Consider the following 144,179-nt stretch of genomic DNA (forward strand, 5'->3'; position numbering starts at 1 on the left):
GCTGTTTGAAGCCTTCAGAACCTTCTTACAATGGGTCTTCACAAAATCTAGTGGCCATAGGGAGGTGTCTCACTACTTAGGTGATTTTTTTGTTTGTGGGACGGAAAAATGTGGGCGAGTGCCTGAAGGCACTGCAACATTTCCAAAGTATGGCAGAGGGTTTTTGGGTGCCTCTGGCACTGGGGAAGATAGAGGGTCCACTGGTGGTGTTGACGTTCCTGGGCATTGAGTTGGACGCATTTTTGATGGTAGCGAGGTTGCCAGGGTGAGGGAGATTCAGGGTTTCTTGTTGGAAGTGATGGGTGAGAGCAGGATTGAGCTCCACAAAGTGCAGAAGCCGATTGGGTTTTTGAAATTTGCATGCCGAAGGTGCGAGCAGAGCAAACTTTTTGCAACCAGCTGGGCATGGCCATGTCTGGAGCGACTTTGCCACACCCCAGCGTTAAGATTTTTATGGCAGTCAGGGCTGACTTGGGGGTGTGGATGTTATTTTTGGAGGATTTCAATGGTGTACCCATGTATTTCTTGGATGATAACTCAGTCTGGAAGAACCAGATATTTTCTGATGTGGCTGGTGCATAAGGTTTTGGGCTCTTCTGGGATGGTTGTTGCTGCTGGCCAGAACATTGTATGTGTTAGGGGCGCAGCATTGCCTTTTTAGAATTTTTTCCTTTGCTTGTTGCACTGCAGGTGTGTGGTGGAGAGATGGTGAACAAAACAGCACTTTTCCATGTTGGCAACATGATAGTGGTGGAGTTAGTTAACAGTCAGAGGGGCAGGGACCTCTGAGTGCTGCAGTTGTTGAGACGTTTTCTGCTGATATGCCTGTGTTTGAACATTGTTTTCAAAGCTAGGCAGGTACCTGGGGTGCAGATTAACATTGTGGATGCTTTATCTCATTTTCAGTGGCAAGGCTTCCAAACGCTGACGCCTGGGGTGGAAGCTGTCAAGAAGCTGCTACTGGAAGTTGTTTGGGAGCTGGGGGAGTGATGGTCATCAGTCTGGATGAGGGATCATTGGCTGCATCCACCAGGAAGAGCTACGGGTTAGCATGGAGTGAGCTCTGACCATTCGAAGGAAATGTCCTGCAGGGCTGGGACCAGGACTAGGTCAAAAGGAGAGTGCTACGTTCCGTTCTTTTTTTGTATTGACTGGGATTTATCACCTACCACCATTTGGGGCAAGTTGGCTGGGGTTTCTTTCTATTGCAAGCTGCATTGTGGTTTTGATCCTGCCGGGATGAGATTTTAGGCTGGATGTTGAAAGGATGGGGCAGACAAAGGGGTGGGTGGCACAGAGGGATGCCATCACAGTTGATTTATTGGGGAAACTGTTGACGGTTTTACCTGGCTGTTGTTATGAGTTTGAGGGAGCCATTTTTCGACTTTGCATGGGGTGGGTGTTTTTTGGGACTTTCTGAGTTTCAGAGTTGTTGGGGTCAAGAAGGTCAGTGAGATTATTTCATGCGGAAGTACGCACTGACCTGGGGTGGCTGAGGATATGGTTGTGATGATCTAAAACCGATCAGCAGGGTAGTGAAGATGGGTTTGGTTGTGTAAAGGGGGAGAGAGGCAGTGTGCCCGGTGCAGGAGTTGCAACGTTTTCAGGCCTGGCCGGGGCGGCGTTACGAGACAGTTTTCTGTCACAGGGTGGCAGACTAATGTCTGCTTTTCAGCTATTGGTGGTGCTGCGTATGGGGTTGCATAGCTGGAGAATATGCCTACTGCATTTGGGACACACTGTTTTTAGATAGGGGCAGCGATGGCGGCAGCAAATTTGGGGTGGGACTGGGATCGTATACGAAGGATTGGCAGGTAGAGATCATGTTGTTGTGAGCGTTATGTTAGAAGACAAAATGGGCTTGCAGAGCGACCTCTCAGTAGGGGAAATGGAGGTACTGAAGGGCGTCTCTGTGGATGCCAGCCTAATGTTTTTTGTCTTTCAATGCAGGTTGTGTAAGCAGTCCTGGGTCCAAGACGGTGACCCGGATTATGCGACATTTCTTTGTGCATTGTGCAGCGAAGTAAGCACACCAACAGATATACAGCAGGAATTTGGGATTACACATCAGCTGGCATCAAGTGTTAAGGTGGGGTACAAGTAGAATGCGATGGGGAAATTTCAAATTTGTTGCCTTGGTTGCCTTGGTTAACGAAGCAGGTTCCACAGAGAAGTTGTCCGGACATGCTTTTGATTCATGTAGGGGAAAATTATCTGGTGCAGTTGTCTGATTTGACACTCTTACAACACATGCAACGGGGTTTTAAAGCTATCAAACAAAATTTTGCTGGGACTTGCATTGTGTGTTGACTCTTCAACACCCTCGGTGGGGGGAGAACGGAGCACAAATGAAAACTCAGTGTGCGCTACCTTGTCAAGTGAGGAGAGACTTCAGGGGAGGGTGTTTGGCAGATAAAAGAAAGAGAGCCTGGGGAGACAGCAAGAATGTAAGGATTTGATGAGGGAAGGATGGACCAAGGTATTATGTTTGGGGGAAAGGAAGTTGGTGTGAGTGTGAGTGGCCATGTAATGTATAGGGGAATGTGACTTAGTTTCAAATTGATGTTATTGTTTAATAAGTTAATATGTTGCAACCATGTCCTAATAAATGGCCTTTATGCTAATCACTGGAACATGAGTTTCTTGTTGTTGTACGATGCTCTGATGTGATCAGGGTCTCTCCACTGCCTCCAGCTAGCGACTTGTGCTGGGCTGAATTCACCCATGCTATGGCGGAAGCAAATGCGGGCCCCGACTGCGCGGGCACACTGCTGTGCAATACCCGCTGTACTCCGAGACCCCTAGAATAATCGCGCATCTGGTAGCATCCACACATTCTGATACAGGGTATTTAAAAGAGAACAAATATGCCATATGTAATCTTTATATTTAACAGTTGTGTCTGCTGGCAGTGTAGTGGTCATTGCAATAGCAATCAGGATAATGAAGGAAGTCGTTTTCTCATATTTGAAATACAAGCTGTCATCCCCTAACTCAGAGCTCTCCCGACTGACCATCATGTTACTCCATGCCTTTTGACACTGTTTTCACTTAGATCTTTATCATTGCTTATTACCAGATTGTTGTTGTTTTGGTCTTAATTTATTTATTGCATTGTACTCTATTTTTCGAAATTGGTGTGGGATTTTTCTTGTGCTGCCTTTCACTTTATTGCTGTTTGAAGCATGCATACATTGTTTATACATTGCCTCTAAGCTAAGCCTGACTGCTCTGTGAAAGCTACCAGAAGGCTGGGCACAGGTTAATTTGGGGTTTGCTTTTGAATTCACCCTAACAGGGGCTGCAGTTGCTGCCTGAGTAGGATTTCACACCCCTCAACCAGTAACCCAATTTCTTTTGAAAATGTAAGGTCCCGATTCTCAGTTTAGTTTTGAATTGCAGTTCAACATACCGAAAAATATTCTGTATAGGTTTGACTAGAATGATAACTGTTTTCACTACAGTGTGAAAATTATCTTGAAATGCAGCTAAAAGCTATAGTATTTCACATTTGAATTTGGGAGCTTTTTTATATTGAAAACTTGCAAAAATAAAATAGTTCAGCATTAAAGCAAAGCTCAGATTTATATACAAAAGAGAGTCATGGAGACTTTCTAAGTACGTATCCCAAGTTTTCTCCCTTATCAAATCTCCTAAAATTACCCTGGTTTCTAACCATGTGTAACATTTAGCGATATCAATGCAATTTGATTCTTTCTAACTACAGATGGTCTGCAAAAACAACTCATGTGTGGGTTATACTTTGAAGAGCTGCGTTGGAATTTTGGTTTTCCCATGCTTGACTATGCCAGGGTAACCGTTTTTTATTTTTCACCTGCTGCCTTACTTGATACCAAATCACCATATAAGCAAATAACAAGTTCTCAAATGTTGGAGACGAGACATATCAGGAACATGCTCCGTAGTAGGCATCATTGTATTGTGTAGACTTCTGAGCTGATGCATATTCAGGGTATTTTTGAAAGATTTTGGATTGATTGGCATAGGTTTATCCAGCGTTCTTGCCCTCTGGTTAGACGTAGCAACTCAATGCCCAGTGTAAGTAAAATGGTGACCAAAGAAATTTATTAAACAACATCAAGCACAAAGTAGATCTCAGGTGGATGCCACACTTTGTTAGCTGAAGGTTATTCCACAGGGTCCAAAAGTCACCCTGTGCTGTTCTGTCTTTAGTAGAGAAAGCAGTACATAAAAAGGAAGGCCACTAATACTAAGCATGTCCCTTAGCCCATTGACGTAGAGTATTCTGACTAAAAGAATCACATGCTGTAGAGCAATTAAGTGGTGCCATCGATTATGATCTTTAAGAAGTTAAAACAGGGTTCTCTAAAGTCGGTACTGGGGGGCTGGAACCATGTCAGATTTTCATGATAACTACATTGATCTAAATGTGAATATGCTAAAAATCTTGCATGGATCCGGACGGCCAGGACCGACATTGGAGAACCCTGAGTTAAAACATCATGATCTGAGAGGTAGGTGAACCCATGAAGTCTTATTTGGAATTGTCAAGGTGATTGTATTTGCAAACATCCATAAACAACATAGTTCATTTACTGTTTGGCAGGTAGCCTGACATCCCTCTATGGTTGAAGGTCAATTGCCTTTGCACCTGGCAGATAATAGCCAGCTCAATACAGATTTCCACCTTCCTGGTAGGGACCTCTCTAATGAAAGTGCACCCTTGGCCGCTATTGCAGCAGATTAACTTTCTTCACAGCTAGATGTTGAGCGACCCGCCAAGTTGATGTGGCTGGCCCCTCTGGCATGAAAGTTTGCTGTGCAGAACCAATCCAAAATTAGGACTGTATTTCTGAAAAGCAAAAGAAATTGGCCGTAATGTGCAGGGAGTTTTCTCCCCACATGTGTGGGCCATTTCCCATTACCCCGTCCCCAAGGCAAACCCTGAGCAGGGAAGGACCGGTCTAAAAAAGGTGTACCTCCTGGACTTGCTGATGCATGAAGTCAGTAACCAGGTTGCATGCTTTTTGCCCTCTTTAGCTGGCTATGGCTTCATTGACTGTCGAAACAACAATTCAAAATCTCTTAAAATTTGGTGAGGGAAGAATGACCTTCTCCAAGGCTGACATTGTGCTGGTGCCAATAACTCTTGATTGTTCCTGTACCCTAACTCACACTCAAGTGGATTAAAACGTTCTCAGTGGAAAATGCATTGAAGAAGTAAATGTGTCATATTTACCTATTCGATTCATGCATTTTAAAGCACTTGGATAGATGTAAAGGACAGGATGTATCAAAAGCGCAGTTAAATATTGGATTTAAAGCATGATGACAAGGTGCATCATGATCATTAAACCATGACCATGATTTAAAGGTGCATCACATTTTTTATGTTACAAGAGTTAAGTTGCAGAAGCATCTGCAATGGAAGAATTAACCTCAACCAATTGGCGCCCCTGATATGATAAGGAAAAGTCTAATGCTATGCAAGAAACATGTACTACTTTATGTAGGATTGTAGGCATTTGTGTATTTCTAAAGTGAAGGAAGCATGGAAGAGGTTTTCCTTTAGTACCTTTTGAAATCTGAGGAAGATCTCTTTGTGATATGGAAGGAAGTTCAAGATCTTTGGGACTTTGCAATTGAGAGTCTAATTCTAAATCATTTGTCCTTCGGTGTTCATATCAAGAGGAGGGTTCAGAGGTGAACCTCAGACTTTTAGCCACTTTTGTTAGGGCTGGAAATTCTTGGAGCTGTAGTTAAGGTTCTGGCTATGCATTGCTTTCTGTACTTTCAAAAACTCTTAGAATGCAATGTTTATTTGACAAGCAGCAGTGCCGCGTCTTTGATGTGAGTAATGTGTTGCGCAGCGAACACATATGAAGATAACTTTGCTTTCATACCTTGAAAATCTCTGGAGATGTATGCATGTCATATATTATCCATCTTCCTTTCATAGGGACATCATCGGTAAAGAAGATGCCATCAAACTCCAGGAGAACATCAGCAAGAATCAATCAGTCTTCAGAGCAATTTTCAGCACTATGATTGCTACATTCCAAGTTGTTGATGATATTTTCATCCTCAACAAAAAGAATGACCCCTGCCTTTGGTCCTGCTGGATCTCTCTGTAGCTTACGACAATGACGACCATCTAGCTGTGAACAACATCTTAAAAAACATGTATGAGACTTTCCGACATTCTTGAAATGGTTTGCATCCTACCTCCCAACCTTGCCTGCTACTAAAAATAGGTGCCACAAGATCATGGACACTCCCCTCTTCTCCTTTCTGCCTCTAGGGTCTAGAACATTATCCCTATTAATCACCAGTAACTCTCCTACAATTAAGAACAAAGCTGAAGACCCCTCTCCTAAAGGATCACAATAGTCTACCTCTCACCGCCCAAAAATGATTGTGTAATCTCAGGAGACATGCAGATAATAAATTGCACACATGCACACAATACTGGGTGACAAAATATGGTTTTGTAGTATAAACATATTCCACTATATCGATTACCACATAATGTGACGGTAAGTGCATATAGTTAATTAAAAATGTACTGGGCCTAACTCCACATCTATGTACCTAAAATATGAATATTTTGTCATGGCACTTAGATGTGGAGTTAATAATAAATGCATATTACCAATATGTACATAACTTCAGTATTGTTGTTGTCAACATTCTGAATAAAATATTTTGATTGGTCGATATTTAAAACTCAGTATTGTGGTAAAATATCTTTGTGATTGGAGAGCATTTTGCTAGAAGATTCCATGTAGCTGGTGTTTTAGTATTACAAATGTGCCATTACCAAACAGTGCTCTGGGGGCGCAAAGGAGATGTGCACTCATGTTCTCTGGACTAGGGGTACTGCTGTATTAGTGAATGGGCAGCAGATGCTTGTGCGACCTCCTTCTGTAATACTGAGAGTCGACACACATTTTGGGCCGCATTACGATGTTGGTCAGAGAGCATTCCGACTGACTCTTTGTCGGTATCGTTTCTGACTGACTCATGTTCAGAGAGTTTGACCGACCAATTACGATGGTTCCTAACACCATTCGGATATCCCATAGGGCGGACACTATCTTAAGACAGTGTTCCCTCATTTGCATTAGGGTATTGCCCCATGCAAATGAGAGAAACACAGACTGTGTGTCCACCCATACTTTGGACAGGGGCTCAAAGACAAAGAAGTTGTCAGGAGGGGCATTGACTGAGCCAAAAAAAAGATGGCATGAGTGCATTCTTTAAAGGCAGTAAATAGGACCCTGTGGATTCCATGCAAAGATGGTGCATTCACTCACTGAAAATTCCCACAGGGAGATCTCTATACCATCCCTTTGAAATATGGGTTGAGTGCCTTCAGCACAGTAAAGGATGGAGTGACAGCGTCAAGCAGCAGGTCCATATTTCACATATGCACTGCCAACAGGGAAGGTGTAAATTTGTGAGTACCCTGGGGGCAGCGCATTGATGGTAATAGAGTTCACTACATAGATCATGAGTGTTTGTGAGCTAAAAGCAGTGGTCCTGTTGGCTTGATGAGAAAAGAGTGTTGGACTGCAGTGTTGGTGACTGAGTAAACTTGCATACTATGGGGCATATTTTCAAGGGGATGTCACCACCAGAATGTCACTTTTAGTGATGTTCTGATGGTGATATCTCGTTATTTACAAAGTGGCGTTAAGCCAATTAAAGTGGCTTAAAGCTGCCTTGTAAATAAGGCCCCTTTTCATGCTTCACTTAGCTTTAAAGGGGCGTATAATGGGTGTTGCAGTGGGTGTTCCACTGCAACACCCATTGTTTTGTGACCCTGGCCCATAATTACGAGGCTGGGGCAGCGCCAAAAACTAAGTCCAGGGAATACCTGGTCTTAGACTGGCGATAAAAGGAGAAATTATTAATTTCTCCTCGTTTTTTGCTCTTTCCATTCTGCAGCCTACATAGAAAGAACAAATCGCCTTTCAAGATTTTTCATGTGCAGAAAGGTCTCCCTTCCTGCACATAAACAATCGCCCCTACAGCCAAGGCACCCTTGCAACAAGGCGTAAGGGTGCCTGCGCTGGCGCTAGGCAGCTTTATTACAGCCAGCGCTAGGGGAAACACAGGGGCGCGCATTATTTTTGTAAATACGGCCCATCTCTGCGTTTAAAAATGTCAGAGCTCGCCGTAACCAATTTTGGCATAACACCTTGCTCTGATATTTTGTTGTAAACATCCCCCTAAGTTACTAAGTTACTGGTCACGATCATAGAATATTAAGAAAATGCCTGCATAAACACTTCATTTAAAAACTGCTACTTACCTTACCCGATGAGGTTTGTTAGGAAGTGTGTATTTCTTCCTAGTTATTATTAGTTCCTGAGAATGTACAAAATTGTTGTCAGAGACGAAAAAAAGGAATGAGCTGTTAAAAGCACCCCTTGTCATGACAAGCGCTGCTTTTGTTCATTTAAATTACTTTGCCAATGTTGCTTTGAGTAATGACTGAAACGCGTTTGCGCGCTTGTATCCTTTGTGCTAACGAAACACTTCTGTCCTAATCTGAATTCTTATAATTTACTGTGAGCTCTATTGTGAGATGCACAATAGCGTGAATTTATTTTAAACTTTAGCGGCAGCACGCTGTCCTGTTATTTGTCATTTACTGATCCATAAATTGGTACTGTTCCTCACACATATCTTTGTAATTGAAATAAAAGCTGTTTTAAAGACAGCTATCTGCAGTGTGACATTCACAAATGAAAACTCGGCTCGAGTCAAAAACTGATGTGTTTTTAACACTGTTTCCTCAAACAGATCAAAAGGAAGATTATTTGAAGATTTTCATAATATCATCTAATTAACCAGATGTAAATGTATTTCCTTAAGAAGTCGGCTTCGTAGCGCTTGGTGTAGTCTGAGGTAGAATGTTGTCTTCTACAGCATGGTGGTGCGGTGTTCATGTATTGAGGACTGGGGTCTGTGTCATGACTCATGAGCCCCTGGCTCAGTGGTCTTGGGGTCCTTCATTTATCCCGATGTTTCACTGTGTCGGAGCTTGATTTTCAGACTTCACAGAAACAATGAGAACATTTGTCTCATTCTATATACTAGCCGTGCCGTCTAAAATCACGCACCAACTCTAAGAAATACGGGGTTCAAGAAAGGCACTTTAGACAGTGAAAGAACATTAAAACAGTTGGGCTCTGAATTAAGCTAGTACAATTGTTCATGATGCGTCCCTGAAAGTTCATTTATAACAGTCTTGTTGATTCGACCTGAACCAAGAAATATATCATTTGTTATCATCCTGCACTCAGCATAATTTTGTCATGAGTCCGGTGCAGTCCCGTGCAGGCCCATTGTCCTTGTCGTTTTCCCTATATTAGCAAGAGCACGTTGCAGTCTTTACTTTGCACGTTTCTATGCACAGCTATTTTGCTTTGTGCCACACTGTACTTTCACACAGAACTGTTGTTTTTGCGTTCTGTTCTTTCCTGGGATTTAGTCTGCACTCCATAGACAATGGTCAAACAACAATGCCCCTTGTTATTCTGTTTTTGTCAGGCTCTAGCACATAGACAAAACACACAAATGTAGCTGTTGCTTGGGAACAAATGCTCTTTGTCATATAGTTATGTACAGACATGCAAACACACAGACAAGATCGTGACTACACCTGAGATATAGAACTTTCATCTGCGCAAACTGCGATAGGCGGTCTCTGGCGAACACCCAGAGATCTTTTGATATATAATCACTTTGCTTCTGTAGAAGGGGAGGGAGGTAGGTTAGCCTGCACTGTCTTACACAATGACAGCTTCTTTTTTGATTTATGGATTACTTGCTATGCTCACCGTATTTGTGTTAGGCATCTTCTTGTCGAATGTATACTGCATACTAGAACACGATAGTTAAAATAAATACTTTAATTTGTTCTTGTGTCTCGGTCAGATCTTATTGTGGACAAGTATAAGTGTGACAGCAAAAGGGTGTGTTCTGTCATCCCGATTCCTGAGAGGGTCAGGAGTGTTGTGTTCTGGGGCGTCTAATCACTTGTTCCTCTGTAAGGGAGTAGGAGGGCAAGTGAGACACTATAGCTAGTTGGTCCCGGGCTCATGGGTACTAAGATGGTAGGATAACTCAGTTCCTACTTAATAAGGTTCTATGGTCCCAATCATAGTTCTGTGATTTTGCAGAAGCTCTGAAACAATTTGGATGATGGGCTGAAAGTCACATCCTTAGATTTTCCCTAAGTCCTCCCGTCACTATTGCCTTCTGTGTTGTGATTTGGGTTTTGACTGCCAATGAGGAAGAGGGAATTTCCTTTTTGCCGTTTCTTGATTGGTCTTGAACTTTTGGAAATCTCTTCAGAATTAAACAAGCATTAGCAACCTAGGAGTTCTGGCATGAATGTACTAACGGTATGCAAATTCATGTTTACACAAATGCGCAAAGACTATTTGTGTCATGTATCTCAGCAACGTGTCTGTTTCTGTGCATCCCGTATCCGTGCCCCACTTTTAGGTTTCGTCTGTGAAATTTCTTGTATTAAGTATATCTTAAAAGGGGGATCTTATCAGTTCGCACAGCTGAATTACTGTGTTCAACCACTTTTTTGTGGATTTTTTTTTGTTAACTTCCCCTGACTGCATGCATTTACGATACTTAACTTCTACTAAAGCTATTCAAATTGCTTAAGCCCCATTCACTGTTAAGGTAAGATCTCTTGCCACAGGAAAAGGCAGACAGATTCTAACAGTAGAAAGGAATGCTTTTTATTACTTTGTTGTTTAAAGCAGATGCTTCAGCCTTAGAATGTTTGTGGCATTTCCTATTTATGCCTCAGTACCTTTCTTTGCACTTTGTAGGCATTATCAAATCGATTTCGACAACTTAATCTATTTGGTCATTCTGATCAAATTCTAAATGTTGTAATAAACATTGCACTTTAAAAATAAAGTTAATATATCAGAGCTATGCTATATTTTACTACTAAACCGGCAGTCACAAATGCAGTTATCTTGCAGGCTCTAGGGTCATGATTTGAATGGTGCAACAGATACAGTGGCACCAGGTCCAAACGTTGTCAGAAATCCTCTAAACACATAATATTCTTATATTTGACTACTAAATAGGCAGTCACAATTACATTTGCCTTGCAGTTAAAAGGGACTTGATTTGATTGGTGCAGCAGCACCAGGGCCAAAAGCTCGGGGGGCCTCATTAAACCCACATTATTTCTAAAATGTATTACTTAACGGGCAGTCACAAATGTAGTTATCTGGACTAGAGTCATAATTTCAGTGGTGCAGCAGGTGTAGTATTACCAGGACCAAAAGCTCTAGGCACCCTACTAAACACTTAAAATTGCTACATTTTACTACTAAACAAGCAGTCACAAGTGCAGTTATCTTTCAGGCAGTAGGGTCATTATTTGAATTGTGCAGTAGGTGCACTGGCACCGGGCCCAGCATTGTCAGAACTCCTCTAAACACCTAATATTGATATATTTTAGAACTAAACAGGCAGTCACAAGTGCAGTTATCTAGCAAGCAATAAGGTTATGATTTCAATAGTGCAGCAGGTGAAGTGGCACCGGGACCAAATGTTCCAGGCATGTCACTGAACACCAATTATTGCTATATTTTACAACTAAAAAGGAAATCACAAGTGCAGTTATCTTTCAGGCACTGGGGTCATGAATTGAACGGTGCAGTTGTCAAAACTCCTCTAAACACCTAAAATTGCCATATTTTACTACTTAACAGGTAGTCACAATTGCAGTTACCTTGCAATTAAAAGGTGTCTGATTTAAATGGTGTACAGGTGCAGTGGCCCTGGGGTCGAGAATTGTCATAACTCCACTAAGCACCCACTATTGCTATATTTTGCTATTAAACATGCAGTCACAAGTATAGTTCTCAAGCAAGCACTAGTGTCATGATTTCAGTGGTGCAGCAGGTGCAGTATCAACGGGACCAAGAGCTCCAGACACCCCATTACACAAGTATAATGCTATGTTTGACCACTAAGCAGGCAGTCACAATTGTGGGTACCTTGCAGACAAGAGTCATGATTTGAATGGTGCAACAGGTGCAGTAGCACCAGTCCTAAAAGTTGTCAGAACTGCTCTAAACACATAATATTCCTCTATTTGACAACTAAACAGGCAGTCGCAATTGCAGTTAACTTGTAAAAGGGACTTGATTTGAATGCTGCAGCAGATGTAGTGGCACTGGAGTTAAAAAAGCTAGGGACCCCACTAAGCACAGAGTATTGCTATATTTTTCTACTACTCAGGCAGTCACATGTGCAGTTACCTTGCAGACAACAGAGTCATGATTTGATTGGTGCCGCAGGTGCAGTTGAATTGAATGGTGCAGCAGATACAGTAGCGCTGAGGCCAAAAGCTCTATGTACCTCACTAAGCACAGATTATTGCAAAATTGTTCTACTAATCAAGACTGCTACAAGTGCAGTTATCTAGCAAGCAACAGGGTCATAATGACGATGCAGTAGGTGCAGTGACACCAGGACCAGAAGTTCTAGGCACCCCACTAAACACCTCATATTGCTATATTTTACTAGTAAACAGGCACTCACAAGTTGAGTTGCCTTGCAGACAACAGAAGCAATGAGTTGATTGGTGCAGCAGGTGCAGTGGCACTGGGCCCAAAAAGTTGTCAGAACTCCTCTAAACACATAAGATTTCTAGGTTTTTATACTATAAAGGCAGACACAATTTCAGTTACATTCGGTTACCTTTCAGACTAAATGGGCTTGATTTGAATGGTGCTGCATGTGAAATGGACCTGGGGCCAAAAGCTCTTGGGACACCACTAAAAGCTGAATATTGCTAAATTTTGCTACCAAACAGGCAGTCACAAGTGCAGCTATCTAGCAGTCACTATAGTCATGATTTCAATGGTGCTGCAGGTGCAGTGGTAACAGGGCCAAAAGTTGTCAGAACACCTCTAAACACCAAATCTTGCTATTTAAAAAGAGTCACAAGAGTAGTTATCTTGCAGGCACTAGGGTAATGATTTTAATGGTGCAGCAGGTGCAGTGACAGGGTGCCCAATAGTCAAAGAAATTTATTGCATAATTAATTAAAATCATTACAATTTCCACATGTCGATGTTATGATACAAAAAATAAATGCTACTAAAAAGAAGATTAGACTCTTCCTTTGTTAAAAATGATATTACACAATTTTAAAACAAGATTCCTCAGATGAACTACTATCGGCATTAAGAGGTCAGAATGATTGTTACATATTAATGCAGGGTTTACCAGTCTTAGGGATTAGGGCTGAGTTATTACACCGCTTATTTCATCATGTCCTAGTTCCACAAGACTCAGGCATTTATTCACTTCTGCCAGGAATTTTGTTCCCCGGCATGCCAAAATAATTGAACTCCCTCCTAGCCAGCTAGTTACCGCTTGCCTATAGGTGCGGATGTTTAACTCGTTACAGATGTTTTTCAATAGTCTTCGACGTTGAACCAGTAGAGTCGGACAGACGCACAAAAAGTGGGCTAATTATTCCGTTTTATAGCCACAAAGTCTACAGCTCTCAATCTGGTGTTTACCTTTCCAGGAAGGTGCTAAGTCTTTCGAACTGTGCATACCCATCCTGTAGGCTGTAAAGGCTCTGTTTAGGTGCACATTAAAATGAGAGGTTAGATAAACGTGCGGTCGTCCAGCTTTGAAGGAGTTGATTATGGTCCAACCATGTCGGCGCTTGAGAAGTAGCGCTTTGTCATCCTGAAAAGATTTCATCCTTGCTGCCTTATTAGCTAGTCTGCTTATTGTTGCTTTGTCCGTCACAGATTCCCAAATTCCTTCCAACCCCAGCTCTTTCACGCAGGTTTTCAGGTATTTTCCCCAAGGACAAGGGGTTCCAGTTGCTCCTTGATTTTTTATGGCTTCCCAGTTTAACCAATCCATCGAGTCCGGATCTGCAGATCTTAATTTGTGACACAGTTTTATGAAGCCGCTCATGCTTCTATATTTCTGGTTTTGCAGACCGAATTCCAACCTTACTTGCGGTGCTGATGCACTCTTTGGGAGGTTAAAAACTGCTTTATAAATTTTTGTTTGGAGTTCATTTAGTAGGTCTACTTCCTTGCCACACCAGGTGACGAGACCGTAAGATAATGATGGTAATATTTGTGCTGACATGACCTTCAGGAGGTGACTATAGTTCGGGCAATTCATTTTTGTTTTTAGCAATCGATAAGCAAAGATTAGTCTTTGAGCTTTAGTTCGAGTTGCAGTTTTATGCTCTGTTAGTCTTGCTCCCTGGGATAATGTTACTCCAAGGTATTTATACGAGCCTTGTTCATTCACCTTCGTCCCGTTAAATGACCATATATAACTAAGTTTTTTTGGGTCCACTAATCGTACTACTTTCGTTTTTTCTTTGTTTAAGTCCAGTCCTTCTTGTCTTAAGTACTCTGATAAGATGTTTAAAGCTCTTTGTAGACCCACTGGGGTTTTACTCAGCAGGACAATGTCGTCAGCGTATTGCAGGCAAGGAATTCGCCGGTTTACCAATGACGGAGGGTGCACCTCATCTGTGTCCAACACTGTTGCGAGATCAGAAAGGAATAGATTAAAAAGGGTAGGCGCTAGAACACAACCTTGTTTTAGGCCCTGAAATGTTGGTATGTTCCTTGTTGTATACGCTCCGTCTCCCAATTTAACCTTTGCCCATGTATCTTCGTGCAAAGTTTTTATTGCCTGTATTAATTTTGCAGGCGTCCCCCAAAGCTGCAGTTTTTCCCATAGACGCTCTCGATTTACTCTGTCGAATGCAGATTTGATGTCTACAAAACAGGCGTATAATCGTGCGCCCTTTACTGCTATTCTGTCCATTAGTACTGATAGGCAAGTTAAGTTGGTGAGTGTCCCCATATCCCTCCTAAATCCCGTCTGGAACCAGGGGATTCTCTGAGATTCTTCTATCCAGTCTTGCAGCTTAAGGAGGATACAAGAGGCATAGAGCTTGGCTTCCACATCTATCAACGATATAAGTCGGTAATTTGTAGGGTTACCATGATCACCTTGTTTAAATATTGGGTGTATCACGTTGCCCTTCCATGATGCAGGAACCTGTAAATCTCGATAGATTTGGTTGAACAAAGGTGTCAGGATTTCTGCCCAAAATACCGGGTTATGTTTAAAAATGGCATTGGGCAGTCCATTCGGGCCCGGTGCTCCTTCAGCCTTTAGCCTAATAATGATTTTACACAGTTCCCCACTAGTAGTCAATTCAGGGTCTATCATTTCCTCTTTTGCACAATCCTTTGTCATCGTTCTTTCTGTGCCTGGATTGTAGATTTCCAACTGGCCATTCTCTACTGTATTTATGGCCTGCGTATTTTTTCGAAGGCCTACTGTTCTTATGCAGTAAAGGGATTGCACATGTTGAGACCAAGCGTCCGCTCCTACTCCCGCTTCCTGGTAGAGTTTTTGTCCTTTGTTTAGGTCGTTGATGATGCCCCAAAATTCACGACTATTGGGATGTTTTCCGGCACTTAACAATCTATTCCACAACTTCTCTTTATAGGCAGATTTTGCAATGTTTAAAGCCTTCCTGTAGGTGCTTCTGGCTTCCGTCAGAACCCCCCTATTTGTTGGTAACCCCAGCTTTTTGTTCCATGCAAGGTGACAAACCGCATTTGCTACCCTCCTTTTCTTTGTTCTTAGTTCGTTGGAAAACCAGGGCTCCTTTTTAGCGGTGGACTTACTCCGTACACCTGAAGTTGCAGGAAATTTATGAAGAAGGTCCAAGACCAATAGCTCCCAGTTTTTTACCAGATCCTCCTTTTTTTGCAGCCCTAACTCGGATTTGCGAGCCACTGCGGCGCACTGAATTTTTTCCAGTGTTTCTCCTCTCCATTTTAGTTTCTTTAAGTTAAATTTGGTGGCTTGGTGAAGCAGGCTTGCTAATTTCGGTGCCAAGTTGGGCGCAGTGTTTAGGGAAGTTATTTGGGGGAAATGGTCACTTTCTGATCGTTGGACGATTTTGAAGGTGTCAATGTCTGGGATTAAATCGTCACTTACTATTGTATAATCTATTGTTGAATGGACCCTACCGCTCAGGAACGTAACGCCTGCCGGCCTGTCCCCCGTCGTGTTGCCATTTAGAACTGTCAGACCCAGAGCTTTTGGGTCGAAGGCTAACCCAGGGCTTCCTTTGGGCAGTCGCATGATTTCTTTTGCCCTCAATTTTCCATTGAGATCACAGTTAAAGTCCCCTGAGATTAATAGAGGACATCCTTTGTAGGTTTTTTGCATCGTTTTAATCAGCGACGTCAGACACATTTGTTTTCCTTGTTGTAACTTACGGTCAGGATGGATATAAACATTAAGGATTATAATTTGCCATTTTTTGTGCCCGACTGACATAGATTCAGTGATTCTGATCACTTGTACCCAGTTTAATCCTACATCCAGTGCTTCTGAAGACCAGTCAAATTTTTGAGTGATGTGAGTTGATAAACCACCCCGGGGGTGGCCAAAATTTGAGTGTCTTTCTGCGGGGATGTAGTGGGTCTTGAAACCTGGTATAACACTTGGTGCTAATTTCCACGTCTCCTGAATCAGGATTATATCTTGGTTGGAAAAAAAGAGTTGGGTTTCATGGTCCAGCTCCATTTCGTGGAAACCATGTACGTTCCATGTACATACTGAGATTTTTGTTGAAGTAGTTTTAGCACTTTGCGCTTCCTTCCTCCTACATGGAGACCGGGAGGAATTTTTCTCCGTGTTAGGGTTTCTTTTTACACAGGAACCTTGGGACCCAGGACCAATCTGTTGTGTCCCGACCGGGCTGCCTATTTGGATGATTGTAGTCTGTCAAGTTTACCTCTTCCGCTACGCTTGCATTGGCTGGAGAGGTAGTACGGGCTCCTAGTAGGCAAGAGAAAGGCGGACATTTTTCCCCGATACCCCTTGTTTCTTTATGGGAGATTTTTTGTAACGGAAATGGGTATCTTGGGATTGTATTTCTTAAAAGTGAAATTCCCCATGCTTCAAAGTGATCTCTTGTGGAGAATATTTTGTCAGCAGTGGCTTTTGAAGCCCACGTTGTGACGGTGACTTCAGATTCTATGTGCTGGGGGATTCTTTTAAATTCAACGGACCGAAGGTCCTGAGAGGTTATCTCGTTTAACTCCTCTATTTCCTGGAATAATCTTAGCAGATTGCCCCGGTTTAAAAAGTCCTGAGGCCCCTTTGATGAGTATTCCGGGATGAATGTTAATTTGTGAGGTGTTATTTCGGAATGGAGAAGGATTTTTTTATCGTCTGTAGACTGTTGGGGCTTTATAAAACCATTGGGTTTGGGAGATGATGCGGAGGACTCTTGCCCCTGGTCCATAATTGCTGACGGCGTCAGATCAGTTGTGCTTTGATCTGTACCTTGATTATGGTAACCCTTTGCAGGAGAATTATGTCGAGTTTTTGTTAGGGCACAGGTGCGGTGTTTTTCCGAAATAGTAACACACAAGCGGGAAGGTACGGTTTTTAGCTGTGGTCCATTAGATTCTCCTGACTTAATTTTTAGGATGGATCCAGATTTCTGACGACTAGTCTGTTTTCCAGTGGGCTGCGGACTTTTATTGTTGGGCAGGTTAAACTGCCCTTGTCCCCCTATGTGGTCGCCCACAATTTTACTGGCCGTTGTTTGCTCTGGTGATCCATTTTCGGTGATTCCTTCCGTATGAATCCAGATGTTTTTCGGTACTGACGGATTTACCGTTAGGCCGCTGGGAGCTTCAAATAATACCAAATTCGTTGTGCTGTGATGGTTAACCGATGTTGTGGGTGAACTCAGCCTGGGTTTGTCCACCCTCCGTTGAAGTTGGGACTCTTGATTCACAGGCGTCTGAGTTAAGCTTACCTTGCCGTCTTGAGACATAGCGGGACAGTCAGAATTAGAGACCTGGGCGGAGTTTACGTTGAAAATTGAAAACAGCTTCCCTGGATCTGAGGGTTGTTGCTGTTTGTACTTTAGCCTAGCTTTCCTGGCCTTTTTCTTTTGTCTCTTGGTTACTGTTTTGGCCTCTTTTACGGCAATTTTGTCTTCTTCACTTGTAATTTGAAAGGATGATGCTAATTCCTGTACTTGTACTGATCTTTCTAGCCCCGCTTCCCTTAAAATGTGGTCTGAGACTTTCAGGTGATTGCTGATTGAATGCTCCTTTGAAATTGACCTGATTTTTCTGGGGGAGATTTTGTGGTCTTTTCAACTGTGTTGTGATGTTGTCTTGCTTCCCGCAAAATGTCCGTCAGAATTGTTGGCAAACTTGCTAGTTTTTCGATTATTGGACCACAACCGCAACAGAGCTGTTTTTTATTAAACTCAGGTTCGGCTACTAGTTTCCCTTGGTTTCTTAATAGGGAGGTAAGTGCATCCATTTTTGAGTTTATGCCCGCAATGTGGCCTGCCACCAAGGTAATAAGATCTATCTGCACCTCCATTTTATTAGATTGAAAGTTCAGAGCTTTTATAGCTTGATCTAAAGATTTTAGCAAGGACTTAATCCAAATGGACGATTGATCTTCTTGGGACTCAATTGCAACTTGCCCAATACTATAGGTAACCTCTCTAAACACCAAATATTGCAAAATGTAACTACTAAACAGGCAGTCACACATGCAGTTATCTTGCAGGTAACAGGGTCATTATTTGAATGGTGGAGCAGGTGCAGTGGCAACGGGCTCAAAAGTTGTCAGAACTCCTCTAAACACATAAGATTGCTATTACATGAATTAATTCTATTATGTCCCTCTTTCATTTCATTTTTCAAAATGTTGCTAATGCTTACCTGCATTGCCTTTTGTACATAAACAAGCTGTTAAGTCCAAGGCTGTAGCGCTCCGTTGTCAAGGACGTACTTGTTATGTCCAAGGCACGATATTAGAAATCCTTCTGCAGTTTGATTTTTTATTCAGCCTCAGGAACTAGGAAAGAGCTACCTGCCCGCCTTGAGGGGGCAGATCGAGGTTATTACCCCTGATTTACACCTGGGGGAGCAGAAAGCCCACTAGACACCAGGGATTTTTTAAATAGAAGATGGGTGTGGGCTGCCCATAATGGGTGATGCAGAGATATGTTTATAGGCATGTCTGTTTTTCTCCCCTTTTTTGTGAACAAAATGGACAGTCTTCCTGCCCCCGTCTTGGGGGCAGATCCAGTTTATTCCCCCTGTTCTTCCCCCCAGGAGGGGGGCAGAAAGCCCACTAGACAACAGGGATTTTATTTTTATTTTACAATGGGGATGGGGTCAGTCCACAATGGGCAAAGTTGTGCCCCGCACACAATTCCAAAAACTGAAGTCTTTCTGCCCCTGTGTGGATCAGATGAGGGTACTAGCATCCAGATCTAGTCCCCTGTGGCAGAAAGCCCACTTGACACCAGTGATTGTTTGTTTTGGATATGTAGGGGTGGGGGCTGCCCAAAATGGGCATGCCAATGGCACCACCCCCTAACAGAAAGGGACAGTCTTCCTGCCCACCGTGTGGGGCAAATGGAGGTTATTACCCTTGATCTACCCCTGGGGGAGCAGAAAGCCCACTAGACACCAGTGATTGTTTGTTTTGTATATATAGGGGTGGGGGCTGCCCAAAATGGGCATACCAATGGCACCACCCCCTAACAGAAAGGGCCAGTCTTCCTGCCCGCCGTGAGGGGCAAATGGAGGTTATTACCCCCGATCTACCCCTGGGGGAGCAGAAAGCCCACTTGACACCAGGGATTTTTTAAACTAAAAGATGGGAATGGGCTGCCCATAATGGGTGATGCCAATGCCCCCCTCATCTCAAAACATAGCCCCAGTCTTTCTTCCCCCCCCCCCGGGGAGATGCATGCAATAGCGAGGGTGCAGAAAGTCCACTATTCAACAGAGATATGTTTATAGGTATGTCTGATTTTCTCCCCTTTTTTTGTGAACACATTTTTGCTGGTTCTGCCTGGGAGTTGGATGGGGGTTATTACCCCTGATCTGCCCTGCAAGAGGGCAGAGAGCCAGGGCCGGATTGGCTACCGGGCGTATTGGTGTGCTGCCAAGCTGGGGGCTGACTTCACTGCGGTGGGGGCTGATTTAATTGATGGGGACCTGCATGTGCTTCTAAATAAACAAAGACAAATGAATGGTTTCAAACACACGCAGGTCCCCATCAACAAAATCAGCCCCCAGCTTGGCGACACACCAAAACGCCTGGTACCCAGTCCGGCTCTGCAGAGAGCCCACTAGATACCAGGGATTTTCCTCCTATCTAAGAGAGGGGTGGGGGGCTGCCCTGAATGGGCATGCTAATGTCCCCACCCCAAAAACAAAAGCGACAGTCTTCCTGCCCCCCCTCTTGGGGGCAGATCCAGTTTATTACCCTTGTTCTTCCCCCCAAAGGGGGCAGAAAGCCCACTAGACACCAGGGATTTTATTTTAATTTTAAAATGGGGATGAGGTCAGTCCACAATGGGCAAGGCCATGCCCGACCCACAATTAAAAAAACTGAAGGCTTTCTGCCCCTGTGTGGGGCAGATAAGGGTACTAGCATCCAGATCTAGCCCCCCGGGGTAGAAAGCCCACTTGACACCAGTGATTGTTTGTTTTGGATATGTAGGGGTGGGGGCTGCCCAAAATGGGCATGCCAATGGCCCCAGCCCCTAACATAAAGGGACAGTCTTCCTGCCGGCCTTGAGGGGGCAGATGTTTGTTATTACCCCCGATCTACCCCTGGGGGAGCAGAAAGCCCACTAGACACCAGTTTTTTTTTATAAAAGATGGGTGCTGGGCTGCCCATAATGGGTGATGCCAATGCCCCCTCATCTAAAAAAAAAACCCCAGTCTTTGTGCCCCCGGGGGAAATGCATGCAATAGCCGGGGTGCAGGAAACCCACTAGGCACCAGAACTATATTTATAGGCATGTCCGGTTTGCTCCCCTTTTTGTGTCAACCCAGATCTGTGACTGGGAGTGAGTGTCTGCAAAGTTTCAGTGCTCCGTCAATCATCTCCTGGTGTTTGCTTCGTTCGCCCTAAGTTAGCAGGGTATACCCAGACATGGGTCCCTTGCTCACTTTGCCACTGGATTCAAGTTAGCCTGGCTGATGAGGGCTATTAGCCCGAAACTGGTCCCGGGATGCTTGTTTCTGGTCCAGGGAGACCTGGCTTGGCAGTTCGGTCTTGCCAGTTCTCATGAGGCACAAGGTCAAGACTGATTTGCATATAGCTGTGTCTGAACTGGGGTTGCATAGTGAGCTAAAGACCGATGATGGATTCAACCCAGATATGTGACTGGGGGTGAGTGCCTGAAAAGTTTCAGCGCTCCGTCCATCATCTCCTTGTGTTTGCTTCGTTCGCCCTTAGTTGGCAGGGTATGCCCAGACGTGGGTGTCTTGCTCACTTTGCCACTGGATTCAAGCTAGCCTGGCTGAGGAGGGATGTTAGCCCGAAACCGGTCCCAGGATGCCTGTTTGCTGTCCAGGGAAGACATGGCTTGGCAGTTCGGTCTGGACTGTTCCCATCAGGCATAGGGTCAAGTCTTATTTGCATTTAGCTGTGTCTTAACTGGGGTGGCAAAGTGAGCTAAAGAACGATGATGGATTCAATCCAGATCTGTGACTGGGAGTGAGTTCTGAAAAGTTTCAGCACTCCGTCCATCATCTCCTTGTTTTTGCTTTGTTCACCCTTAGTTGGGAGGGTATGCCAGACGTGAGTACCTTGCTCACTTTGCCACTGGATTCAAGCTAGCTTGGCTGATGAGGGCTGTTAGCTCGACATCGGTCCCAAGATGCCTGTTTCCGGTCCAGGGAAGACATGGCTTGGCAGTTCGGGCTGGACTGTTCCCATGAGGCACAGGGTCAGACTGATTTGCATATATCCATTTCTGAACTGGGGTGGCAGAGTGGGCTAAAGAACGGTGATGGATCAAACCCAGATCTTTTGACTGGGTGTGAGTGTTTGATTGGTTCAGATGCTCCCTCCATCACCACCCCCTTTTGTACTGCTTTGGCCGCCATAAGTGTGGCAGGGTATGCTCAGACGTGAGTGCCTTGCTCACTTTGCCACTGGATTCAAGCAAGCCGGGCTGAAGACGGCTGTAATGCCAGAAACCGGTCATCGGAAGCTTGTTTCCGGTCCAGGGAAGGTATGGCTTGGCAGTTCGGGCTGGACTGTTCCCATGAGGCACAGGGTCAGACTGATTTCCATATAGCCATGTCTGAACTGGGGTGGCAGAGTTGGCTAAAGAACGGTGATGGATCAAACCCAGATCTTTTGACTGGTTGTGAGTGTTTGATTGGTTCAGATGCTCCGTCCATCACCACCCCCTTTTGTACTGCTTTGGCCGCCATAAGTGTGGCAGGGTATGCTCAGATGTGAGTCCCTTGCTCACTTTGCCACTGGATTCAAGCACGCCGAGCTGAAGACGGCTGTAATGCCAGAAACCGGTCCTCGGAAGCTTGTTTCCGGTCCAGGGAAGGCATGGCTTGGCAGTTCGGGCTGGACTGTTCCCATGAGGCACAGGGTCAGACTGATTTGCATATAGCCATGTCTGAACTGGGGTGGCAGAGAGGGCTAAAGAACGGTGATGGATCAAACCCAGATCTTTTGACTGGGTGTGAGTGTTTGATTGGTTCAGATGCTCCGTCCATCACCACCCCCTTTTGTACTGCTTTGGCCGCCATAAGTGTGGCAGGGTATGCTCAGACGGGTAAACAGCCTTTACAACACAACTTTTACCACGCAGTGCCTTTACAACGCATTTTTACAACGCAAACCATTACAATGCATTGCGCTGGGGGGCGCTCTAGGATAGGGAATATGTTTAATGTACTATCCAACACCTTCCCTACTATCCACGGAGACTGGAGTTGGAATAGTAAATTAAACAATTCACTATCCAGCGCGTAAAAGCACTATGCGTTGTAAGAGTATGCGTTGTAAAAACCGCGTTGTAAAAGCATGCGATGTAAAAGCATGCGTTGTAATGTCATACATCCGCTCAGACGTGAGTCCCTTGCTCACTTTGCCACTGGATTCAAGCAACCCGGGCTGAAGACGGCTGTAATGCCATAAACCGGTCCTCTGAATCTTGTTTCCGGTCCAGGGAAGGCATGGCTTGGCAGTTCGGGCGGGATTGTTCCCATGAGGCACAGGGTTAGACTGATTTCCATATAGCCATGTCTGAACTGGGGTGGCAGAGTGGGATAAAGAACGGTGATGGATCAAACCCAAATCTTTTGACTGGGTGTGAGTGTTTGATTGGTTCAGATGCTCCGTCCATCACCACCCCCTTATGTACTGCTTTGGCCGCCATAAGTGTGGCAGGGCATGCTCAGACGTGAGTGCCTTGCTCACTTTGCTACTGGATTCAAGCAAGCCTTGCTGAAGACGGCTGTAATGCCAGAAACAGGTAATCGGAAGCTTGTTTCCGGTCCAGGGAAGGCATGGCTTGGCAGTTCGGGCTGGACTGTTCCCATGAGGCACAGGGTCAAACTGATTTGCATATAGCCATGTCTGAACTGGGGTGGCAGAGTGGGCTAAAGAACGGTGATGGATCAAACCCAGATCTTTTGACTGGGTGTGAGTGTTTGATTGGTTCAGATGCTCCGTCCATCACCACCCCCTTTTGTACTGCTTTGGCCGCCATAAGTGTGGCAGGGTATGCTCAGACGTGAGTCCCATGCTCACTTTGCCACTGGATTCAAGCAAGCCGGGCTTAAGACGGCTGTAATGCCAGAAACCGGTCCTCGGAAGCTTGTTTCCGGTCCAGGGAAGGCATGGCTTCGCAGTTCAGGCTGGACTGTTCCCATGAGGCACAGGGTCAGACTGATTTGCATATAGCCATGTCTGAACTGGGGTGGCAGAGTGGGCTAAAGAACGGTGATGGATCAAACCCAGATCTTTTGACTGGGTGTGAGTGTTTGATTGGTTCAGATGCTCCGTCCATTACCACCCCCTTTTGTACTGCTTTGGCCGCCATAAGTGTGGCAGGGTATGCTCAGAGGTGAGTGCCTTGCTCACTTTGCCACTGGATTCAAGCGAGCCGGGCTGAAGACGGCTGTAATGCCAGAAACCAGTCATCTGAAGCTTGTTTCCGGTCCAGGGAAGGCATGGCTTGGCATTTCGGGGTGGACTGTTCCCATGAGGCACGGGGTCAGACTGATTTCCATATTGCCATGTCTGAACTGGGGTGGCAGAGTGTGCTAAAGAACGGTGATGGATCAAACCCAGATCTTTTGACTGGGTGTGAGTGTTTGATTGGTTCAGATGCTCCGTCCATCACCACCCCCTTTTGTACTGCTTTGGCCGCCATAAGTGTGGCAGGGTATGCTCAGACGTGAGTCCCTTGCTCATTTTGCCACTGGATTCAAGCAAACTTGGCTGAAGACGGCTGTAATGCCAGAAACCGGTCCTCTGAAGCTTGTTTCCGGTCCAGGGAAGGCATGGCTTGGCAATTCGGGCTGGACTGTTACCATGAGGCACAGGGTCAGACTGATTTGCATATAGCCATGTCTGAACTGGGGTTGCAGAGTGGGCTAAAGAACGGTGATGGATCAAACCCAGATCTTTTGACTGGGTGTGAGTGTTTGATTGGTTCAGATGCTCTGTCCATCACCACCCCCTTTTGTACTGCTTTGGCCGCCATAAGTGTGGCAGGGTATGCTCAGACGGGTAAACAGCCTTTACAACCCAACTTTTACCACGCAGTGCCTTTACAACGCATTTTTACAACGCAAACCATTACAATGCATTGCGCTGGGGGGCGCTCTAGGATAGGGAATATGTTTAATGTACTATCCAACACCTTCCCTACTATCCACGGAGACTGGAGTTGGAATAGTAAATTAAACAATTCACTATCCAGCGCGTAAAAGCACTATGCGTTGTAAGAGTATGCGTTGTAAAAACCGCGTTGTAAAAGCATGCGATGTAAAAGCATGCGTTGTAATGTCATACATCCGCTCAGACGTGAGTCCCTTGCTCACTTTGCCACTGGATTCAAGCAACCCGGGCTGAAGACGGCTGTAATGCCATAAACCGGTCCTCTGAATCTTGTTTCCGGTCCAGGGAAGGCATGGCTTGGCAGTTCGGGCGGGATTGTTCCCATGAGGCACAGGGTTAGACTGATTTCCATATAGCCATGTCTGAACTGGGGTGGCAGAGTGGGATAAAGAACGGTGATGGATCAAACCCAAATCTTTTGACTGGGTGTGAGTGTTTGATTGGTTCAGATGCTCCGTCCATCACCACCCCCTTATGTACTGCTTTGGCCGCCATAAGTGTGGCAGGGCATGCTCAGACGTGAGTGCCTTGCTCACTTTGCTACTGGATTCAAGCAAGCCTTGCTGAAGACGGCTGTAATGCCAGAAACAGGTAATCGGAAGCTTGTTTCCGGTCCAGGGAAGGCATGGCTTGGCAGTTCGGGCTGGACTGTTCCCATGAGGCACAGGGTCAAACTGATTTGCATATAGCCATGTCTGAACTGGGGTGGCAGAGTGGGCTAAAGAACGGTGATGGATCAAACCCAGATCTTTTGACTGGGTGTGAGTGTTTGATTGGTTCAGATGCTCCGTCCATCACCACCCCCTTTTGTACTGCTTTGGCCGCCATAAGTGTGGCAGGGTATGCTCAGACGTGAGTCCCATGCTCACTTTGCCACTGGATTCAAGCAAGCCGGGCTTAAGACGGCTGTAATGCCAGAAACCGGTCCTCGGAAGCTTGTTTCCGGTCCAGGGAAGGCATGGCTTCGCAGTTCAGGCTGGACTGTTCCCATGAGGCACAGGGTCAGACTGATTTGCATATAGCCATGTCTGAACTGGGGTGGCAGAGTGGGCTAAAGAACGGTGATGGATCAAACCCAGATCTTTTGACTGGGTGTGAGTGTTTGATTGGTTCAGATGCTCCGTCCATTACCACCCCCTTTTGTACTGCTTTGGCCGCCATAAGTGTGGCAGGGTATGCTCAGACGTGAGTGCCTTGCTCACTTTGCCACTGGATTCAAGCGAGCCGGGCTGAAGACGGCTGTAATGCCAGAAACCAGTCATCTGAAGCTTGTTTCCGGTCCAGGGAAGGCATGGCTTGGCATTTCGGGGTGGACTGTTCCCATGAGGCACGGGGTCAGACTGATTTCCATATTGCCATGTCTGAACTGGGGTGGCAGAGTGTGCTAAAGAACGGTGATGGATCAAACCCAGATCTTTTGACTGGGTGTGAGTGTTTGATTGGTTCAGATGCTCCGTCCATCACCACCCCCTTTTGTACTGCTTTGGCCGCCATAAGTGTGGCAGGGTATGCTCAGACGTGAGTCCCTTGCTCATTTTGCCACTGGATTCAAGCAAACTTGGCTGAAGACGGCTGTAATGCCAGAAACCGGTCCTCTGAAGCTTGTTTCCGGTCCAGGGAAGGCATGGCTTGGCAATTCGGGCTGGACTGTTACCATGAGGCACAGGGTCAGACTGATTTGCATATAGCCATGTCTGAACTGGGGTTGCAGAGTGGGCTAAAGAACGGTGATGGATCAAACCCAGATCTTTTGACTGGGTGTGAGTGTTTGATTGGTTCAGATGCTCTGTCCATCACCACCCCCTTTTGTACTGCTTTGGCCGCCATAAGTGTGGCAGGGTATGCTCAGACGGGTAAACAGCCTTTACAACCCAACTTTTACCACGCAGTGCCTTTACAACGCATTTTTACAACGCAAACCATTACAATGCATTGCGCTGGGGGGCGCTCTAGGATAGGGAATATGTTTAATGTACTATCCAACACCTTCCCTACTATCCACGGAGACTGGAGTTGGAATAGTAAATTAAACAATTCACTATCCAGCGCGTAAAAGCACTATGCGTTGTAAGAGTATGCGTTGTAAAAACCGCGTTGTAAAAGCATGCGATGTAAAAGCATGCGTTGTAATGTCATACATCCGCTCAGACGTGAGTCCCTTGCTCACTTTGCCACTGGATTCAAGCAACCCGGGCTGAAGACGGCTGTAATGCCATAAACCGGTCCTCTGAATCTTGTTTCCGGTCCAGGGAAGGCATGGCTTGGCAGTTCGGGCGGGATTGTTCCCATGAGGCACAGGGTTAGACTGATTTCCATATAGCCATGTCTGAACTGGGGTGGCAGAGTGGGATAAAGAACGGTGATGGATCAAACCCAAATCTTTTGACTGGGTGTGAGTGTTTGATTGGTTCAGATGCTCCGTCCATCACCACCCCCTTATGTACTGCTTTGGCCGCCATAAGTGTGGCAGGGCATGCTCAGACGTGAGTGCCTTGCTCACTTTGCTACTGGATTCAAGCAAGCCTTGCTGAAGACGGCTGTAATGCCAGAAACAGGTAATCGGAAGCTTGTTTCCGGTCCAGGGAAGGTATGGCTTGGCAGTTCGGGCTGGACTGTTCCCATGAGGCACAGGGTCAGACTGATTTCCATATAGCCATGTCTGAACTGGGGTGGCAGAGTTGGCTAAAGAACGGTGATGGATCAAACCCAGATCTTTTGACTGGTTGTGAGTGTTTGATTGGTTCAGATGCTCCGTCCATCACCACCCCCTTTTGTACTGCTTTGGCCGCCATAAGTGTGGCAGGGTATGCTCAGATGTGAGTCCCTTGCTCACTTTGCCACTGGATTCAAGCACGCCGAGCTGAAGACGGCTGTAATGCCAGAAACCGGTCCTCGGAAGCTTGTTTCCGGTCCAGGGAAGGCATGGCTTGGCAGTTCGGGCTGGACTGTTCCCATGAGGCACAGGGTCAGACTGATTTGCATATAGCCATGTCTGAACTGGGGTGGCAGAGAGGGCTAAAGAACGGTGATGGATCAAACCCAGATCTTTTGACTGGGTGTGAGTGTTTGATTGGTTCAGATGCTCCGTCCATCACCACCCCCTTTTGTACTGCTTTGGCCGCCATAAGTGTGGCAGGGTATGCTCAGACGGGTAAACAGCCTTTACAACACAACTTTTACCACGCAGTGCCTTTACAACGCATTTTTACAACGCAAACCATTACAATGCATTGCGCTGGGGGGCGCTCTAGGATAGGGAATATGTTTAATGTACTATCCAACACCTTCCCTACTATCCACGGAGACTGGAGTTGGAATAGTAAATTAAACAATTCACTATCCAGCGCGTAAAAGCACTATGCGTTGTAAGAGTATGCGTTGTAAAAACCGCGTTGTAAAAGCATGCGATGTAAAAGCATGCGTTGTAATGTCATACATCCGCTCAGACGTGAGTCCCTTGCTCACTTTGCCACTGGATTCAAGCAACCCGGGCTGAAGACGGCTGTAATGCCATAAACCGGTCCTCTGAATCTTGTTTCCGGTCCAGGGAAGGCATGGCTTGGCAGTTCGGGCGGGATTGTTCCCATGAGGCACAGGGTTAGACTGATTTCCATATAGCCATGTCTGAACTGGGGTGGCAGAGTGGGATAAAGAACGGTGATGGATCAAACCCAAATCTTTTGACTGGGTGTGAGTGTTTGATTGGTTCAGATGCTCCGTCCATCACCACCCCCTTATGTACTGCTTTGGCCGCCATAAGTGTGGCAGGGCATGCTCAGACGTGAGTGCCTTGCTCACTTTGCTACTGGATTCAAGCAAGCCTTGCTGAAGACGGCTGTAATGCCAGAAACAGGTAATCGGAAGCTTGTTTCCGGTCCAGGGAAGGCATGGCTTGGCAGTTCGGGCTGGACTGTTCCCATGAGGCACAGGGTCAAACTGATTTGCATATAGCCATGTCTGAACTGGGGTGGCAGAGTGGGCTAAAGAACGGTGATGGATCAAACCCAGATCTTTTGACTGGGTGTGAGTGTTTGATTGGTTCAGATGCTCCGTCCATCACCACCCCCTTTTGTACTGCTTTGGCCGCCATAAGTGTGGCAGGGTATGCTCAGACGTGAGTCCCATGCTCACTTTGCCACTGGATTCAAGCAAGCCGGGCTTAAGACGGCTGTAATGCCAGAAACCGGTCCTCGGAAGCTTGTTTCCGGTCCAGGGAAGGCATGGCTTCGCAGTTCAGGCTGGACTGTTCCCATGAGGCACAGGGTCAGACTGATTTGCATATAGCCATGTCTGAACTGGGGTGGCAGAGTGGGCTAAAGAACGGTGATGGATCAAACCCAGATCTTTTGACTGGGTGTGAGTGTTTGATTGGTTCAGATGCTCCGTCCATTACCACCCCCTTTTGTACTGCTTTGGCCGCCATAAGTGTGGCAGGGTATGCTCAGACGTGAGTGCCTTGCTCACTTTGCCACTGGATTCAAGCGAGCCGGGCTGAAGACGGCTGTAATGCCAGAAACCAGTCATCTGAAGCTTGTTTCCGGTCCAGGGAAGGCATGGCTTGGCATTTCGGGGTGGACTGTTCCCATGAGGCACGGGGTCAGACTGATTTCCATATTGCCATGTCTGAACTGGGGTGGCAGAGTGTGCTAAAGAACGGTGATGGATCAAACCCAGATCTTTTGACTGGGTGTGAGTGTTTGATTGGTTCAGATGCTCCGTCCATCACCACCCCCTTTTGTACTGCTTTGGCCGCCATAAGTGTGGCAGGGTATGCTCAGACGTGAGTCCCTTGCTCATTTTGCCACTGGATTCAAGCAAACTTGGCTGAAGACGGCTGTAATGCCAGAAACCGGTCCTCTGAAGCTTGTTTCCGGTCCAGGGAAGGCATGGCTTGGCAATTCGGGCTGGACTGTTACCATGAGGCACAGGGTCAGACTGATTTGCATATAGCCATGTCTGAACTGGGGTTGCAGAGTGGGCTAAAGAACGGTGATGGATCAAACCCAGATCTTTTGACTGGGTGTGAGTGTTTGATTGGTTCAGATGCTCTGTCCATCACCACCCCCTTTTGTACTGCTTTGGCCGCCATAAGTGTGGCAGGGTATGCTCAGACGGGTAAACAGCCTTTACAACACAACTTTTACCACGCAGTGCCTTTACAACGCATTTTTACAACGCAAACCATTACAATGCATTGCGCTGGGGGGCGCTCTAGGATAGGGAATATGTTTAATGTACTATCCAACACCTTCCCTACTATCCACGGAGACTGGAGTTGGAATAGTAAATTAAACAATTCACTATCCAGCGCGTAAAAGCACTATGCGTTGTAAGAGTATGCGTTGTAAAACCGCGTTGTAAAAGCATGCGATGTAAAAGCATGCGTTGTAATGTCATACATCCGCTCAGACGTGAGTCCCTTGCTCACTTTGCCACTGGATTCAAGCAACCCGGGCTGAAGACGGCTGTAATGCCATAAACCGGTCCTCTGAATCTTGTTTCCGGTCCAGGGAAGGCATGGCTTGGCAGTTCGGGCGGGATTGTTCCCATGAGGCACAGGGTTAGACTGATTTCCATATAGCCATGTCTGAACTGGGGTGGCAGAGTGGGATAAAGAACGGTGATGGATCAAACCCAAATCTTTTGACTGGGTGTGAGTGTTTGATTGGTTCAGATGCTCCGTCCATCACCACCCCCTTATGTACTGCTTTGGCCGCCATAAGTGTGGCAGGGCATGCTCAGACGTGAGTGCCTTGCTCACTTTGCTACTGGATTCAAGCAAGCCTTGCTGAAGACGGCTGTAATGCCAGAAACAGGTAATCGGAAGCTTGTTTCCGGTCCAGGGAAGGCATGGCTTGGCAGTTCAGGCTGGACTGTTCCCATGAGGCACAGGGTCAAACTGATTTGCATATAGCCATGTCTGAACTGGGGTGGCAGAGTGGGCTAAAGAACGGTGATGGATCAAACCCAGATCTTTTGACTGGGTGTGAGTGTTTGATTGGTTCAGATGCTCCGTCCATTACCACCCCCTTTTGTACTGCTTTGGCCGCCATAAGTGTGGCAGGGTATGCTCAGACGTGAGTGCCTTGCTCACTTTGCCACTGGATTCAAGCGAGCCGGGCTGAAGACGGCTGTAATGCCAGAAACCAGTCATCTGAAGCTTGTTTCCGGTCCAGGGAAGGCATGGCTTGGCATTTCGGGGTGGACTGTTCCCATGAGGCACGGGGTCAGACTGATTTCCATATTGCCATGTCTGAACTGGGGTGGCAGAGTGTGCTAAAGAACGGTGATGGATCAAACCCAGATCTTTTGACTGGGTGTGAGTGTTTGATTGGTTCAGATGCTCCGTCCATCACCACCCCCTTTTGTACTGCTTTGGCCGCCATAAGTGTGGCAGGGTATGCTCAGACGTGAGTCCCTTGCTCATTTTGCCACTGGATTCAAGCAAACTTGGCTGAAGACGGCTGTAATGCCAGAAACCGGTCCTCTGAAGCTTGTTTCCGGTCCAGGGAAGGCATGGCTTGGCAATTCGGGCTGGACTGTTACCATGAGGCACAGGGTCAGACTGATTTGCATATAGCCATGTCTGAACTGGGGTTGCAGAGTGGGCTAAAGAACGGTGATGGATCAAACCCAGATCTTTTGACTGGGTGTGAGTGTTTGATTGGTTCAGATGCTCTGTCCATCACCACCCCCTTTTGTACTGCTTTGGCCGCCATAAGTGTGGCAGGGTATGCTCAGACGTGAGTCCCTTGCTCACTTTCCCACTGGATTCAAGCAAGCCGGGCTGAAGACGGCTGTAATGCCAGAAACCGGTCCTCGGAAGCTTGTTTCCGGTCCAGGGAAGGCATGGCTTGGCAGTTCGGGCTGGACTGTTCCCATGAGGCACAGGGTCAGACTGATTTGCATATAGCCATGTCTGAACTGGGGTGGCAGAGTGGGCTAAAGAACGGTGATGGATCAAACCCAGATCTTTTGACTGGGTGTGAGTGTTTTATTGGTTCAGATGCTCCGTCCATCACCGCCCCCTTTTGTACTGCTTTGGCCGCCATAAGTGTGGCAGGGTATGCTCAGATGTGAGTCCCTTGCTCACTTTTCCACTGGATTCAAGCAAGCCGGGCTGAAGGTGGCTGTAATGCCAGAAACCAGTCCTCGGAAGCTTGTTTCTGGTCTAGGGAAAGCATGGCTTGGCAGTTCGGGCTGGACTGGTACCATGAGGCACAGGGTCGACTGATTTGCATATAGCCATGTCTGAACTGGGGTGGCAGAGTGGGCTAAAGAACGGTGATGGATCAAACCCAGATCTTTTGACTGGGTGCGAGTGTTTGATTGGTTCAGATGCTCCGCCCATCACCACCCCCTTTTGTACTGCCCCGCAAGGCGGCAGAAAGCCCACTAGATACCAGGAATGTTTTCTCCTATCTAAGAGAGGGATGGGGGCTGCCCAGAATGGGTATACTAATGTCCCCATCCCCCAAAACAAAAGGGACAGTCTTTCTGTCACCCCTTGGGGGTAGATCGGGATTATTACCCCTGTTCTTCCCCCTAGGGGGGCAGAGAGCCCACTAGACACCAGGGATTTTATTTTTATTTTAAAATGGGGATGGGGACTGCCCACAATGGGCAGGACCATGCCCCCACCCACAATCATAAAAACAGAAGCCTTTGTCCCCTTGTGTGGGGCAGATGAAGGTACTATTGTCCAGTGTCTAGTGGGCAGAAAGCCCACTAGACACCAGCATTTGTTTGATTTGGATATGTAGTGGTTGGGGCTACCCAAATAGGGTAAGCCAATGTCCCCACCCCCAAACAGAAAGTGATAGTCTTCCTGCTTGCCTTGAAGGGGCAGATGGAGGTTATTACCCCCAATCTACCCCTGAAGGAGCAGAAAGCCCAATAGACACCAGGGATTTAAAAAAAATAAAAGATAAGTTTGGGCTGCCCATAATGGGTGATGCCAAAGCCCCCTCATCCCTAAAAAATAGCCCCAGTCTTTCTGCCCCCCGGGGGTGATTCAAGCAATAGCGGGGGTGCAGAAAGCCCACTAGGCACCAGAGAAAGGTTTGTAGGCATGTCTGGTTTGCTCCCCTTTTTTTGTGAACACACTTTGGCTGCTTCTGCCTGGGAGGTTGATGGGGGCTATTACCCCCGATATTCCCCGCAAGGGGACAGAAAGCACACTAGATACCAGGGATTGTTTCTCCTATCTAAGAGAGGGGTGGGGGCTGACCAGAATGGGCATGCTAATGTCAGTGGTAATTGATCAGTGATATTTGTAGGCTCATCTGCTCCCAAGGGGGCAGAAAACTACTAGACACTAGCAAAAGTTTCTATGTATGTGTGAACTGGAGTTTGGCTGATGATCTGTGTGCACTGGCATTTGGCTGGCTGCATGTGAACGTGCATTTTGCTGGCGGTGCATGATAACTTGCGCTAACCTGGCAGTGTGTGTGCACTAGTGCTTGGCTTGCAGTGTACGTGGACTGTCGCTTGGCTAGTGGTCTGTGTGGATGTCAGGTGTCTGGCGGTGTGTGTGAACTGTCGTTTGGCTGGCAATGTGCCTTGATGGCATTTGTCTTGCAGTGTCCATGGATGACGCTTGGCTGGAGGTGTGCATGGATAGCGCATGGCTAATGTTGTGGCTTGCATTAATCTTCCAGTGTGTTGATTCCTGAATCCGCTCCAGGATCGCCCTCAATATTGTCAACACAAGACCTGTCTAGTTTTGTGGCTGGACAACCTATACCATGTTTACCTGAAAAACCATCCATCTGCACCTCTGTGGCTAAGCCTCTCCTCTCCCAGGTGCAAGTTAGCAGCAGCAGCCACATTTCCCACAATGCCTGTCACGGGGTCAGAGGTGGAGCAGATATGGAGGCAATGTTGGAATCTTTTTTAGGCTCCCTGCAGACTGTGTTGGATTCAAAATTAGAACCACTCATGCATCACCTTACCTCTATAGAATTGGGAATTTTTAATCTCAATCAGCGTATTCCATCAAGGGAGCAGGCACTCCATGTGGAACCCTATCTATTTTCTGGCTGTACCAGCAGTGAGGCCCCAACTCTGGATGATCAACGCATAAGGCACAGGTAGCAGTCTTCCACAAAATCCTTTAACGGGCGACACCATCCAGCCTCCAGGTGCTCATGGCTCCCACAGCCCCCACAGCCCCCACGCAATCATGCAGCGCCGTTCATAATGCCGGAAGGAGGAGCCCTTTCGCTGGAACAATCTAACTCAAGGGAAACAACTAAAGTGGGGGAGGGGAGCCCAAATCAGAATGTAGTAACTTTACGCCTCCCACTAGAATCAACACAGTATATTGTGGTCTTGGGGAATGTACCACAGTTCTCACCGAGTGACACAGATAATTACTCTGTTGAAGAATGCATTGGTTGGCCTGCAACATCACCTTGGGCCTAAGGGTGGGAAAATGTATTAACATGGTGCGCAGGGTCAACTGGGTAGGGAGGTCTAAGAAGACTTTTGAAGGAGATGTGTCATCATTATCGTTAACAGGCTGCATGTCACAGAAAGGATTCTAGCTTCAATCACCCCTAGCATCCCCTTTGGCCCTGACTTGACTATCATGGCCCTTCCTCTGGGTTTCTTTTACAAACCCATGCCTACTGGCTTGAGCAACACATATTATACTGAGCAGGTCCAGCATAGAGGGCAGTTGGCAGCTTGCCCCCTCTTAACACTTTCTAACAGCTTTGCACCTTTGGGTTACATGGATGCCTGAGATTGACTGTGTGGGGTCGCCCCTGTGGAATTGAGTATATCAAATAACCAGCATGATTGCTCCTAGCAAGGCTGCATCACCTTGGATGGAAAGGACTGTAATGTTATTTCTTAGAACATCGCTGGCCTGGGAAACAAGTTCTTATATCCCACTTTGATTTTATTCCTAACAAAGTTTAATGTGATCTGTTTATAGGAAATATGGGCCATCGAGAATAGTTTCCCCCTGGAGGGTTACAAGTCTTTTTTTGTACCTGCCATTCCCTCGGGGTCAGGAAGACCAAAGGGGGGTCTAGTGATTTATGTTTCCCTAGCTGTAGAATGTAGAGTGTCCGTGCTGACCATGGATAATCCCAGTTTGCAATCACTGTTGGTGAGTAATGGGTCCTGTTGGGAAACATCCTTTACAACGAAAATTTTACAACGCAGTGCTTTTACAACGCAGGTTTTACAACGAAAACCATTACAACGCATTGCACTGGGGGGCGCTCTAGGATAGGGAATAGATTTAATTTACTATCCAACACCTTCCCTACTATCCACGGGGACTGGAGTTGGAATAGTAAATTAAACTATTCACTATCCAGCACCCCAAAGCGATATGCGTTGTAAAAGCATGCGTTGTAAAAACTGGGTTGTAACAGCATGCGTGGTAAAAGCATGCGTTGTAATGTCATACATCCGGTCCTGTTAAATGGGCCTTTTACATTTTTATAATGCTACTTCTTTTTTTCCAGATGTTTGCAACATATCCCTGCTTGCCTCTTTTTTAAGGAATCAGTTCACCTCAGGCTACAATAATTTATTGATTGTTGGAGATTTTAATATTGATTTATATGGGGACCCAAGGACAATTGGCCTTATCAATATGGGTTTTCCCCGATTGAAGGGTATTCATTTTGAGCACACCCCAGGGAGACTCCCTTAATGCCCTAGTAAATGAATTTGATTTAACTTCGATTATGTGTGAATTGGAACCTTGAAGGAAGGATCTTAACACCTCCTTTTTGTGGAGAGGAGGTGGTTCAGTTATTGATTTTATTCTCGTATGAAGCAGAAGAATATTACATCTTAGCCAATGCCCAGTATGGCTTTCGTCTGGGACGGTTGACAATTGATGTTTTAACTTGTTTATGGTCCTTAACAAGTACACGGTTGCCCTCCCTGGCACCATCCACATGGCCTTTATGGACCTATCTTCCACATTTGATCTTGTAAATAGATCACACCTCTGGCAGACCATGTTGTCCATCGGGGTGGATGGTGATATAGTCCATTTTCTAAAGGATCTTCATAGAGAAACAATGACCGAGGTTCGATACACCCAAGATTTTAACGTTTCCTTTCAGTTTTCTATTAAATGAGGATTTCGACAAGGGTGTATTTTGGCCCCTTTTTTGTTTAACCTATATATCACAATCTGGAGAAGGTTTTAACGGACTCTAAGGTGGAATATCCTCTGGTGGGCTGACATGGTCTGCCCGTTTTACTTTATGCGGATGGCGTGGTCCTTATGGCTCGAATCTCAAGGGGTTTGCAAACTTTACTTAATGCATTTGTCTAATTTATGGAAGAACAGGACCTGCAGGTAAACAATTCAAAATGTTACGTGATGCAGGTGGGACCTTGTACAAGAAAGCACTATTGCTTCCAGGTTGGATCCAATCAGGTCTCGCGTACAGATGTGTTTTCCTACCTGGGGGTCCTGTTTGATGATAAGATGAAATAGGAGCCATTAAAACAGAGAAAGAAGGGAGATTTAATGCAGGCCAATACAGCCATCTTTAACTTTGCCTCGAGATTAGAAAAAGACTGATCAGGGCTCTTCTGCAGATATACAGGGAAAAGTGTATCGCAAAAGTTTCCTATGAAGGTCAAATCTGGGGATATACTGCCCACGAGTTACAAGTGGTTGAAAATGGCTTTTGAGACTTCTTTTATGTGTGCCCCATGGAACCTCAAGCCTTTTGACCTCTGTTTTTCTGATTAAACACCAGGATGAGTCGGGGCATAACATTGAATAAATTGATCCTGAAGAATTGTTTATTTATTTGTTATTTTATTTTTATTTTGAGAGTTTTATATAGCGCTGGCTAGACCCGGAGGTTTCAGAGCGCTTTACAAAAGGTTCCACAGGAATTACAAAATTACATCATTTACACGTTACATCAGTTACTAGAAAAACAATTCAAGAGCGTAGAAGATGAAATAGATGGAGCTTGGAAGGGTAAAGGGGTAGGAGGTGGGTAGGAGGTAGATAGGGTGGAGAGACAAAGTAGAGTCTGCCCAAAGTCCGGCTGGGTAGGTGACGACCGAGGAGGAAGTCCACAGCCCATCTCCTCTTTAGCTAACGGGTAGCTCCACCGGGCATCAGCCAAACAGCTAGGTCTCGACGGGAAAACAATTAAAGAGCAAAGAGGAGGGAAAAAAACAGATCAGGGAGAGTTAGAAGTCCAGAGGAAGAAGACAGCAGTGGAGGAGAAGACGAGACAAATGTCCGAAGACCGGCTGGGTAGGTGACGGCCAAAGCGGTGTGCCAGAGCCAGTCTCCCTATGCCCACCATATCCCCTGGCTCATTTATATAAAGGGATGCTTTTCAAGCTTGGGAAGAGCTGACCTATTTTCAAACCCAGAAACGATGAATAAGAATGACCTAGCATTGGCAAGGATGTCCTCTTATTAGAAATCAAAAGGGCAGGTGGATGAGTATGGTATGCGCTAAGTTGTGAAAGAGTACTGCAGTATACAATAACTTCATATGAAAAGTGCTCAAAGGATATTGGTTAACGACCACCCAGCATTGCTAACTGTGTAGACAGAAGTCTACATATGTACAAAACTCAACACTCAATATCCTGAGCAACAAGAGTCCATAATGAATTAAAAAGTCCAAACAGTTTTTCTTCATAGAAGTCTTCTTTAGATCTTGCTCATTCCAAGTTCTGTACTCCAATGGTTACTTCGGACACCTGCAAAATAGTATTAGCCAGTAACTTCGGCCAACAGCAAGACAGCTCTTAGCCAACACGTGTTTCTTCTCCGTGGATGTATCGACTGACTTCTTCAGCGCTGAAATGAAACAGGTAAACCCACATTATAACCAATATGGCCACAACAACAGATGTCTGTACATTCATTAGTTACAGAAACAAGGCAGAAGCCAGAAGGTACACATGGTTGTAGTAACCATTATACAAAGACGGGAGTAAAGCAATAAGGCAGAGTACGGAATGTCAACTCAGAAACACCAAGAATACTGCCTCCCAGTGAGCGACTGAAAATTCTGAAATGGTGCTCTAATATAGACAAAAAAATCGAGAAGGAACCCAAAAAAAAAACTGTGCACACAAACAAAATCAAAGAAGTATCACACTCCAGGCCAACTCACCAGCTACTGCAAATAGTCTAGCAACATTAAAATTAAACTTGTGTCTTGATATTCAATAAGTGAAATCCCACAATGTCATGTAAATGATATCCTGTAATAAAACATGCTGGGTCACCAACTTTAAGCCTTTCTTAAAATGCGTAAGCCATTGGGTATATGAATCAACACAAAATCAGGGAATTTCTAATTAGTTAAGGCATAGTGTAATAGTCAATATATGCGTCAGTCTAGTAACTAAGAAAACAAATATCCAAATGTTAAAATCCAAAGCGTCATAGTATATCATCTCAATCTGGACAAAATATGCTGTGAAGGCATCCCAACATCAACTCTCAAACACATCATAGCGCCTTTCCTTAAAAGCTCCGATCCGTAAGGTGAGTGCTTCTCATGTAATGGTGAACCTGGCACTCGAGCCATCTTGAATTGTCATTAAATACCCATTCAATTAGGGTAAAAGAAAAGAGGGACTAAAGCGCAGCTCAGGAATAAAAATGTAATCAGCAAAAAAGGACTTCAAGCGTCTGTGAGACATCAGCTAAGTCACAACACGCAGACTAAAATGGTCCAATAACTAGGATACCAACTGAAATATACATCCTGTATACAGCACGTATCTAACATTAGACTACATATGTATAAAGCTGTAAACGGAAAACCAACCTATTCCTCGTTCTAAAACTTCATGTTTTACAGGTCACGCTATATACAGAATAAAGTAAACCATCATACGGGTCAATCAAAACTTTTTACCCCGCACAGGAGACAGTATGCCAAATTACCCAAAGCCAAGGAGTCAGCTAATACATTGGCATGAGTCAAAGACAACAATTATACGTAATGATACAATAAAGCAGCAAAGTTCTAATACAACAGAAGATGTCCCAAGTCTTAGAAAAAAGTATCAAACCACAAATGGTCATAGTAAAGTAAGGATGCCATGAAAAAGAATCACCATATTAGAATACCTAGTAAGAAGGAGAAAGAATTTACAGAGTACAATGACACTGATTGAGCGGACAGAAAAAATAGAGTGGTCAAGCGTCCACTAATACGTCGGGTACTTAAAAATGCTGAAGTTCATTATCGATATTAAGAAGGAGTCACCATGTTAGAAAATGTAATATGCAAGAGAGAGAAATTAAAGGGTACAGAGACAGTAATTAAGCCAACAGAAAAAGGATTATGGTTAAACCTCCCTCATACATCAGGTTCCTAGAAAATACTGTAGTTCATTATCGATATTAAGACCCATTTCTATGGCATGTAATCTCAAGATCCAACATGCTTCACTCTGTCTTAGTTTAAGCTCTCAGTTACCACCCCTTACATCAGATGTTATAGATTCAAAGCCATGGAATTTAAAGGTCAACTGTTTATAAGGGTGTGAATGTCCCTAAAATATCTAGCATCTAGATTCTTTAGAGCCCTGAAGTGTTCTGAAATTCGACCCTTTAAACATCTGATTGTACTCCCTATGTAGAATTTATCGCATTTGCAAATAATGGCATAGACCACAAATTTCATAGAACAATTAATGTGTGTACCTATGTGGTACTTTCTTGAGCCATTGTATTCAAAGTCATGAATATCATGAATAGATAATCTACGCATGTTACAGTTACAACACCTGTATGAGCCCTCATTGAGCGTATGCAATCATTTATGGTCTAACTCATGCACCCCAGGATAACTTGGGCTTAGAATGTTGTGTATGGTTTTGTCTTTGAGATTGGTGATACTAGGATGTCTTAATATGTAGGGTTGCAATGTGAGATCAGATGTGAGCAGATACCAGTAATATTTAAGTATGCTATATATTTTATGTGACCATGCGTGGTAACTCATAATCATTCTAACAGGGGAGATGTTTGCCCCCTCACCTCTTATCTTAGCCTTCAATGTTCAAAACTGGCAAGATTAGAAGCTCTCTTTTTAGCTTTAAGAATAGCACCTTTTCCATACCCTCTCGCCAAAAACCTCTGTTCAATGTCAGTAACACAGTTTTCAAATTCAATGTTGTCACTACAATTTCTACGTGCTCTGAATAGTTCTCCATAGGAGATAGAGTTGAGATCTCAGATGTGCACTACTGGCATGCAAAATAGCATTGCATGATGTACTCTTTCTATACATTTTGCTATTGATTTTGCCTCGATCAGCATACACTTCAATCTCGAGAAATACAATTTTGTCCCTACTATGTGTCAAAGTGAATTCCATATTGAATGAACTGTGGTTCATGTGTGTGAAGAATTCTTGTAAGTTTTTTTCTCTGCCAGTACAAATCAAAAAACAAAATCAGCAATATACCTTCCATAGTAGAAAATAAAATCTTGCCACTGGACCCCTGGTGAGCCCCAGATGTGCGCTGCATTGATGCTGCCTTGAACCACTCCATAAAAAGGCAGGCAAAGGACAGCGTAAATCTGGAACACATGGCAATTCTGCAGATCTGCTGGTACCATTTCTCATTAAGCATGAAGACATTGTGTTCCAAAATCAATTGTGACATGGTAATCAACATTTCTGAATGTTCCAAGAGTTCCATCAGTCTTTTATACAGAAAATGTCATAATGAAGACAGACCATGTTGGTGAGTGATATTCGTATAAAGAAACACTACATCCAAAGTAACGAACATCATGGTTGTATCCCATGTGATATCACTGAGGATGTTCAATATATGCTTTGTGTCTCTAATACTAGATGGTAAGGTAAGCATGAATGGCTGTAAAAATGTATCGACAAATGCAGAAATTCTTTCCATTGGTCTTCGATTGCCTGAGACAGTTGGTCTCCCTGGTGGGGAGGAAGCATTCTTATGTATCTTTGGTGGTGCATACCGACAAGGAAATCTGGGTCTGTCTACTAATAGGCACCTGTATTCATCGTCATTAAGTAGGTCCTGGGAGTTCCAAAATAATTTTTAGTTCTCTATTAATAACTTTAGTAATCTCCAGCATAGGATTATGAGTAAGCTTCTTATACCAACATCCATTGTCAAGCTGTCCCAAAATCTCTGCATCATAAGCAATTCTGGCATAACAACGATGTTGCCACCTTTATCAGCTTCACTTATAATAATTGTATCAGAGCTCCCCACAGATTCAAGAACTTTCCATCACAGAAATGTGAGGAAAATGTGTTTTTTTAAACAAACATTGAGGTTTGCAAGGGATTCTGGGTAACATAACCTGGTGCTAGCCACACAAGTCACCCCATCCTATATTTTGCTGGGTTGCTAGTTTTTACAAATTTATAGGGTTTGCTGGGTTTCCTTAGGTGCTGGATGAGATTGGGCCCAAAGTCCACAGGTAGGCACTTTGCAAAAAAAGAGTCAGTTTTCTGTGGAAACATGTGATGCGTCCAGATTGCATTTTGGGCCATTTCCTGTTGTGGGCATTAGATCTACCCACATAAGTGAGGTACCATTTTTATCAGAAAATTTGGGGAAATGCTGAGTGTGTGGAAGTTTGTGGCTTCCCACAAATTCCAGAACTTTCCATCACAGAAATATGTGGAAAATGTGTTTTAAAAAAACATTTTGGGGTTTGCAAGGCATTCTGGGTTACTGACCCTGGTCAGAGTCACACAAGTCACCACATCTTGGATTCCCCTGGGTGTTTAGTTTTCATATAAGTACAGATTTGCTAGCTTTCTCTGCATGCCGGATGAGCTGCATGCCGGATGATCTAGAGCGAAACACATTGCAAAAATAGTTTCAGTTTTCAGTGAAAAGAATTGATGGGTCCATGTCGCGTTTTGACCCATTTCCTGTTGCGGGCACTAAGTCTACCCATCCAAGTGAGGTACCGTTTTTATTGAGAGAAAAGAGGAAACACAGAATAATAGACCATGTTGTATTACTGGTTGTCTTTCTATGCATTTCTCCCTTCCAAATGTAAGTGTTGTATTTCTATTTAGGACCCTAATTCAATATTCCTAATTTATGCCCTTGTATGGCTATAATAAATAATATCCTTATAAAGGCATAAGAATCATATCCATATTTAGTCGTAGCCCATGCAGCCCAAATTAAGCATGGCTACTTCCCAAGACTCCTAGAAAGTACAACGCGTTCTTTAAACAAAGCAAACCTCCAGCAACCTGGGAAATCCCCATGCTTCTGTTTTGATTTGTCCTAGCACTCCTGTGAGCACTGAAAGAACGGCCAGTTCTTAGTGACATCTTTATTGACGTCTTATGTCCAACCTTACGTCAAACCCGGCACCTTTCAGGTATAAATATACCAACGATGCCTTAAGCAAACACACGGTGGTTTGGAGCAGAGCGGCTATCTACTTGCCCGAGAGCCCAGCTGATGCGAGAGCCCACGGACGCCGCCCCTCCCCTTTGACGCACTGAGAGAGACGCTGTCTTTTTCTCCAGCCGAGAAAATCCAGCTCCGGTATTTTCAGCCGCCCTTGCGGGTTGCTGGGATATCGAGTCCTGAGAAAGAGATACCAGACCTCCTGCTTTCTATTACCCAGGTACGGAGCTGACTAAACCCTTAAAGAGAATTCTTGATTCAGATACTTGGCAAAACCAACTTAACTTAAACTGCTACTTGTTTACTCCTTCCCACGTGTTAGGCTTAGGTCAGGTACACCGGGGTAGGCGTATTTAGAAGCACCAGTTGAGTACGTTAGTCAATGTGGTTATGTATGTATATATTTTATCTATTTTAAAGTATCATATGGCTAAGAATCCATATCAATGCGTTTACAGTATTATTTCATAATACTCCTTTTACTGTACGCACTTTACTTCATGTTAAGTATTGCAATTGTGGCAATTCATTTCTCTTGCATGAGAAAGAAGACTGCTCAATAAATAACACCTTTTATTGAAAACGCCCGTCTTTCTATTTCTGTGCACTCTGGTGAAACTAAGTATGCACGATTGACTGAGTGAAATAATTGTCTATTGTTTTCACACGACTCTAGAGATACACTTTAATTCTGAGGGAGCAAAGTTGTCATGTTTATGGTTGTCAGAAGCTAATCCCTTCTTGTCTATCCAGGGAAGTTAAACTCCTCCTTGTTTATTCAAGAAAGTTTCTAGTGACCTCTGAGCTAGCTGGCAAAACTAATTAAGTCTAATATAGTCAGTAGAGACCTAGTCGACCTCAGTCCTATGTCTACACTGCTGTTTATATTATTCCAATGCGCAGAACCTATTGGGAATATAGGAACTACACTACATGGCGCCCAACGTTAGGTAAGGCGATAAGCTAATGCAAGACATTAGAGTAACTCAGTCATGCTTTTTCACACAGACCCTTTTTCCCGTAAATACTCCAAAAGACGTCTGGAGTGGGTAAAAGGTTAAAATCCGCCGGAACTTAGTAGGATGAGAATCCTATGTATAGTTTTTAGTTTAGTCAACGTTGAAGGATACAGTAAGTTTTTCTGCCGAGCAAATTATATTATTTATGTTGAATAACAACACTCTCAATGTTCCTCGTCACAATATTCTTATATTGTCCATTAAATACATTCACTAGTGAGACACCAGAATCCAGTGTAGATTAGTCCATATTTATTTCTCTGATTTAATTCATCAGTTTCAATATTTTCTGTGGTCAGATCAGCCTTACAAGCAGGTCAGCCGACACGTGTTTCGTTGTATAAAACAACTTCATCAGGGCTGAAAACCAAATGAATATATAAAATAAAAATAAAAATCTTATATACTTCAGCTTTAGTATTTGGAAAATATTAACATAAAATAGTCTAACACCACCTAGGTGAAAAGTAAGCATAGAATTCCCAATACATTGGTGTCTTGAAATTATGGATTGGTGATTCCCGGTGTCAGAAAGTAATACACATCAAATTCATTCGGATCTTAGGCCTTCTAAACGCAATCTGTACATTTATATATACATTTTCACACAAGTTTTACAAAGTTTGCTCGTTTATCCTTATCTATGGAGTGGTGTGTGGCCCCCCGCTTCGTCCTGTTGGCCACCGCTACTTCAACCCCAAAATAATTATAGTTATATTACTCTACATATCTACAGAATCCATTTGCCTTCATTATAAGATGAGGTTTTTTTACCTTTCTCAAGGTTTCAGTTCTCAATTCAAAAGTATCCGTTCGTTTCTTTAAAGTTAGATTTTCCGATTTTATTTTGCAGGTTCTATAAAGAGAGGGGCAAGCCTATGTATATATATCCTCAGTTTGCTCAAAAAATAAGTGTTAATCATAACTGGAGAGAGTTCTTACCAGTTAAATATCCAAAGTTAGCTTATTTCCCATAAATGCGCGGTACTGGTAACTTTATTTGTGCTACATGGGGGTAAAATAAATCACAATTTACCCCTCTATCCGATTTAAATCGCAGCAGTTTTTAATAAATATTTCAAATAGTCGTCCTTACCTATAAAATAATCTGTGACTATAGTTTTGTTATCCACTTCATAGTCGTCTAATAGTATCAGATATTATTATCCAGTTCTCAGTATCTATAAGAAAACATTTTAATCAGCGTTAATATCTAAAGTACGATTTAAACTTCAAGGTATCTCAGTTTAAACCACAGACGGCAAAGTTGCTTGCACTTACCTAGTAAGAGTATCTATCTCCTCTTACTTCATACCTTCTCCTCGTGTACCGGCGTTTGTTGTGAGCGCCATCTTGTTTAAGTAACTATCTTCCCAGTATGAACCGCGTGTTGAAGTTTTAGCGCGGCCATCTTGTGTAAGTATTCGCGTACCGGCGTAGTAGCTGTTTTACCAGTATGGACCGCATATTGAGGTTAAGTGCGGCCATCTTATATAAGTAATCGCGTAATTACGAATGCTACATATTTAACTCTGAAATCAAACAATTTAAAGCCGCCTCTTTATAATTTACTCGTGTAAATTGCACATAATAATGTGCTCCGTATTTTATTAATTTAATTTTAGAACAGTTTACAGGGATCTTGAATTCATAAAAATTATTTTTATTTGTGGATGGTCTGACCCTCTCTATTCTAAGATAGAATAAATGTGTTTCTAATTCCACATCATATAGAAGTGGTTATTTATCAGTGTATTTCACTGGTAGGAAAGTGAAAATAAATCTAATGGGGTTGGCACAGCGGCGACCCCCAGTGTCAAAGCTGTTGGCATCGCACACCACTACATTACAATCTCTCTTTCAAAATATTAGACATAACATCCTATGGGGGATTAAAGGCATAGGCAGAAGGGTAATCACATTTCATAATTATATCTGATTGTATCGTGGTTACAGTAATGATGAAAAAGATTCTCTATACAAACATTTTATCATATTCTTAACGGTCTCCTAAGTAATATTGAAGCTCAGAATCAATATTAAGACCATCTTCAACTGCTCTAAGGACCATAATCCATCTTGCCTCTCTACGTCTTAAGTGCAGAAGTCTATTCCCTCCTCGTTTGTCTAGTGTCACTTGTTCTATTCCATGGTATGAGAACCTATGTTTTACTGAATCATTATTATTCTGGATCAAATGTGAGGAAATTGGGTACCTGGTGTCACCATTCTTCAGTGCCCTATAATGTTCAATCATACGGTCTTTCAATTTCCTCACAGTGCTGCCTACATATATTTTTCCACATAGGCATGCAATTACGTATACAACATATGATGTTTCACAATTAATGAAAGATTCAATACGGAATGTCCCAGTATTATTATATTCAAAAGTCTGTACTTTTCTCATTGCCCATCTACATGAGCTGCAGTTTCCACAGTGATAAAATCCCTTTGGACATGTCCGAAGCCAGTCACTTTGACTTGTTGGTGTAACTGGTTTAGGGTAGCTTGGACTCACTATATTGGCAAGTGACATTCCCTTTCTGTATGTTATACTTGCACGTTCTGTTAAAAAAGGTTTTAGGTCTTTGTCTGAAGTAAGCATTTGCCAGTATTTATTCATGATATTAAAAAGTTTATGACTACCTTTACCAAAATTGGTAATCATTCTTAATTTCTGGTCATGGGACTGGACCTCAGATTTGTTTTTGGATTTCAAGGTTTCATCTCTCTTTAATCTATTGGCTCTGCGAACCGCTTTACTAATTACAATATCTGAGTATCCTCTATTAACAAATCTCTTTGTCATGTCTATTACATTTCGTTGAAAGTCTTCATCTTTAGAGCAGTTTCTTCTTGCTCGTATCATTTCCCCATATGGGATTGATGTTATTTGGCTAGTCGGGTGGCAACTGTCTGCTCTAAGTAGTGCATTGCAGCTGGTTTCTTTGCGAAACATACGGCTGCCCAATTTGTTATTCTCCACAAAAAGTTCAATGTCTAAAAAGGTCAGTTTATCTTTACTAAAATGGGTGGTGAATGACATGTTCATATCATTTGTGTTTAAATATTGAAAGAAACTCTCTAATTCCTCAGGTGTACCTCTCCAGAATAGTAAGCAATCATCTATAAATCTACCCCAGTAGTAAATATGGTCGATCCATTGACAGCCTTTTGGGCCCCAAATAAGCTCCGCCTCCAATCTCCCCATAAAGAGGTTCGCGAAGGACGGAGCAAATTTGGAGCCCATCGCTGTCCCAATCTTTTGTTTGTACCAGGCAGATTCAAATAGGAAATAGTTGTTTTCCAGTACAATTTTGGTCATTTCCAGTAGCATAGATGTATGGTTCAGATATTCTATCGGTCTGCCATTTAAGAAGGTTTCAATAGCTTGTATTCCTTTATTGTGATCAATGTTAGAGTAAAGAGATACTACATCCAAAGTCGCTAGGATCATGTCATTCTCCCATGTCACATCATTCATTATATTAAGAACATGTTTCGTGTCCTCAATATGGGACGGTAAATTTTGCACATAAGGTCTTAGGTATGAATCTATAAATTCAGACATTTTCTCAGTAGGCCCCCCAATACCCGAGATTATTGGTCTCCCTGGCGGTTTCTCTTTGTTTTTATGTATCTTGGGCAGACAATACATACAGGGTGCTTTTGGGGAGTCTATTTTAAGAAATAAGTATTCATCATGGTCTAATAAACTTGTTTCATACCAGACCTTCAGTTTAGTGTTTATATTAGTCTTGACCATTTCAAGGGGATTAGATTTAATCTTCTCATAGTATCTGCTATCCCTCAGTTGTGACAATACTTCACCGTTATAATCATCACGATTCATAACAACAATGTTGCCACCTTTGTCAGCTCTACGTATTATTAGTTTTGGGTGGTCAGTAAGTTTGCGTAATGCTTCCCTTTCTTCCGTTCTTAAGTTGTTGAAGAGGATCCAGTAACTATGAATTCTCTTTTACACGATCTAGAAATAAACCCAAGCCTCTCAAGTAAGAGTGGCTTAAAAGAAAAATCTAAATGGACACCTCAGCTGTCCACTGGTAATGTGGTTGATGCTTTTTATAAATCGGTTAATTTTGAGATTGACAACCAGATTAAAAAAGAACGCCATCATAAAAGAACTTTTTTAGACAACTTAAGAACGGAAGAAAGGGAAGCATTACGCAAACTTACTGACCACCCAAAACTAATAATACGTAGAGCTGACAAAGGTGGCAACATTGTTGTTATGAATCGTGATGATTATAACGGTGAAGTATTGTCACAACTGAGGGATAGCAGATACTATGAGAAGATTAAATCTAATCCCCTTGAAATGGTCAAGACTAATATAAACACTAAACTGAAGGTCTGGTATGAAACAAGTTTATTAGACCATGATGAATACTTATTTCTTAAAATAGACTCCCCAAAAGCACCCTGTATGTATTGTCTGCCCAAGATACATAAAAACAAAGAGAAACCGCCAGGGAGACCAATAATCTCGGGTATTGGGGGGCCTACTGAGAAAATGTCTGAATTTATAGATTCATACCTAAGACCTTATGTGCAAAATTTACCGTCCCATATTGAGGACACGAAACATGTTCTTAATATAATGAATGATGTGACATGGGAGAATGACATGATCCTAGCGACTTTGGATGTAGTATCTCTTTACTCTAACATTGATCACAATAAAGGAATACAAGCTATTGAAACCTTCTTAAATGGCAGACCGATAGAATATCTGAACCATACATCTATGCTACTGGAAATGACCAAAATTGTACTGGAAAACAACTATTTCCTATTTGAATCTGCCTGGTACAGACAAAAGATTGGGACAGCGATGGGCTCCAAATTTGCTCCGTCCTTCGCGAACCTCTTTATGGGGAGATTGGAGGCGGAGCTTATTTGGGGCCCAAAAGGCTGTCAATGGATCGACCATATTTACTACTGGGGTAGATTTATAGATGATTGCTTACTATTCTGGAGAGGTACACCTGAGGAATTAGAGAGTTTCTTTCAATATTTAAACACAAATGATATGAACATGTCATTCACCACCCATTTTAGTAAAGATAAACTGACCTTTTTAGACATTGAACTTTTTGTGGAGAATAACAAATTGGGCAGCCGTATGTTTCGCAAAGAAACCAGCTGCAATGCACTACTTAGAGCAGACAGTTGCCACCCGACTAGCCAAATAACATCAATCCCATATGGGGAAATGATACGAGCAAGAAGAAACTGCTCTAAAGATGAAGACTTTCAACGAAATGTAATAGACATGACAAAGAGATTTGTTAATAGAGGATACTCAGATATTGTAATTAGTAAAGCGGTTCGCAGAGCCAATAGATTAAAGAGAGATGAAACCTTGAAATCCAAAAACAAATCTGAGGTCCAGTCCCATGACCAGAAATTAAGAATGATTACCAATTTTGGTAAAGGTAGTCATAAACTTTTTAATATCATGAATAAATACTGGCAAATGCTTACTTCAGACAAAGACCTAAAACCTTTTTTAACAGAACGTGCAAGTATAACATACAGAAAGGGAATGTCACTTGCCAATATAGTGAGTCCAAGCTACCCTAAACCAGTTACACCAACAAGTCAAAGTGACTGGCTTCGGACATGTCCAAAGGGATTTTATCACTGTGGAAACTGCAGCTCATGTAGATGGGCAATGAGAAAAGTACAGACTTTTGAATATAATAATACTGGGACAATCCGTATTGAATCTTTCATTAATTGTGAAACATCATATGTTGTATACGTAATTGCATGCCTATGTGGAAAAATATATGTAGGCAGCACTGTGAGGAAATTGAAAGACCGTATGATTGAACATTATAGGGCACTGAAGAATGGTGACACCAGGTACCCAATTTCCTCACATTTGATCCAGAATAATAATGATTCAGTAAAACATAGGTTCTCATACCATGGAATAGAACAAGTGACACTAGACAAACGAGGAGGGAATAGACTTCTGCACTTAAGACGTAGAGAGGCAAGATGGATTATGGTCCTTAGAGCAGTTGAAGATGGTCTTAATATTGATTCTGAGCTTCAATATTACTTAGGAGACCGTTAAGAATATGATAAAATGTTTGTATAGAGAATCTTTTTCATCATTACTGTAACCACGATATAATCAGATATAATTATGAAATGTGATTACCCTTCTGCCTATGCCTTTAATCCCCCATAGGATGTTATGTCTAATATTTTGAAAGAGAGATTGTAATGTAGTGGTGTGCGATGCCAACAGCTTTGACACTGGGGGTCGCCGCTGTGCCAACCCCATTAGATTTATTTTCACTTTCCTACCAGTGAAATACACTGATAAATAACCACTTCTATATGATGTGGAATTAGAAACACATTTATTCTATCTTAGAATAGAGAGGGTCAGACCATCCACAAATAAAAATAATTTTTATGAATTCAAGATCCCTGTAAACTGTTCTAAAATTAAATTAATAAAATACGGAGCACATTATTATGTGCAATTTACACGAGTAAATTATAAAGAGGCGGCTTTAAATTGTTTGATTTCAGAGTTAAATATGTAGCATTCGTAATTACGCGATTACTTATATAAGATGGCCGCACTTAACCTCAATATGCGGTCCATACTGGTAAAACAGCTACTACGCCGGTACGCGAATACTTACACAAGATGGCCGCGCTAAAACTTCAACACGCGGTTCATACTGGGAAGATAGTTACTTAAACAAGATGGCGCTCACAACAAACGCCGGTACACGAGGAGAAGGTATGAAGTAAGAGGAGATAGATACTCTTACTAGGTAAGTGCAAGCAACTTTGCCGTCTGTGGTTTAAACTGAGATACCTTGAAGTTTAAATCGTACTTTAGATATTAACGCTGATTAAAATGTTTTCTTATAGATACTGAGAACTGGATAATAATATCTGATACTATTAGACGACTATGAAGTGGATAACAAAACTATAGTCACAGATTATTTTATAGGTAAGGACGACTATTTGAAATATTTATTAAAAACTGCTGCGATTTAAATCGGATAGAGGGGTAAATTGTGATTTATTTTACCCCCATGTAGCACAAATAAAGTTACCAGTACCGCGCATTTATGGGAAATAAGCGAACTTTGGATATTTAACTGGTAAGAACTCTCTCCAGTTATGATTAACACTTATTTTTTGAGCAAACTGAGGATATATATACATAGGCTTGCCCCTCTCTTTATAGAACCTGCAAAATAAAATCGGAAAATCTAACTTTAAAGAAACGAACGGATACTTTTGAATTGAGAACTGAAACCTTGAGAAAGGTAAAAAAACCTCATCTTATAATGAAGGCAAATGGATTCTGTAGATATGTAGAGTAATATAACTATAATTATTTTGGGGTTGAAGTAGCGGTGGCCAACAGGACGAAGCGGGGGGCCACACACCACTCCATAGATAAGGATAAACGAGCAAACTTTGTAAAACTTGTGTGAAAATGTATATATAAATGTACAGATTGCGTTTAGAAGGCCTAAGATCCGAATGAATTTGATGTGTATTACTTTCTGACACCGGGAATCACCAATCCATAATTTCAAGACACCAATGTATTGGGAATTCTATGCTTACTTTTCACCTAGGTGGTGTTAGACTATTTTATGTTAATATTTTCCAAATACTAAAGCTGAAGTATATAAGATTTTTATTTTTATTTTATATATTCATTTGGTTTTCAGCCCTGATGAAGTTGTTTTATACAACGAAACACGTGTCGGCTGACCTGCTTGTAAGGCTGATCTGACCACAGAAAATATTGAAACTGATGAATTAAATCAGAGAAATAAATATGGACTAATCTACACTGGATTCTGGTGTCTCACTAGTGAATGTATTTAATGGACAATATAAGAATATTGTGACGAGGAACATTGAGAGTGTTGTTATTCAACATAAATAATATAATTTGCTCGGCAGAAAAACTTTTTGAATTATTTAATACCTGGGATCAGTGTATTTGCAAGGGAGACAGGTAACCTCCCTTTTCTGCCTAGTAGCAAAAGGAGTTACACGCCAATTGAAAGTCGCCTAAATCATTAGCTGTGCGCCCTATCGCCTGTTGCCTTTCTCTATCTATTGAAGGATACAGTGTTCCAAAATATTGTGCACCTAATCTTTGTTTCCCTTGAAACTTGAGCTGCAACAAAAACTTTCTGTCAGTAAAAAATGGTAGAAAGTGAAGACGAAAGGGAGACAGCTAGAATAGCAGCTCAACTCCTAGCGGATAACACAAGTCTCCAAGAAAATGACCCGAATGCTATAATCATTCCGGTAAATGTAAGGAAAACTATAACTATTAAACTTATAGAAAATGAACTGACATCACGAGGTGGTACAGTCATATTCGTGGTAGAGGCCCATGAATATCGGCAGACAGAGGTATTCTACTCATGGATAAACTTTCCAGCAGCAAACGCTGTAACACACAAATTCCACTATTACAAAATAGAGAAACCTCCGGATGAATACATTCCTTTCGAGGATGTTGAAATCACACTAAATTACCAAGAGCACCTGCTCTGGTTTAAAGACGCCCTAAAACATCAAAATCACATCACCAGGCTCGGTCCACTGGGCAGACCAGGAGCAACGTGGCCGGTGCTAGCCAGCTACACACCACATCCAGACATTGATAAAATGTCAGACCGAGAGCTGTTAGCTCAACTAAAACTGTTAATTAAAATACACAGACAATTGGTCCAATATGTTATGAGGACTTCAACAGTCCAACCGGCAATAAAAATTCCCGAGACCACCCCTCACCAGGGGAACACAAATAAAATAACAACACAAAATATACAATCAGCCATTGGCAAAGTACCTACAAAACGAGAAAAAATTCCATTCTGGTTAGCTCAGAAAATCACTCAAATAGAGGCAGTATTTCCTGATACTACGCCTACTGAAAAACACAGAATTCTGATTATCTGTCTTCCAATGGGGATCACACCACATGTGGAGGACTGTGACACTTGGGGCACAGTCTTTGCTTCCATCTACACAAAAACACATGGTGTTCCGTCTATGGCGGTAATACCAGATGTGCTAAGACAGATTCAAAATTAATACGTTCCAGAACCTGCTTTAACTCTGGGTATGAAATTACTGAAAGACTTCAAGCAGGTCTCGGCTCTATTGTTAGCCAACATAAAGGGAGAAGCAGCATCTGTGGCGATCCGCCAGAAATTGAAAGAAACAGATATAGCAGAATAACCAGAATCATAGAAAAATCCTATGAAGAACTAGGAAGAGATAGTTTGGGTGGGAAACCAGTAAAACCCCAACTAACTGAAAATCCTGAAAAAACATTTATTAAACATAATCTAAACACTCCAAAAAAGAGTTGGGATGGTAATAAACAATCCACTCCCAAAGAAAAAAGATTCCAGTTCAGAGGAAGGTCTCCTCAACGAAGAGATAGATCTCCAGAACAAGGTGACAAGTCTCCCCAGAGGGAGCCCTCTGAGAAAAGATACAACCTTAGAGATAGGGATAAATTGAGAAAACCTGACAGATATCAAGATATTGATACACGTCCCTCTCGATCTTTTCAGACTTCTTCACAGAAATCGGAAAGAAGAGGACGGTCAAAACACAGGGAAGAGCACGTCAAGTCCAAAGACAAGGAACCTGCTCATCAAAATAAAAAATTACAATTTCCAAGGAAGAAGGTAGCCAGTATTAAAATAATTAAACATGCCGAGGATACTGAGGACACAACTGAAAAACGGAGAGTAAGCCCAGACAATGCTAGACAGCGCAGCAGAAGTGACCATAGCTCGCAAGGGTCTTGATGAATCTTCTGGAGACAGTGGACACGCATGAATACATTCAGGTGGAAACTGCAGATACCAGAGTTAGCAAACCTCATAAAATATACAAAATAACATTACGTATAGAGGGGGACAAGACTAGGAAAGTAAGTGGGTCTCTTTTGGGATAACCTTTCGAAAGGCTATGACATCCTTTTGGCTGAGAAGGACTGGCCACCAGAGTTTGTCAGGGAGTGCCCTCATGGAGAAGAAATGATTATGCCTGCCTTCTCAAATCATATTCCAATTCATAAAAAATATACACTTGCAAGAAAATGGGCAGTGGACCAAGCCCCTGCATTATATAAAAATCATGTAGGATGGGATGAGGACTCTCCTCCTCACAAAATCCAGTTAAAATGTCAACCCACTGCACAAAGACAGTACCCAGTACAAGAAGCTAAAAAGCAAGTCAGGGAGATCTTAGATCAACTTGAATATCAGGGGTGATTGAACCATGCACCTCACAAATGAACAATCCTTTGTTTCCTGTCTCCAAGCCAGACGATTCATATCGTCTAGTTTTGGACTACAGACACCTTAACTCATGTTGCAAAACTTTTGCAGTACAAAACTCACACAGTGCAGCACTAATGAATAACATTGTGCGCAAAAAATATAAAACGACATTAGACATCTCTAATGGATTCTTTTGTCAAAACATTGCACCTGAGAGCAGGTATTTGACCGCGTTCTCAATAATGGGGTCGCAAAAACACTTCTGTCGACTCCCACAGGGATTCAAGAATAGCCCAGGATTATTCTCAGCAAGAGGAACAGAGTTACTACAAATATATGATGATGAAGCATTATCGTATGTCGATGACATCTATCTCACAGATGATGACCTGGATACTCACTTGAAAAGAGTGAACACCATAATACTTGGTTTCGCAGCTGAGGGTTACAAATTCAACTTTAAAAAGTCAAGAATTGCCCATCTAACTGTCCTATTTTTAGGATATGAATTATCAAGTGAAGGCAAAAGCCTAGCAGACAACTTCTTAGAGAAGTGCGCTGTACTCCAAGCACCAAAAACACTGAAGAACTTACAATCAATACGAGGTTTCCTGAATTTCGGAAGAACATACATTCTAAATTATCCTTAGTGAGTTAAACCTCTCTATGAATTAATAAAACCTGATTTCAAACCAATCAATTGGACTCAGAAACACACAGAAATTTTAAGATCATTGCAAACAGACATGTTAGCTAAAACTAAATTACAAACTCGCGAAAACGTACGCAACCTTGTAATCCGAGTCATCCCAGGAAGATGCGGATTCACGTACCTGACCTCTAATGAGTGAGAAACGGTACAAATAGCTTACAAATCACACTTGTACACACAAGCTGAAATGAAATTCAGTTCTACTGAAAAAGTTCTAATAGCGGTTCAAACTACTGTAGCAAAAGAAAGAGCCCAAGCCCAAGGCAGAAGAATAACTGTTTTAACAGCAGAATCAGGCCTTGAGGCATTAACAAGCGCACGCAATTTGACTGCCGTGGCATTAGATCCAAAATGGATACAATGGGAAAATTCTCTTGCTGCAGAAGACGTGAAATACTATTTTGACCCGAAACTGAAAAAACTAAAAGATCTAAAATATGAAGAAGAATATCCTCTGCCAATCGAAATTCTGCCTCTCGAACAATACACATGTATAATATATACAGACGGATCAGCACAGCCCGCAGTTGGGGGTAAACAAGCTTACAGTGCTGCGTGCGCGGTTGTTAAAGGCCGTTGGCACGAAGGAAAATTTAGACCACTTGTCTCTATAACTCAATCTCTAAGAGATTGTTCGGCTCAACGAGCTGAACTACTAGCATTTAAGATGGCGCTTGGGGGAGGAGCCAAGATGGTGACCGAGATGGCTGCGTAAACGCTCGGCTCCGAGAGCCCTCTCACCCCGCGCATACATCCGGGCAATTATCCTGGGCCGTAACAGCATATTTATGTAGGCGAAGGATAACCTTCACTTACCGTTTGCTCCTGAGCCTGCTTGCTGCAGACCCGTTGAAATGTCCCCGAATGTTTTGCGGCCTTCACGGAGCTGGGACCGGGGCCTCGAGTGCGACGAGTGGCCGGCCGCGACTACAACAATAGCGGCCTCTGATGATGGTGAGGAGTCGGCCGGAGGGAACTGACGACCTGCTGGCCGATGGCGACAGTGCCGACCCAGCCCAACTTGCGGAGACCTCTGTCGGGAGTGCGATACAGCTGGGTCGCGGGGAGTGCATGATGCTTGGCCCCCACTCCGGTGTTGTATCCGGGCACACTAATGACTTTTTCCGGAGTCAGCGTGCGGCCCCCAGGGAGCGGCGGAGTTTTTGGCCTTTTGGTGACTCTCCGCTGAGAAACCTGTCTTGACTTTTGAGATACCCGTTGTGAATCCTGTCCCTCCCTGGTGTGGGGCCCGGTCCCAAAGTGCGGTGGAGAAAGACGAGGCCGGATCAGCTAAGATGGCGGACAGCACCCTCTTACGCACACCTCATCCGGGCAGAGAATCCGTTGTGAGGGAGAGTCCTGGGGTCTGTCGCCACGAGAGAGAGCCCACGTCCAGAGATATATTGGCTGCATTAACAACCCTGTATGTGACCCTGAGCCGGGACGCCTGGGATCTGGGAAGAAGGATGGCCGCCATTGTTGTCCCGCCGCTCCACATGCGCCTGGTTCAATCTCAAGGAAGCGCTGCTGTGCCCGCCTCCGCGTCAGTTAAGAATGTCCCAGCCGCGCCTACGTTCGTGGAGACGCCGATGGACCCGGTCCGTGATGCCGCTTTGGATTGCTCTGTTGTATGTGTGAGTGACTCGTCGGGGCCCTTCTCTGTACGGCGGCTGAAGAAACAACATCGATGCATAGTTTGGGCTGCCCCGGCGGCGTTTCAACGATTACTGGATTGTGTGACTCTCTCTTCCAGGCTGGTGAGACTGTATTCGGGCTGGGGGATGTTTCCGGTATCGCTACTGACACAGACGGATTTCCGCCATACGTATTCAGCTGGGTTTTGGGGGCTACAGTCCCATGGAGTAATGGCGCTGCCCGGTCTGCCCGGATCGGTTGGACCCTCCACACTGTTCTGTATGCCGCTTGATTACTGGCTGCATGTGGGTACTATTGATAGAAAAGGCCAGGGGTGAGACCGTCTGGGACATGGAGGAACGCATTGTTGGCTGACGGTGTTTAGGGGGACGCTCAACGGGGATGTTATTGATTGCGTTGATAATTATTGCTTACTGTGGCTATTCTGACCTTGCTTTTATGATGCTTATAGTGCGCGATGGGTGAGGGGGGCCGGGTGGTTTGATCGAGGGCCCTTCTCCACATTTTTTCCTTCTTTTTCCCTTTTTCTGTTATTCTATATTTCGGGTTTCTCCTTTAGGGCGATAGGCACGCTGCTGGGGGGGGGTAGGCCGTAGCCTTCTGCAGGGGTGCAGGGTGGGGGGTAGGGGGAAGGGGGTTGTTTATTTGTTCTTTCGTTGTCTCTATGGCCCTTTGTCTTTTCTTCTTCTTGGTGTCGTCGTTTTTCATGTTTCCTACAGTCTGTCTTGTTTTAGGGGCTGGGGTGCTGTTTGCCACGACCTGTATGTGTTGTTTACATTTATCCTGACTCGTATGCCTCGCCCCCTTGTCTTTAAGAGTGTTCGCACTCTTTGCAGATTTCTGTTTCATATTGTTATTGTAGGACCATGTATCACCGTATGGCAATTATTCTGATATTTTTGCTTTTTTATTTTTCTTCACTGTAAAATTAACCCTATTGAATCCTGATTATCACGCTGTACGCTTGAATACGAGTTATATCCTGGATACGTATCTGACCCCGAATTACGGGTTGCTGTATCTTTCTATGTAGCTTTGCTGCACTTCCGATTTGACTAGCGGCCGGCCGGAAGGGTTGTAGGCCCATGCTTGTATTTCTGTGAAGTGATAATAAAGGTTCTCAAAAAAAAAAAAAGATGGCGCTTGATATTGCGGATCGCGAATTCCCCACACTAATAGTGTGTGATTCGCATTACTGCATCAAGTCTTACAACAATGACTTGCAGAACTGGGTTCAAAACGATTAGAAAGATGACACAGGTGCCACAATAAAGCATAAAAAGCTTTGGGAACAGGTAGTTCTTTTGCAGAAAGAACTACAAAAGACTCACGTGATAAATACACTGAGTCATCAACGTGATGGCGTTCACGTTGAAGGGAATTCATTGGCTCTCAGAGCCACAGCGGAAGCAGCTCAACCGGCTTCCGTAGCCACAAAAAAGCGTTCTAAAAAATACATAGACGGAGAAACAATGCTGGCGGTAAAAGCGTCTTTATTTTTATTTTTATTTTTTATTTTTATTGCCACCGTAAGGTCAAAAGAAAAAAAGAAAAGTTACAACATACATTTCAGAAGATCCATTGACAAAGTAACAAAAACCAGTTATAGAGAACATTTCATTAAAAGATTCGTAAATACATCAGAAGGAGAGCTAATTCTCTAAATAATCTTTAAGTACACCCCATATCGATATTCCAATCCTTTTTTTCCTTGTACCTTTTAAGGCGTATAAATTCCATTCTAGTTCAAATATATTTAGTAATTTCCTTTTCCAAAACTCAAAAGTAGGTGCTTCAGGTTGTAACCATTCAGTAGCTATACATATTCTAGCAACTATCATTGCTACAAATAAGAAATATTTATGTTTATATTTATGTTTCATCAGATCTGTATTTTCATTAATACATTGAACTCTTCCTAATAGCATCAATGCCGGAGATATTTTTATAGGATAATAAGTAATTTCTGAAATAAAATGTTCTATATTTGAAATAAAAGTACTTATTTTGAGGCATTCAAAGAAAATGTGAAGTAGATCTGCTTCTTCTTCTCCACACCTAAAACATTTTCCATCATATTGTGAACCCCATAAGTGTGGTAAATAAATAAATAATACCTCTATTTTTGACTAGATATACAATAACAGATAGCTCAATAAATAAGAGTCAAGATTCGAGGTAGTAGGAGTTTGCAGGTTTAATACAGCATAAAGGACAGGAACAGGACAACCTGCACGGGCAAGATCTGGGATGGCTAGCCAACAGGGGGGGCCCGACAGCTGTCGGGCAGGAGCTGGAATGAGCGCGCTAGCTTTTAATAACAGTACACAAGTATATATAGTTAAAACAATTGCATTACAGTACATACAGTAGGCGTAACAGTGGGTGGGGCCTGTAACAGTCGCGAAAGATAAGGGTGAAAGTAGGTGTAACAAGAGGCGTGAACAGGGCGTATACATAGACATGTGATGTAAACGTAACGGAATATGTCATAAATGGGGCGGAAACATGGAGGGGGCTACCTAAGGAGCCGGGACCTCTAACCTAGTGGTGCGCGCAAACTGACAATGACGTGTTACTAGGAGAAGCTGGGGGCTATGACTTCTGCGCTAGGAGCAGAGACTGAAGTCTGGAGAGTCAGAGCGACATGTACCTAAACACTATCTAGTATCTGATGTTTAGAGAACATGTTGATAGAATCCAAAAGTTATCAGGGTAAAGGCTAACAGACACTAAGACTGGTGCATGCATTATTCTACATGTAGTGTGTGTTGAGGAATATTAAATGATCATTAATACAGTATTTTTCTTACATGGAGACGTAAAGGCTAGACGATGACTGAAACTATTGATGCGATTCAGTAGCTTAGGAATGCAGAGAAGGAGAGCTGGACTGATAACTAGAATCATAACATACTCTTGGCAGACTGGCAGGCAGAGCCAGGCCGAGCCGGGCACTGTGAGGCAGGAAGTAAGTGAAGGGTCAGGGATACAGGTGGGGGCTGTATCGCTCCTCAGCGAGGGTTCAGGAGACAGGAGCTGAATCTGAGTCCGGGCCCTTTTGAGGCCTAGAAACGGGGACTTTACAATAAAATAACGTGCACACTGAGAAACGTGGCAACGTAGCTTTACATAGGCTTAATACTCGTAGCTTTCACGAGAACTGGAAACTGGCATACTAGAGATGGACACAACTGTAATTGCGTCTTTAATCGATCATGGGGAATACATATGCATATTAATCATGCACATACAACATAAGATGGGGAACACGTAGGGACACAGAACATGGCAAAATTTACTTTTCCACATTCCCTCCTTGTCACTGCGTTTCCATCAAGAAACATCAATATTCATGATACCATCTATCATTTCATACAGTATCATTTGCTCGTCTCGAATTTTCTTGGAACGGGATCTAGGACGGGACTTGGGACTAGGAATACAAGAGGTAGCACAAATGCCGCAAATCGCAGGGCCACATTGTATACAGAGGCAGCAACTGAATATGATCGCTACTGCAATACCTAGAAATGACAATACTTTCCATCCCCAGGCAGAAATTATACTCCAGAACCAACCGGACCATGTCCAGGTGCCTGGATTCTGGTGTAACTGATGGGCAATTTTATGAAGTCTGGTTATAGCTGAATAAACAGACGGCGCGTTATTAGGAATGAAAATGCAGCAACTAGATCCGATGACTCTACATGCTCCTCCTCTATCGGCCAGTATGACGTCAAGAACGAGACGATTTTGGAGCACGACAAATCTCATAGCAGATTGCTCTTCGGTTAAGTTACCTAGAGCAGAAGCAGTCTCATTCACTACTGCTTCAAGGGTTCTGGTTAATCTACGTATTAACTTACTATTCTGGATAGGTCCTATAAAGAAAAAGAATCCTTTATTGAAATCTGTATATTGTTCTAGAGCAGTTTCAGTTTGATCGACAATCGGGGACTCAATCTCCCTTCTATGTCTAATGTGTACTAGATGTGTGTTTCTATGATAATCAGACGGGGCTAGGAAAACTGGTGGCAGTAGGAAGGCAATGTAACAGGTTCCCTCCCAATTGAGGGGCAGACGAACATATGCGGTCTGACCACAAACAAAATAAGAATGACGTGAAGCTTTAAAAATAGATTTCCCACTGTCACTATACTTGACAATAGTAGTACAATCACTATGTCCTACATGTACGGAACCATTATTTCTGACACATAATTCGCCTTTGACTGGTAATACTGAAATAGCAGGTAAGTCTGGAGTAGGATCAGACTGAACATTCAGGACCATGAAATTCGAAGAATAATTACCCAAATTATAAACTTCATTTTCTAGATCTAACCCTGTTCTGTGGGGAAGACCTTGCTTGTCTGGAAAACATGTACTGTTCAGAAGGGACATATCAGTTGAGGATGACGTTAACGTGGACCATGCTCCACACGAACCGTTATGTGAAAATGGATAAGGAAAGAGTGGCAGAACTCCCTTCGGTGTCTGGAAAGGGGGGAGTCGACCACACACCCAACAATTAGTGGCATTGCTGGTCTGGTGTGAATAATGTAACATACGGATGAATGAATTGTTGCGCATAGCAAGACGATAGGATAGTTCGTGAGGAGGTAGATCACTAAACGTGTGCTCTACTGTAGCATTAGAAGACTTATTTACATGAGAAATTGGAAAACATAAATGAAATGCATAGCTTGTACAGGTAACCATTAAGCTTAAAAACAATATAAAACTTAGAAAAACGATACATCGGATTGAGTTTTGACTAACTCTCTCACTATGGGGGTCTATTTCATACATGTCAGATACCTGTCTAACCGTTTCACCTAGGGGAGGACTTAGACAATTAAACTGGCTGACTTATTTTACTAGACCGAAGCATCTTTTTATACTCCTGCTGCGGAGTTTCCTCTAACAGGGGAGGTTTTGAATCAATGTCATTTGCGGGACAGTCCTTAACAATAGTATATTGGCAGTCTTTAAAATCTTGACAATCCTTGGAAAAGTTCTTGGAAACAGTTTGTAGTCCGTGAAATTTCTTGACGTGTGACAGATGCACCCACCCCTTCCTGCCTTCCAACTTGACGGCAGTACGGGTGGTTAGAAGGACTAACTTCGGCTCCTTCCAGCGAGGCTCCAGCGGACTTGAACGATCAAAATTGCGGACGAGGACCAAGCTTCCTGGAACAATTTCATGCGGTTTCACCTCGGTATTGTCTGGAAATGCGGCGGCAACCTGTGAACGACAAGAGTGTAGGGCAGACATCAAGGAAGCTAGGTAATCTGTCAGCATATTACTGGAAACATCTGTAATACTTCGGGGTCTAGGTGTACCCCACATATTCGGGGGGCGGCCGAATACGACCTCATAAGGGGACAGACCTGATCTGGAATGTGCGACCATGCGCATATAGAACAGGGCGACTGGCAGAGCTACTAGCCAGTCTACACCTTTCTCTTTACAAACTTTGGCGATGCGGATTTTCAAGGTTTGATTATGTCTCTCTACGAGACCGGCTGCTTCTGGATGGCGTACACAATGGAACTTCCACTGGTACCCTAACAAAAGGGAAACATGTTTCATGAGCTCGGATGAGAATGGCTGGCCGTTATCAGAATATACGACCCTTGGGAGTCCATAACGGGGGAAGAATTCACGAACCAACTGCTTGGCAGTGGTCGCGGCTGTGTAATCTGGGACTGGATATGCTTCTGTCCACCTGGACAAAGCGCATACAACTACAAGGACATACTTGAAACCTCGACATCGCTCCATCTGAATATAATCCATCTGGAGGACTTCAAAAGGGTGGTCAGGGGGTTGGAACCCACCTTGTTCCACCGGGACACTTTTACCTGGATTGAATTGACAACATATCATACAAGTACGGACTTTCTGCTTGGCTGCAGCTCGTAAATGCTTGTTAAACCAGATGTTCTGGATACTGTCTATCATGGCTTTTTCTCCTAAATGTGCAGGACTATGTGCGGTATTAATAATGACTTGAACCATTGAGTCGGGGAGAAACCATGTGGCTTTTCCCTTCGTCACCCATCCCTGGTCTGTCTGGACCCCTCCTTGTTCGGACCATTTCTTGATTTCTTCGGGAGTAGCATGTAACTGGATATCTATGACATCTTGAGTAGGGTCCTTAACTGTCATACAAGTAGTCTGTTCTAGAGTGGATGTCGGTGTCTTGTTAACTGGTATGTCTGGTGTCTGTGCTGTAAGCTTGGCTGTTCGATCTGCTAGATCATTACCTTGAGAAATAATGTCTGTAACTTTCGTATGTGCTTTGCACTTCATGATAGCGATAGCTGTTGGTAAATGTATTGCATCTAACAGAGCTTGAATAAGGAGACCATGCTGAATCTTGGTTCCATGAGAAGTCATGAAACCTCTCTCCTGCCAGAGCACTCCGAAGTCGTGTACAACTCCGAATGCGTAGCGTGAATCTGTGTAAATATTAACTTTCAGGTTCTTGGCTTGTACGCAGGCTTGTGTCAGAGCGACTAGCTCTGCTGCTTGAGCAGACAGGGTGTCAATACGGTGTGTTTCAATAACTTCAGTGTCAGTAGTCACTGCATACGCGGCTACTAGTTCTCCTGTACTTGTTCTCATACATGAACCATCCACATAAAGTGTCAGGTCGGGGTCTGGTAATGGAATATCTGTCAGATCTTGTCTTGGCTTTGTCATAGTGTTAACAACTTCCACACAGTCATGTGTGGCAGGATTTCAAGTAACTGACGGTAACAGTGTAGCAGGATTTAGAACATTGCAGCGTCTGATTTCTATGTGTGGCTGGAACAGTGTCAGTTCATAACCTGTCAAACGTGCAATTGTCAAGGGCTGGGTCTGTGTTCGGTTTAAAAGAACTTCCACGGAGTGTGGAACTTGTACTGTCAAGGAATGTCCTAATACTATGGAATCACTTTGTCTGATAGCTAGTGCTGTGGCTGCAACTGACTTGAGGCACGCAGGCAGCGCCTGGGCTACTGGATCTAATGTGCTCGAAAAATAAGCACAGGGCTTGTATTGTCCGGCTTGATCTTGTGTGAGAACAGATAATGCTGTACCATTACGTTCTGTGACAAAAAGTGTAAAAGGCTTACTGTAGTTCGGTGTAGCTAGAACGGGAGCTTGGCATAAAGCTTTCTTTAATTCATTGAAACTAAGTGTATGTTCAGATGTCCAAGGGAGGACAGTCGATACGGCTGCCTCCTGTGTCGTTAACTGTATCAGTGGCTTGGCTAGAAATGCATACTGAGGAATCCATTGTCTGCAATAAGAAGTAAGGCCGATAAAAGCACGTACCTCCTTCTGGGTCTTGGGCTGAGGGAGACTCGCTATTAACTGGATACGGTCAGGTGTCAACTGCCTACCCCACTTGGACAGTAAGTGGCCTAAGTAGATCACTTGCTGGACACAGAATTGAAGCTTTGAAGGGGACACCTTGTGCCCCATCTCGGCTAGGAAATACAGGACTGTAAGCGATGCTCGCTCGCAAGCACGTTCAGAAAGGGCTGTGATCAGTAGATCATCGACATATTGGAGCAGGGCAGTGTCAGTTGGCATGTGAATGTTGTCTAGTTGTCTCTTAAGTGCTTGACTGTAGATGCTAGGACTTTCTGTGAAACCTTGAGGAGCTCGTGTGAATTTATAGCTCCTTCCATTTAAACAGAATCCGAAAAGGTACTGGCTGTCTGGATGAATGGGGACACTGAAAAATGCGTCTTTGAGGTCTATTACTGTAAAAAATATTGCCTCAGAATCAATGGCTGTCAATAGGGATGAGATATCTGGAACAACTGGATACTGGGGAATGATACATTTATTGAGTTCTCGAAGATCAATCACTAATCGATATACTGGGGGTGCATTTGGATCAGTACGTTTCATGACTGGAATGATAGGAGAATTACATATATTGGAGTCAGTTTCTACAACTACTCCTTGAGCAATGAGCTCGTCAATAATTTTGGATAAGGCTGCTACAGCCTCAGGTGGCAATCTGTACTGTCTGATTCGTGGCAGGACTATACCTTGCTTGAGAGTCACACGATGGGGTGTGATTTGCATGAAGCCAACGTCAGTTGGACCTTGCGCCCATAGATGTTGCGGGACATTGGACAATCTCGGATCAAAATCTCGTACTACATAGTGACCCTTGAAGTCACGTAAAAACAAACGTATCCCCTCTGGGGAACAGCAAATAACTGCACCTAATTCTTTCAGTGTCTTAATACCTAACAAATTTTCTGGACATGACTTCGTAAGTAATAGATCAGTAGTTCGGGACAATGGACCTACTTCTAGAGTAACTGGCTTTGATATCTCGTTTACAATAGGCTTTCCTGAAAATCCAAGGGAAACATTTCTAGAGCCTGAGAGCGGAGCCCCTGGAACCTCGTCGTGACTAATGGTAGTCCTACTTGCCCCTGTATCAATCAGAAACTTTCTGTCTTTCCCTAATACTTGACTGTGTACGTAGGGACCTTCTTGATCTACAGGAATCTCGATGAGAGGCAAGCCTACCTCCCTCTCTAGGCTGTTTCATGAATACGCTTGATACTCTGGATACTCTGTCTGTGCATACTGGTACATCTGCTGTGTAACATGCTGTGTTGCAGCGATAGGCTGCGGTGCTGGAACTGTCTGTTGTGCATTCTGTGGCTGAGAAGTCTGTGAAACTTGTTCTTGTCTAGGCGGACGTGGTCTTTCTTTAGTTTTACCCGTGGCTATGTTGTGTTTCAGAACTGCACACTCGTTTATAAAATGACCTGGCTGTTTACAGTAATTGCATGTCCCTTTAACGGGAGCTGCAGGATGACTGGCTTGATTCGGACCCCTCTTCTGACTGTCTTGTGGAACAGATTGTGCAACTAGTACTTTCATTTTCGTGTCTTTCATACGTCTTCTCTCGTGTTCTTGCTCTTCTCTGATTCTATTCTGGTGATACTGGAGCATCTGTAACATCTGGGACGGAGTACTAGCTTGCCATGTACTTTCGACTTTCAAAACTCTATTCTTAACTTGTGGACTTGAATTCTCGACTAATTTAGTAACAAAAAGATGAGGGTATGACTCACTACTCGTCTTCAAACCACTGTTGATGCTAAAACATTTCTCAAATCTAGAATAAAAATCACTAGTATCTTCGTCTTGTTTCTGTTTACAGGCTGAGATTGCATCCCAGTCTTCCTTTTTAGTGGCTAATAATCTAGGCAAAACTTGTATCAATAATTCTGGTAATTCTTTACATTTATCTCCAAGACCGGTACCTGGTACTCGTATCTTATCTTCAGCTTCTAGAGCTGTCCAATCGATCTTTTTCTCTCCCACCTCCCAATCTTTTTCCTTGAGTTTTTCGTATACCCCTGCGGGCAACAGGACTTTTAACATTTTAATAATATCTGGATACGTGTATTCTCCCATACGGAGCATGTCTTTTAATTCTCGGTGGAACCCTGCTGGATCTTTGTCGTGACAGGGAATTAATTTCTTCATCTCTAAGAGTTCCATCTTGGTAACTGGGGTGTAAACAAATACTCGTTGCATTTCACCATCTGGTGTCCTAACTGGGTGTACTTCTCGTAACGGATGTTGTCTATCTATATAAAACGGTTTACTTTCTGGAGGTGAGACATGAACAAAATGCGGATTCAGAAACGTTCCATATTTGTGGCGCTGTTCTAGAATGACACTAATTAAATCGGTACCTAAACCTTTCCATCTATACTGGAGTAACTCGTTCAGGATATCATGTAACGGACCTGGATCAGAATGTTGACCCTCATACAGAGTAATGAGGTGTTGGATCATATACATACCCACCAGTCGCTGCTCGGCTGGGGGCAGTTTCAGAAACATTTGTGCCACTATTTCATCTGGAAAAGTGGTAGAATCAGTAATCCATCGGACTGCTGATCGGGCTAGTTCTTGTTCATGCATGGTACCTAATTCACTATAACCGATTCGTGATTTCAGAATTTGATCGGTAGCTTGAAATACTTGTTCTAGAGAACCTTGTTCCGGTGCTGGAAGATGAAAGACTTTCTTGTGTTCTAGGCGTAAATGTCGGTCTGGAATTCTAGATTTACCCACATACGCTATTCTGGCGGGATTCTCGTCGTCTACCTCTTCAGTAGAAGAGTCATTTTCTTTCTCGCTTCCTAGAGCTTCTTTGCGTTGTTCGTGTAACCTTATTATCTCTTTACGTATTTTCTTGTACATACTCTCTATACTATTGAGTGTCTTGTGCTTACCCTCGGCTATATTATCACTCCACTTTGTCAGAATTTTCATTTCGGTCGGATCTTTAGTCGGGGAATCTTGTTCCCTAATTAAACAATTGATCAGAAACTTTAATAGCATAAACTGGATCTCGGCTTTTCTGAGAGACATAACTTCAGCAATACTTTCTGGATCTTGTCCTGTACGAATGAAACGATACATTCTGTCTAGATCTTCTTTCATATTCGGTAGGGTGACCAAATACTCGGACACCTGTCTTATACGTACGGAATATAGAACCATACTATCCTCGCCTGGGACTGGATCATAACAGCATTCAGTAAGAACTCGTCTTATTTCTGCAATAGACTTGTATTTGGACGTACGCTGTAACGCACGTTCATGTAACTCGACTGCTCCTAAACGTCTATTTGGCGGCGGGGTACCAGGAGGACCTCCTCCCGCGGCCCCTATACTGGAATCGTCGACTGATACTCTTCGTGTTGGCAGAGTGACTGATGTAGCGGGACTTTGTACTACGGGCTGGACCGGGGGTACCGTAACAGGTACTGCAACAGGTGCCCCGGTGACTGGAGGACCATGAATTACATTATTTACAGGAGCTGGCGGAACAGGATTTGCATATTCTGGGACTGTGTCGTCCAAATAGGACGAGAGAAAAATATCAGCTGCGGTCGGTCTGTGACGTAGCTTGGTCGGAACTAAAGGTGGCGGGAAATTACTGGATGCCTCCGGGGTTGCTTTTGGCAAGCCCTTGGCAAGAAGAGGATACATACCCTTAATGAGGGCATTCCTCTGTCTGTCTGACTGTTCGGTTTTAACTCGTTCACCTATTTCGATTAGTTCCCTTTCTTGGGCTCTTTCTGAGGATTCTCTACTTAATTCTGACTTTCTGATTTCTTTTTCGGTTCTTTTATGAGATTCTTTGCGCCATAACTCGATGGCATCTTTCTGTGACTGTCTGGCTTTCTTTTTCCATAATGCTTCTTCTACTCGCATGATGCACTCTGCATCCCATGTACCCGATACGGGCCATCTGTACTTTTCTTCTAACTGTTTGGTGTACTCCACCCATAAATCTAGATATAATATGGCACTTATGCCATGCTTCTGATACATAAAATGACCTGGACTGTCCCTAGGCGGGACAGGAACTGCTTCTTCTAACAGAACTTTTCTAGTTTTTAACTGACGTAATTTGGAAAACAAAGGCATGACTGAACTGTAGTCTAGACACAATACAATACACAATGAACACGATAATTACACCACTTTCATACCACGACATTGAAATACATGAATGACATTTAAAATAACAGTTTTGACAAAATACTACCTGGAGTACTGAAAACAGAATACATGAATTTCTCGAGAACAGAACGGACTAGAACAGAAACTAGATGCACTGCTAAAACAGTACGAAACTTACCAGTCTCATAAAGAGACACGTCAGGACCCGCATCCACCTAAGTGGACACTTCGTGTTGGATCTGCGTACCCAAACCCACGGACCAGAGACAATGCAATTGACCTTGTCTAGATACTACCCCAGCAACGGTACTCACCGGGCAGCAAGAACGGAAGGCCTCGGACTGGACTGGACTGCTACGACGACGGACGGACGAACTTCGGACTTCTGTTACGGGTGGGCCTCCGGATACCTCGGACCTTGGACTCTCGGCTTGGGCTCTGGTCGGGACTCGCCGCGTTCCTCCACCGCCTCGTCTGGATGCTGGACCGCAACCTCCGTCTCCTCCGTGGGCCTGAGGGATACTTGAAGCAGAAATATCTGCACGTGCACGGTATGGTTCCGTCACGGCTGCAGAGGATCAGGGGGCTTGCGTGGCTTCACCGGCGCGTGGGGAAAGGGCAAGTCCCTGTTCGGGCGCCATTATGTAATAAATAAATAAATAATACCTCTATTTTTGACTAGATATACAATAACAGATAGCTCAATAAATAAGAGTCAAGATTCGAGGTAGTAGGAGTTTGCAGGTTTAATACAGCATAAAGGACAGGAACAGGACAACCTGCACGGGCAAGATCTGGGATGGCTAGCCAACAGGGGGGGCCCCGACAGCTGTCGGGCAGGAGCTGGAATGAGCGCGCTAGCTTTTAATAACAGTACACAAGTATATATAGTTAAAACAATTGCATTACAGTACATACAGTAGGCGTAACAGTGGGTGGGGCCTGTAACAGTCGCGAAAGATAAGGGTGAAAGTAGGTGTAACAAGAGGCGTGAACAGGGCGTATACATAGACATGTGATGTAAACGTAACAGAATATGTCATAAATGGGGCGGAAACATGGAGGGGGCTACCTAAGGAGCCGGGACCTCTAACCTAGTGGTGCGCGCAAACTGACAATGACGTGTTACTAGGAGAAGCTGGGGGCTATGACTTCTGCGCTAGGAGCAGAGACTGAAGTCTGGAGAGTCAGAGCGACATGTACCTAAACACTATCTAGTATCTGATGTTTAGAGAACATGTTGATAGAATCCAAAAGTTATCAGGGTAAAGGCTAACAGACACTAAGACTGGTGCATGCATTATTCTACATGTAGTGTGTGTTGAGGAATATTAAATGATCATTAATACAGTATTTCTCTTACATGGAGACGTAAAGGCTAGACGATGACTGAAACTATTGATGCGATTCAGTAGCTTAGGAATGCAAAGAAGGAGAGCTGGACTGATAACTAGAATCATAACATACTCTTGGCAGACTGGCAGGCAGAGCCAGGCCGAGCCGGGCACTGTGAGGCAGGAAGTAAGTGAAGGGTCAGGGATACAGGTGGGGGCTGTATCGCTCCTCAGCGAGGGTTCAGGAGACAGGAGCTGAATCTGAGTCCGGGCCCTTTTGAGGCCTAGAAACGGGGACTTTACAATAAAATAACTGAGAAACGTGGCAACGTAGCTTTACATAGGCTTAATACTCGTAGCTTTCACGAGAACTGGAAACTGGCATACTAGAGATGGACACAACTGTAATTGCGTCTTTAATCGATCATGGGGAATACATATGCATATTAATCATGCACATACAACATAAGATGGGGAACACGTAGGGACACAGAACATGGCAAAATTTACTTTTCCACATAAGGACATTCGTTTAGGTGTGTAGTATAGTCTGAATATCATTTTATATACTTGTGCCTTCATATTGGCTGAAATACAAACATCTTTAGCTAAAAAAATGGTATCTACAATATTCAATTCATTGTCTTCCAGCTGATTTTGCCAATATGTGTTATATTTATTCAAGTCGTCCTGTTTATACTCCGACAATATTTGGTATAACTGCCCAATCTTCCTCTTTGTTTGTATCGCCTCTATTAAACTGTTAGGTATAGGCTTGGTTACTTTCCTTAAACAAAAATCCCTAATTTGTAGATACTTAAAGAAATGGGAGTGAAGAATATGATATTTATTACTTAATTCGGAAAAAGTTTTGAAGGTTCCATCCTTCTGATATAAATCTCCAATTCTTGTCATCCCTAGAGTGCTCCATGTCTTAACTACCTGATCACTAAATATTGATGGGAGTATTTTATCTGCTGCGAATGGAGTGTAAAAGTTAATTTTATCTAATTTCAATATAATTTTAAAAGGCGACTATGCAGCATTACCTCTGAACTATCCACTCACGTATACATACATAATTGATGCAAACTCCGTTCCGTTTGCTCGAATCCCTGGAGTGGGGGATAGAGTAATTCCAAACACGAACAGGAGAGTCTTTTTAATAGCAGACGCACATATGGGATTAGGTCTAAGGCACCAAGAGATCTTGAAATCTCTTAAAGAATTACAATCAGAATACTGGTGGCAGGGGATGAGCCTGCAACATTACAAATTTGCAAAGGGCTGTCCAAACTGCAACAGAGATCGCAGTCGCGAACCGATCGGAGTATTGCCAGGACCGTTCTTTTAGAAAGCATAAGGATATCTATACGCAAAAATCCAACAGGAGAAATGCGTTCCCATAATATTTAAGACTAGATTCACTTAAAATGCAGACACCAGCGCTCGGCTGACTCCAGAACTGTTATAAAAGATTTGCGAGTCTTTATCCGCACATACGCAATTGGCATGCTACATTCTGACCAGGGTCCTGCGTTTAGCTCTAGGGCTTACAAAGAGGCCATGGCCAGCATGGGCATTACATTGCGGTACTCTTGTCCATTCCATCCTGAAGGAAATGCGGTAGTGGAAAGAAAAATCCGGGACATAAAGCAATCTATAACGGCGAGGGTATTAGGTTCGGGTGATGGGTGGGTCCAACATTTAACAAGTGTCCAACGTAGTCTTAATAATCTGCCAAGAAATTCTCTAAAAGGTCTTAGTCCGTACGAACTATTGTTCGGTACTAGAATGCACATTCAGGACCTTGATAGTCACACTTCAGTGGTAGAAGAAAAATGCTTTCATATCAAAGACCGTTTGGCTGTTTTACAGGACTTAAATGAAACAAGACAAAACCTGAGCAACATAAAGTTAAAGCAACAGCCAACAGCCACTGAAGAAAAACCACCTGTCCCAGCAAAACCTGTCTGGATTCCAAAGATTGGGGATCTGGTCAGAGAGAAGATCGCGGTAAAGAAGGAATATGGGACTTCTTACAGAAAAGCAGTACCTGTCTTAGCTGTCAGCGGAACAAGATCAGTTGTACTACCGCCCCTTGCTGGTAAAAAGGAGAACCGAGTTGTATCCATCGACCTGGTAAAACCACAATCATGTGGCCAATAATAAGTAGTAGGCCCAGTGGACTCCCAAGAAATAGCAGAACACCAAAATTTGCTACAATACAAGAGGATCAAACTGAGAGACTAATCACATTCGATAAACCTGCAGTGAATAAAAAAGGACTATGCAACAAAGCCATGGAATTTATGCCTCTTGAAACCCAAATTGGAACAGTTCGTCAAGAAACACCAGTCTACAACGATGTAGCCTCAGACTATGCTAGTGAAACAAAGAAAAATCCAAAAGCAAATGAAAATTCGGAAGCAATTCCAACAATTGACAGAACTACATCTGGCTACTCCATCAATTTCGATGACTTTTCTGAGGATCCAAGTGAACATGAAGAAACGCCAGCAACAAGGACTTTCAAAGACAAAGTAACAGAACTCTTTCAACAACTCAAAGAAACCTATCTGATTTCTCCGTGGATTGAATTTTGGATTGTGTTAGATGTACTTTTCCTCCTGCTTTGGCTCATCATGGTTCTTTGTTTGGGAAAATTCATTGAAAGAAAATATAGTACAATGGACACAGCAGGTCAGAACATCAACTTGGTCCTAAAACCTCACAAGTCATCACACATCGAGAAAAGAGAACTATCATCAGTGAACGTCGCAGCCAATCCAATACCCGGTGGGGTAGCATGGGACAGAACTGAATTTGACATTTTTGGCCCGATTGAGCTCTTGAAATATCCACACCAGTTTAAGGTTTCATTAAGTGACTTTGTAAAACCAAGTACTTTTTCTGATGATTGGGACTTTGAAAATATTAATAATATGATGTCAGATTTAGTAATATCAGCCAAATTCACAGAACGTGTTTATTTACAGTGTTCATCAAATTATGAAGAAATGTATTGCTATAATCATTTTGGTCATCACTATTTGCATAAATCTGCACAGCCTTGAAATGTTTTTAATTATAATCAATGGGAACATTGTGCAACACCGCCTAAAGGCAGCTCGAAAACATTTTATGAGAAATTCCCATACTTCTCAGGGTTTAACACAAGTGATGCAGAAACGTTTTATTTTAAAATGTTAAATAAGACAGGAATGAAAACAATGCTGACAAATACTAAATTGATCTATTCTGAAACATTTTATGAAAAAATGATTACATTTGGTTTTGAATTCTGGAAAAACAACATTGAAACAAAAACCATCTGGGGTACAAAAGAATGGCAGGTCCAAGGTTTAGAAGCATTTTTTAGAGCCTGCATGATCCCAGAACAATTAATATTCTTGAATGACACCATTCAACAGACTACCTGTCTTGGCCTAGCCAAAATTAAAGACTTAAACAAACCGTCTATTCCAAAGCCCATACCTGATAGTAATAGCACTACTGATAAGGAGATAGACGTATCCCATATTTTATACCAAAACAGAACACATCATGATTGGAAAAAATGGTTGATCTGGCCCACAGACATAAATAACTGTCAAGATAGATTCCTGAACAAATAACAAGGGTTCAAAATGACCAGGCCAGACTCTAGATACTCCCAGAGACAACATTCAGGGATAGTTACAACATACAGTGTAGGGAAACTATGCCTCGAATGGCTACAAAAATCCACACTGGCAGAAATTAAGCAACACTTGACTTTAATTAAAAACGGTGCTGAATTGCGTGATTTCATTCTGGGACCACGCAAACAGCGTCAAAAACGTTTCATAGCAGCCGGTATATACGCTGCATACAACGAAGCATGGAAAGTAATGCAAATTGAAACAGCAGAAAAAATAAGAGAAATTGATCGTATTAATTTGGAAAAATCACTTTCTGTTGTGGACAATGGGTTAACGACTCTGTCCTCCGGAATATATTCACTGGACAGTATCGTATCATCTGCTATTGATATAATAGAGCAGGACTTACTAATGTTACAACATGGTCAGTCCCAATTACGTTCTATTGTACAGCTTGGCTGGACGTTGCAAAATCTGCGTTCAGGCTACGTACCATGGCGTTTAATCAACACAACGTCATTATTCTCTATCTTTAACCTTACTGATAAACAAATCAGTTTGGCACAAAAAGGAGCAGACTATACGATTCTGAGCATTGAAAAACTTGAGATATTACCGTTGACAATGTCAGAAAGACCTGTCATTGAATGGATAATACACGGAATAATTACAATTCCGATAACAACTTTCCAATTTAAATATTGCCAAGAGTATATACCAGCGGGTCAGTATGAAAGGTTGGGTAAAGGGTACATCAAGTCAACATGGAAATTACCTCATACACACAAATGTTACAGTGAAAAGAAAAAGGATGTATTTCTTAGTGGTAAAAATTGTAAAAGATCACTAAGTGGTACACTCCTGTGTCAAGGTATTAACCTGCATGGAGCCTGCGAAGGGTCTTCAAATAACCTTTCATGTCACCTGCACGGCACTCCTGCAACACAGATAGAGCCATTCTTTAGACAGCTTTCTAATGGGAGCTATATTCTAATAAATGACCACAGCTGTTGTGGCATGGTGCCAGGGAAAGCCTATCTCGTAAGCGTTAGTTCCATGGTCACTTGCTGTATGCAAGTATTGTATCCAAACAGCACTCCAGACATGGAGGCGGCAATTTGGCCTTATTTGAATATCTCTTCTATTCGAATTGATACTTTAAGCAGAATGAAATCCATTCTTTTACAAACAACTGTGCCTTTGACCTCGTCTAAAGAAATGTATGATCTGCAAGTCGCAAGGACAACAGCAGAGATACATTCCTTATTATCAACAAATTGCCCCGTGCATTTCGTAGAAATGTTAAGCAAAATCTTAAACATGTCAGAACCCAGTGGCATCGCTCATGTATTTAAGACAATTTTTTCGGGACTGTTAACACCCTTCGAAACAGTTCTGGGCATTTTCCCAATTTTGTCCATTCTGTCTTTGCGGCCTACCTCTACTTTTGGGACTCGTGGCAAGAATTTTATTTTTGATCCTTCTGCTCCGATATGGCAAGCCAAGTTGCAGACAAGACTCCAGCAACGATGGAAGAAACGATCCTAGCTATACGCTATCGGGACCGCATAACTAAAGTCCTTGGATTAGCCCGGCTAAGAGATCTGAATATGACCTGGTTTCTTTCATTCAGATCAATCTGGCAAAATTGCATCTTACCTGTGCTTTGATGTATGCTACGCCTAGAAGAATGCGTGTTGGACGTCTGTCTTACACTACCATCAGCAGTACCAATGGATACAGATACCTTGCTAGGTCCTGTAAAGGCTCATGCATCGTGTTGTCCCCAGCGGCTACCCATTCTGGTGACGGCATTCATTGAGACTTCACCACTACGAGTATGTTTATGGTTGTCAGAAGCTAATCCCTTCTTGTCTATCCAGGGAAGTTAAACTCCTCCTTGTTTATTCGAGAAAGTTTCTAGTGACCTCTGAGCTAGCTGGCAAAACGAATTAAGTCTAATATAGTCAGCAGAGACCTAGTCGACCTCAGTCCTACACTGCTGTTTATATTATTCCAATGTGCAGAGCCTATTGGGAATATAGGAACTACACTACATAAGACAATGTAAAAAAAAAGACATTTTTGAAAATGCCCCCTAATTCACATGCTACTATGGCTACCCACAAATTCAGAGTTGTGCAAATAATCACTGCTTCAAAACTCGATATCTTGTTCCCATTTCGGAAATACATAGATTTCCTTGATAACTACTTGTTACTCTTTATGTTTAACCAAACTAAAAGATTTATACCCCATACACAATGAAACCCCTTGCAAGGTGCAGCTCAGTTATTGGTCCTGGGTGCCTCGGGTTCCTGGTGAACCTACAAGCCCAATATATCACTGTGTTCCCCCAGATGTTCTGGTATTGATGGTAGGGGGCTTGGATGACCTGTCCCCCCACCGGCTTTAAACTCTCTGGGTCAGATGCACGCTTGCTGAGCACAAGATGGTGGAGTGCTCCTCGGTGCTGTGACTGCATCCCCCCTCCGACTCCACTTAATGGAACTCTGCTCTCAAGGGCACACGATGGCGGAGTGCTCCTCAGTGCTGTGACTGTGTCCCCCCTCCGACCCCACATAATGGACTTCTGATCTTATGAGCACAAGATGGCGGAGTGCTCCTCGGTGCTGTGACTGCGTCCCCCCTCCGACCCCACTTAATGGAACTCTGCTCTCATGGTTTATGGGTCCTGACCTGGGTGCATCTTGCCATTTTTAGATGGTTTCCATCGGTGCCCACGACCCGGGTCCGCCATTTTGTGGATTCTTGTCCTTTCCTTTGGTCCATTGGATTCCATCCTGTCGATCTTCAGACATTTCTCTTTTGCTGGGCTGCCTTATCTCTTTCTCACACTCAGGTCCCCCTCTCTCCTCTCACCAATCTCAGCCTCCGACTCTTCTCCCCCACCTACCTCTCTCTGCCCCTTTTTATTTTTTATTTCCCTGTTAACTTTGTAAATATGTGATATATACTTGTCCAAGCCTAATCGCTGGTAAGATGTAATCCTGAGCAAATCTACTATTTGTATATATATGTATATAGAGATAACTCTAACCACTTGTATATGTAGTAGACACTTGTACTCACTACCATTCCCATGTGATTCTTAGAGTTTATCCATTTGTATCCCTTCCTTGAGTGACTTTACAACTTGTACATTTGCAATTTTCTCTGTTTGTATTTCTGCTTTGTGTGACTTTACAACTTGTGCATTTGCAATTTTTTTCTGTTTGTATCTTTTATGTAACTCATGTAATCCTAAGTCCTTATGTATCGCAACTGGTTCTTTTGTAAAGTGCTCTGACACCTTTGGGTAATGGTTGCGCTATATAAAATCACATTAAATAAAATAAAATAAAATAAATAAAATAAAATAAATGGCTGTTAACACGTGTTATATCACTTTGAAACCAGACCTATTGTTGTTGCCAATGCTTGTTTAATGGTTCCTTAACTTAGTAAACTTACCCGCACATTATTTAACTTGTACCCTATTTTGGAGGTCATGTTCTACAATGTAGAGCATCTGTTATAGTCACCTATAATACAGTAGATTCGTGCGGGTGTAGTCGATCAACAAGGTTGTTATCCCCTTTTTGTCCATTGCAGGATTTGAAGGAGTGAAAGAGGGCGTGTTTCATTCGCTTCATATAGATTATCTCACACACAGCGCAAAACAGCTAATAATTCATGTGTATGTGTAATGTTTAAGGCAATTAGAGGTTAACGGATATAAATTCAAATAAGGTCCATTTTGGGCATGGATTTACATTTTTAAGGTTTTTAATTGCATTAATTGAGTGTCTTTATCATTCAGTTAAAGAGGGGTTTAGGTAACCCTGTGCCAGGTTGGTATTACATGTTTCATCGATGCATGGATTTCCATCTGTGCTGCAAGTGGCATTGAGTTAGGTGCAATGGAACTGAGACAAGTAGATGGGTTTCTATGCATGGCATTTATAGCGCTGTGATCAAGGTATACTGCAAAGATCGTGTAAGGTATCCCATGGGAGAGATACTAAGCCCTGAGGCAGTTGGGTTGTTACTATTCACGGCCCTAATAACTCCCTTGTCACTTCGTGGCATCTCTCTGACGTGAAGGGCCTGCCTTAGGCAGTCTTACCTTGTCGCAACTCAGAACTTCGGTTTAATCTGCTGTTTGACCTCGGCCGTCTCTTGAAAGCACATCCTGTGCTTGGGGAGACGGGCCTTTGCATGTGACAACCTGAAACCATGTGAAAACAGGTGACCTATTCGTACATCCTGTAATGAACATTTTAGCACATTTTATTGACACGTAATATCGGGATAAAGTGCACGTTCTTACATACAGAAACATATGCATCACTACTCCAGGATTTATTGTGCAACTGTAAGCATGCGTCGAGGATAACACACGCAGCTCTAAGATGGCCACTCTATTATGTTTGTTCCATTCTTTACAAACTCTCCAAGGAAATCCGCACTTGGCTGCTGGGAACACATTAAATGCCTTTAAAATATGCTATGTGGTATATCCAAAATTCAGCCTCTTAGGCTCCCTACACAGCACTTCATTTAATTACATTTTATTCACTATTCTAGGGGGATTGATCTCTCAGAAACTCAAAATGTTTCTAGAACACCAAGAGAAAGGCAGAGCTAAAACTACAATTTAAATTCAAATAGAATTTCTCTCTGGGTCTAGTCGTATCAATTTTTTGTCGCAGCACGAAGCTCAGTTGCTGACAAACCTTTTCAATCATGTAGTTGTTTAAATAAAAAATGACACTTTATACGAAGGTAAAGATTTATAGCATGCTGTTTAGATGGCCTTAATTTTTGATGATTGCATTATGTTAGTCTATAGTCACATGTTATATGCTATAACTTTATTGGTATTTTTCCCTGATGCAAATCTGGTATATGAAATGATGATTTTATGCATGAAAGCACAGTTATTTGCGACCTTTTCATGTCGATGTTTGCTATTCACACACCTTCGCTGCATGTATGTAAACTTGTACAGATTATCAGTTCTGAAAACTGTCACTCTATTTAAGCTACCAAATCGCTTGCACCGAATTTTGCCAAATTTGCTTAAAAAACATTCCTATACAAACTCTGACAGGCAGATTTACAACCCCCTTGCGCCACCGGTGCATCACTTTTTGTAACACATCAGTGGGTTTTTTTGTATGCCATATTTATAAAGTAACGTATCTAGGGAGATGCGTCACGGAAGACTGCACTACGTTGGAATGAAACTGCAGGAGAACCTGCTGCATCATGTAAATATTAAATTATGCAAGGTAGGCGTTCCGATGTAAAATCTCCCGCATTACTAATGCTGGGATATTTACAAACATTCTCCGCATTGATGCATCTCTTTGCTGCATCATGCATCTTGAAAACTACTTTAGAATCCCTGCGCCTCACAAACCCACACGTAGGAAATGACGCATGTGCCATAGAAATAAAAGCTAAGCCTAGCAGAGCAGTCTTGCAACAGATTAGACAGCATGGACCTCCTAATCTTGCAGCTGGGGATTGGCCTAAGAAGACGACAACCACCAGCAGACCAAATACCACAACTGCACCCACAAACATCACTACAAAGGCAGCACAGGAGAAGGGAGCGCATCTATTGCCGAAGGACCACCCTCATTGGGCACAGGGATGAACAAGCCATCAAAATGTATCCCCTCAAGAGGGAGTCCATTGTGACCCTGCTGCATCAGATTTCACCAAGGCTACAGCCACCAACTTACAGGGTCTGCAACATTGCACTGTAGTCAAACCTCCTGGCCGTCATGTTGGCCTCGAGATCTTTCCAAACAAAAGCAGCACGAGTGACAGGTGTCTCCCAAGCCTCTTTTTCAGCCTTCCTCCTTACTGTCCTGGATGCCATAATTCAGCTCACACCACAGTGCCTCAATGTCCCCAACAAACAACATCAGCAGGTGAAAATTAAACAAGGCTTCTATGGCATTGCAGACTTCCCACATGTTCTTGGTGCAATGGACTGCACACATGTACAACTGGTACCTCCTGTAGCAACTTCCCATCTATACCACAACAGGAAGCACACACACTCCATCAATGTCCAGTCAATTGTGGACCATTGGGGACTATTCACCAATGTACTGGCCAAATATCCTGGCCAAATATCCTGGGAGTGTGCATGATGCATATATTTTAAAAACAGTATCATCAACTAACGTTTCCAAAATGGGCAATATGGCAATGGTCTACTTGTAGGTAAGCAACAATCAATTAACACACATACCAATACTCCATAACAATAGCTGGCCATCTGGCACCTCTCAGGGCCACATTTAATAATGACGCAATAAGTGATTGTGAAAAGGCTAACCCACATCTACACTATAAGTATATAACATGCAGTCAAAAGGTACCTACACAACTGGCAGCATAACAGAAAGCATCCTGGGGGTGCCATGGACACATGTGCCCTTTAAGTTTGCCACCAGGGCACACTGTGATTACAGAGGTGGGCACAGAGGCATGCAACTCACCTTATGAAATGCTGAATGCACATGAGCCCATAAGGCAAAGGTGCTGTCTGACGGCGACGTATCCACTATTGCATGACGTTTGTGAACACATGCAAATGAAGAAGTACACTTGACCCTATGACTGCACAGTACTACAGGACCAAAAGCAGAGAACCAGAAGCTCACATAATGTGCACAAACATTGCACCACCTCAGAGGTGTGACACTGTCAGTGTGCTCACAAAGATCAGCCATACTGAGGCTTGAAAGGGTGTCCCATAGCTAACACATACATCACATTCCATGAATGTGCACCTAGTCTCTGCACCTGCATTCAAGGGAATAAGAAACGTCTGTTAAAACTGCATTTTGTCAACCACTAGTACAGTGACACATGGAGCAACTAATTGAAAGCTGATATGCATGTTTATTGAATGTTCGCCATGGATGCAGCACTTTCTATATAACATGTTACACCCTCCATTATTTTGTCCAGTGCACAAAAGTCAAGTTTGATTTTGTATTTGCTCCTTGTGAATCAGTACACTTCCTTGTGTGATGCACCGGGGGCGAAACCTACTGGCCCACATTTACAAGGACACATGAATTCACCATGTGTGGCTTTCCATGTGCTTGCAAATACTGCCCCTTTTCATGCAATACTTTGTGTGTAAGGGGTGTGATGTGGCTTTAGCTGTGGATGTTACAACGCAGCAACCATGTATTCTGATGCATTTACTGAAGTACAAAAAATCCAACCTGGAAATGCAACAGAATGCTCTGCCAACCCACGATTTGCATATTGAGGCACAATGTTGATATATGCTTACATCTCTCCTCCTTTAATTTCCCTCTTTCAATGTTTACTGCATTCTGCAGCATGCATAGAAATAGGAAATCACCTCAATGTATTGTGTTTGTGCAGGAAGGTGTCCCTTCATGCTCAAAACTAATCTACTCATGCCGCAGGCATTTGTGCACCATGGTACAAGGGTGGCAGCCCCTGGGACATGGTAGCCGATTGTGTGACAATGCAGGGGAAAGAACATTGCATAAACCCTTTAATGTAAATATGTTGCATCACTGTGCTTTGAAAGTGACTAATTAAAGCGCAGACAAATGGCTTGCAGCACTTTCATAGTAAATATGGGCCTAGATGTGCCATGTACAATCATGGAAGGTGTTTATCATACCTAATAAGTACCCACACATTCCAAGACCTTACTCATTTCAGTCACAAAATCATGCACTGCAATGCACCATCCCCTGTCATGCCTATTACATGATACACCGCAAGTTAAGTGACATGTGTCACAAACAATGTGCAACTCTATCTTAAACACTCCATCTAATTTTCCTATCCGTAATATCACTTAAAATGTTGGCATACATGACATACACCACATATCATGTATGATCAAGTATGTTCAAAAGTTAATACAGTTCTCTTACTTTCCACTTACAGCTGATCTAGGATATGGCCTACAGACGTGGTTGATGACGTGTTTGATGACACAATTTGGACATCCCTAGACTGAGCCACAAAAGGCCTACAAGCAGGCACATTGCCTAACCCGAAATATCACGGAGAGAATCTTTGGCCTACTCAAGGCCAGGATTCATTGTCTGGATTTATCAGGTGGCAGGCTTCTGCAGTCACCAGAAATGGTTTGCTAGATGATCATGGTACGTGCAATACTACACAATATATGTGTTAAACCTAATGGGCCCTGGGATGAAGATAAACAGCCCCTTGAACCAATGGATGATGCTGATGATGAATCTGAAGCAGAACGAAGAGCCATTCTCATCACTGCTGCAGGGGTGAGGTGAGACGTCGCACTCACATTGTCAACCAATTTCTTTACATGATGTTGAGATTCTACATTTATACAAATTAGTATCAAGGTTCACTTTAAACTCACAAATAAACATGAAAGACTTGCAGGCATGTTCCTTTTGTACACAGGTCATTTGATACCAACTGTATCAAATCTGAAATGCTTGTATGCCTGTTAAAATATCATGGGGTCTGAATCATCCAACTGCCCTTTGTGGTCAACATGTGTCTACATATGCCTTTGCTGTCCCCTTAAAATATCATTAAACTGAAGGTGCTGCATCTGCTTCTGTGTGCACACCATTGACCCAGATAAGCCAAGTTTAGTCATACCCCTGTCGTCATCTACAGATGTGGCATACAGCTTGGCATGTGCGCATGGCCACCTTGAAAAAGGGTACATACCTTAGTCTTTTCTAGCATGTGCACCTGCCTCAAGCAGGAACCTTCAAAAATGTATAATAAGAGGCATTTACATAACAATTATATATGTTGTGAAACCGTGCGCCAATATGCAATGTCATAGCATAAGCAACAGTGCATAGTATGCAATATTGGCATGGGTCACATCAGCACTAAATACATCTCCCATGCAAAATGTCAATACTGAGCACAACTGGCCCTGTGAACGAGAAAGTAACGCAGCGTGCTGCCGCAAGTCTATTTTAAAAGCCGAGCTGGATTATTTTTGAAGCACAGCCATGCAACTATTTTCAAAAATATATTGTTCTCTGTGCTTTACCCTGTGGAGGTCCACTAACTGCTGCCATGCATTGACACAGGCACACTTGCGCCATGGTGAAAGGATAGCTGCGGAGTTGTGAGAATATGGTTTGGTGCAGAAGAAGCTCATTCCTGCACAACAACAATCATTTTGGATGATTACCTCTTCAAATGTGGGCTGTCGAATGCAGCACACATTGAAAGAGGGAACATGGCTGAGAAATGAAAACATGTTGTGCCTCGCTACGCCAACGCTGGGGTGGTGAAACAGTTTGACGCATTTCCACATGTATGATTGCTTGTAAATGTGAAAATGCAACAGTGTACATGGGTGTTGGTTGGAAACATCCAAATCAACACCCATGTCAAACCCCTAACATTTATTTTATTTATTTATTTTATTAAACTTGTAAGGCGCACAGCTACCCGCAGTGGGTTTCCCGGCGCCAAGGGACAGACTCAAGAAGAAAAGGACTAGCAAGCTGGACTTTTTGGACAAAATCCTTCTACTCACTGCTGAAAGAGCCACGTTTTGAGTCCCTTACGGAAACGAAGAAGAGAGGTCTCCGTCTTTAGGGAAACGGGAAGGACGTTCCAAATTTTTGGGCCCAAATGAGAAAAGGAACAGCCACCCATTTTCACTAGCCTGAACCTGGGGACCACAAAGTCACCACTTCCGGAGGATCTCAAATTTCGGGTTGGCTTATATGACTGTATTAATCCCTGAAGGTATTTCGGAGCTGAGCCTAGTTTAATCCTGAAAACATGGCAAAGGGCTTTAAATTTAATTCGATTTGAGATCCTGAGCCAATGAAGGTCTCGAAGAGCAAAGGAAGCAGTTGTTCTTTGCGGAACATTACAAAGGAGCCGAGCAGCCGCGTTCTGGACCACTTGGAGCCTATTTATCGTTGCGGAATCTGCTCCAAGATAGAGAACGTTGCCGTAGTCCAGGCGGGAAACAACCAATGCCTGCACTACGGTTCTCTGTGTGGAAAAGAGGCAGCATTTGTGCACCATGGTCTCATGCAAAGTGTTGCATGAGAAGTGGCAATACATACAAGCGGATGTAAACCCACAAACATCACACAATTTTGAGGAGAAACAAATATTAGGGACATATCCCAGGATGTACGCGAATGTCTGAACCAATAATGACCAGCTCATAGTAAAAATCATGCATCATTTTGTAAGGAAACCTGACATGAGCATTTCGTGGTGCATCACTTGCACAAAACCATGTATCACCTCATAATTCAACGTTATTCTGGGTTGAGGCACTTTGACACACATATTGTGTTGCATCCACTGTACAAATGCATGCTTCCACATTAACTATAACGTCGCTCATGCAGATCCATAAATGGCAATTGCATCTAAAACAACGCCACATAGGCCAAAATATGATGCAAAACATAAAAACGTGTCGCATCCATACAGAAAATGATACAATGACTCAGCCATGCTGCAAATCAGGAAGTACATAGTCACTTTCTCTTTCCCTTACTAGTCCTAGGAGTGTGCTTGATGGAGGAGTCTGTTGTGCATTGCTGAGAGAGTTAGATTACATCGTCCTGTGTTATGTGTGTGCTTTGTGAACTAATTGCATTTTTTGTCTGTTAATTGTCCTCTTCAACTATTCGTCTTGTCAAAATTATTGTCTTTTGTGGTGTTTGTGCTTTTTTGGGTAGATAGGTGTGGGTTAGTTCGAAGGTGGGGTTTTAAGTTTCTGTTTGTATTTTTCTATTTTTCTTCACTCTTTCACACCAAACATGTCAGGCAGGTCCATAAAATATGTTGCACAATGAGTTTGGGGGACTAGTTTTGCTCATTTTCCATTTCCCGCCAAGGATGATTAGCACAGGGGGATGTGTCAGAAAATGATACCCACCGAAGGAATGCCGGCAAAGGTTGGTAGAAGGTCCAGCAACATATGTCAAGGATTTATGATGAGGATTAGACGATCCACCAGTTAAAACACAGCTGGCAGGATGTTGTCAGTAGAGACACTGACTAACTGGACCCTCTCGGACTGGAAGTCGGTGGCCCTATTGGTAAATCAATATCTACCAAAATGCACATGGGGCTTATTTACAAGTTCTTGCGACACTGTACGCTGCTTTCTCCATTATTATAAGTGATGCACTGGTGGCACAAAAGTCTTGCAAAAAAGCCCCTATATTTTTGCATGTTGGAAGGTCATTGTCCCATACTTTTGATGCACAACATGGTTTGAACTTCAAAAGTTATTAGTGCTCATTTACAAGCCCCAGTGCCGATGGTACATTGCTTTTTGTGACCCCCGGCAGTGCATTTTGCAGCCCCATATTTACAAGGACACAAAACCCCTGCATGGCATTTCCTGTCCCTGTAAATTTGGCACCTTTACACGCAGCACTTTTCCAAAAGGGGGTGATCCATGGGTGTTGCCCTGGGTGTTCCCTTGCAACTCCCATGGAACCTGACACATTTCCTGATGTTAGAGAAATCAAAAACCTGTGAATGCATCTCAATGCTATGGCTCCCCACTGGAGGCACTGGGAGGCACAACAAGGAGGAATGTATTTATTTGTCTTTGGTTTCTTCCTCTTACTATGCGTCTTGCATCCGGCAGCACAGATAGCACAGGGAATCAACACTGGTGATTGTTTAAATTGCAAGAAGGTGTCCCTTTCTGCACATAAACAATCATCACTGTGACACAGGCATACTTGCACCATGGTGCAAGGGTGCCTGTGTCGGCGCATGACAAATATTTATGCACCAGTTCAGGTGAAAGCACAGGGATGCAACACATCATTGTAAATATGTCACATCCCTGTGCCTTTAAAGTGCAGCAGCGTGGCACAGCCAAAGGGCTTGCGGTGCCTCGCTGCAGCACTTACTTGTAAATGAGGTTCATTGTTAATTCCATGCTTGTGTAATGTCAATATCTTGTGCTCAATATGTACACTATATACAGGTCCTGCATTCAAAGGTCATTGTACCTCTGTTTATGTCTCCTGGGTGGACCCCAGCCATACACACAAGGAGAGGTGGACTTGTTTGAGGACCTCAATGCTACCAATGAGTATGAATTCTCAATGATTGTGATCATGATGGCCAATGCAGAAAAATGACTAGGGCTGTTAACAATCAAACATGGCACAATGAACAACATTATGTGCCTTTTAACTAATAACATACATGTGCCCTGTAATGATGCCTCGCTAGGTGTCACATGAACGTATACATCTGGGTCAAATGTTTCAATTCACAGTGCTCACATATTATTTCAGTCTATAAAATAAAGATCCCTCCAACCCTGAATTATGCTAGCGAAACAATAGACGCGCAAGAGTGGGCCAAATTTGAGAAAGTGGAAGGAAAGATCTGGCGCCAAATATGTAACCTAAACCGTCCAGCGCCGATTGCAGCGATTAGACTCGAATTTGGTCTCCTATCCACATATGTGTTATCAATGGCCGTGTGCTTAAGGTGGTGTAATGCTCTGATAAATGGTTCTGACAATTCACTAAGGGCAGCGTTGCACAGGGCAATATTTGTAAATATGTTGGGAAAAAGTGCTATTTTTAGAAATTATTTAAAAGCATTAGGAATGTTTGGTTTAGATATGGACGGGGCAGTGATCCTATTTAAAACATCCTTAAAAAAGATAATTAAGAAAACAATATATGAGGTTTCTCGTGAAAGAGATTCTAAATTGTGTTCAATGAACAGTAGTATGGATTGTATTGTTGGGAGTACGATTGTTAAAAATCCCCAACCTTATGTCTTATGGAACCTGAAACATGGAGTACGTAGGGTGATCCTGTTATTAAGATTGAATTTATTACCCCTAAGAATTGTAACAGGTTCCTGGGAGGGTATTCCCAAAAACGAAAGGGATTGTCAGCAATGCAATTTTGGTATACAAGATCTGAATCATGTTTTGTTTGTGTGCCCTGTACTCACTCAATACGACGTAGACATTTAAGGATTGGCTTTTAAAGTATAACATCTCCACAGCAGAACAGGCCCGTAACTGCCTTCTGTCCCCTCCATCCGAATTGATGTGTTTTAAACTTTTTCGCTTTTTTAAAGCATTTTTAAATACATATTAAGATCGTAAAAAGCTCTTGTGATTTGAATGTCCATAGCACTTGTATTTTCCCGTCATTGGCTAAAGAAATTGTATGGTGCTAGTTATTGTTGGTAAGACCATTCTATGTGGATGCACAGAGCACTTGCACTTTATTGCGTATTTTAGAAAAATACCCTGCTGCTAGGGGTGGTTGGGAAATACTTACCCAAAAAGTTGCACAGAGCACTTGCACTTTTTTCGATGCATCGGTTGTCTTGCTCAAGTTCTTACGTGCACTTTACAAGGTACCTTTTGCTGCAAGTTAATTGTTGGTAAAGAGTGTTCCATAGAGAATGCTCAGAGCATTAGCACTTTAATTCGCACCTTATAAAAACTTTTTGCTGCTAGTATTAAGTGGGAAAGCTTCTCCAAAAGAAGATGCACAGAGCACTTGCACTTTTTTCTGACTTCAGCCCTCAAGTCTAGGTTCTTATGTTTGCAACCAAACATGTGAAACTTTTCAAATGTCGTGTGTTGTTTGATATTTATTTTTAGATTATAAACTATTGTTGCATTAGAAATAAGTGTGTATATGTCGAAAGACCATTTGCCTTGTAATTGAGTTGACCGCTGCAAAGTATAGTTTAGTGAATAGAAAAATTGTTCTCTTTTAATGTTTTTAGAAACAGAAGTAGCTTAAACAATCTGTATAAACTGGTAACAATCCATATAGGGTAACTTTATTACCTAAAGCTCATGTCTTTTTAAAATGAAAATGAGAATCTGTAATTTTATTTGAATTTTTTGGTGAATGGAATTGTGTTTTAATTATGTATTTTATGTGGAATTCTTCGGAATTCTAAATCATAATAAATAATAATTAAAAAATAAACAAACAGTGCTTAAATCCAATCCACAATGAACTCAAAAATGCACAGTGAGTCAATAACACATTACATCACCATAGCAAATGTTGTTTTGGCATTGACTAGGTCACGATTCAAAAGTTTGAATATAATGCAGCCTAGAAGGCAACGTGCCACCTTGGCGGTCATGCCCCTAGTCATGCACCATTTTTTGTAGTTTGTATGTACAATGACTGATGCAGCTGAAAATGACATTTGATACATGTTGTAGTTCTCATGCATGACCATTCTTAAATGTGCGGCTCATGTTCCAAAATGTACCCTTAATAATCATGATTTTTCAAAAGACATAACTTGAAGCTAGCCTCACTTATCCTTCCACAATGCTGTTTCAACATGTGCTGCATTGTGCAGTACACTTCACAAAATTACAATGACATCCCAGTTTGCTCTTTAGCAGTAGGGTGTACCTATCCAAAGTGACACAGAATTTACAATGCAGACATCCGTCCAACATAGTGCATGCTTGTCAGCATTGACACATGCCAATATCTTGTTACACCATAACATGAGAAGATCATGAGAAGATCTTAGATTTTGTGGGCTCATATGGCACCATGAGCGAGTCACCATGTATGACGGTTCAAGCTCAGACTATTGTTAGTGTAAATGGATGGGACTTTACATGATCAGTATGTGAGAACATGTATGTAGTATGGGCAAGGGCAGAAAGCTGTGTGAGTACCAAAGCCAAACCTACTTTCCATTTGCAAATGATTCTATGTGGTCACCTGTAGCTGGATGCTGATCAGGTCACTTTGCATCTTGCTGCCTGTGTGTGGAGTGACTATAAGGACAATGGCTGCTCAGTTAGCATGTCCAAAAGAAAATGTATTTGGATTTGGATTTGGAGCATTAACTCTAGGATCACGATGTTAGGAACAATCTGAGCATTCCTCCCTTGTCATAATCTGTTAGTGCACTGTATGTGGGCATCCAGGGCATCTATGTTACATATTCTACCTACATTACACATGTGAGCTATTTTACATGTTGAACAATCTGATCTGGTACTTCCAGCAAATCTATAATGTTTGGGTGATTGTACCAATCAGTCAGTTCCAATAGCAAAATTAACCCTAGTACAAATAGTATGCCAAAGATATCTGTCAATGCCTGTTAGCCTTGTGGCATGTCATGATGTGATCATTGTGCATTTTTAAGTACAAATGCTAAATGTGTTTCTCTGCCGTCAATCTACATCTAGTTTACCTGCACTGCCTTCAGAGTCCTGCCTGTGTGTAAATTAATTTGTTCATAGCAAGTGATTGGATGGGGCATCTACATGAGGCCTATTGTGCTTTCCCACAAACAGTGTTTTCACAGAGGGTGAGTGTCTGGACAGGATGCACTAGTCATGACAGTTGTACAAATGTGATGTATTGAAGGGTGACCAATGTTCCCATTGCACAAGGATATTGTATCCCAGGTAGGTACATGTGTCACTACATCCTTAATACATTGGTTTCCCCTTGCTAGTACATCCTGGAATGCTGCATGTCTCTCAGCATTGAGTCCAGCATTTACAAAATATAGCACCAGCATGGAACCACTGAGCATTTTGTCTGTGCCACGCTGCAGCACTTTAAAAACACAGTGCTATTGCTTGTCAAGGGGCCCCTGAGTACCTAGATGTGTCATGGTGGGGCATAGTACGTACATGTGTGTGCAAAATGTTGATTTGATTGATTTGATTTGATAAAAATGTATAATGCGCAAAACAATAACCCGCAGGTATCAAGGCGCCTGTTAGCTACATTAATGTATGGTTACTAGTTTACCATGGCTCAGTGTAATTTAAGAAAGTCACTTCCATTTTATCTTATCTCTATCTTATATTTATGATGGTTTAGGTGATGGCACATGACGTGATGAACTACCTTAATGTGTATTGTTGTAGTGTGTTTCTCACACAGTGATCAGATGCTTGGCACACGTTTCACAGTCAGCTTCAACAATGTACTCATGCATTGACCTGCATTGAGTGTCAGCTCTGAACCCAATAACTGACACATGTCATTCCTCTCCAACAGACAACATGACTGCTGAGTAAGAATGTGCTTTCAGAATATGCAAGACACGTTATTGCCACATCTGTCAAATAGCAAAGGGGTTCAGGAGGATGGATCGTTGGTATGACAGGGAGAGGGCTGCAAAGACCTGGGTGTCCACTGTTCCTGCTAAGAAGAAAGCTGATGCTAAAGACAAGACAGCCTCCAAGTTCATGGGCGATAAAGGTGGACATGATCAGCAGGGAGGACCTTCATTTGCACAAACACTAGCCCCAGGACAAGCTACACACTCCAGTGTAGGGCAATCTGGTGTACTGGAGATGGCCACACAAGATGTAAATTGTTTTTAAACTTAAGATTGCTGGTTTGGAACTGCAAATGGCCACAATGCTGCACAAGATAGACACACTGCAGTAGTCTGTGGACCACATACTTGCCCAACTGTAGTGGCCATTTGGTTTACCTGTTGTTAAGGACCATTCGTTTTATACTTAGTAATAGTTGTAGTGTAGGTTTAGTGTAGGTCAGATTAGGTAGGTTAATTAGTTTGATCAGGTATATAGGTTTTCTTTACTTATTTCTTTCTCATTATTCAATGCATTTAGGTTGGTGGGTGAGTTGGGGATGATTTTATGTGTAATACTTGCCCAAAAAAAGAAAAATTCAAAAATATATATTTTTGTGTTTACTTAGTTTATGTATAGGTTAAGTATTTGTTAGACCAGGCTGAGGTAGGTATCTTAGGCCAAATAGGGACGCACCATTTCACGTCAGGAAAAGGAAGGACACCTTATGAGATAGCCCCCGCTCACCCCCTTGGTAGCCTGGCACGAGCAGCCAGGCTTATCTTCAAGGCAAATGTGTAAAGTATTTGCGACCACGCTCACAGCAACCCAATGATGACACAACAGATGGACTCCACAGGAGTTTCATAAAAATGAGTATACCTTTTTATAAGAAGATATACAATAAGACCACACAATATAAATCCAACATATGCGTATTTGTAATATTCTTCCTGGCCGTTTGTTAGGCCAGGCAATCCTTGTAAGTTCTGGTGATATTAATGAGCACTTCTAAATGTTCCACTGCAGTCCTAATACAATATTATGTGGTTCCTAATGCTAGAATCAGGCACTCTGTAATGTAAAAATGATGCAATGCGTAATGCAACAATCAAGCACTTTGCAATGTAAGAATAATGCAATGCATAACACAACAATCAGGTACTTCGTAATGCAGAAATAGTGCAATGTGTAATACACTAACTAGGTAGTTTGTTATGCAGGAATAATCCAATGTGTAATACTCTAATCAGGTAGTTCGTTATGCAGAAACAATGCAATGCGTCATATGACAATCAGGTAGTTCGTTATGCAGAAATAATGCCATGTGTAATACACTAATCAGGTAGTTTGTTATGCAAGAATAATGCAATGCGTAATACACTCATCAAGTAGTTTGTTATGCAGAAATGTTATGTTATGTTATTATGTTATTAATTTGTTAAAGCGCAACAGCTGCCCCGGCAAAGGGGCGTCCCGGCGCTGGTGATCAGAAGGTGCTAGAACGGAAGGATGAAAGAAGAACTGAAGGGGGGGCTTTACAGGGGAGGAAACAAAAAGGTCTTGACAGCCTTCCGAAAGGTGTACAAGGTGTCTAGACTACGGATGTGCACAGGAAGAGAGTTCCAGAGTTTGGCTCCTAGAACCCGAAAGGAACGGCCACCACTTCGGCAGAGTTTAGTCCGAGGTACTGTCACAAGGGATTGTCCCAGCGAACGAAGGTTACGCTGGGGCACATAAGGCATCAGAAGCGGCCGTAGAAGATCTGGGCATCCAAGCTTTAAAATTTTGTACACCATACACAAAGTTTTAAACTTAATTCGGGATTCCATTGGGAGCCAGTGAAGCTTTCTGATGATAGCCCTGGTCGGGCACCTGCGAGGAAGGCCGACCAGAGTCCTTGCAGCCGAGTTCTGAACTCTCTGAAGGCGCGCTATCTCAGCCTTGTTAGCGCCTAAGAGTAAGACGCTAGCATAGTCTAAACGTGACAGAATTGTGGCTTGGATGATAAGCTGTCGAGCTTTGGAGTCGAAGAACTTGAGTATCGGACAGAGGCTCCTCAACAGACCCACACATGTTGCTGCCACTCTTTTGGTGTGGGTCTGAAAACTCAAGGAGAAGTCCATCCAGACTCCCAGGTTTTTCACAAGCGATTTGGATGCTGGCATGGTACCCAGTGAGGAGGGCCACCAATGCTCATTCCAGAAGGCAGTGTTCCTACCAGCCAGCAGCACCTCCGTCTTGCCGGCGTTTAGCTGCAAGCAGTTGTTGGTCATCCAGCACGCAACCGCGGCCATACCGTCCTTAAATCTCGAAGCTGATGCAGACGGGCCTTCAGCGAGAGTGATGACCAGCTGGGTATCGTCTGCGTAAGATACCAGCCTAAGGCCCCTGTTCAACCCAGTTCTGGGTGCCTCCCTGCCAGTGACACCTTCTTCCTTTGATTAGTGGGGGTCTGGATTCTCAATGACTCAGCAGGAAATGTGACAATTGTTTTATAGCAGCAACCCAAGCCTTTTCACCTCTAGGGGCTACTCCTCCCCCTACACTCCAGATGCAGGTCAGCCTGTTGCTGACTCACCTCCTCCCCATTATCTTTTGTAACTTGCAAAGGTTTTTTAAATCAAGCAATAAAGTTTGTAAAATGCTAAAATGCTACCTCCTCTCCAGGGTCAAGACATTCCCCAGATCCTATGTGCTTTCCAATCCAGACAGTCAATCCACAACCAGGCAGAGACATAAGGAAATGTTATAGAACAAAAACCCAGCCACTTCTAAAAGAGTGGCTTCTAAACACACAATGCAAAAACCACAGGTACAATTAACTTCACCTCTCCATCTTAAGCCTTTGGGAAGGTAGGCTGGAAAACATATTGCACAGCCTTCCCATTCTATTCTATGGGTAAAATGGCCTTTCAACAATGAAAAATGAAATGGAGATTATTTCAATGTCAGGACATGGTACAACCTTAGTACATGTCCCACCTTTCACATGCACTGTACCCTGCCCAGGGGGTACCCTGGACCTACGATAGGGGTGTCTGATGTGCATAGAAAGGGAAGGGTAATGTCTGGCAAGTGAGTGAACTTGTCAGAACAACATGGCAGTTTAACAACCGGTGCACAGGCACTCCAATAGCGGGCCTGAGTTCCATATTTAAGGCTACTTAGGTGGGTGGCACAATTAGTGCTGCAGGCCCACTAGTGGCGTTTGCATTACCAGCTCTGGCACACATAGTGGACTTTACTAGAGACTTTACAAGTAAGGAAAACATACCAATCATGGACAACCAATTACCATTACACTCTACACAGGGAGCACTTGCACGTTGACACTGATGAGCAGTGGCAAAGTGTCCAAAGTATCTAAGTTGGCAATACCATGTCAGAAAGAAGGTCTAGGGGGGAAGCAAAATGTTTAAGGAACTTTAGCCAAAAAGGGCCAAGTCCAACAATATGCATATGTTCATTGTGCATTGATGTGTTAAGGGGTGGTGGGGGTTGATGTTTTAGTGGTCTTACGTGATACATGTGTAGCATAGGATGAGTTAAGTTAAGTTATGTAGGTAATTCATAGTTAGGATCTCTTTATTTTTAGATCGATATTTAGGTTTCAGCTTTTTTGTTCAACTAAGTATGTTTTGTAGATTTGTAAGTAATTTTAGCTCCAATATTTTATTGTTATTATAGGAAATGTTAGCAATATATAATCTTGTTCATTATTGGGCAACATTACAGTTCACATTAATCTGCTTTTGGCTGACTGGGCCCAGGCAATGAAATTTTGATTGTGTGTACGTGTGAGTGGTTATAGCACATTTGGTATGGACCAACATAATTTTATCTGACATTTGACAGGTGAATTCAACAGTCTTGAACAGACACTGGTGTGAGTTGTCATAAATGACACCATCATTTGTCACCTTGAAATACTAAGGACATATGCATGTCTATGAAAAAGATTGTGTGACATGAATGTTGAGGGCTATTCTATTTGTGTCATTAGGTGTTAGTTCATACACAGATGGACAGCATACACACACTCCACATTAGTAGGTAAGGTGTTGTTTGACTTTTTGTAGGGTAATGCTCAACATGATAGTGTACAACAAGTAGTAAATGAATGCCACTACTCATCACAATGGCTACAAACAGAACATGTTGACTGGCAGTGATGGAATATGGGTTTCAAATGAACCACTTGGCAGACATCTTGGTTTCTGAAATGACTTCTTGCACTCGCTCTGGCTATGTACATAAGTGAACGTGGTAATATCTCTGCTTCAAATGGCAGTTGTTGTACATGGTCTTTTTAGCATAAGTGTTGTGGTCCTTTCAAGACACATATTGAGTCCTTACTCACACTGGCACAGGTGCTCAGATTTATTTACACATCTCAAAAAATAGAACAGAGGGTAAGTGGCCAAACACAAAAGAATGAGACATTGATCTGGGAGCAAGACTTTGTCTGCTGCAGTCTTGTTTCCAGGGGCGAGACAAGTGACAAATCTTGTAGTCAAGTAGTTGGGTAGTGAGGAAGTCAATGTTAGTGGCACAATGTGATTTTCTTAAACTCAAAAGGACAGCCATGTTGGAGTGTTAGATGTGTACAAAGAAGGAAGAGGATATTAACTCCTGGTTACATTCCTGAAACATTGTGGTCAAAGTACTGTTTGGTCACATCACATGTGACACATGGAAATGTTAGTTTCCAGTCTTACGCTGGAATTGTGTCTCCAAAAATTCATCTTCATCAGATGTGTCTCTTTGGTGCTCAGGGGGCTCTGTAGTTACTGACTGTGTGGGACGAGTGACACCAACAGCAGGGCCTGAGGATGTTGGAGCCATGGCTGCAGCAGCATTTCCCTGTGACAACAGGTGCGCATCAGTGCATTGATGATTTTCTGCTGGTTGCTTAGGATAGCTTCTACATCCCTGCGGTAGGCAGTCATTGTGGCAAAGTAGATATCCTGCTTCTGATGCATTGTCCTTAGGATGTCTACAATTTCCTCCAGATGTTTCCCCACCTCCCTTGAGGGTGCATCTCTTCAAGCCTTTGCCTAAATAAACCTGAGATGGACAGGGCATGGAGCGTAGTTGCGTTGTGCATCCTCAAGGTTGTCATTATCTGAGTTGAGGCATCCGAGGATAGCCTGTAGTGTACCTCCCATACAAACCATTCCTACATGCACTTCTTTCACAAACTTTCGCTGTAGTCCAACAGTAGTTTGAGGGAAATGAAGTTGTGTGTCCTCAGAGTCCTGGGGGGATGTGTTCTGACAGATGCAGTGGTTGCACTTGTTTGGGGTTCATCTTGAGCAGCAACAACATTGGTGTCACTCTCAGCAGGCAGAAAAGGTGACCGTATGGTGGACAGGATTTGGTGGAGTGTATCATGATCAATGGAGGGCAGGTTCAGATGTTGTAGGTGCATCCGCTGCAAAGATTTAGAAATGTGTTACTACTACTTGCATGTTGATCTAGGAAAGAGTTTCCTCTACAGCTACACATGGCCATTTCCAAATGAGATTGCTGTGGGCCAAGCCAGAAATCCTATTGTTATGCTGACCTAGGGGCAAGACGTATGCCCCCTTGCATCAACATTGCACCACTTTTTGTGATACACAAGTGATGCAGTGTGGTGGCCCAATTATTCAAAGACATGTGAAGCTACACTGCCTTGTTTTTAATTTATTTGATGGTATGTACCCTTTACAGGCAACACTATAGGGCACATTTACTGGTAAGTAGCGTAGCAAGCCGTAAACCTCCTTGTCTTAACTTAACACAGAGCTACACCACTTCTGAGATGCAGAGCTGTTACATAGTAACAACTTTATGTTGCATCCATGAGTTCCCCCTGCACAGGCACTAAATGTAGCTGCACAGTGCCAACAAAGGCACCCGTGCACCATAGTGCAAGGATGTCTGCATAGAGTGGAAGATTGTTTATGTGCAGTAAGGGACACCTTCTTGCACATAAACAATCAATGGCATTCTGATATTTCTATGTGTGCTGCACAATGCAGCACACATTTGAACAGCAAAAAACATTCTCCTCATTTGACCAAGCTAAAGCCAGGTTTTACATAGTCTTCATTTTCGCTCTGCATCATATTTCCACAACCCTTATGAATATGGGGCAGCGTCAACACTCAATGGGTGTTGCAGTAGAATGCCCACATAAACACCCATTGCCCACACCTTTCACACTGAGTATAGAGTGAATGGGTACCTTATCTACAAATCAGCATTAAGCCTTGTGAAGTGGATTAACACTGCCTTCTGAATGAGCCAAAGACCACCTCACCACAACTATGTCCTTAAAAGTGACGTTGTGGGGGGGTGATTTGGCTTGTGAATACGCCCCTTTGTGTGAATGGTCTGTGCCATGGGTCTGGCTGTGTGTTTTCACATGCAACAGCTAAGGCTTCTGTTGCATTTACATTTTTTAAAACCTTCATAAATTTGGGAATGCGTCATTGGCATAAGGCTGCCCAGGGCAGGCATATGGATGCACAAAAATGATATTTGTTTTGGATTTGCTACTGTTAATTTTCATCTTTTAACACAAGCTGCATTTCTGCAACACACATAGGGGGAGGTATACAGCTCTTCTGAGTTATTTTGTGCAGGAATTGTGACCTCCCTGAGCAATATCAATCAGTCCGGCAAAACAGGCACCCTTGCACCATGCATGGGAGAGGTCATGAATACCTCATTTTGTTGTGAAGTTGAACCATCACTTTCCTTTTGCAGTGACATTAGAACAGTGCTGCTTTGCTTTCTGTGAAATGCAGGGGCTTATTCACAATTGCCTTGTCCATCCAATGTGTCACTACTAACATGTGAAGGAGTGATGTACTGGTGGCCCAAGGGACTTGTGTATGTGTCCCACAGTATTTAGGAGGTTATTTACAAGCCTCGTGCACTGCAGGTGTGTCACTTTTAACATTTTAAATGTGACGCACTGGTGGCACAGGAGGCAGTTGGACAAGTGTGACATTAACTGGTGTAGTACTTTGGACATGGCAGTTAGGGACATGACAGAGCAGTTTTGGCATGTGCAATGTGTGTATGGCCTATGTCATTTACTTTCATTCTGGATACATGGAACTGTGGATTAAACCAAATACGTCAAGATGCACATGGCACACTGGGGCACAGGTACATATCTAGCTGTGATCACTACCATAAACCATTACTCACATATTTGCACTTGTTGTGACTTACCCAATGACTCTGGTTGGTTTTCATGTGCTGCAATGTCCTGTCCCGGGATTCCAAGCACCAGCTCCTCTGGGATGAAAGCTGCTACCAGCTCCTCCAGGGTATCCAACACCTCCTGGCCTGCTGGGCTTCCTCCTCCTGTCTGCAATGCTGACTTGAGGTTTGCTGCTAATTTGGCTTTTGTTCTGCACTTGTAGTCGAGCTATCGCTTTTTGCAGTCGGCGACTATCCTCTTCGCTTGTCCGATGCAGTTTGTTTTCTGCACTATTGACTGCCATATTGCCTCCTTTTAACAGAGTGACAACTTGGAACTCACAAAGAGCTGGTGCTGATGATTGGTCACCTCAGTGACCAGTATCTCATTTTCCTCTTCACTAAAGTTAGACTTCCTCTTCCTGTTTGCTTGGCTGTCTGTGTGTGCGTCAGGACTGTTGTTGGGGTTAGTTGGTACTGGCTCCTGACTACTGCAGTGTGCTCCCTGCTCTATTGCAGACTCATCTATGGTCCCTAAAAAGGTTGTTAAGGGGACATGCCTCGTTTTTCTGAGTTTTTTTCAACCTTCACACGGTGGAGACTGTCACTGGATGATCATAAATGTTAAATGTCGTATACTTGTAAAGCGCACAGCTGCCCCTGCAAAGGGGCGTCCCGGCGCTGTATACCGCTGGGGAACCCGTCCTGTCTTTCCCTGTGGGATGGTCCCTACTGGGAATCCCCAAGGTGGAGCCAGGCATCCCCGGCGTTGATGGGGCCGTTGTGGAGATTAGGCAAGCTAATGCCCAGAGTTGCCGAGTGGGACCCCAGGTTAGAGTAGGCACCGAGGCGAGAATTGTCGAGTCCGCTGACCCTGGTCCACGACCCTGCCGCGTCGGGAATTGAATCCTGGTCCCGGGCTGACTTCTGCTCCCGGGTCTGCTGACTCTAACCAGTGAGCCACACCACTCCACACCATACTGGTGTTACGTGATGCAAATCTGCCTTACATCACTTTTTTGGCAGTTGCGTCAGGATGACTTGCAGCGCTTTTGCTGCACCTGCGTCACCTACGTCAGTTTTTCTGATGCAGGATGCAGCATTGTTCCACGGTCCGCCAAGATGTAGATATGGTACAACCGTGGATATTTGCATTGGCGCACCACGGCCTATTGGTTTTTGACGCATCACTGCGTAATCTGCCTCTTCATTCTTAATATAACATAGGGACCTGCCTGAGTCCTTAACTTTATTTCATCTGTATTGGACCTTTTTTACTCTTTTTGTCATCATTGATCTATTTTTCATTTCTAATGTTGATAGACAGTGTTGATTTTTTTGCCCTTAGATGTGCTTTAGCTTGGATTGGCTCACAGCATGTTTTCTCTCATTGGTTGCTGGTGAACATGTGAGTAGCAACTGAAAACAATATCTTCCCTTCCCTCAATGGACTCCAAGCGGAAGTCACGCCAATATTCTGAACAGTTCCATTGCCTCGAGCACTCTCGTCCAACTCATAATGTGTTAGGTAATTCCACCTCAGACACAGAAAAAATACAGGAACGCTGCAAGAACCACACCCATCTTCAGCTGGGTTCTATATAATAACAGCTCCCCATTATCCTCATCCTTTTCCACTCTCTCAACCTCCTGTCCTCCAAATCATATAAATCAATACATTACTCGGACTATTCTATCAACTAGAAATAAACTTCACCCTCACAAAAGCTGGCATTGCCTAAACATCAGTCCCACACAACGCAGGCACTGTCTCTATAACGACTACACCTCTAGACACTCCCCTTACAAAAACCATGCCCCTGACCTTACTCCGCATGCTTCATAACTGTCAATCGATAATGAATCACAAGCTGGAAATCTCTTACACTATAGCTCATATAACCTTGACCTCCTAGTCCACACTGAGACTTGGTTTAATGACACATCACACAACATAATGGACCTTCTACTTCCTCCAAACCTATCATCAGAAATTATTGTGTAAGTAGAGCAGGAGGAGGCATCATGTCCATCTTCTGAGAGTCCTTACAATGCAGGGATTCACCAAACTGTTCCTTCTCCGCATTCCAATGTGTATCTCTAGTTCTACATGCCCAACAAAGCACCCCTGTTGGAAAGTGGATTATTAGTAGTGGTAAATATATAATTACCACTGGCAATAGGGCCAATAACACAGTCTAGGGCTCAGAATATGTCTCAGAAAATTATTCCCATGCTCAAACTTTGGTAGCTTGGCTGCCAGCAGGCAGGCTTAACTCCAGAGAAAGGTATGTAAAACATTTAAAAACACCAATTCAATAAATATTTAATACATAACAACCAATAAAAATTCACCACCAATGTATAGAAATGGGATCCAATGTAGGGAACCTGAGATATGAATCTTTAAAGATTTAGCACTATATAGCACACAGAAACCTATAGCACCAATTAGGACATCTGGTTGCACTAGACTGGGACAAAGTCAAAGTTTTAGGCCACCTACGATGGAGCCCTGCACGGCTAACCCTTGCGGTTGGCCTCTGTCATACTTTTTACCTTCTGACTTTGTAACTTTTCTGGAGCTTTTTCTGCTGGGGTCCCTCGAGGATCTTCACCAGTCCGGGTTCACTGAGGGGTTGCCAGCTTAACTTTCGATGATCTACCCGTCAAACTCTGAAAGTCTGACCTCCGGAGCTTTTTTTAGCTGGCAGAACTAGGGATCCAGGCCAGCTCACGAATGAAGGTAGGCGGCTTGACTCTTGTGGTGGAGCCGGGCAAGTGTTTGCCTTCGAATTTATAAAACCTTTCTGGAGCTTTTTCTGTCGGGGTCCCTCGATAATCTTCACCAAGCCTGGTTTGGTCAGGGTTCAACAGCTTGCTTTTCAGGCAGTTCCTGATAAAAATCTGGAAGTCAGACCTCTGGAGCTTTTCAGTGGGATGAACCAGGAGGGTAGGCCAGCTTGCGGTTCAGGGTTGCCTTTTTTCCAAAGTTGCTCCAAACTTCTTCTCGAAGTTCCTCTGGGGGTTCCAGAGTGTCCAAAACACAGTCCAAGGGCCTAGAATCTTCAAAATGGTTCTTGAAAGTTTGGGACTTCAGTTCCCAAAATCCACTTGGAAAACCCCTTACAAATGCAATGGACACACGCCAGGCTGGGGAGTCTTGGTAGTGATGGTCCAGGTGAGCTCTGTTAACCCATGGATTGCAGGAACTCCACTCTTTATTCCTCTTGAAGCCCGTTAGGTCCACAGGGCTGTAGTTCCAGATTGTACAGCAGGCACAGTCAGTCAGAGTGTAGGGCATGGTTGGTGCAAATCACAGTACCAGCATGGACCCTTTTTCTTCTCTTCATTATGGCTGAAGTATCAGCAGAGGAGCAAGAACTAGTAATGCAAACCTCCAGTATTGCCTATTTCCATAGCTCTCCTCCCCCTGGCAGCTGCACATTCCATCCTTAAGCATACCTTCTGGCTGGGTTTCGAAGGCATTGGGAAGATGGACGTGACTGTCTCTGCCTGTCCTAAACCCAATGAAACTCCATGGTTCACTACCCCTCCACCCTGCTCTGGCTTTCATGGAGCACTGTCCTCCTACAAGAGATAGCCTCACTCCATGGGTGCCACTTATCACTTCATCAAAGCACCCTGGCTAATCCTCCTATCTCTGACCAATCAAGGGAGACCATTGGAAGGCTCAACCTTGGCTTTAGGACTAAAGTGCTACACCTTCTTTTCTGCATACTTTAGGATAGATTCAACAATAGCATATTTTTTAATCATCAATACAATTCTCCTAAGTCCTTGAATGATATTTTCCATAAACCATAGCGTTAGTTATGAGTTTATAAACTATTGAAATGTTAACCTATGTGGCTGGGGATCTACAAAGAGGAAATTAAATGTCTAATTTCTCCAACTCCAGGGCCTGTAAAACATCTTTTATAAAGACCCTGCTTATAGCTGCATGATTCCCACCCCTGGGACACCTACGGGAGACTTTAGGCGTTCTGAATATGAAAATAAAATGTAGATCCTCACGCCACAGTGCTCCTAGCACAAACGTCAATTTTGGGAAGCACTTTACTACAATGGGGGAAGTGAAATATGCTATGTCTCTATCCCAGTGCATTTAAAACATCTTTTGCAAGGACCCTCCTTAAAAGTACTTGACCCCCACCACTGGGACCTCTAGGATAGACACTGGGGGTACTTATTATGCCAAGATATTGTAGTTTTTACCACTAAAGTTGAGTTTGGGCACAATTTATATTTGAAAGCAGTCCTGCAACACAGGGTTGCTTTTGAATTGACCCCAGGCTCTCAGTAGAGCACACATGCACGTGCAGAAAGTGCTGCTGGCCTCTAACCTGCAATGTCCTATTATATATTAGGGGGTTAAGGCAGTTTTAATTACCCAGCCCTATTACGTACAGGGACTTATAGGGCAGGATATGCCAATCATAGGGGTGCCCTATCACCTAAGTGTGTGAGTGTTTTCCCTATGTTTTCACCATAACACTGGCCCTGGACCTGTTAAAGCAGAGCCCAGGGACAGTCAGAGTCAGAGACCACCAGTACCAGTCAGTCAGTAAAAAATTGGGGTGCCCAGGGCACAGAATGACTTTGCATTACCCCTTCTGAGATGAAATGACATCTATCAATCACAAGGTGACAATGTGTCTTTTATTGGGAAAATAATGGATCATGCAAATAATCAGTCAGTGCTGAGTGCTGAAATGATCTTTCTGAGAGCCTTCACATGGGTACCCATGATGATTCAGCAGTCAATCAATCAATCAATCAAAGCAAGCTTTATTCGATTTCATGTAAAATCATAAAAGCACATGTTATAGAAAAACAATTTTCAGCCTATACAACCGAGGTACAGATAGATTGGAGAAGCGTGGCTCAGTGGTTAGAGGCGGCAGACCCGGAAGCTGAGATCAGCCGTGGACCAGGGTTCGATTCCCCGCCTCGGCGGGTCTCGGGCTCAAAAATTCCACAGACTCGACAATTCTCGCTCTGGTGCCTACTCGACTCACGGGGTCACACTCTGTGACTCTGGGCAATAGCTTGCTTAATCTCCACTACGGCCCCTCGTGGCGGGATGCCTGGCTTTCACCTTGTGAATACCCTGCCGGGGTATCTCACAGGGGAATACCAGGACGGGTTCCCTAAGCAAGCGCCTTGAGACCCCTGGGTGATTCGTGCGCTATATAAATCGAAATACATTTACATTTACATTTACATAGTTAATTTACAATTAGATGTTTCAGTCAGTTTAAGCTGAAAATTTTCAAGATGAAGATAATTCTAAAAAGACAATACTAGGATAAAAACAATTTATAATAGTTAAAAAGCCTCACATTGTGTTCCGGAATTTGATCACTAATTTTAAAAAGCTGGTTACTGCAAGGATAACATGCTCCTCGTCTAATTTTTGCAGCTTGGTATAAGCTGCAAGACAGGTCCGTATCCCCCAGTTTTTAAGGATAGGTAATAAAAAGGCCCTTCGTGGTACATGATAAAATTTACCAAACAAAACACAGTGTAAATTTGACTGATAGGAGCAATCATTGCAGGGGCAAACGAGGTTGTCCGTTGACCAGTTATTGGTTAAAGGAAAAGTAGTTAAACGAAAAAAGGTACCTAGCCTGAAACGGGTAAGCAGCATGCGGGCATACGGGCTTGCTACAACAACAAGATACTTTTGGAGCCCCTCGTGGACAGTGATTTGCTGATATCTAAGAGTAGTCAATTTCCTTTTTTCGAGTTCCCACCTGACACCAACTAAATGGTCCGAGGCCATCTTTTTCAAGGAGCCTCTCAAAACCATCTCCAAGCTGGCGGGCCTCTCAAAAAATTCTGGATGTCCTATCTCATTAAACATACCTCTGACATAGGTGATCAACAGCCAACTCGCCACATTCATTGAAGAACACAACATCCTCGACTCCTCCCAATCCGGCTTCAGAAAAAACCACAGTACGGAAACCGCCCTCCTCGCCGCAACAGATGACATCCGCACCCTACTGGACAAAGGAGAAACAGTAGCCCTCATCCTCCTCGACCTATCAGCGGCGTTCGACACAGTCTCCCACCGCACCCTAATACGCAGACTCTACGACGCAGGAATCCAGGACAAGGCCCACGACTGGATCTGCTCCTTCCTCTCCGGCAGGACGCAGCGGGTCAGACTCCCCCCTTTCCTCTCGGACCCCACACCTACCACCTGCGGTGTCCCCCAGGGCTCCTCCCTCAGCCCGACGCTCTTCAACGTCTACATGGCTCCACTTGCCCCCATCGTCAGAACCTACGGACTCAACATCGTGTCATACGCAGACAACACCCAGCTCATCCTCTCCCTATCCAACGAGCCCAACACCGCCAGACGCAACTTTCGAGAAGGCATGGAAGCTGTCGCCAAATGGATGAAAAACAGCTGCCTACAACTAAACACCAACAAAACAGAAGTACTCATCATGGGCCCAAACCCCAACGCCTGGAGCGACACCTGGTGGCCCACCGCCCTCGGAAACCCGCCTTCCCCCACAGACCACGCACGCAAACTGGGAATCATCCTGGACTCCGAGCTCAAAATGGACCGCCAGATCAACTCTGTCTCATCTTCCTGCTTCCACACTCTCCGCCTCCTTCGTAAGACCTTCAAATGGATCCCCCTCGAACACCGAAAGACAGTCACTCACGCCCTGGTCACCAGCAGACTCGACTACGGCAACGCACTCTACGCCGGAATGAACAAAAACCTCATCCGCAAGCTACAGAACATCCAGAACGCCGCCGCAAGACTGGTCCTCAACCTGCCAAAACACTGCCACATCTCCCAGCACCTGCGCACACTCCACTGGCTCCCTGTCGAGGCGAGAATCACCTTTAAGATGCTCACCCACGCACACAAGGCCCTCCACGGCACCGGACCAGCATACCTGAACAGCCGACTCAAATTCCACGCACCCCAAAGGACCCTACGATCAGCCCAGCTCTCCTACGCCGTGGTCCCCCGCACCAGAAAGACCAGATCGGGAGGCCGCTCCTTCTCCTTCCTCGCGGCCAAAGCATGGAACGCCCTTCCGCTCCACCTCAGACAGACAACATCGCTCCCCATCTTCGCAAGAAACCTCAAAACCTGGCTCTTCGACAGACCCCTTCCTTGATGGAATGGAACCTGCACCCCCCCCACCCCTAGCGCCTTGAGACCCTTACGGGTGAGTAGTCGCGCTTTAACAAACCCCTGATTGATTGATCCATGTAATGTTAGAGGCCCCATCCAGAGATAGGCAGTCATTAATTAAGTCTCTGTTTAGGGCGGTCTCTTTGGTGACCCAAACCTTGCGCCAGAGTAGTAAGGGGGAGATCCTAATGGTATCTAAAAGGTAGGAAAGACCTGCTTCTATATGTGTCATATACGTAGAAGACGTTTGCGGGAGTCCCAGTAGATAACAAATAAACTGGTTTTCACAGGTTTGTAAGACCTGTGCATTAGCGATCCCCCAAACGCCCGCTCCGTATGATGCTACCGGCACACATTTAGCTTTGTAGATATAGATCAGCTCTTTTACTGGTTTTCCCCCTAATTTAGATGCAAAATTTCTTAATGCTCCCGTAGAATGGGTAAGGGCTAATTGTCTGGCGTGCACTGCTGTGTGCCAATTCCCCCTCCTATCAAAGTTCACACCTTTGCTGCCTTCAAGATAAATCGGGCATGGCACCCTCTTTGTCCCCTTCCCACAGGGAATTGTGTAAGTTTTTGCAATATTAATTTTTAGTCCTCTGGCCCTCATAAAGCTAGCGAATTTCTCCACGGTTTTCTGAAGTCCTATTCTTGTACGCGGCATTAGTGCCGCGTCGACCGCATATAGCAATATCGGTGTCAGGGTCCCACCAATAGTAGGATAGTCATGTTGCAAATCCCTAAGATGGTGTCCTACTGAATTTATATATAGGGTGAATAACATGGGTGCTAAAATGCACCCCTGTCTTACCCCTCTCTTTATAGGGAATTTATCCGAGCACTCCCCCCTCCGTCCGTACCCTACCCTTGCCCCAGCTCCTCTGTAGAGTTCCTTTATAAAGAGAATGAGGTGGCTATCAACCCCCATGTCGCTCAACGTTCTCCACATAAACTCATGATCAACACAATCAAAAGCCGAACTTAAATCGATAAAAGTAATAAAAAGGTTCCCATTCTTTGCCTGAATATATTTTGCGTTCAGCAGGGCTAGGTTTAAACATTGCTCAACAGTCCCTTTACCTGGCCTGAAACCATACTGTACATTTGATATGATATGGTTCTCCTCCCCCCATGTTTGAATCCTATTCAGGATGATGCGACCTGCCACCTTCATCAAGCCGTCTAACAGGGAAATTGGGCGGTAGCATGCGGGATCGTTCCGATCACCTTTTTTAAAGATTGGCACCACGATCGCGTCAGTCCAGTAGGGTATGAAACCAAATTGATTGGCTTTATTTAAAACATTAGTTATCAGGGGTGCGCAGAGGTCCAGCAACGCCTTATAGGTGTCAATCGGGACCCCATCCGGCCCCGGGGCCTTTCCTGATGAACTAATCTTTATCGCTTTAGTGACCTCCTGACAACTAAAGGTTATAGGTAATGGAAAAGGACAAGGGTAGTTTCTGGCCGGGGGGCTGGCAGTCCGGGTGTTATCGGACTGCTCTCCTTCATGTGGGATGACTTTGTCATACAGTTGTGAGAAATGAGTCACCCAGGTATCCCCGGGTATGGCGATGTCTATCATATCACCCACTTTGTTGTGAAAGTAAGGCGCATCAATCACTTTCCAGAAGGCTACGTTGTCTCTTTTTTGGGAAGCTTCTTTTAAGGCCGCCCATACCTCTTTCTTCAGAGTGGCTTTTCTCTCCTTAGTTGTATCCTTATAGGACTTTCTGGCTTGCCTAATTAATCCAGGATTTCTTGGTTTAGCTTGTGATGCTTTTTTAAGGATTAAAAGTGCCTTAGTACACTTACTGTCAAACCACCCTTGGTCATTACTAGGCTCAGCCCGAAATTCTCTAGTCAATAGGGTCTTTATACTTTCTTGTATGTGTGAGAAATAGGCCATTACCTTTTCTGGTTCCTCATCTAGTGCCAGACAGATAGAAATGTCCTCCATGCAAACCTTAACTAATTTTTCCAGTAAGCACAACAGCTCCACCTTATTCCATTTAATGGTATAACCATTTTTTGACTCCAAACCGATCTCTGTTGGATATAGAGTGGCAGTCCCTATACTGCAGATAGGTCTTTTAATTTTTAAAGCAAAGGATAGGGGATAATGGTCACTAATCGGGGAGGGACTGGTTTCCCACGATACGACCAGCCCCGCATGTGCAGCAGTAATTAATGTAAAATCAATTGTGGAACTGCACCCCCTTCCATTTATTTATTTATTTATTATTTATTTATTATAAAGTTTTGTATAGCGCGAACAAGACCCGTGGGTATCAGAGCGCTTAACATGAAATAAGAAAAGGAAAACAAGGTTAACATATGTATAAGCAGTTAACAAGCAACCGCATTGAGGTAGATGACATATATATTCGTAACACATGTGACGTTAGCGTAAGTAAATATGCTATGATTAAATTATAACAAAACATGTATATATAACAAATATGAGGTAGCACGGTATAGGTTCATGTATGAGGTAGCACGGTATAGGTTCATGAAAGATGCTGTTCTCCTGTTCAGTCAAATCTCCATTCCTATTGGCCTTTGGGTTGTTCTCATATCATAGGATACGTGTTCCATTATAGTATTGCCTGTGCCTCCCATTTTAGTGGCGTACATGATCTGTACTAAGGCAGAATTATAGCAGATCCATGATCAGTGATCTTCGCTAAGTAATGTATCTATTCATCAGCAGGCTCTTCACTTCCCGTTTGAATGTTACCAGATTCTGGATCTTCCTGATTCAAGGTCGGCAGGAATGGTATGCTCGGGCTACATGTCTCATTTATAAAGGACAAATTAAAATGAAAAAGTATATTATTAAGAGCATTACCAAGTTTCATATGGTTAAAATGGGTAGGGCAGTCTTCCTCATGCTCTGCTAGGCCGCACATGCCTGTTGAGCGGTGGGGACATATCATACAGTTAAATTCTCCCACCCATATCATGACCTTATCTCCTACTATCTGTTCGCTTAGAGTGATTAAGCTCGAAAAGAGTTTACTAATCATTGCCTCTGTCATTATAGAGGGTATGTTGTTTTACAAGTTCACTATGATCACGTTTTTTAAATGTCCCCAGCTGAGCAGAAGTATCTGGTAAAAGTCCGTGGACAAAAACTTAAATACTTTCACGCCCCCAGTTGTGGACACGTATGAACATAAGGCCCCCCTGTTACGACCCTGAACACTGGCCACTGCTGGGGTATGAAAAGTTTGGAAGCCTAATATGTGTCTTTCTTCAATAGACCATGTTTCCTGAAGGCAAAAAATACTGTGTTCAGTAACAAGGTCTAGCCACTGTTTTTGTGTCACTTTACTTGATAGGCCAACAATATTCCAGGAAAGGAGGGTGGATGTATTATCCCTCTGATTTATGCCTTTGATCTCTAGGGGCAAGTCTACTCTGGCTCCAGTGGTCACCAAAGGGGTCGTTTCGGGGCGGGGTACCCTAACAGTGTCAGTGATAATCGGTATATCAGATGTTATTGTCAGCCTAATTTCCGGGCTGCTAGTAGTAGCTTCCCTCATGGGGACAGCATTTGTCCTCTTTGGGGCACCTCCCATCTCCCGAGACAGATTTCTCAATGTCTGATTTGGGGGCATGAAATTCCTGTCAATGGGTACTGATGGATCCCCCACCTCAGTTGATGTCGGAAGTCAGTCTAGTTCATCCAAGCCAGAGAAAATACTATACCGGTTGGACAAAGGGATTGACCAATGAGGAGTGTGCAGGCTATGTCGTGTCCTAGATCCCCAATGGGTGAAGGGCCTGTCTACTGCCCATTCACAGGGTAAATTGATCTTTGATGATTAATATACATAGGATGGGGAGTGTAGGTGGAATATTTGGGTTTGGGGGGAAGGTGATGTGATGTATTCCTATAGGTTCTGAATCGATCCCCCTATTCCTGACCCTATTCTGGTTAGCAAACTAACAAGTTAACTAGCAGTCAGCCCATGAGGCAGCAAACCCCCATGATGCAGATACCGTTATCTGACAAAGCCACACTACGGCACAGGAACGTGTTATCTGATTAGGTCATAACGCTTGCGATCTAATTAGACAAGCGATATTCCTCCAGCCCCTGATAAGGCATACGGAGTTCTCATAACAAATCAAACCTATGACAACCTGGGAAAAACCCTGCGGCCATTGTTTTGATTTCACAGAGAACTTCAGCAAAAGAATGTGCTAACGACCAAGTCGTATGACATCTTTATTGACGTATCTATGTCCATCCTTACGTCAATCTCGGCACCTTAAAGGTATAAATATTACCGATATTGCCCTATGCAAACACACGCGGTGGTGACGAGACGGAGCAGCCATACTTGCCGAAGCCCAGAGCAGAGCAGACCCCGCTGGCGCAGCCCCGCCTTCCTGACACGCTGAGAACGAGACGCGCTGCCTTTCTCCTGCCGAGAGATCCAGCACCGGCGCTTCCGGGTAGCCCTCGCAGGCAGCCTGGAATATCGAGACCAGAGAGAGAGATACCATCCCTCATTCATCCTAAACTTCCAGGTACAGAACTGAATAACCCCTCACAGAGAATTCTTTAGTCAGTCACTTGGCAAAAACAAACTTAACTTAAACTGTAACTTTCTATTCCCGCCCACGCATTAGACTTAGGTCAGGTACACGGGGTAGGCGTATTTAGAAACACCAGTTGAGTACGTTTAGTCAAATGTATATGTGTATGTAATATATTTTAAATCATTTTAAACCTTCATATGGCTTAGAAACCATATCAATGTTTTTACAGTATTATTTTATACTTCTGCTTATAATGTATGCACTTTACTTAACTATAAGTATTGCAATAATATCGATCCATTTCTCTTGTATGAGAAAAGAGACTGATCAATAAATAACATCTTTTATTGAACACGCCCGTCTCTTCCTTTTCTCTACAATCTGATGAGACTAAGAATGCACGTACTGACTGAGTAAAATAAATTGCCTTTTGTTCACACGACTCTCGAGATACACTCTTGATTAGGGGAGAGCAAAGTTGTCATGTTCTATGGTTGTCAGAAACTAAATCCCTTCTCTTTTAATCATGGAAGTTAATTCTTTCCTGAACATTCGAGAAAGTTTCTAGTGAACTCTGAGCTAAGCTGGCAAACCCAAAACTTTAAGTCTAATATCGACAGTAGTAGACCTAGTTAACGTCTGGTCTAGGCCTATACTATTGAAGGTATTATTCCAATGCGCAGAGCCTATTGGGATGATAGGAACTACACTACATGGCGCCCAACGCGTTTGGAAAGGGCGATAAAACTAACGTAAGACATTTAGAGTAACTCAGTCGTGCTTTCTCACTCAGACCCCTTTCTCCCATAATACTCCAAAGACGTCTGGAGTGGGTAAAAGGTAATATCCTCCAAAACCTCGCAGGAGGGAACTCCTATGTATGGTTCTTGGTATAGTCAACGTTGAAGGATACACTGTTCCAAAATATTGTGCATCTAATCTTTGTTTCCATAAGAAACCTGATCTGCAAACAAAAGAAATAACCATCCTGTCGGTAAAATGGACAGTGATGAAGAAAGAGAGACAGTTAGAATAGCAACTGAACTCGCAGCAGCTGATGCTACTATGCAAGATGCAGACCCGGATATAATACTCATCCCGGTCATCAAAAGGAAATCTATAACCTTAAAACTTATAGAAAATGGACTGACACCTAGAGGTGGCACAGTCATATTCGTAATTGAGGCACACGAATATCGGCAGACAGAGGTATACTATTCATGGATACATTTTCCAGCAGCAAATGCTGTAACAAAGTACTTCCACTATTACAAGATAGAGGAACCTCCTGAAATGTACACTCCTTTCGAGGAGGTGGAAGTACCACTCAAATTTCAAGAGCATTTGCTCTTATTTGATGGCGCCCTAAAACATAATAATCACATCACCAGGCTCGGTCCTTTAGGTAGACCAGGAGCAACGTGGCCGGTCCTAGCCGGATACACACCACATCCAGACATCGACGGGATGTCTGCAGCAGAGCTTTTAACACAGCTAAAACAACTAATAAAAGTACATAGACAATTAGTCCAGTATGTGATGCGGACTTCAACAATTCAACCAGCAATTAAAATTCCACAGCTGACCCCTCACCAGGGGAACACAAATAAAATTACACCGCAGAACATACAATCCTGCCTAGGTAAAGTACCGGCTAAACGGGAACAAATACCATTCTGGTTGGCACAGAAAATCACCCAAATAGAGGCGGTGTTTCCTGACACCACCCCATTAGAAAAACACAGGATTCTGACTATCTGTCTTCCAATGGGAATCGCACCACACATTGAGGACTGTGACACTTGGGGTACAGTCTTTGCTTCCATTTACACAAAAACGCACGGTGTTCCATCCATTTCGGTAATACCAGATGTGCTAAAACAAATTCAAGACGAATATGGTCCAGAACCCGCTTTAACTCTTGGTATGAAATTACTGAAAGACTTCAAGCAGGTCTCGGCTATATTGTTAGCCAACATAAAGGGTGAAGCAGCAAATGTGGCGATCCGCCAGAGGTTAAAGGAGACAGATTTAGCAGACCAACCAGCTGAAATTGCCAGAATCATAGAAAAATCCTATGAGGAACTAGGTAGAGATAGTTTAGGTGGAATACCAGTAAAACCACAACTGATTGAAAGTCCTGAAGAAATATTTTTTAATAATAATTCAACATCACAGAAAAAGAACTGGGATGGAAACAAACAATCCAATCCTAAAGAAAAGAAATTCCAGTCCAGAGGAAGGTCTCCTAGGCGAAGGGAGAAATCTCCGAACCAAAGACACAGGTCACCTCAGAGTGACCCCTCTGGGAAAAGATATAACCTTAGAAATAGGGATAATATAAAGAAGCCTGATAGATATCAAGACATTGATACACGTCCCTCTCAATCTTTTCAGACTTCCTCGCAGAAATCGGAAAGAAGAGGACGATCAGAACAAAGAGAAGAGCACGCCAAGTCCAAAGACAAGGAACCTGCTCATCTAAAAAAGAAATTACAATTTCCAAAAAAGAAGGTAGCCAGTATCAAGGTTGTTAACAATGCCGAGAATACTGAGGACACAACTGAAAAACGGAGAATGGGCTCAGACAATGCTAGACAGCGCAGCAGAAGTGAGCATAGCTCGCAAAGTCCTTATGAATCATCTGGAGACAGTGGACACGAATGAATATCTTCAAGTGGAAACTGCAGACACCAGAGTTAGCAAACCTCACAAAATATACGAAATAACATTACGTATAGAGGGGGATAAGACTAGAAAAATAAGGGGACTATTTTGGGATAATCTCTCCAAGGGCTATGACATCCTTCTAGCTGAAAAAGACTGGCCACCAGAGTTTGTTAGGGAGTGCCCTCATGGCGAAGAAATAATTATGCCTGCCTTCTCAAATCATATCCCAATTCATAAAAAATACACACTTGCTAGAAAGTGGGCAGTGGCTCAAGCTCCTGCTTTATATAAAAATCACGTAGGATGGGATGAGGACTCTCCTCCTCACAAAATCCAGTTAAAATCACAACCTACTGCACAAAGGCAGTACCCAATTAAGCAAGAAGCTAAAAAACAGGTAAAAGAAATACTAGATCAGCTAGAATACCAGGGGGTGATTGAAACTTGCACCTCACAAATGAACAACCCTTTGTTTCCGGTCTCCAAACCAGACAATTCATACCGTCTAGTTTTTGATTACCGACACCTTAACTCATGTTGCAAAACTTTTGCAGTGCAAAATTCGCATAGTGCTGCACTAATGAATAACATAGTGCGCAAAAAATACAAAACAACATTAGACATCTCTAATGGATTCTTTTGTCAAAACATAGCACCAGAGAGCAGATATTTGTCTGCGTTCTCAATAAATGGCACTCAAAAACAATTCTGTCGGTTAGCCCAGGGGTACAAAAACAGCCCGGGAGTAGTCTCATCGAGAGTAACAGAATTACTACAAATATATGACGACGAAGCATTATCGTACGTCGACGACATATACTTAACAGATGATGACTTGGAGACTCACTTGAAGAGAGTGAACACCATAATACTTGGGTTCGCAGCAGAGGGTTACAAATTCAATTTTAAAAAATCCAGAATTGCCCATCTGACAGTCCTGTTCTTAGGATATGAATTATCAAGTGAAGGCAAAAGCCTGGCTGACAATTTCCTAGAGAAATGTGCCGTAATCCAAGCACCTAGAACACTAAAAAACCTACAGTCAATTCTAGGCTTCCTAAATTTCGGAAGAACATACATTGCAAATTACGCAGAAAGGGTCAAACCCCTTTATGATCTAATAAAACCAGATTTTAAAAGATCCAATTGGACTCAAATACACACAGAAATTCTGAGATCCTTACAAACGGACATGCTAATTAAAACAAAATTAGAAACACGTGATAAAACACGCAATCTTGTGATTCGAGTCATCCCAGGAAGATGCGGATTCACATACCTGACCTCTAATGAGGGAGAAAAGGTACCAATTGCATTCAAATCACACTTGTACACAGAAGCTGAAAAGAAGTTCAGCAGTACAGAAAAAATTGTTCATGCAGTTCAAACCGCAATAGCTAGAGAAAAAGATCAAGCGGACAGTAGACACATCACAGTCAGAACAGCAGAATCAGCCTTTGAGGCACTAACAACACCGTGTAATTTACCAACAACAACATTGAATCCAAAGTGGATACAATGGGTGAATTCAATCACAACGGACAAAGTATACTATTACCTTGATCCAGAACTAGAAGAGTTGAAAAATCTAGAATATGAAAGAATATTCCCTCTGCCAATCGACATTCTGCCTTTACGACATTACGCCTGTGTAATTTATACAGACGGACATGCTCAACCTCCCGTTTGGGGAGAACAAGCATACAACCCCACATGTGGGATTACAAAAGAAGTGTGGCGCGGAGGTAAACTAAGACCACTATTAACAAAAACACACTCAGTAGAAACTAACTCAGAACAACAGACTGAAATAATAGCATTGAAAATGGCGCTAGATAATGCGGATCGCGAATTCCCGACACTTATAGTGTCTGATTCATATTACGGCGTCAAATCATACAACAAGGATTTGCAGACATGGATTCAAAACAATTACAAAGATGACACAGATGCAACAATAAAGCAGAAATTGCTCTGGGAACAAATAGCTCTTTTACAAAAAGAACTACCAAAGACTCACGTGACACACTCACTGAGTCATCAACGTGATGGCGTTCACGTTGCAGGGAATTCATTGGCCGAAAGGCAGCCACTAAATCGGCTCCCGTAGTTCGAGAAAAGCGTACATTAAAATACATTGACGGTGAAACAGTGCTGGCGGTGAAAACGTCATCAAAAGGCGACTGCTCAGCTCTACCGATCAACTATCCACTCAATTATACATACATAATCGATGCAAACTCCGTCCCTTTTGTTCGAATCCCTGGAGTGGGGGATAGAGTGATTCCAAACATGGACAGGAGAAACTTGTTAATCGCAGACGCACATATGGGCGAGGGTCTCAGACACCTCAAACTAAAAGATTCTCTGGAAGAATTACAATCACGGTACTGGTGGCCAGGCATGAGCCTGCATCACACCATGTTTGTGAAAAACTGCCCAAACTGCAACAGAAATCGCAGTGGGGAGAGAAACAGTGTAATACCTCGTCGTTTCACTCCAGAAAAAATCAAGAGTAAAAAGCAAGGCTTGCGATTAACATATACAGGCTAGTTTCCACTTATAATGTAGATCACCAGCACTCGGCTGACGTCTGGACTGTTATACAAAGATTTGCGAGTCTAAATGGCATATACGCTAAGAGCATGCTACGTCTGACCATTGTTTTCACTCTAGCCCTCCAGCCTGAGGGGAAACATGGCCAAATGAGCATAGCACAGCGGGAATCTTCTCACTTCCTTCCTGAGGGATACGGGATGGTGTAAAGAAAAAACCAAGGCATAAAGCAATCTATAACGGAAAGGATATTAGGTTCGGGAGCTGGGTGGGTCAAACATCTAATAAGTGTCCAACGTAGTCTAAATAACTTGCCAAGAAATTCTCTGAAGGGATTCAGTCCGTACGAATTATTATTTGGAACTAGGATGTTGATCTCTGACCTTGATAGTCAGACTTCAGTGGTGAAAGAAAAAAGCTTTGATATCAAAGACCGTTTGGCTATTTTGCAGGACTTAAACAAAACAAGAAAAGACCTGAGCAACATAAAATTGAAACAACAGCCAACAACCACTGAAGAACCACCACCTGTCCCAGCAAGACCTGTCTGGATTCCAAAAGTCGGGGATCTAGTCAGAGAAAAGATCGCGGTAAAGAAGGAATTTGGGCCTTCTTACAGAAAAGCAGTTCCTGTCTTGTCTGTCAACGGGACAAGATCAGTTGTACTACCGCCACTTGCTGGTAAAAAGGAGAACCGAGTTGTATCCATCGACCTGGTAAAACCACAATCATGTGGCCGATAACAAACAGTAGGCCAAGTGGACTCCCAATAAGTAGCAGAACACCAAGGTTTGCTACCAGTACAGAGGTCCTAACTAAGAGGCTAATCACATTCGAAAGGCCTACAGAAGAACAACAAGGACTATGCAACAATGCAATGGAACTTAGACCTCTGAAAACCCAAATAAAAACATTTAGCAGAGACACACCGATCTATAATGAAGTACCAAGTGCAAATGCAAGAAACAGTAATCCTGAACCAATTGGAACAATTGACAGAACTGCATCCGGCTACTTCATAAACTTCGATGATTCCTCTGAAGGGTTCAGTGAATCAAAGACACAGCCATCATCAAAAACCTTTAAAGATAAAGCTAAAGAACTTTTGAAACAACTGAAAGAAACATATCTGATTTCTCCATGGCTTGAATTTTGGGTGGGTTTTGGTGCATTTATCCTCATACTTTGGCTCATCATGATACTAACATTGGGACGCTTCATTGAGGGAAAATATGCTAAAATGGACACAGCAAGTCAGAAAATCGACTTGATCCTCAAACCACACACATCTTCACACGTCGAGAAAAGAGAACTTTCTTCAGTCAACTTCACAGCCAATCCTATACCTGGTGGGGTAGCATGGGACAACACTGACTACGAAATCTATGGTCCGGTTGAAATCCTGAAATATCCACACCAAATTAAGATCTCTTTGAGTGACTTTGTAAAACCAAACTCATTTGCTGATGATTGGGACTTCGAAAGCATTAATAATATGATGTCTGACTTAGTAATGTCTGCTAAATTTACCAAACATGATTATTTGCAGGGTTCTACAAATTATGGTAGTATGTACTGTTATAACCACTATGGCAACCACTTTTTACATAGATCTGCACAACCTAGAAATGTTTTAAATTATAATCAATGGGAACATTGTGCAACACCTCCAAAAGGAAGCTCAAGAACCATTTATGACAAATATTCATACTTTTCAGGTTTTAACACAAGTAATGCTGAAACATTTTATTTCAAATTGTCAAATAAGACAGGGACAAAGACCATGATAACAAACACAAAAATGATATATTCAGACTCATTCTTCGAACAAATGAATACTTTTGGTTTTGATTATTGGGACAAAAATGTTGAATTGAAAAGTGTTTGGGGCACAAAAGAAGGGCAAGTACAGGGTATAGAATCTTTGTTTAGAGCCTGCATGATCCCAGAACAAATTATATTTTTAAATGACACTGTTCAACAAACCACCTGTCTTGGCTTAGCCAAAATCAAAGACTTAAATAAACCGTCTATTCCAAAACCCATAATGAACAGCAATAGCTCTTCAGATGAAGAGCTAGACGTAAACTATGTATTAAACCAAAACAGAACACATCCAGATTGGAAACAGTGGTTGATCTGGCCCACAGATACTAATAATTGTCAAGACAGATTCCTGAACAAATCACAGGGATTCAAAATGACCAGGCCAGACCCTAGATATCCTCAAAGACAACACCCATGGATAATAACCACCTACAGTGTGGGCAAATTATGCCTTCAGTGGCTACAAACTTCCACACTGGCAGAAATTAAGCAACACCTAACTTTACTTACTGATGGTGCTGACTTGCGTGATTTCATTATGGGACCGCGCAAACAGCGTCAAAAACGTTTCATAGCAGCCTCTGTATATGCAGCATACAATGAGGCCTGGAAGGTTACTCAAATTGAAACAGCAGAGTGAATACGGGAAATTGACCGTATTAATTTGGAAAAATCACTTTCTGTAGTGGACAATGGGTTAATGACTCTGTCCTCCAGAATTTTTTCTTTGGACAGCATTGTGTCTTCAGCAATCGACATATTATCGCAAGACTTACTGTTATTACAACACGGTCAGTCTCAATTGCGTTCTATTGTACAGCTTGGCTGGACGTTACAAAATCTGCGTTCAGGCTATGTGCCTTGGCGTTTAATCAACACAACGTCACTATTCTATATCTTTAACCTTACTGATAGACAAATCAGTATGGCCCAGAAGGGTGCTGATTATACAATCCTGAGCATTGAGAAACTTGAGAGATTACCAGTGACAATGTCAGAACGACCTGTCAGTGAATGGATAATACATGGGATAATTAATATTCCAATTTCAACCTTCAGGTTTCAATACTGCCAAAAATATATACAGGCTGGCATGTACGAGAAATTGGGAAAGGGGTACATTAAAACAACATGGAACCTGCCCTATTCACATGCATGTGTCAGTAATAAAGGACAGAAAGTGTTTCTTAGTGGCAATAATTGTGCGATGTCACTAAGCGGCACACTTCTGTGTAACGGAATTAGTTTGCATGGAGCCTGTGAAGGGAACTCAAATAACCTTTCATGTCACCAGCTAGGCGCACCTGCAACAGAGATAGAACCATTCTTTCAAAGACTCTACAATGGGAGTTACATTCTAATTGTAGATCGCAGATGCTGTAGTCTTATGCCCGGGACTCCTTATCTCGTAACTACGACTGCGAAGGTCAAGTGCTGTGGACACTCATTGTTCCCCAGCTCCTTTCCAGACAGGGAGGCGAGGGCATGGCCCAACTTGAAAATTACTTCTATTCGAGTAGAAACTTTAAGCAGAATGAAAACAGTGCTTCTTCAGACGCCTACCAGGCTCACGTCATCAAAGGAAACGTATGATCTACAAGTCGCAAGGACGACTGCAGAGATACATTCATTGTTATCAACCAATTTCCCCATACATTTCGCAGAAATCCTGAATGAAATCTTAAATATTTCTGATACCACCGGGGTCTCAAAGGTATTTAAGACAGTATTTTCGATGGCATTAACACCATTCAAAGCCATACTGGGTATTTTTCCAGACTTCATCCATTCGATTTTTGGCGGACTTCCCCTCATTTTAGGACTGATTGCAGGAATCCTATTCCTAGTCCTTATTTTTCGTTATGGCAAACCATCTCACAGACAAAACACCTGCGACAAGGGAAGAAACAATCCTAGCCATTGGATACCGGGACCGGATAACAAAAATCCTGGGACTATCCCGGCTTAGAGACCTGAACATGACTTGGTTTCTATCATTTCGACCTATGTGGCAACGATGTGTTTTACCTGTATTAAGGTGCCTGCTATGCGGAGAAGAATGCGTGTTAGACACCTGTCTGACGCTACAATCGGATGCGCCAATGGATGCAGAAACATTGTTGAGTCCAACCAAGGCTCACGCTTTGTGCTGCCCACAAAGGCTACCAATCCTGATGACGGCATTCGTGGAAGCTTCACCACTACGATTAAGGGGTAGTGAAGTTCAAGATGAAAGCAGCATCGATCAGGTACGACCTTCTGTCAGCAATCCAAATCAGAACGTCAATGGAGACAATCATGCGACCGAATGCATGGTTACACCTTTTTCCGAGTTAGTGGAACTTTCCCAGGAAGCTGTTGACAGCTTTTTCGAAAGCCTAAATGATATGATGTTCTCACCAGAGCAGTAATAGAGACTTTTGAGCAAGCTCGCACACGGCGTTCCCGACACCCTGAATTTGGCCTTCAACTTTAATAATAAAGTCACATGAACAATTTTCCCTCCAGTTCACGGACAGCAATTTTTTCAGCAGCCCCAAAATATTTTGCATATTTTTCGGGACACTTATCTTCTGCTTAAAGTAAGAAACTATTCTTAAAGAACTAAGACTTCTATTTTTAGATAGCTTATAGACCTTAGCTGCCCGCTGGAATGTTCATAATTATTTGACTCTGTGATGAAATGGTCTCGAACTTTTTTTTCTGTATTAAGAGCCATTTCATGTGTAAATTCTCATATACCGAATAGCAATAATGTATACAAATGCGTGATTACTTTAGCATTATTCTACAGCTTGAGTGCATACAATATATATGACTGCAATTTTTCCGTATATTTGTAAATTTCAAAATGCATTTATGTATTTTGGGGTGGTAAGGTATACACACTACTCTATAGTATGTTGTACTATGTTTTACTATGCATAGATTAGTAAATATGTCCATAGTTAGCGTGGAGTGGGTGTGATGTATTCCTATAGGTTCTGAATCGATCCCCCTATTCCTGACCCTATTCTGGTTAGCAAACTAACAAGTTAACTAGCAGTCAGCCCATGAGGCAGCAAACCCCCATGATGCAGATACCGTTATCTGACAAAGCCACACTACGGCACAGGAACGTGTTATCTGATTAGGTCATAACGCTTGCGATCTAATTAGACAAGCGATATTCCTCCAGCCCCTGATAAGGCATACGGAGTTCTCATAACAAATCAAACCTATGACAACCTGGGAAAAACTCTGCGGCCATTGTTTTGATTTCACAGAGAACTTCAGCAAAAGAATGTGCTAACGACCAAGTCGTATGACATCTTTATTGACGTATCTATGTCCATCCTTACGTCAATCTCGGCACCTTAAAGGTATAAATATTACCGATATTGCCCTATGCAAACACACGCGGTGGTGACGAGACGGAGCAGCCATACTTGCCGAAGCCCAGAGCAGAGCAGACCCCGCTGGCGCAGCCCCGCCTTCCTGACGCGCTGAGAACGAGACGCGCTGCCTTTCTCCTGCCGAGAGATCCAGCACCGGCGCTTCCGGGTAGCCCTCGCAGGCAGCCTGGAATATCGAGACCAGAGAGAGAGATACCATCCCTCATTCATCCTAAACTTCCAGGTACAGAACTGAATAACCCCTCACAGAGAATTCTTTAGTCAGTCACTTGGCAAAAACAAACTTAACTTAAACTGTAACTTTCTATTCCCGCCCACGCATTAGACTTAGGTCAGGTACACGGGGTAGGCGTATTTAGAAACACCAGTTGAGTACGTTTAGTCAAATGTATATGTGTATGTAATATATTTTAAATCATTTTAAACCTTCATATGGCTTAGAAACCATATCAATGTTTTTACAGTATTATTTTATACTTCTGCTTATAATGTATGCACTTTACTTAACTATAAGTATTGCAATAATATCGATCCATTTCTCTTGTATGAGAAAAGAGACTGATCAATAAATAACATCTTTTATTGAACACGCCCGTCTCTTCCTTTTCTCTACAATCTGATGAGACTAAGAATGCACGTACTGACTGAGTAAAATAAATTGCCTTTTGTTCACACGACTCTCGAGATACACTCTTGATTAGGGGAGAGCAAAGTTGTCATGTTCTATGGTTGTCAGAAACTAAATCCCTTCTTGTCTAATCAGGGAAGTTAATTCTTTCCTGAACATTCGAGAAAGTTTCTAGTGAACTCTGAGCTAAGCTGGCAAACCCAAAACTTTAAGTCTAATGTCGACAGTAGTAGACCTAGTTAACGTCTGGTCTAGGCCTATACTATTGAAGGTATTATTCCAATGCGCAGAGCCTATTGGGATGATAGGAACTACACTACAGTGACAAAACCACAATGATGTAGCAACGGCTCTGGATAAAAATAAGTCAAGGGCCGGGCTGCTATGCCACTACTTCCATGCTCTTGGTACCAGTCTGCAATATGTGTTACCGCCCTGCAGTCTCTAAAATTGATTACAATTATATCCCCATTGATGTCTTTAGGCCTTGGTCCCACCGACGCATGTTTTCGCACATGTACTATTATCCCATCTATGTTACCAGGGAGTGGTCTGTTATACCTGAGCCAATAGATTACTTTATTTTTAGCTCACTATAACCTTCCCTGTTCCCATCTTTAAGTTCTGGGACCCCTGTGAGGACTATGACATATGGGGTAGCCTCAGGGGTCAAGTCAATATGGCTTCCTATCCTTTTTAAGTCCCTATCTAGAGGGTAAGCCTTGTCCGAGTCGGAAACTCTAAATGGTATTTGTTGAGGTTGGACTGGTTTACCATTTTGACCTATACCCCTCATCTGCTTTGGTGTTACAGCTGCTTTATCCGCCATCTTACTGGAGTTTTTTGGTCGAGATAATATGTCACCGTTGTCCTTAGTCCCGGAGGCAGTTGGCTCAGCCAGCTTCATCTTTTTAGGGGTTTTAGGGCAAGATGGAGTGTCCCTCTTGTTGGAGATCGTGATAGATTTCTCCCCTCCATTTACAGCATTCTGCCTATGGGCTGTCAATCCTTTTAACAGTCTAGTGTTTAACGTTGTTTCTTTTACTAGAGTGTTAACCTGATCATTCAGCCTTTTTACCCTTTCAAAAAGTGGGAGAAGTAATGATCTCACGAGGTGTTCTATATTCTGGATCATGCTTAATTGTTGTTGTTGCCCCGAGTTCCCCGTTGGTTTTTGGGAGACGTTTATATTGCCCTGAAAGGTTGGTTCGGGGGGAGGTGGATATTTCTGACATTCAGGAGTAATTTTATTTGGGGTAATTTTGTCAAGGGGCGCTCTTATCGCTATTCTGGGTACCTTAGTTCTCCTACCCCGATGAGAAAGACCCTTCCTCTTCCTCTTCTGTGAAACTCCTTTCCCTGACGCTGTTTGTGGGGCTTTATTCTTTTTACTCACAGAGGTAGGGTTGGGCAGTTTTAACAAAGAAGATTTTTCCGGGGAAAAATCTATTGAACCATCTAGATCGACAATGGTATGATCCGACCTCATGGTTGACATTTGGGGTGGGAATTGCAATCTATCCTGTAATAAGAAAGGGATACTATTGTCTACCATGGAAGTATCCTCTATGGACTGAGTGCTGTTTACAAAGGGGGGAGTGGGCGATGTTATTGGGCCTAATAAAGAACGCTTATTAAATTGCTGGTACTCCGAAGACAGTCGCCTCTCTGCAATGGAGATTTTGTGTTCCAGGTTGATAACAGCCTTAGTAAGATAAGCGTCCAAGGTCCCTCTCACACCCTTCCCCTCATGCAGTTTCTTCCCCTTGACCAATATGGTAGAATTTTTTTTAATAGTTCTGGCGTGAATATCACAATGCAAAATGCCCTGGTATGGGTGTTAAACCCAGTAAGCGCTATTTATTAGTCAATAGCCCCCTTACTGTGTTAGTAGTCCTGGAAGTCCTGGCTGGTAATTCCAAGAGGGGTGGCCCAGCCCAGCCTCCTCCGGGCTTGGACGGGCATAGACGGGCCCGCCCTTAGCCCGGGCTTAGCCCACGCGCGGTCCCGAGACGCGGGAGGTCTCACGGACTTTTAAGCGCCACCAGGCGCGTTGTGGGCCGACAATCCTGGGAAATGTAGTTCCCCCTTTACGGCGGCCGCGCTCGGTTCTCTGGAGCAGCGGCGGCGAGGGGAAACCACAAACAGAAAGAAGCAGGGCAGTTCAGGCGCAAATCTCCAGGTCAGTCAGGGTTTGATTCAGTGCCAGGAATGAGTTCTCTTCCCCGCTCCACTGCAGGACTCACGGAGTTTTAAGTGCCACCAGGCGCGTTGTGGGCGTGGTCTCGATCGGCTTACTGGAGCCGAGAATCCTGGGAAATGTAGTTCCCCCTTCACGGCGGCCGCGCTCGGATCTCTGGAGCAGCGGCGGCGAGGGGAAACCACAAACAGAAAGAAGCAGGGCAGTTCAGGCGCAAATCTCCAGGTCAGTCAGGGTTTGATTCAGTGCCAGGAATGAGTTCTGATTCAGCAGTCAATGATCTGATCCAGTTGTGCTAAAAAGACCCCCCCATCCCCGCAACTAGGAAAATGAAAACCTACAATAAACATCTGAGGGCCAAGAAAACATAAATTTATAAAAGAGAAGACTTATTTATTTTTGTGACAAATGATATAATAAGTGTATATATGCACACTAAATTAATTGTGTATAGGGTTTAATGTCAAAGCAAGCTTTATAATATCATAAAATCATCCTACAACACAACAATCATATCTTCAATAAATTAGTCATACAAACAAAATAATTCATACTATCAGATGAATAGACAAAGAGTACTGCTTACTAGTGAGCAGGAACTAGTCTAAACATAACATACAACTCAAATATTACACAGTTATCTCTAAACAGTTCATAAATAGAAACAATTCACTCATTCATTTGGAATAAAGTTTTGTGCCCTGTGCTCTTGATTTTTTCATCCAAAAATATAGACTAAGCGTGTCTTGGTGAACAACACACCTTCATCAGGAAAGCAACGAAATATTGTTGTAAGTTCCTGCAAATATATTACATGTTATGCTTATCCCAATCGCTAACGTTTAAATAATTTCGGAAAATACGGAACATAGGTTAGTTTACTAAAATGGTCAGAACACTTCACCGTAATAGAGGCAGAAATAAGGTACTCTGTCTATACATCGGCTGGTATGAATTATGTTGTATGCATGACTGCTTGTTTGAAGGTATGATTGTTGTGTTGTACAATGATTTTATGAGATAGAGATTGCATTGTCATTATACTCTATAAAGAGGGAATTTAGGATGTATAATGCAGTTATTGTATAATTTGTCACAAAAATAAATGTCTTCTCTTTCATATATAAATTTTTGTTTGGCCCTTATATGTCTATTGTGAGTTTTCATTTTCATAGTTGCCTGGGTTTTTTTTTTGTGCAATAGTATTTTCCCTGCCATTGGAACTGCCATTCATAGCAGGAGGTTCTTTTCTTAATGTGTAATGATCTGGTTAAGCACATCTTAAAACCAACACACATCAAAGGAGACACACTTTACTTAATAATCCCAAAAGACAACCTACTCATCTTGAATGAGCCCATATCAGTAGACTGCTCTGGTCATTTTCATATCTCTTTCTATCTGAGGCTCACACTCCGTTACCATAGGTCAGTCAAAAAAAGCAAATAATTGGTTTTGCGATACTAAGAACATAAAAGATTGCATTCTCAGAAATAATACACAGAACATTCTGCCACCCACCAGCCTAGACTATGATACCAACAAGTCATCTGCGCATTTTTACCTGCCTTTCAGATCTTCTTGATGAGACTGCTCCAATCCAGTGCAAAAAAGAAAAGACTTAAGCCTTCAGCTCTCTGGTTTAACAAAGATTTAAATGAAGAAAGAAGAGCCCTGACAACTCTGAAGAAGAAATAGAGACAATCATCTTCCACCTTTAACCTCACATGCCACCCCAATGCAAGATCACCATACAAAAGACATATTTTTATGAAAAATCAAATTACTTCAGATCACTCCTTGAGTCAGCAAAAAAACAACCAAAAGTACTCTTTGATCCGGTCAAAGCCGCCAATTCACCATCTATGTCCAAGTCCACCACACATGTTGACCCAACCGTGAAAGCAGAAGAATTTGTATAAGTCTTTGAAACCAAAACAAAATCACTTCTCAGTCGAGAGGAACTCCCTTATCACTCTAGTCTGTGCAAATCGAAAAACATCAGGCAGCCGTTTGGTAAAATTAGAGAGGAAGGCTTATTGAGTATTAAGAACAAAAATATCTAACCACTTCATAGATCTGATGCCGGGTAACATAGTCAATAAATCAATTAATCAGGGAATTTATAGAGCGCGCTACTCACCCGTGAGAGTCTGAAGGCGCTGGGGGGGAAGGGGGGGGTCTGGCTGCAGCTTCGGATCAGTCGAAGAGCCAGGTATTGTGTCCTGCCTGGAAGTGTGCACGTTGGGAGCGTCTGATGTTCACCGCGAGCTGGTTTCAGGTCTTGGCCCCGGTGTAGAAGGCGCTCCCACCTGTTCTGTTTCTGCAGATGCGGGGGACCTCTGCTAGGGCGAGGTCAGCGGAGCAGAGGTTCCCTCTTGGGTACATGGAAGGATACTCTCTTGTTGAGGTATTTGGGTCTGAAGTTGTTGAGGGATTTGTAGGCATGGGTGCGGAGTTTGAAGGTGATCCTCCTCTCGACCGGGACCCAGTGGAGGTCTCGTAAGTGTTGGGTCATGTGTTCATGATCTGGTGTCCCGAGGACTAATCTGGCAGCGGTGTTCTGGATGGTTTGGAGTTTGTGAAGGAGAGTTCTGTTGATTCTGGCATATAGGGCGTTGCTGTAGTCCAGTCTGCTGGTTTTGATCGTGTGGGTGACGGTCCTTCTGCAGTCGGGCAATCTATTTGAAGGTCTACCGGAGGATGCGCAGGCAGTTGAAACTAGTGGAAGCGACAGCTTTGATCTGGTGGTTCATTGAGAAGGAGAAATTGAGGATGATGCCGAGGTTTCGTGCATGGTCTGTAGGGGTGGGTGGATCCCGAGGGAGGAGGGCCACCAGGTGTAGTCCCAGGCTGAGGTTTAGGGACTGAGGATGAGGACCTCGGTCTTCTCTGAGTTGAGTTTCAGGCTGCTGTCTTTCATCCAAGCTGCCAGATTTTTCATACCTTCCTGGAAGCAGAGTCTGATGTCTTCGGGATTCTTCGTGAGTGAGAGGATGAGCTTGGTGTCATCGGCATAGGATACAATGCTGAGCCCATGCTGTCTGACGATGGCATTGAATGGGGCCATGTAGATGTTGAAGAGCGTGGGGCTGAGCGATGAGCATTGGGGAACTTCTCAGTTGATATCGGTGGGTTCGGAGAGGAAGGGAGGGAGTCTGATACTCTGGCTTCTGCCAGAGAGAAAGGATTTGATCCAGTCAATGGCAGCTCCTTGTATCCCTGCGTCATGAAGTCTGTCTGCGAGCGTGCGATGTGAAACGGTGTCAAAAGCTGCGGAGAGGTCTAGAAGGATGAGAGCTGCAGTGTGTTCCTGGTCAAGTAGCATGCGGATGTTGTCAGAGACAGCGAGGAGGGCGGTCTCTGTGCTGTGGTTTCTGCGGAAACCAGACTGGGAGGTGTCTAGGATGGAGTTCTCTTTGATGAAGGAGGTCAGCTGGGCGTTCACAGGTCTTTCAGTGACTTTGGCCGTGAAGGGGAGGAGGTAGATGGACCAGTAGTTATTTAGGTCAGTTGGGTCAGCCGTTGGCTTTTTGAGGACGGGTTTATCCTCCGCCCGCTTCCAGTTGTCAGAGCAGATAGCGGACATGAAGGAGGTGTTGATGGTTCGTCCTAGTTTGAGTGCGATGGTGGCGGCGGCCCTTTGGAGTATGTGCGGTGGGCAGGGGTCCATTGGGGCTCCTGAGTGGGTTTTGTTCATGGTTGCGGTGATGTGTTCGACTCTGGCGGGATTCCAGGTCAGGATGGTTGGCTTATCGGAGGTGGTGGGGAGGGGGTGATGTCCAGCGTCTATTTGCTGGAGTTGTCGTAGAGGACCTGGATCTTTAGATGGAAGTATGAGCTGAGCTTGTTGCAGAGTTGCTGGGAAGGTGTGATGTCCGTGGCTTCGCTGGTTGGTTTTGCGAACTGCTTTATGATGTTGAACAGTTCCTTGGATTTGTCGCATTGGTCTGGACTTTGTCTCTTATGAAGGTCTGTTTGGTGTCTCCTATGCGCTGGTGGTATTTCTTCAGGGCGCTCCTGTGGTTGTTCTGTGCTTCCGCGGTTTTCTGGTTTCTCCAGGTTTCTCTAGGCATCTGCAGGAGCATCTGGCTTCTTGTAGTTCTGTGGTGAAGCAGGCGGCCTTTGTAGGGCATAGTTTAGTAAGGTGGCAGAGAGGTGTGAGCTTGTTGGTGCAGTGGGAGATCCAGCGGTGAAATTCTATGGCTGCGGAGTTGGTGTTGGTCATGGCTCTGTGGAGGTCTTGGAGGAGGGTGATGTACTTGCTCCAGCTCCTTCGTGGCGGGTGCGGGGCAAGCTTTGGTGTGGTGATGGTGTTGAAGGTGAAATGAACGCAGTTGTGGTCCGTCCAGAGGGGCTGGGTGGTGTGGCTGAAGCAGATGTTTGTCCCTCCTGAAAAGATAGGGTCGAGGGTGTGTCCAGCTCTGTGAGTGGTCATGTTGACCAGCTGCTTTAGTCCGAGATTGTCGAGGAGAGTGGTGGAGTTGGGGTTTTTTCAGTTGTTGAGGTGGAAGTCAAAGACCTTTACACACACATGCTCCATTACTGGGCAAAACCTGGTGAATCTATCACTCAGTCAAAGAATATTTCCTGAACACTGGTCAAGTCAACCCACTTCTCAAAAAACCCTCTGAAGATGGAAACAACCTCAACAATTTTCGCCCAGTCTCCAACCTCCAATTCTTGGCAAAAATCATTGAGAGATGCATTGGTGATCAACTTACTCATCAAATCAGAGACAACGGCCTCCTGAATGAATAGGTGATTCATCAGGCACTCTGGGTCCTAGACTCAGGCAACTCCTGTCTCCTGATTCTTTTCAACCTATTAGCAGCTTTTCATACAGTCAACTATTCTATTCTGCTTGATACACTCAAAAATCGAATGGGCATTAAAGGCACAGTCCTCAAATGGTTTGATCCATTCCTCACAGGCAGGTCACCAAGGGTAAAAAAAATTACAATTGTTTTTCAATTCCGATGGCTGTGGAACAAGGAGTGCCTCAGGGATCCATTCTGGCACCGACCTTATTCAACCTCTATATTGAGACCCTTCTCCAATCTGGGATCCTCTACCATACTTAAAGGACTCCTCTCCCAATGATATATTACATTTTGGTAACGTTTTAACTACTGTGCATAACTGTATAACTTCATACCACTTAAAATTAAACTTTTTTAAAACCAAATGACTACTCATTTCTTCATTGAAATCACCACCTCCAGTACAATCCTAGATGGACACTCTCAACATCTGTGGGCCCGATTCACAGAACTAACTTAAGACAAAATCCTAAACTTACTACCATTTTGGTATTCACAGAAGACACTTACTCATTTTGGTATTCACAGAAGGCACTTACTCATCAACGAGTAAGTGCCTTCTGTGAATATCAAAATGAGTAAGTGCCTTCTGTGAATACCAAAATGAGTAAATGGTAGTAAGATTAGGATTTTATCTTAAGTTAGTTCTGTGAATTGGGCCCCTGAACAGTAAACCCACCCGTGTTGACAGCGCAAAATTCCTAGAAGTCATCCTAGATAAAAGATTAAGGGCCTTATTTAGGAGGCCTTGCAACACTTTTACGCTGCCGTTGTGTCTCTTTTTGTGACGCACCAGTGGCATAAAAAATGCACCACGTCGCGCTCTATGTGAAAGGACACATTGCTGGAGTTGCATCTGTTTTCAAACTCACCCCAGCGATGCGTCACGTTTGCGTTGACCGATACATCAGTAATTCTGACGTATCTGTAATTCCTTGCGACATGATGTGTCATACAGTAAATATTACGCATCCATCATGTCACAAGAAGGGCGCAGTGAAAACTGTTGCATCGTTGTTTTCATGCACTGATGCAACAGTTTTCATAAATGAGGCCCTAAATCTTGAATTGCAAATCAGCACCATGCCCAAACATGCACTATATCAACTACACTTTCTCCGGGAAATCCACTGCTTCATTTCAGAGCAAGATTTGAAAACTAATTTCCATTACTTGGTGCTCTCAAGACTCTACTACTGCAAATCTCTCCGGACCGGTTTCCCCAAGATCTGTCTCTCTCCCCTTAAATCTATCTTACAATCTGCTGCATGCTTCATTTGTGATTATCACATCACACCAATGCTGCTTCCTCTCTGCTGCCTTGCCATTGATGCCAGAACGCTATACAAGACTGCTTGTACCACACACAAGGCTAAACATATGACCACTCTATGTTACCTGGCTCACAAACTCAAAATCTCCAGGGGAACCATAGAATCACAAAAATCAGAAATGCTGCTCCTTGAAACCCTAACCCTTAAAAAGAGATGACTCATGGCGCAATCATTTTCAGGAAGTGAGACCAGAATATAGAACTCCTTACCCCTTAGCTGATGCACTACCACTTCACCCGCTGTCTTGAAATCAGAAATGAAAGCCCTCCTCCTTCAAAGACATGTTGTGCAGTCTTATCAATGAACCTTAGCATCGCATTAACCACTCTTCTCGATTTGGGAATCATTCACTCTCTCCAGCAATGTAGATACATCTGAGGAATATATGATCTGTAGTTTTTGCATGACTTGTCATCTCATGTCTTTGTAATCATGCACCTTTGTAACAATTATTGTTCATTGTAAAGCGCTATAGCACCTTTGGGTAATGTTCAAGCTATATCAAATTGCATAATAACAAAATATATAAATAAGCAGCATTCCCACAGCATTTCCTGTTTTTTTCCAGCCCAGGGGCATGAACGAGGGACCCTGCCGCTGGCCGCGCGACGCGAAGGGGAGCTAAGCGAGACAGCATCTTAGTCCCACATTCCGCGCGAGCAAAACGGTGCACGTCAGCGCCTGGCCGCCCCCTTCCATGCGCGTCCAATGGGCGCGGGTCATCAGGTGGGAGGGGCGGCCCTTAAGGGGTTAAAGTTGGCGCGGCAGCGAGGCTCGGCCTTTTCCTGCCGTCGCGTTCCTGGCTGCTCTGCGCTGTTGTTCCTCGTGTGCCCATCGTGGCTTGCCGGCATCGCGGGTCTTGCATCGGGTATTCCCTCGTCGGGTCTGCGGTGAGTGCTAGTTCAGTGGTCCTGTGTTCAGCTTGCGGGGGCGGCGTTGGAGGGGCACAGAGCGGGGGAGGCGAGGAGCGCGAGCGGCGGTTTGTGTGGCCCGGGGGACGGAGGAGGAGCGGGTTCACACGTGTCCTGCCGCCTGCGTCTGTCCGCCTCTGTCCCTTTGGTAGATGCATGTATTGAAAAATTAATTAGCTTTGCAATTTTCATTGGAAAATTAATTAGCTTTGCAATTTTCTCCGGAAAAGCTTTCGCGCAGAGCTCCAGATCTCGATTATGCATAATACTTTTAAATTTGTGGAAGGTTTTTTCCTTTTTCCCCTTACACTGCTGCTTGGCTATGGCAAGGCCATTCTTCCGCCCCTCCCCATGTGTCCCCCTGGGGTCCCCGGGATGTGTTTCGGGGTTTAACGGGCGGACCGATTGTGGGATTGCGCACGGAGTCTCGGTTCCTGAGCGGGTAGAGCGAACCTGGATTTTATCGCCCTGCTTGGTAGGGGCTTTGCACTGGGGGCCTAATGTATGAGGGCATTAGGATGTGTGGCGTGGAACGCATAGAGTTGTGTTGGTCATGGCGGCACGATTGAAGTGCCATATAATATCCCCTCACGTCTATGGTCCCGGCAGCCGCCCAGTGCGCATAGGTAAAACGCGGGGGAAAGGAGTTTCCGCTTTAGTAGCCTTTCACCCCCTGTCCTTCTCTCATCAAGTTAATCAGTGGCTGAAGGGATTCGGCATCACTCTCCGGAGTTGGGGTCGTGAGTTCCACTCGCGTCTTGGTAGTATGGCTTGCATGTGCCATGAATGGCGGAGTTCCTTGTGTTCCGCGGGTTCTACTGGTGTTGTAACGAGTGCTGGGAAAGACAAGGCAGCGCAATGTATTTAGGCGGGTTTTGATAGGCTGCTGCACTGAGTGGCACTGTTTGGCGAGTCGACGTAGGTAATTGCTAGGGCATTGTGGCATTGTATGTGCAGCGCCAGCCCGGGGCAAGCCTCGGGTCGGCGCAGCACCGGGGGATTCAGGGTGCCTTCGAAGTGCGAATCTTCATGTTGCTCCAGGAGGGGTGGCGGCTGCAGAGAGTTGCGTGGCTGGAAGCGGTTGCGGACCTCCAATTTGGCATTAGTGGCGAGGGGCACTCTCCTGCGAAGCAGAACATTGGTATATGTGGTATATGGTATATGTGAGCAAGGAGAGTTACATTCACTATTGAACACACAAAGTAATTTCACACAGCGTTCCATTCAGATGGCGGCCATTGCTAATTGTACACAATATTGACTGAAAGAGGCCGCTTTGTGTTAATGGTAGAATTCGCTGTGGTGTTTTGGGTCCGGTTACTGGAAATACTCGCTTACGCGGTGCGCCGGATACAGGGATCGAGTTGGGAGGTATTCAAAACAGGTCGGGTACTGCTTCCGTTGTTAAAAAGCTGGGGGGGACTGTAGATGAAGGAGGCGTGCAGGACAGAGGTCTGCGCAGGCCCTAAGTAAATGCACGGTTGTTCATATCAAGCGTATGGCACTAAGAAAATTAATACTGCGGTGGGCTGCACAACATGCACGTCGTGCTCTCGGTACAGGGCGCTAATTGAGAGTGCCGGGTGGAGCGTAAAGTTAGGTTTATAGGTTATAGCTCGCGCTTCGCCAGTGTCCCGATGGGGCGAGGCTTGATAGACGTCGGGTCAGGCCTTAAGTAATGGTTAAGGCCCTAAGTCGTACTGTGATACAGAGCAGACGGGGAGCGCGGGCAAGCTAATACTGCTGTGGGCTGCACAGCATGCATGTGGTGCTCGGTATAGGTCGCTTTGGAGTGCCTTGTTCCACTTTAGTTTATTTAAAATTGGTAAACAATGGCAGCCCAATTTATGAAGACAGTTTTTAATTTGTTCTCCTTGCAGTTTCACCGACATGCGAGCGTAAATGTGGTGTGTTCTTGGAATCCGCTTTGGGGCTGGTTCCTGAAAGCGAGCACGTTGAATTCATATAGGCTGTGTGATGTGTCAGCGTTAGCAGTTCGCTCCTTTGATGATCAGTGATTTACCACCAAACAAGGGCGGGCTTAACTCCTCTTTCTGGGTGGGAAAGGGAATGGAGCGGTCCCAGATTAAGTATGTTTTTTACGTGGAATTCTATTCGCCAGCACGAATTACATACAACAGGAATAGAATGCTGCTTGTAATGTCAAATGTCATTTCCAGAAATAAACATGGGTTCAATAAGGTTACTGCCAGGCTCACTTAATGCCAGCAGGGCGTGAGCACTCCTATAACACAATTAGAGCTATTTCGAAGCGCTCGGAGACTCCCATTATCAATAAGAGACGGGGTGCTTCCGGTGCCTCAATACTCGGAGTTGGCATCGCCAGCAGTAGGGGGCATTTATCACGTGCGTAGGGCAGTAGGCAGCAATGAAGGGGGATGATGTCGACTCCAAGGGGGCTTCTAATACAGACATTGAAGGGGGTGGGCCTGGAATCTCGCCTCTGGACCGCACTGGGGAAAGAACAGGTTTTCGGGACACAGTTGTACTGGTTTAGAGGAGGCGCACACAGTATGAGCACGTAGATGGAGCAAGGTGGTCATTTCTGATAGGATGTCGTCAGTGGAGCGGCGAGGGTAGCAGGGGTAGCTTCTGCCGTAAGGCTCTCTACCCATTTCCTTCACTAGGTCCCCTGCCCCTCTGCTGCATTGCCCCCCCAGGGGAGAACGTTCATGAGCTGTGTACCTTACAACGCTATTTTCTCAGGACTGGATTAATCTGTCCTTTTGTTAGTCACAGGTCAGTAACCCGTATCACTGGGCCCACCATGGGGTCTCGGAACTGGCTTCACTACTGGATGTTATTTAATGCAGCAATTAAAACACCACGACAGCTGGGCAGTTTCATGTCACTTAGGGAACATTTCTTCCCGATTTGCGATTGGGCCGATTTGGGAGGGAAGCAGAATTATCAACCGGAAATTTTACCAATAAGAGTTGTTATTTCAGCAGCCTCCGACTCAGGCAAAGGTAGCAGGCCATAGAGTGAAGATGGTTAGATTTTAGTCTTGTAACATTTAAAAGTGGTTCACAAGATGGACATTGCACATAATAATTATTAAAGGCCTGGGCTAAGTTCACCCGGCATCCCCACAACGGATTTACGGCAGGTACGGACCCGATCGGGGGATCACGTAGGGTTGCAAGTCTGTGTTGGGGCGGGTAGGGAGTCCATAGGAAGCGAACAATTTCAGGCATGTGCATTTCTAATTCAAAGCCTTCCCGCATCGTGTCCTGCGCGCAGCTGCAACAGCGGGTACACTATGACGCGAATGTGTTTATTTTGCAGGGTTCATACATCAATGTATGAACAAAGGGATAGCGCAGAGTTTGTTACCGCTGTTGAAAGGGAGTAACGAGGTGTTAAGTTCTGGCTTCTCCTCCAGGATGCAGAGTGGCACGCAGCAATTCGGGCGTGCTCGCAGAGGCAGGGGGCAGTTTAACGTGCGGGTTTCGCAGGTCCAATTGGGGAGCATGATCGTTTCATACGGTGGTTTCGGTTCCCCGTGCCTACCGGGGTGGTCTCTGAGCTGTTTTTGGGGCCTTTGCAGACATGGTATACGTAATTTAAAACGTTCCAAATGAAGCATTAGGTCTATAGTATTACACATTGCATTTTAAGATACACAGCTGTGATAAGTGAGTGTTTATCGGTAAGTTTCTAGCAGCATACGCACTCGTTCCCGTATGTTCTTCCCACACTGAGCCACACAGAATGCAACTTAACCGCTTAAAGCTGAGCATTGCAAAACAGAGAGGAATGCTGGGTACAGGTAAAACCGCGTTTTGTGCTCCATGTTACCCAGTATTGCTGCATGACAAAGGAAAATGATACCGGAAACCCCGTGGCTGGCTACACCCGTGGCTACACCCGTGGGCTATGGTTAGTGTCACATGGATGCTGGTTACAGCAGAATGGCTCAGAGAAGGAATTGTAAGATTCTAATTATGTTCACTGTCAACTCTTTTGCTTTCTATTAGGAAATCTACTGGTCATTAGGTAAATTAAGACCCACAGGCCTATTAATGTCGCTGTTTTGACAATTTGGGTTTCTTGCTCAAAGTTTTCCTGTCTGAAAAATGGCAATACATAACGTGTTGTTTCTAAAATAGTGATTATTACTGCAATCTACAGCAACGACAGCCTTATATATGTATATTGGTAAATTTTAATTAGGAGCAACAGAAAACAAATAACGAGCTTGTTTAACGTACCTACCTAGATAATTGATGTAGAGTAAACCTACATTGGCGCACCTTATAATGCAACAAGGAAATAGAACAGTGAGATAAATAAACCGCGGTTTTACAGTTCTGTATAGCATAAGCCAGGTGTCAGATGTGTTATACAATGTTGCATGCAACTGAAAACTAGAGAGGGATGGACAGTTGCATTGCATGCGGTCACGGGGAATTGGGCAAGGGGAGATTGAATTATTGGTATGGCAGTAAGACGGTGCATCTATTGCAACAAAAGTAAATTTTAACTATTGCAAGAAAAGGAAACGTTAACATAATTACAGCATTTCTCTGCCATTTCGTGCAATGAGTTAACTTGCTGTGTTTATATAAACACATTCCCATGTGTTTTGGTGTGTGCTGCAAGTAATACAGCAGTCATGAAACATCATCATGTCTTGCCTTAGTCCCGCCCAAGTTTCCGGAGTATAAATAACCCGTGGGAAAGGAAAGGGTTTTAACTGCCATCCTTTCTGTTGAAGCATCTTCAGGCAAGGATGGCGGATAAGGGGGGATTTACCCAACAATGACAAATTTGATATCTTTCAAGTATGAGAAGAGATAACACGCATTACAATGCAATGGTCTCGCCTTTGCAAAATTTAGAGCAATGGGCATAGTAAATGACACAAATTTATGTATGGTTGGTCCTTGAAACAGACGAAGGGAAAACAGCAGGGGTAGTTTGAGGAACGTGCGAGGCAGTGGAGCACAAACCAAAGTGTGCACAACGAGTACATTTTGTTCTTTCAGATCACGCCTAATACATAAGAGTACCACGCGCAGGTGCAAGGATAATATTGCAAATAATGGCAAATACTTCACAGGGACTGCTTACATGAAACGGCGAGGGTTACAAGGGATAGGAGTACCACCACCTGTTAGGTGTATCTGCTATAGCCATCAGGTAATGACCTTGCAGTGTTTAGCTAGGACATGCACTGTCATAATTGTTTCGGCTACTACGTTCAGCAGCAAGCAATTAATCCTGATCACAGGGTGACTTCCATAATGCCTTCGCTTGCTTGGTCACATATCACGGGTTTTCCAGCACCAGATGCAGTAAGGCAAATAGGCACTGGCCGAAAACTGCCGACGCTTGTTCATCAAGCAGATAGTACGAAGGTGTACTACTATGACATCTTGAAATAACACCCTTAACCACTTGGATGCTAAGCACATTTCTGTGCTTCCATTGAATTTCCATTGAAATCAATGGAAACTCCATGACGAGTTACCCTTGTCATTAGCACTGAAGGGGTTAAGTTCCCTGAGGGGAAGGATGGAGCATGAAGGCGAGGTCATGGCACTTGGAAGGCCTCAAGCAACGATACCGTTACAACATTACACGGGAAGGAGGATTGCTGGAAATCCATGGTCATAATGACTACTATGCCGTGCCCGTATTACGGTTACATGTTACAAAAGAGTACTAAACACAAGTACAAGGATAATACTGCAGCCCAATGGCAGTGACTTAGGATAGGCATGCCGTGACTGGTTCATCCTACATATAAGTACAGGCACTGAAAGATTGCCAGATGTCTTTCTCTGTCATTGTACTTACCCTAATACGTTTGATAAAGCACTATTCATTCATCACAGCACTACTCTTCTCATTCAGGATGGTAGAGCGCTTTTAGTAACATGCACATTATACAGGTACAATACATTGCGAAGTGGGTAACCACAGCAGTATACATAGTGTTCATGTGACGGCGTGGGTCACAAGGTGCAGGAGTCCCATATCCTTCACAGTCCACGGTGGTACGTTAGAAGGATTCTAGTGATGAGCTGCAAGTAAAGCTATAACAAACACGAATTTAAGCAGTCATCTGTTGATACATGATGGCTTTGCACTGCAGGCATTAACGTTATGACTACCTACCCATCCCTTTTGGCCCTGGGATCAATACCGGTCTTCATTAGCATCCGATAAAATATTGCAAATAACAGGCAGAATGCAACAGAGAAGTCAATTCAGGTCTTTCATTAGCATCCGGCAAACGTTGCAAATAACATGCAGAATGCAACAGAGAAGCAGGGACCAAGCGAGGATATGCGGCCCCTCTTGTAGAGATTGACAGCTAATGCCAAACAGCTTAAATTCAAACTGCGGGATTCACAAGAGGTGGAGGGCCCTGGGCCAGGTACATATTAAGCGGGCGCCCTGAGTCAGTGAATTATGGGTTATGCAGGTCCCAAGGTGGCGAGAGCAATGTTGTGGTATCCAGTCCTGTGTGAGTGGGACCTACCCTTGGGATTCGGCCTTAGCAAGGACACGGATTTTATGGCTGGGTTTCCCGGGTATGAGATGGGGCCAGCTGAGGCGTAGGACTGACCAATGTGTAGCAGCGCAGAGTGGGCCTCCCATCATCCTCATCATCCATTTGGGCGGGAATGATCTGGTGACGATGGGGAGGAGAGCTTTGGTAGATGCCATGCAGAGGGACACTATTGCCATAACGAACAAATTGGGTGCCACCGAGCTAATATGGTCGGAGATCGTTCCCCGTAGGGCCTGGAAGGGAGCGCGATCAGCTGTTGCCTTAGAGCAAGGCAGGAAGAGGGTCAACAGGGCCATGCAAAAATTCATGGAAAGGAGAGGCCTGGGGTTCATCAGGCATGCGTTGATACAGGAAAGGACTGTGGGTTATTACGAAAAGGACGGGGTGCACTTGTCTGGGCTGGGTATGGATGTCTTTCTCCTAGACTTAGAAGAGTGCCTAACAGCAGCAGGGTGCCAGTGATCTTGTTGACAGGTACCAATGCGGCGAGACACAGAAATGTACAAGTGATGAAAGCAGTAACAGAAAGTAGGAGGTGGTGGGGGGCTCTGTCATCGACGGGGGCCTCCTCCAGAGCTGTGGCGGAGTACTGGGCAATCTGGAAGCAGATGGACAGTAGGGGTACCTCTGCGGCAGAAGGATACAGTCAATACCTCTGCCGGGCACAGTAGGGGTGCCTGAGCCAAGAACCTGGAGCCGAGGGGGTTCCAGGAAACAGCGTCGGCGCCCCGTTAGTCCTTCGGGCGGTCGGGGGGCCTGAACCGACCGGGGGTGTGCCTCATCGCTCCGCCCTGACAGGGGGGGCGGGAGTGAACGAAAGAAAGTGATAATGGACTGCACCGTCAGAGCATCGACTCGCCGTGCAAGAATGGCTCATTAGGCATGCGGGTCAGCGAGGGGCTGCCGCATTGGATCGCCCGTAAGATGACCCACCTTATTGCTACTTGTTGTGCAAAATAAACCTGCACCACTGCTTTCCCACAAACCTGTCTCATGAGTTTCCTTGGTATGTAAGTGGTATGGGGCGCAAAGTGGAGTAAGCGCTGGGAGTGTGGGCACTATGAAACTTGGCCTGTGACACAGCATCCAACAATATTCTCCCATAGCGCGACCACCCCCCACCCTGTGAGGATTGCAGGGAAGTGGAGGAGCGGGTGGAGGGGCAAGAGCTAGGGAACAGAGTATCCCAGCTAGATTTGTGCATTTTCTTACCTAAGGGGCATACTGCAAAGTTGATATTTTGCTTATGTATGACATAGCCATGGTTTTGGTGTTCTCCAGAGGGACGTTCTACTACCTAAAGAGTCGCATTTCGAGTGACACTTTCTCTCCAGTAAACCCAAGCTGTGAAGTCTATACAAAGAGTTAAATATAATAAATTACTGTCTTGTGTGCAATGTGAAGCACTAGTCTGACTATTTGGTCTTTCTAACCAAATTAACACCCATCAGAGCCTACCTAATTCGGCTCAGTCCCCTCAAGTAACCTAGCTTCCAGTCTGAACCAGCCAGTCTGAACCTTTCCAGTGCGTTCAAAAATCAGTTCATCCCATTCTAGACCCATGTACATCGAAGACAACTTACATGTTGCCAGTATTTTAATCTCCCAGCATACCCTAAAGCCGGTATTATATACTATTACCACTGTACACTTAAAGCACCAACCACAAGAAGAAAATACTTTAAAATGTGCTTTAATCCTGCTTTAAAGATCCATATCTGATAATTAAAGTAACTAAAGGCAGAAAAGCAATGCTTAAATTATTACGGACGAGAGTATATAAACTCATTTTCATCATCCTGGGTCTTTGCTAAATTCTAAAACATGAACTAATGGCAGTAGTATTATTTTGGGAAGGTGTAAACCCTACTCGCCTATTTCATTCTACCATATCCCCATTCACAAAAGCTGTGGCTCAAGGTGTTGCAATTAGTCTCCTCGCTGAGTTCTTCTGGGCTAGCAGGTTGGCCACCCGTTCACCAGAAGCCCACACAAACCAAACCAGAGTTAACACTCCTATCCTCCACTTACCACACTGTGTTCTCAGAGCCAAATTGTACAGACGTTTTCCCATGTGTCACAAATGACCTGGTCTTCTTATTCTGACACCAACGACCGCCCCGACGCTGCCACCCCAGACCATAGTCATATGTTCCCGCCTCATGTTACACTGTCCCCACATGTTATTGTTGCTCCTGCTTCTTTAACAGGAACTTACTGATCTCTGTTAAGCTCCGTGACACTCTTGAGGACCTGGTCTGCACTATACACTGCATCAAGTATAGAAATAGGCAAATGATTAATTACAAAATCTGGTACATTATTTGCATAGGTTTAAAGCAGCCCCATTTCACACATAACTCTTTCAAGCAGCCGTGGGCTAAAGGAGGCTGGGATTGGGCAGGTGAATGAGTGAGAGAACAACTGTGAAGGGAGTGAGTGAGGTACTGATTGAGTAAGACAATGTATGCATGGTTGAAAGACGGGGGGAAATTGAGTGATTGAGATACAGAATGACTGAGAGTAAGACAGCGCATGTATGGTTGAATGAAAGCATGAGATGGAGTAAGTGATAGATGCAGAATGGGGGAGTGATGCATTCAGAGGGAGATGTGAGCGGGCAAGGGATGGAGGCTGACATAGTGAGTAAGTAATCCAACAACTGACTGAGTTAGAGTGGGTGATGTGTCTTTGATGAAGCAGAAATGTAGTTCTAATTGTAGGGGTGCATCATAATCACATGTAGAGCACACCCGCATATAATCACGTGTTGTATTCACGTAAAGGGCTAGAATTTGAAATGCATTAACATGAATACGTGGTGTATTTTAGGTCATTGACATGTTGCATGAGGAAGCGACATAGAAAATAAATGTAACTAGCAGGAAACATTAACATGAAGAATGTGTGTTGTGCAACTGACACTTATTCGTATATTAATTGTGTTTATTAATTTTGTTATTTCATACGTTGGTAAATGTATTAATTGAAAACTGCACTAGTGTTATGTGAATTCATGAAGTTTATATGATATTTCTCTTATGTTAGCTGAAACTAGTAGTCCTGAAATGCAAGTCCCTGAAAACTCTTGCTTTAGAATTAACAGTTTGAAGTTCATGTGTGCTGCGGAATCTGTTTTTTGCGTTGCAGGTGAAGAAGTTACAATCATGTGGCTTGAGTCGATAAAGGAGGATCGTTTTGCTACACACAGGATAAAGCCTGGGAACCAAGGACAAATTGTAGCAAGTCGACATTGTGGAAAAATACCCTCGTCCTGACACCTTTTATCTTTTCTTCTGAAAATGCTTATTTAGGGACAACACCTTAGATTTAGAGTAGGGATAGATTCAATGCTTTCCACTCACCAACCCTTCATGCAGGGAAATTTGGACTCATGCTTCCTGATTTTCTGTATTCTACTTCTTGAATTGATTGTGTTGCTTATGCTGCACCATCTAAATTGGATGCACAGATTTGGCTTCATGCTGATTCCTCTGTGTTTCTATACACTTGTGTTGAGGTGTCAGTTATTTCTGTCTTTGTAATAAATTAACTAACCTTAAGTAGTTTGCTCATGGGTTATTATGTATCCAAAAGAATGATTGATTAATTGCTTGTTTTCCAAATGACATTTCTTCTCTTTACACTTTCATGCTTCGAAAAAGAACCCTCAAAGTGTGACTCTAGAATGGTCTAGGAGTCATGGGCCCGGGCCTTTCACATTAAAGCATGCACTCTAAAACAAGCAGGCAGAAACTGAATCCTAAACTGAATCGAGTGTCTTGGTGTGCTGTACACAACATACCTGATAGTAATGTACACTTTGCATCCTACCTGCCCTCTGGCACTGCCCTTTAGCTCCGACCACCATGAGGACTGAACAATGTCCACTCTGTGCCATGCAAGCCATGTGGTGCCATTTGTTTGGGCTAGCAGGGTACTTAAAAACTGCACACTCACTTGTGCTGACACCAAGATCATATGCAGTAGCGTGAGCCGGGTCCAGAAAACAACAGAGAATGCTGGGAATCCAGACTGGAAGTGATTCATGCTTTTTTTTAAGATTCCTTCAGTGCGGAGTGGTTCAGTTTCCTAAGGAATGCATTGACTTGTGTACATTTTGAGGTTTGTCTGCACAATTTTTTTGTTTATCCCATGTTCATTCTATTTCATCACCACTTTGCATGGTAGAACATGCCGTTTTGTGACCCATTCAATTGCAACTCCACTTATAATATGTATACTGGCTCATGCTAACAATGTTATGCGTTACTGTGAGGGCCTTGGTTCTCTCACCAGGACCTAGCTTACCCGGTTCCATTATGCATTAGCGAAATCTCAGATTAGCCCTCGGTCTTGAGTATGTGTATTGTCCGACAGTGGCAATATTGATTTTTACTGTATCTAAAATTTAGATAAGATTTTGCCTTACCTCTAAAGCATTGGGAGGGGGGACATAAACCTACCCTCGCTGGATTATCCAGTGCCCCATGTGACTCCCAGAGAGGCCGGGCCCCCACGTGACACCTTGTTTTTTGCCGCTTGATGGAGGAAACAATTTCAATAGAAGTCTAGATTGCCCTGAGTAACAATAGAAAGGAATCATTGACTTCTCCCAGCCAGCAGAGTAATATCATGTGAATTCCCTTGGAAGGCAAGGCACTGCAGCAGTTTAGACCAAGTGCCACTGAAAGGGTTCTTCCTTGACAGCAGAGTGCCTGATTGATCGCCACCGCATAGAGAAGCTTTGTAAATGTGTGACTAATTCATTTTAGTGCGGTGATACGGACACTAGCACTAAAATATGTTAGTGTAACCTCTTATGTGTGATATCTGTTAAATAATAGATGAACTCCGCCAATCTAATACAGGTAAGATTTATTACCAAATACAAAGTGTCCACAACCTCCAGCATGCCCTCTCTCACCAAGATCCTGGCCGCAACTGACATAACTGTCGCAGCTAGAACCTTAGCCAGACAAGTTCCACTTTAGAACTCATGAGATCATAATGCATCTGCACTTGATTAATATAGACTTCAATACTACCAAAGACACCTTCCCCCCTAGCACGTTAACACAGCGTGAACTAACTTTACGGTAAAAGTGAGGAACTAACTTGTCCTCATTTCTACATGTTGTTCACCTACAGGTTCTTGTTGCATTAAAGAATGTTGGTAATTATCACCTTTACTCACAAATATCAGGCTGTAACCACACTGACCATTCCATACCATCATCCACATATTTCCTTTTCTTTATTATGTCTGCTTGTTTTTATCATGACCCAATCTCCAACCTTGAGATTGGTATCATGAATGCTGTTTCTCATCAAAATATTTCTTTATTTCCATCTGCTTTAACACTTCTGTGGCAGAAACCTTTTTACTCAAATTATGATCATTCTCATTTCCACCTTTGCCTTTCAGACAATGAGGTAGAAAATTGAATTTCCGTATTTTTTCCTTGAAAAACATAGACATTCGGACCAGATGTACTTGCTGTTTGTATGCCCTCTTTCATAATTCTATTTGCTCTTTCCACCAAACCATTTGAAGATGGTGAATACAGAGCAGCTCTCACGTCTTACATTATGTTGTTCAAAGAATATACATTTTTGCTCATAAACAAAATGAGTTCCTTTGTCTGTGACAATTTATTTTGGTGCACGCTCCAACTTGAATACATTTTCAAAAAAACTTAATAGTTGCATTTGTAGCTGGAGAACCAACAAATGAGAAATATATCCATTTAAAGTGATAATCAGTTAACAATATTAAATACCTCATACTGCTGGGAAGTTAGGCATATTAACCCAAAAAAATCCAATCCTACATCGTCCCAAGGGGCATCAAGGAAGGGAAATGGACACAAAGGTGTTTCCTTTGTCTTCCCGTGCTTATCTGAAATAAGACATTCCGGACATTTATCAACAGGCTGCTTCACAACACAGCTTCAAATGGAGGCCACCAAATAAACAGTTTTAATCTCTTGGATGTTATTGAAATGCCTTGATGTTATAGATGTGCATGTTCCACCAACTCATGCCTTAAGCTCCCTGGTGGTACAAAGAATTTGTTTTCATTTAAGAGGAGCCAGAATATCAAAGACATCCTGGTGCATACAAAATCAGCCTTACTAACCTGGCAGAAAAAAATGTTTGATCCTTTGAGCATTTAGGGCCCGATGTAGGTAATTAGTATTTACCGGTTTGTAAATACCGAATTTTACCGATTCGGTATTTACAAATCGGTAAATGCTATGTAGGTATTTTTACCGAATTAATTAACGAATCGGTAATATTCGGTAATTACCGAATCGGTATTTACCGATTCGGTAATTGCCATTGGTTCCTATGGGCCTTGAGGCCTATAGGAACCAATGGCAATTACCGAATCAGTAAATACCGATTCGGTAAAATTACCGAATTGACAAGGGGGACAGGGTGTCACTTTGACACCCTGTTGCACCCCTGATTCAGGCTTGTGTGCCTTTAGAGCATGTATGTGTGCCACATGGCACAGGTGTACATGCACAGATATGCATGTACACAGGAATTCGTTATTTACCATCAAATAGTATTTGATGGTAAATAACGAATTCTTAATGACCTGAGGCACTGTTTTCAGTGCCAACTACATCTAGATTTACCGATTCGGTAAATTTACCGATTCGGTATTTTACCGAATCGGTAAATTTACAGAATCGGTACATTTTAGGCCCCCTACATGTCACAAACCAAATACCGGTCGGTAACGGCCGAAATTGGCCGTTACTGATCGGTATTTGGTGACCTACATCTGGCCCCAAGATGTTAACAAGAGGTTTGTGCTCAGTGTGCAACTCAAATTGGTATCCCCATATATTACATTCTGAACGTGTGTACTGCCTGTATACATGCCAACACCTCCCTTATGATGGTGCTGTAGTGTTTTTCTGATTGCCCAAGAGCCCTTGAGGCAAATCTAACTTTCTGTTCCTTGACTGCAGACCAGTGGTTGGGTACTGCCCCAACCCTGTCAAACTAGCATTTACTGTTATCATGTATTTACTACCTGCTTCATAAACATGTAGCACAGGAGCTTCTTCAGTGCATTTCTTTGCACTGCAAAAACACATTTCCTAACTCTTCTGATCATGTAAATTTTACTCCTTTTCTGAGTAAATCTCTTAGCAATTCCACTAACTGGGCCTATCCCTGCATGTACCATGCATAATATTCACCCAAACCTAGAAAGGATCTTAAGCTGTCTCTGTCGTTATGTGCCTTCTCTTCTCTAAATGCCTTAATCACACAAATTAGGGTTTTATTCCAGAAGCTGAGACATTATAACCAAGACACTCCATTTCCTGTACACTAAAACGACACTTATTTCTCCTGATTGCCATCCAAACATTTTAGAAGATTGTTAAAACCTCTTCCAGTATTTGATTGTGTGTATGCCTTTCCTTGGCAAAAATCGAAACATCATCCTGGTAAGCCTGCATTCCCTGCATATCACTAAGCAACCTGTCCATCATATTCAGGAGAACACTGGCAGCTGTGGCCAGGCCAAAGGGAAGTCTGAGATACTTATGCGCTCCAAAGGGTGACACAAAGGATGAGACATCCTGAGACTCCAATGTTAGGGTAATTTGGTGATAAGCAGAGCGTGAATCAATGATGGAAAACACTTCAGCACCACCTGGATTGGCCAATAATTCATGTATTCTAGGAATAGAATGACAGTCAACCAATATTTGCTTGTTCAACATGCATAAATCTGCATATAATCTTATCTCGCCTGTCTTTTTCTTGGCCACCACAATGGGTGAAACCCAGTGTGAAGAATAAGCCTGTTCAATTACCCCATAGGAACACATATACTTCAAAACATTCTTTAAATCATCATTCACACTGACTTGTACATTACATACCCTATGAACCACAAGTTAGAGCCCTGGTTTGAGTTTGATGTGGTGTTCAAACCTCTTGACTACACCTACTTGTTCTCTAAACATGTTTGTGATCTTTCAAAATATCCACAATTTCCCAGGGTCTTTTGTCCACACTAGCTATCGGTATAGGAATGGAACAATCATCTTCAATATATCCTGTGAGTGAATCCTCAACAACTACAGGGTTTTCAGCCCCAGGTACAAGATACAGGCCCATTCTTGCCAGATCTTGCCAACCGAAGATATCCTTCCCTCTTATAGCCACATAAACGTAGAAATAAACTATCCCATCACATAAATTTCCTTTTCTAAAATGCTAAAGGATTTATATTGGTTGGCATGAGAGCAATACTTTTCCAAGCATCATAAAAAGTATAATCCTTCACAATTGTTATAGGGCAGACATAATCTGCTATTAGAAGACAGAGGTCTTTGGTTGATGTGAAGCTTAATGTTTTGATTTTTAAAAGCTTCTGCCTTGTGGCAATTATTTCTGTCTCTGGGATAGGTGATCTGAGTCCTCTTTCTATCAAGTATCTTTTCAAGACAGAATTCCACCTTTAGTGCCATATTTATCAAATTGTAATGCAGCACAGTAAGTCACCTTGCTGTGATGCTTTACAGGGAAAAGGCAGGAATGTGCTGTATTTATCAAACTATCGAGCATCACTGCCTTTTCCCTACGCTGGCACACATGTGCTGCCTAGCACCAACACAGGCACCCCTGCACCTTGCTGCTAGGGTGCCTATGTTGCAAGGAAGATTGTTTTGTGAAGGAAGGGCACCTTCCTGCAAAAAACATTCCCTGAGGCATTTTACTCTTTCTTCTATTTGTTATGCCTGCCCTGGGAAGGCGTATCATTTTGGCACATTCCCAGGTCTACCAGTAATTGTAAATATGGGAATGCATTAAAATCCATGGATTTTGCATGAGAGTACCCACGGAACCACCCAAGGAATGTGTCCCTGGGGCAGAGTAAAGCAACACAGAAATGTGTGCTGCATTGCATTACTCTGGATTTATCAAGCCACTCAGGGTCATGCAAGGTGGCCTTGCATGGCCTGATCGATTGCATTTGAAAGACTGCGTTGCCTTTGCATCACACAATGTGGTACAAAAGAGATGCAACCCTTGATAAATTTGACCCTAAGTTCTGTTGTTCATTTCACCTAGATTATGAGTTCACTTTTGCAGTCGTTTTCCATTGTCTTTCTTCTGAGGAAGAGGAATATTTGCACTTGCTGGATATAGTACATGCTGTGCATATTTATCTCACTAGATCTGCTGATTTCAGCTAAAGTCAAAACTATATACACATTGATATCTTTCACCAATGTTTTAAGCTCCTGTGTCCTCATTGAGCTGTTAGATCTCTCCAGATGTGCTGATTTCAGCTAAAGAGAAACGGTATACACATTGCTATCTTTCACCAATGTTTTAAGCTTCTGTGTCCTCATTGAGCTGTTAGATCAACAATAAATTCTTGCACACTCATCCCAATGAGACACTCTACCTGGTCCGGTGCACGATTGGTCAATTTAATAGATGGTTGACTCTTGGGTAGAGGCTGCAGAGGCAACCAATCAGAACATTTGCAGCAAAGCTGTAACATGGGCAATCAGTTCTAGTTGATCACTATAGTTTGGATATGGGAGACCAACAATCTTTGGAATTTGCTTCCAGAGTTTTGGTGGGAACCTATTCTAAATAATTTCAAATGATGTATTAAATCTTTAAATCAAAGATAGTTTTCAGCATCATTCTGGTATCTTGTGCCCTAATATGTGGTAATCCTTTTCCTAATGTTCTTCTGGTATGTTCTCATACTTTAAGGACTAGGAAAAGGGA

Source organism: Lissotriton helveticus, chromosome 2_1, assembly GCF_964261635.1.
Source record: "Lissotriton helveticus chromosome 2_1, aLisHel1.1, whole genome shotgun sequence".
In the NCBI taxonomy this organism is placed as follows: domain Eukaryota; kingdom Metazoa; phylum Chordata; class Amphibia; order Caudata; family Salamandridae; genus Lissotriton; species Lissotriton helveticus.